This window comes from Apodemus sylvaticus, chromosome 16 (assembly GCF_947179515.1).
Source record: "Apodemus sylvaticus chromosome 16, mApoSyl1.1, whole genome shotgun sequence".
In the NCBI taxonomy this organism is placed as follows: domain Eukaryota; kingdom Metazoa; phylum Chordata; class Mammalia; order Rodentia; family Muridae; genus Apodemus; species Apodemus sylvaticus.
The window spans coordinates 89,351,962-89,496,140 of record NC_067487.1 but is presented as its reverse complement, the minus strand read 5'-3'; the positions used below and the strand labels follow the sequence as shown (position 1 = coordinate 89,496,140).

Genomic DNA, 144,179 nt, shown 5'->3' with positions numbered 1-144,179 from the left:
GGCAGTCTCTGGATGGCCTTTGCTTAAGTCTGCCCCACCCTTTGTCTCTGTATTTTGTTACCCCTTCTAAAACGGATCAATACACCCACACTTTGGTCTTCCTTCTTCTTCAGCTTCATGTTGTTTGTGAATTGTATCTTGGATATTCAGAGATTTTAGGCTAAAATCCCCTTAGCAGTGAGTGAATCTGAGTGGATACCCTGAGCAAACTTGTGAGCTAGTTCTTTTTTTGTTGTTGTTTTGTTTTGTTTTGTTTTTGTAGTTCATAAACACACATTTACAATCACAAAGAAATTCTTGTGAACCATACCTGAAAGCAAGTCTGTTTAGTCATTGATTATTTAGACATGAAACTTAATGTCTCATTTTATTTTTTACGTTTATCTAGTGGCCATTATGTTTCTAGTAAATGATTTCTACATACAGGACGCCATCCTGGAGAACTTCCTGAAGGGACTGATGCCAAGGTAGGATGTCATCCTTAATGTCACAGAGCATTTTGTTTGATTCATCACAGGAATGGAATGGTACAATGTACATTGATGGTCTTCTCTTTTATCTCTCATTTATTTTGATCATTTATTTCATACATTATATTCTGATTAACTCTCTCCTTACTCAACTGTTTCCAGATTTTCCTGCCCCATGCAACTATATCAAATCCATAACCTTTCTTTCTTTTTCAGGTGATAGAGCAAACACCTAAACATAATTATTATTATTATTATTATTATTAATTATTATTAAAATCAAATCTTGTAATAGGGAAAAATGAAAAATAAACAGATAAAAAGACAAAGAAAACCTCTAAGAAACCTCAACATACACCAACTCAAATTGACAAAAAACATTTACACAAAACCACAAAAGTATAAACCACACTATACTTAAAAAGAAACTTTGAGGTAAAAACAAAAACAATACACAGCAAAACAAATAAACACAAAAATAAAACAAATATAAAATTCCTGGAAAAGCATTGTGAGACAAAGAACTGCCAACATTGTCTTTGAGTTTTTTTGGTGTTTTCCATCTAATGCTGGGCAAAAGGTTTGCCCTTAAGAGTAGTTTGGATACTCCGTGAATGTCCTATTGTTGAGCACATCTCTTGAAAAATAAGATTTTTGTAAATCATACCTAAAAGCAAGTTTGATATTACATTTTTAATTTAGGCCTAAACACTAATGTTTTCTTTTTGATTCATCTCATGGCCATTATATTTTCATAAATTGATTTCTAAACTACTTAGACACAAAAACATGCTTACACACAAAATCATGCATACACCCACACAAACATACATTTAAATGAAAAACATTGATGCAAAGAAAATTTGTATGATTTCTGGATTTTTTTTCAAATTAAAAAAATTTAAATGGCAGAGTGGGGGCCTTTGGTGTAGGACCTTGGCTGGACGCAAGCAGGCAGGAAGCTTTTCACACACAACTGCACTGTCTGTCCATCAGCTGATGTCCTGGTTATGCTCATCTTAGGGAAACTCATTAGTCTGCACGTGTGTGTGTGTGTGTGTGTGTGTGTGTGTGTGTCTGTGTGTGTGTTACATATGTATTACATTTCAATTCTCAAAGATTACTACCCTAACACATCCATTTTAAAAACAGTGACAATTAGAATAAATCTTCCCTAGAACTATGTGTAAGAAATGAAAAGGGGAAAAAGGGGATGAAATAAAAGAAAACACTTTATCACAATCAAAATCATTCGAATTATTGCCACAAAATACTACTTCATGCAGTATCTTCAGAGGTTAAAAACTGTTGAGAAGCAAGTAAGCACATTCATTTCCTAGCGTGCACTTGAGTGTGAAAGACAGTAAGAGGGTGGAACAAAGAATAATTATGTGGGAACAAACCTCAATAGGACAGTCAGAGGATGTGAGCATATTTAAGTGACTTAAATAAGAAAGAACAACATACCTCAAGTTGAGATGGATCAACTCCACAGCATGGGACTTTAAAATGTGCTTGCCAGTCTTCCTGGTCACCAAGCCTGTCTTCCGATTTGTAACTGAGGCAATTTGGAGGCGGGGAGGGCACAAAATGTGCCTGTTGAGAGATTAGAAGAGGAAATTTTATATAGTCTGCAGGCAGTATTTTACAGAAATCCTGGTTGCATCAAGATACTTTATCTTAAAAACTACAGATATAATATACTCTCCTGACCACTCAAACACTTGTAAAAAGAGTTAATTACTAAGGTGTATAACAACCAACAGTTAAATATATGAAGCATAAGAAAACAACAATGAGGAATAACAGAATAGCTCACTGAGGGGTGACAGGACAGGGGAGCCACTCAGGGCTTCTTGAGTGCAAGCCTGTGTGCTAAGAAGCCAAACCAGCACTGCACTTAAGATTCTTTCTTTAAGGAGGAACTGGACAGTCATGTGGGTATCTGACACCGGGGCTGCCAAACACAAGTTCTACCACTGAGTCACACTCCAGTCAATACCCCAACTTACTCCATTTTCTTCTACTAATCATCAAGAAAATCATTATAAACCTTTTTACTCACTGTTGAAGAACTATTTATCAAGCTTCACATACCAAGTACAAGAAGCTGTGGGGAACACCAAAATAAGGCATGATCCCTGCTCACAGGTTTATAATCTACTACAGAATAAAAGCAATGCGCGAAAACGACCTTACATAAATAGAGATAGTTTTAAGGCAAGCACAGTAGATCCTTATGATTTAGGGAAGGATGCCTTCCCACTGATATGTGAAAGAAGCATCTAAGCAAAGGCTGCCTTTGTTCTAGGCCCTGAGAGACCACCAATATTCCTCTAGAGAAGTGATCTAGTTTCACTGGGGCGCAGGGAGGATGATGGAAAAAGCAGTAATAAATGGGAAGATGCGTGGGTAATGGAATTATGGGTAAGAGTCCCACAGTCCACTCAGTTGCTATTCTGTTATCCACCAAGCGATCAGCAAACTCTACAAAAAGACAACCTCAACACAGGGTAAATATTAATATTTTTAAAGAAAGTACATCTATGACAACACATTAAAATGTAACTAAAAGGAAGCTAAGAGATCAATCCGGGAACTATTATAATAAACAGGCAAAATAAGCAGATAAGGCTGATGAAAAAAAAAAGCAAAACACAAAAGACACTGTGGGAATGAAATTAAAGCCCTAAGAATGACAGACAGGACATTTGTAAGCACACGGGACAGATAGCTCACTGATTAAGAGTACGCTGCTCTTGTGGAGAGCCCACGTTAATTCATGTTGGGTGGCTCACAACTGCCTGTAATCTTGTAATTCCAACTCCAGGGGATCCAATGTCTTCTTCCAGCCTCTGTAGGCACTTGCATGCATGTGCACACACAAGTCCCCCTCCCAAGATGCAGATACATACACACGATTAAACATGTAGATCACAAGAGCCAGTGTGACACTAGGGATCTGGCTGGCAGCACCTTCTAGAGAAAGGAGAATACAGTTGCACTCAGTCTGAGGAGCAAAGGAATGTGTAATTTGGGCAGGAACAGTAAAATAACCTTTGGATGAATGGAAGAAAACAAAGTAGAAGAAATGGGGCTTGAAAAGCTAGCAGGGTTTAAAGAAGTGTCCCTAGGAACAGACAGCTTGTTTTCCACTATGGGAGGTTTAAAAAGAAAAATCTAGAGTGAGCAAAGGGCACCAAGACAATTGAGAGAAGGATATTGAAGATCTAAGCCAGAGGGAAAATGATATAAAGGGTCCTAGGAGAGAATGTGGTAAGAACACAAATGAAAAGGTTCTCTGAAGAGAGGGGAAAAATCTGTCAGACACAAAAGAATGATATAGAAATTTTTCCCTGGTAAGAAATTCAGGCATTAAGGCCAGGCAGTGATGAATACCCCTTTAACCCCAGCACTCAGGAGGCAGAGGCAAGTAGATCTCTGAATTTGAAGCTAGCCTGGTCTACAGAGTGAGTTCTAAACAGCTACGGCTACCAGAGAAACCCTATCTCAACCCAACAAAAACAAAGAATTCACGAATGGGTGTGTGTGTGTGTGTGTGTGTAAATAGGACCTACTTAGTCTACTCAGTTGCTTGCATATACATGCTTTGAGGACCAGACACTTGGCACTGAATAACCAATTAGAGGGCATCTTCCATAGGGAAGACAACCTCTCTCAGCATCCCTTAGTTTCCTGTAGTTCTTGTCTGAGGTTGGGGTCCCACGGGATTTCCCTCTTCCACTTTTCCCCCCTCATTGTCCTTGTTCAGGCCCTGCCATACTGTAACAATTAAAGAAGATGAGGCCAGAAACTTGAGAAGGAGCAAGGGTGGGGCCATGGAAGTTGTTAGAGGAAGGAAAGGGAATGGAGAGAAATGATGTAATTATATTTTACTTAAAACAATAATAAATACACTTAATGTTTTTAAAAAGAAACACAGATATTACGACTCCAGTTAAGAGCACAAACTAGAGAACAACTGGAGAAGAGAAAAGGAACAGTCTACTTAAAAAGGCAATGAAGGTCAGAATCCATGAGCGGTGACCAGAAGACAGGTCAACTGCAGAGAGGGCTGCCCCTGAAAGTACTTAGGAAGTCTCCTCCCAGTCAAGACAATGTTGGCTTTAAGACACGCACTGGGCTTAGTAGTTAAGAACATGCACAATTTTTTTTTTTTTTTGCATGGGATCCACGTTCAGTTCCCAGTACCTACATGAGATGGCTCACACCTGCTGTAACTATAGCTCCAGGGGATTTGATAATCAGGTGCATGCATACATACATACATACATACATACATACATACATATGTACATAGGTGCATTCATTTTCTCTCTCTCTCTCTCTAAGATTTATTTATCTTTTAAAATTTAAAGAATGTTTTTTTTAAAGGCAGTATAGTTAGAAGTTCGAAATACTGACACTGAAATCTGAAATACTGAAAACCAATAAAGGGTTCTGAATGCAGAGAGTAATGCCTTGCTCCAGAACATATAGCCCAGGAAAGAAACAGAACTTTGGGAACTATAGTGATCACATACATTCCCACACTGAGGAGTTCATGTAAAAGAATTAAAATGCCAAGAATACATTTTAGACCAAATTATTTGATCTCTACTTATTCATAAACCCAATTCTAAATATATACAGAGCGTTTAAAAAAAAATGGCTGCAAGTTTACTCCTGGCTAACGAAATTCCCCAAAGCAAATAAAAACTGGAAATATTTTGAACTATATCACATATATGATTTGAATGAAGGAGAGAGGAGATGTATAAGAATATTGCTTCATTAGCAGACATGAGACAAAGCTGAGGAGGTAAGCCCCCCCCCCACCCCTTACTGCTAACTCCTACCTCCAGGCCCATGTGATCCAAAGTCACATCAACTCTCTACCCAATTAGTGAGGATTGCATTAGGAGAACTCAGCACTTTTAGTCCAGAATCCCTCTAGAGACCAGGGAAATGATGAGTTCCATCACATGGCCAGTATCAACAGCCACTGAACAAACACCTCAGGGACATGGAGAAAGACATTTATCTGCTGTGCTGGCAGCCACTACAACCAGCCTTCCTAACAGAGTCCTTTCTGTAAGGACCGCTGTCTAAGTGACCTGTCATATAGCTTTATAAAGTAGCATTAATACTGTGGGCCAAAATGAGATTGATCTTTGAGCTTCGTGGTCTCCTGTTGTCAACAGTGCATTATAAAACCAATACTAAATACTTTATAAACAGGTCTCCCTACAGTGTATTAGAGAAACAGTGCATATTTCATGCTCCATAGTTAGGTAGCCACATATCCATCAGGCTAATAAATTATTTATTAGATACCCAGAAGTGCAATAAGAGTCAATAAACTAACTTCTGAATACTTGTATGCAACGATTTCAATGGAAATTGTAACCTGGATGAGAAAACATTCTCACTAACAATGGCAGATGGAAGACCCTCTCTCAAGTATACCATTAGAAGGGAGCACATACGTTGAGAGAGAGAGAGAGAGAGAGAGAGAGAGAGAGAGAGAGAGAGAGAGAGAGAGAGAGAAGAAATTCCTGTCTAGAAGATAATTTTTGTTACTGAACTTTAAGCGATAGCCAACACCATACACATTTCTTTTGTTCGTATATACAGGCCTCTGATTCCCCCATCCTCAGGGAAATAATAATAGGTAGAAACATGTCTATCATACCTCAACTCAGATGACAGCTCCTACTAATGCTTTGCAGTTGTGATCTCAAAGAAACTATGCAATGCCTTGAGAGTGTATACAACAAGGTCTGTGATATACATGCAGTAAGGAACGCAGAAGTTATTAACCAAAGATTTAAAGGATCTTTAATTTACTTTTTTTGGGTTGGTTTATGAAGTAGGTGAAGGAGATCTGTAAAGAATGCTGTAATTCATGTCAACCAAAGGAATAGGACTGTTCGACAAGTGGGAGGGGCCTGTGTACCCTGGCGCTCTTGCCCAATGAAAGCACTCATCTCTGCTTCCTGGTGATGAAAAGCATTAGTCTATGTAATGCTGTCAGGTCAAACACAAAAGCCATATGTGCATTACGTTATGGTCAGGGAGAGAGACTCTACAAACATCCCTGTGGGCTCGGGTTGTGGGGCTGAGCATGCGCAGAAGGTAAGGTCCCTTCTCCATCCATGCACCAGCCTAGAGAGACTTACGTGCTCAACATCTTACCTCACAGAGAACCATAGCACATCAGGAAAATAAAACACTTCTAGATTGTAGTTGATACCATGAGAAAGTTCCTGAAAGAGGGAAAAAATGGTCTAGATGCGCCCAGGGAGCAAGCCAAAAGATACCAGACAGCACTGAACTCCCAGGTACCGCCGTTGAACTCTGCCAGCCTGGTTCCCTCCAAGATTGACTTCCTTTCTGATATGCTAGTAACCACACCATTCACTTCAGGTTAAAAAAAATGCCTTGATCCTTTCCCTGAATCAAACCCCAGCCAGAAAGCTCAGATCCGGCTCCCCGTCATGGTGGTTTTCCATTCGCGGTAGAGGTGATAGAGGTCGTGGAACTATTGGACATCAGAGGTGGGAAAGAAGTGACATCCGATCTACCAGGAGCTGAATGGGAACAGAGCCTGTATATTCTATTAAAAAGAGGTCTCACTTCAGAAAATTCTACCTGGCCACCTGATTTTGAGGTCTCACCTTCAAGGCAAAACTAGCCAGGTGAATATGATGTGTTTAAGGCAGGGCTGCACTGTACCTATAGGATTTACTAAGGCTAGACTATTACCTTGCTCATCCGCAAAGCCTTCTGGGAGGAACAGTAAAGAAAGTCCTACCTCCTAGCCCCAGGACCTAGTATTTCAAACTGTTGGGGTTCTCGCTTTGATTATCAGTTCCAGGTATGCACATCTCCCCTGAAGGCAGAAATGGTTTCTTAGGAAAGCTCAGGTGGCCCTTCTCTAGCAGGTCTTCGAAACAAGGGATAAAGTTGGGGGAAAGTAAATTTCTATTTTTAAAATAGGAAAATACTACATAAGGCCCAGGGCCAGACAATAGGACATCTATACTAGTCAAGATGTCTAAATGCTCATAAATAAAGTAACAATGCCCTAATAAGTATGTTAGCAAATATGTCTTCAAGGTGATATGAAAGTCACCTTTGGATGCAGAGTCTCAGGGTCTCTCTGCACTAGAATGGCAGTGAGAGAGAATCTGATCCCAAGGTCACAGGCTTCCCATCTTGTCACTATCTAACCGTGTGACTGGCCCCAGAAGGGCACTTGGGCACCTTAGCATTATCATGCAGATTCTGGCCCCAGATTGATCCACCTGAGGCACAGTAACTTCTGGGAAGACAGAACTGTGGAGGAGACATAACCTCAGAAGGAGGCTCGGGAGCCATTTAAACAGAGAATTCTGGAATCCCAGGAGCCCGAGAGAGGTTTCCAGGGAGTGCCCACACATTTCTCTCCTCATAGAGATATATTACTAGCAAAGTCAAGTCCAAGGATACATCTTGCCCATAGCAACTAAACGGCCAGGAGCCAGAAGCAAACCCACCGTGTCCTCTCAGCCACAGCCTAACCTGACTGAATGTTGAAGAAAAACAAATTCTCGGCATAGAATTCCCTTCCCAAGGGCTCACTGCTCACAGCCTCCTAAAGCCTCGGTCTTCCTAGGCCAGGCCCCAAGCAGGACTCCGAGGCCTCTCTTCGGAGCGAGCGACCCCTAAATCCCCCATCACGATTGAGTTCCCTTCCGGTGTCCTCTAGAAATAACGGGCAGGTCTCTATAGTAGCTTCCGGAACCCAAGCAGCGAAAGTTTCCCCATCTAACCTGGGCAGGAAGGGAGTGGCAAGGTACAGCTATCCACTCGCTCAAAGCACTGAGTGCCCCAAAGCTGGAGGTGAGGGTGAAAGTTGACGTTGTGCAGGAAGGTGTGTGTTTTTTCTTGTCATTTACGACTCTGAGGATGGACTCACGTTGCCCGCTCTTTCCTTTCTCTTACACCTTTCCTACTAAAGGAGGAGTCCTTGCTTGGTGAGTGGATGTAATCCGCGAAGACACGAGAGACTTCATTAGAAGCCACTGAGGGTGCTTAGCTGCCTCCTACGAGGGAGAAGGACGCGCACAAATGCCTGTAGAGACTTTTCTTTTTTTTAATGGTTATTATTGTTATTATTTTTGGTTTGTTTGGTTTTTTTGTCAGACCATAAGGACTTTACATTTATTTTGCCCCTCCCTCTTGACTCCTTTAGTTGGAAACTGCCGAACTGTCAGCTTGTGACTGTGACTTTTTTTTTTAAAGAAAGAACGAGGGAAAGAAAGAGAAAGAAAGAAGAAAGAAAGAAAGAAAGAAAGAAAGAAAGAAAGAAAGAAAGAAAGAAAGAAAGAAAGAAAGAAAGAAAGAAAGAGACCTCATCTTTATTTCTTTGACCCATGTGACATTTCTTCAGGATTTTATTCAGCCAACTTTTAAGAGACAGAGACAGAGAGAGAGAGAGAGAGAGAGAGAGAGAGAGAGAGAGAGAGAGAGAGAGTGTGTTAGCTGAGGGTTCTGGTTAAAATATAAACCTTGGCCTTTTGCATTTTTTAATTTCCAAGCTATAATTTTTGAGGCCTGTAGCCCCTTCTTTTTCTTCCCCGTTCCCCTTTCTTTATTGTTTGAGGTTAAGGGTGTCTACAGCCCTCCCCTTTCTATTAATTTGTCTCTTTTGTTTGAGTTTAGTGAAGACTACATTTTTGTATAATTTCCTTTTTTTCTTTCATTTACTCTGAATCGCATGTCGTTTCCCTGCATGACTCCTAAATCTTCCAGTTCTTCTAGCAGGGGGTTTAAAAAAAAATCAAAACAAAACAAAAAGATCTAGAGATCTCCTATTTCTGTGGAATTCTTTCAGGAATTTGTGCTTTTGTTTTTTGGCGTCTCTCCTCTCCCCTCTCTCTTTGCTTTCGATACAGTGACTCATGACTCATGATGGTTAACATTCTAGGTTACTGACACACAGCCCGGGAGCTCAGGAGTGTCCGACGGGTCTTTTTGCTTTCAGATCTCTGGGTCGGGGTCCACGGCTGACTTCTTTAGCAAATCGGCCAGCCCGCTCGCCGCCTCCCGAGGGCGCTCATAGGAGTACGACTCGGGCAAGGACACGTCCTCGCCGCCCTCCATGAAAACCAGCTCGGCTCTCGGGCCAGGAGAAAGGGAGTCCCGGTGGGGATCTGAGCAAGAGTCGGGACCCCCAACAGTGACAACACCTCCGATTCAGGGAACTCCTTCACCACCTCCTCCCCACAGAACAAGGAGGCTCTCCTACCTGCAGGAGCAGCGAGTCAAGGTCAGTGTATTTGGGGTGGGCGGGTCTTAGCGGCAACATTTCGCTGTCTTAGTATGGTGCCCTTTTCTTTCCTTTATTTGCAGGAGACAGGACATTCTATTCATGTATGTGATATGTATATAGCACAAACGTGCACCTGTATACACACACACACACACACACACACACACTCACACAGGCGTGCCACTCCAGTTATGTGAAATTTGAGACACTGTCAGTTAAAAACATACCATAATACTGACCAGAATAAATTAAAAACATATTCACACCAAAAAGCCCTTGCATATATATATATATGATTATAATAGTTATATTCATATTTCTAAAAGTTAGAGGCAACCAAGTCCTTTGTGAATAAGCTGTGGTATATCCAGGCTCTAGAATATGTTTTAATTCTTTTTTAATAATTGATTTATTTTTATTTTATATGCATCAGTGTTTTTTGCCTACATGTATCTGGGAGAGGGTATCAGATCCCCTGGAACTGGAGTCACAGACAGTTGTGAACTGTTCTGTGAGTGCTGAGAATTGAACTCCAGTCCTCCAGAAGAGCAGTCAGTGCCCTCAAATACTAAACCATCTCTCCAACCCCTCGGACTCTGGAATATTATTTGGCTCTAAAAAAAAGAAGAAGAAGAAGAAGAACATGTTAACATTGTATACAAAAGAAACATTTAAACATGGGTGCACGTGCATGCACACACGCACACACGCACGCACACACGCACACAGGCATGCAACTCCAGTTATGAGAAATTGTGGAAAATATTGAATTTTCATATGAAATATTGTTGTGCATGGTTGGGGGGTGGGAGATGACTGTTAGAACATGACATTTTTAGGGCCATGAAACTATAACACATGACATAGTCATGATGAGTTACCGTTCAGGGATTCACCCTAAGTCATAGGATGTATAACTCCAAGGGCCGGGGTGGGCTTTGGATGCTGATGTAAGATGCTGGCTCCTCAGTCCTAACACGTGGACCCCTTTGGGGAGGGATGTTGGGTACAGGGGATGAGCCCCTGGAAGCAAGGCTGAATTTTAACATGCTCCAACATAGTTTATTCACGACAACACACCTCCTGCCACTGTGAAGTTCGGGCCTTTTTGTTGGGTGTTGTGCTTGCTGCCTGTGTTTTTCCTTCAGAAAAGGCAGCTTCGTGTTTGTTCAGAAGCCAACGGCAGGGCCATCCCTTCTTCACCAACTGCTCTGTCGCCCAAGCAATCACAGCAAATGGCACCTGGGGCAATAGTTCGATGATTAAAATGCTCGCCAAGCAAGCAGATGTAAATGCCAGGTGGGCTCAAAGGCCTGTCTTGTATCCTCAGGGGGCAGAGCCCAGGGTTCCCTGGGGCAAGCAGCCTAGTGAGCAGAGTCCTGTCAGCCAGCTCTGGAGTTAACCGAGAGACCCTGCCTCAGAGAAGAGGGGAGTATGGAGAATGATCCCTGGCATCAGTTAGCATACACGTGTGTGCACGCACGCACACACACCCATATCCATGCACACGTGTGCACATATTATACACGTGTGCACATGTTGCACACATGCCCAGGCACATGAAGAGAGTCTGGAAAAAATAAGTGAATCATAGCGTTAAGGACTCCATGTGCTCTCACAGGAGTAATTGTGTAGTCCGCACCATCCGTTCAGTTGCCAACGCCTCAACTTCTTACCAGGCACACCCTTACGGCAGCACTGGGCTTGGTAAAAATGGCAGGCCCCTGTCCCGGGTTTATAATTTACTAGGCAGATACCCATGTGGGGAAAGTCTGCTAGCATACTCTACCCAGAGAAGCACTGGGGCTCTCCTTCAGCTGGGGCTCCAAGTCCACCTTTGTTCTAAGTGATTCAAGTCTTCTAAATGTTGGCCACATGCTACTTAAGCGGTAATAGCAATAACAATGATATTAGTATTGATTAATTTAAAAGCCATTGATTAGTCTGGGTTTCTATTCCTGTACAAACATCATGACCATGAAACAAGTAGGGGAGCAAAGGGTTTATTCAACTTACACTTCCACATTGCTGTTCATCACCAAAGGAAGTCAGGACTAGAACTCAAGCAGGTCAAGCAACAGGAGCTGGTGCAGAGACCATGGAGGGATGTTCCTTACTGGCTTGCTTCCCCTGGCTTGCTCAGCTTAGTTTGTTACAGAACCCAAGACTACCAGCCCAGGGATGGCACCACCCACAAGGGGCCCTCCCCCCCCTTGATCACTAATTGAGAAAATGCCTTACAGCTAGATCTCATGGAGGTGCTTCCCCAACTGAAGTTCCTTTCTCTGTGATAACTCTAGCCTGTGTCAAGTTGGCACACAAAACCAGCCAGTACAGCCATTAACATTTATTGAGCTGGATAACATGCTAGACACTGTTAAAAATGCTTCCCATGAACAGCCTTCCTCAGGTCCTGTTAGTGTCTCCACAACTTTATGTCTATATCACTATTAAAATCTTTCTGTGAAGTGGTAGTGAAATTGAGGCACAGACCCGCAGACTTAAATTTAGTTAATAAGCAACAGTAGCGGCATTCAAATGCAGACCCCTCTCTTTAAAACTAGATTCCAAGTCCAAGAGATATATAGCCGTTACCTGCTTAATTTTGATATACATGGACAGCCCAATTAAATAATTTAGAAGCAGCCTTTCACGGCAGAATGTAAATGATGGTGAAATTATGGGTATTTATGCCCTGCCAGCTCTGGACAAAGGGCTCAATAAATATGGGCTAAGTGGAAGAGATAAGAGCGGAAACCAAGGGCAGCACAGACACAGAGGCAAAGGGATTGTAGTGGTGATGGGCGTGTGGCTGTGCCGCCAGACAGATCCAAGTTTGGAACTGTGAGTGACCTTGAGCAAGTCACCAGTCCTTCGGAGCCACCTCAGTAAATCAGCCATAAAAGGAGGGCCAGCTCTGCAGCTCTTGGGAGGATTAAACAAAATGATGATTGTGACGAATCCAAGACATAGAGGATGACTTTAAGGTGACACTTGACAAGCTGTGTGTGGAGGGTATCACAGAGGGGCACACGTCCTTCTCCAAAGAGTTCAATATCCAGAGCAAAAGGCACGTGGAATTATATGACTGACCAGAGGAGTCGTATAGAAATGGGACGAGGTCTAGGCAGGAGTAACCATGGCAACACAAAGGGCACCCTCAACCCAGACTGGCAGTAGAGAGAATGTCCTAAAAGGCTTTTCAGAGAAGACACGGTCAGGTCAAACCAGAATCACGTGTAGAGGAATGGCTAGGTGACAAGGACAGTGACAACACTGTCCTAAGGTCTGGAGATAAAGGACAGAAGAGGACATTTTGCTTAGGAGGGAACAGTCTGTTAGGGTCAAGAACCAAGACAAGAGGTGAACAGAGGTCGTCACGAATCTAGAAAGCTCTATCAATGCAATCTGAAGTTGACTCTTGTGCATCTTGAAATGAACATGCCCGAGTAAGGACCTTGGAAGGAGTCCAGTAAATCCCGAGACAAGAGAGACTGTAAGGCAAAGCCCCCTACCCCTTGTCTGATTATGAACAAGCTTCTATCTGTTTGGGGGGGCGGGGCTCTCAATCTCTCCATTTGCAAAATGGGCTACGTCAAAGTTGCCCAAACTTAAGCTAATCACGGGTCACTTTCTTGATTAAAAAAAAAACAACTATATTCACACTGGTTCGTTTATTGTAATCACATCATGTCTTTTCTGTATTGAAATGTGTATCACTTTCTGAAACACAAAAGCTCCTAAATAGAAAGCACCTCTGATGATATGATTAACTCACTAACTCTGTCTTTAACTCTGGTCAGTTACAGTTCCCTTCTCGAGGCCCTGACCCCAAGGCCTGTTCCTTTATCTTGGGGAGATTACAAAGTGTTAGAGAGGTGCTAAAAACCCAGGAGCACCCAGCCAGGGCTTTCTCATTCATGCAAGCAGAAGGACTGGACAAGGGCAAGGGAGTGGGGGATCTCTCACCGCACATTTGATGTCACTTAATTAACACTGTGCCCAGGAAGGCTGCCTGGGATGCTCTGAATCAGCCCCAGGTCATGATATGTCTCCCTTACCTGGGGGAGACAGAACTGTACTAAACATCCATCTACTTGTGAGGGCTTCTCTATCTCTGCTCATCTAAATTCAGACACCTGGCAGGCCATCAGTCACTGAAAGGAGGGAAGGTGGAAAGAGGAACAGAGGAAACTGTGGCCTGGGCAGATGTGGGGGAGGGAGCATCAGGTCGGAGTAAGGCAGAGTAAGCAGGGTGATGACAGCTGTGTTTCTTCCTGCAGAGGACTTCAGTCTCCATGTCTCCAGTGTGCAGAGGTGAAGTCTAGTTTGGTCCCATCCACAGCCCAGAGCTCCCCTATCAAAGAGTGCTCTCGTAGCTCCTCCTACACCAGCACTCGATCCTCCAGTCCCTCATCCAGGTCCCCAAACCCCAGAGCCTCCCCCCCAGTTACACTTGGAGCGCGGAGCGGGTCCACCTCCTCCGAAAAAAGGTGGGTGTGTCTTTGACATTTGATCCACTGTATCTTCTTCTTCAGCAGGGAGTTTTGGTAACTAGAGATGCCCAACCCTGACACACACACACACACACACACACACACATACACCATGGACTTGACTTTGAATACCTGCTCCAGCCATTACTACTGACAGCCTTGGTTAAGCCAAGGTCTCTGAGATCCTGCTTCCTTCTGTGGCAATAAAAAGAATAAGAATGCTTGGCTCAGCCCATGGCTCCTCCCAGGGGCAGAAGCCCTTAGAACACAAGGAACTTTCCTTGTTATTGTTTCCCTTGGCATGAGGAGGAGTTAAGCATCAATTAACTCGTGCTGTGTGAAAAAGTAACCAACACCATCCTTCAAATAAAAATGAGTTTACTTAGTTGCTGTAACTCTGTGGATTAGCGATTTGTGCTGGGCTCAGCAGGCTGGCTCAGTTGTCAGCCCCCTCCCCTCGTGTGTTTTTTGACCAGATGGTGGGTTGGCTGGGGGGCTGGGGATTTAAAGTCATCCAGTGATTAGTTGTCTCTGCACTCTGTTGTCTCTTATCAACCAGCAAGTCTATCTGCTTGTACACATGGTAGTGACAAGGGAAGAGAGAGAGAGAGAGAGAGAGAGAGAGAGAGAGAGAGAGAGAGAGAGAACTACAGCTGGTTTTATATTCTCACCCCCCAATTTCAACAGTCATTGGTATTGCTTGGTTACCTTATATGGAATAACTATGTCATGGAACAGTCAGACACAAGATCTCAGGAACTGGAACACCCCATCAAATACAACCCCCATGCCTCCTTGGTCCCAACTTCCCTCTTTAAACAGAAACCCCCAGACAGCAAGCTGGCTGTTCCTCTTCGACAACTATATAATCACAATGCAGTTGCTTCCTTGGTTATTTCAAAACCAGCACTTGCATTTTTTTTCTGTAAGATTCCTCAATGTGTGTGTGCAAAGAGCAAACCTGCAGGACACTTTTCCAGGAGGTGGGGGCACCACCATACTTGATAGGAATGAGTCGTTCCTTCCTCCGTAATATTTCCTAAGAGTGGGAAGTCAGTTGTGAGAGAGGTAGAGCTTGGACCACAGAATGAGTAGCTGAGATGCATCATGAAGAATTGCTCTTTCTCTCCTGTCCGCAGGAGATATAGTCCTTATTCTCAATGGACCGACAGACGCCTATAGCCAACTCCTGCATCAGTGCCAACCCCCATAATGGCATTACCCATCTCCTTTTGTAACTAAGTACCTATCTTGCACTATGATGGGAATGTGTTCAATTCAAGGTTATCATAGCCAAATTAACCTGGGTTCTGCTCTTATTCAGTTGCCTGGAGACCTCAGTTCTTACCACGGTCTCAATACCCTCTGCATCCAATTGTTTTCCTGAATGGGGGATGCTTATCCTCTCTTCTTAGGGCAAGCATGTCCCTGCATCTTTCTGACATGTAGGAGTAATTAGCATCTCTGCTCACTTTTGTGAACCATTAGTAAGTAGCTATTGCTGGCACACAAATAATGCAGTGATGGTAGATCTGACCACAAGAAGGCTACTTAGTAACAGGCAAGTAGTCCACACACTGTGGATACTCTGCACAAGGAAACAATCTATTTCCTAACCATACACCTCAGAATGATCTGAAATGTAAAACTTGTGAATTACATGTTTCTAGAATTTTCCACTTCTTTATTTTTTTCCAAACTATTCATGAAGCCACAGAAGAAGCAAGGCTGTGGACAAGAGAGGAGGGGCTACTGTAATTTGCCCAAGGCAAATCATTTTGCAGCCAGAAACTCTTGGATTCATGTGTCGACTAGCTGTGTGACCCTGATCAAATTACATCACCTCTCCCTGCCTTTGTTTCTCCATCCATAATATGAAGTTTATAATAAGTGAGATGCATGCATGAGTTCATTAATAATAAGTGAGTTCAATGCCTGGCATGCACATAATAAAATGTATAACAGTCATAATATTTCCAATGTATTGGCTAATTAGATAGGTAGATAGATAGATAGATAGATAGATAGATAGATAGATAGATAGATAGATAGATAGAGACAGACAGAGAACTGATTTATTCTAATTTAGATTTACAACCAACTTTGTAGGGTTGATACTATTACTCCATTTTGCAGATGAGAAAACAGAAGCCTAGAGTAGTGGAATTACCTACCCAAGATTATACAGACAAAAAGTGGCCAGGACAATAAGCGTTCACTAAATAACAGGGTATTGTCCATATTATTATCAATCACTCAAAAAGGAGGAGATTTCATCCTCTGGTAAAGGGACAGGTTCCTTTATGAGACTTGCGCAAAGACAAAGAGCGCCACCTGGGGACCGGGTACACAGAGCCTTAGCCGCTGTCCCACCCCTAACAGGCTGCAGGCTGCTCAGGGGCTCTTCTGTCTTCCCCAGGTCCTACTCCCGCTTCCCCAGCTATTCGTCCAAGTCTGGCAAGCGGAGCCCACCTGGCAGAAGCTCCAGGTCTCGTCGAAGTCCCAGCTACTCCTGATACAGCCCCAGCAGGTATCACCCCACCCCACCCCCAGGGCGGATCCCGCCCCTCCCCTTCCTGAGCCTTCTCCTTTGACCTTGCCTTTCTGTACCAATATCCCAAGCCCTAACCCTACAAAAGTAGGGACAGGAATTCTTGCAATCCTTTTTGTCCAATCAAGAGTGGCAACAAGGCCTCAATGTGTCCCTTATTCTACTAACCTTTCGCATCCGGGTGCTCGACCTTGCTTGACTTGCTGCAATCTCTTGCCCCCATGTTCATAGCCCCGACTCTTGCCCACCCCAGGGCCTTCTGATATGTTCCTCCTCACCCACTAATATTTGTGCCTCTGCTAAGGGGCACACGCACACGTGCGCATGTGCGCGTGTGCATTCACAGAGGCCACTACTCTGGCTCATGCCCAGCTCACCCCATACCTGCTTCCCATGGTGCTCACGGAAGCAGATTCTTCCCAGAGTGGGTCATCTTCCCTTTCCTGTCTTGTTTGGGGCCCCTGACAAAGCCTAGCCTCAGTGAACACAGCTAAGCGTCTCACACAGCGTGTACCTGTAGAAAAGCCACTCCAGCCCTAGTTACCTAGCAACATCTCCTCCCCCTTCCCTCCCCGCGCCCGCTGTTGTACCCCTTCAGGGAACGAGACCCAAAGTATGGTGAGAAGGAACCACAGCCCCGAGAACGGGCACGCAGGAGGCGACGGTCCTACTCGCCCATGAGGAAGCACCGAAGAGACTCCCCAAGCCACCTGGAGGCCAGGAGGATAACCAGGTGAGACCCAAGAGCGGGCATTACCTGCTTCCAGACTTCTCCCCACTGCCACATACATATGGACGATGGCCTGACTAAGTCTTCTTTTGCCTCCCTGAAACTGGACTTAAGGATTCGCGGGGTCCAGAATGCCTCTTCCAACCCCTAAAATGATGATATTTGGTTCAAAGCCTTCCCTAGCACGGAATCTTATCAAGCTAGGCTAGCAGTGAGGCAGGGACCCGGATAGCATGTGGACCGAGCTTGTCCTGGAAGACAATGGGCCAAAATGAGGAATAGTACGTAGCTAGGGGGTGTTTGTTCCCACAGGGCAGGGCATTTGCCTGGTAGTACAACCTGGCCTTGTCCTATACCCTAGAATACTCAGATGCCAGGTTAAAATTAAACTATTTGTGATCACACCTTTAACTAAGTTCAGAGAATGCACATAATATTCCTGAGATTTCCAAGGTTGCTTAAATGGTGCTGTGGCGAGTAAACTTTTGAGTTAAGACCTGGTTCTGGGGTGGGGCGGCTAGAGACTTTTCCTCTCCTTAGGCTGATTCTTGCCCACAAAACAAGATATCACTCCCAAGAGTGTCATGTGGAGGAGATGAAAGGGAAGAGGTGACCTTGCTTTGTAAATTTAAACTTGGGACACACTGTGTTCTAACATTATTGACTCAGTGGTCGGAAGTGGTGGAAGTGTGACCTGTGACAGCTAAGGTTTCTGAGGAGAAGTGCAGTTGGCAGAGAGCGGGCAAAGGCTGTGAGAGAAATTGAATTTCTCAGGCTTTGAAAGCTGGATTGGCTGGATGTTGCCCCCTCCCCCCAGATAGGGATATCTTTCTAGACATCTCCACTCACCCCAGAGACCAGCAGGTATCATGGAAGCACACTGTATCCTTCCTGGAGAGGACCAGGAGGCAGAATAAAAACAGGGGGCCCAGAGTGACAGATGGAGTTGCCTGCTCAGCCTACAGTGCTCTCTTCCCAACATCTGGGCATCCATTGGCATCTTGGAGGCTGGTCACCAATGCCGCTGGCTAACTGATCAAGGATGTAGTTCATTTTCTTAAAAATCAGTGTGTTCTTTTTCACAGACCTCCCGCCCCTTATACACACACACACACACACACACACACACACACACACCATGCACTTGTTTTGAAAAAGAAATGATATACTACAGTAAGTGGAAAACCAGCCTCTCCTGCCTAGAAACAGAACCTACTAGGAATAGAAGGTTCTAGTAAAAGTAAAAATAGCAAAGCAAAAACTTCAATTAAAGTGGCAAGGCAGACACTGTTGCTAGCTGGGAACTCTGAGCCCCAAACCTGATTTGATTTGTTGATTTTTTTTTTCTTAAGTGACATTATCCCTTTTTCCAGCTTCAGCAGGATTTTTTTTTGGTTTTGTTTTGGTTGGGGGGGGTTGTTTTGTTTTGTTTTGTTTTGTTTTGGTTTGGTTTGGTTTGGTTTGGTCTGGTTTTTGGTTTTGAGACAGGGTTTCTCTGTGTAGCCCTGGCTGTCCTGGAACTCACTCTGTAGACAAGGCTAACCTTGAAATCAGAAATCCACCTGCCTCTGCCTCCCAAGTGCTGGGAATAAAGGCATGCCACCACTGCCCAGCAGGATACAGCAGGAAATAGCTAGGCCTTTACTAGTCTCAGAACTACAGGGGTGGGGTGATGGCTTTTGTTTGTTTTGTTGGGTTTTTTCTGGTTTGCTTTTTCTCACTAAGAGACTGGGGGATAGAAGGATATTGTTTTCCCTGAAACCGCACTGGGGCTCCCTGAGCCTCATTGAACCTCACACTTCCTATCTCTGATCTCTCTCCAGTGCCCGCAAATGCCCCATCCCCTACTACCGACCCAGCCCCTCCTCCTCCAGCAGTCTCAGCAGCGCCTCCTCCTGGTACAGCAGCAGCAGCACCAGCAGCAGCCGCCGCTCTGCCTGCCGCAGTTACTCCCGGAGCTTGAGTCCCAGTCGGAGCCACAGCAGCCATAGCCAGACCCTGAGCAGGACGCGGACCAGCCGCAGTTCCAGCTCCAGCAGTCTCAGCCTGGGCTTCAGGAGCCGCAGTCGGAACCGGAGCCTGAGCTACAGCTCGGCAGAAAGCTATGTACTCTGCAGTCTCCTTTACTACCTGCCCTTCAGACCATCTCCCGGGAGACAGATACTAAATGTTCCTGGCTCCTGGCCTCCATGATTTCCTGGGATGGTGGCATGGGATACAGGGACTTCTATTCCTTTGCCAAGCTGCTAGGAGCCTCTCTACCAGCACCATCTTGAGGCTCACCGGGGCGGATGGAGAGGGCCACCTGTGGAAAGCTATGATCTATGATTCAAAAGTTTGGGCCTGCCCAAGACATGTGACGACAGACGACTCTGTTCCAGTCACCCACTGCTTACAGGATATCTCCTAGAGGCCGGGGTTAATCCGTCCCTCGATCTATTTATTTTTATTTATTTATTATTTATGTGATGAGCTCTCTTCCCTCACCGTTAGCAGTATTTAATTATTTATTTATGTATTTATTCAGAGAGATTGTGTACCTTGATACGTGGTCATTCGTGTATTTGGTGGGATCTTCTAAATTATTTGTGTACCTTTAAAAAAAAATCCTGTTGCTATGGCTGCAGTGGGTGGGGCCAGAGGCATCTTGGTCTTTTTCATGAATGCTCTAAGCCCTGAATATCCTGGGACTGACCCAGGTCCAAACCTCACTGGGCCTCCACCCCATATACACCCGCTGCACCATTGCTATCACAGAGGTGTCAGAAAGATGAAGTCAGCCACAGAGCTCCTGGTTTTCTGTTCAGGGTTGGAGCCTAACATTAGCATGTAAAGCTACACAAATTTAAAAGAGCTGCGAAGAATTCCCTGAATGACTGCCTAGTGTCAGAAGTGCCATGTCTTGGCCAGAGACACTCCCTGTGCTTGGGGAACTATGTGGGTAAGAATAGTTTGATACTAGCATGGCTCTTGGAGACAAAGTATCATTCTGATGATGTTTGACTGATGCTTGCACATCCACTGGGAGATAATAGTAGGGAAGGGCTAACCCAGGGAAGACATCGTGCTCATCTCCATATTACTGGAAGGGATCTATTCCTTCCTATGAGCAGAACTGGTTGGTCTCGTGTAAATTACCCCTACCTGGTTCTCCTTCACTCCTAGCTTTTGTGATCAGAAAGCTGTCCTGCTTTGTCCGCAGTTGACAAACACTGTTCTGATAATAGGGCAGGGGACCATCCTGGGGGTGGGGGTCGGGGGACCCACAACCCCAAATCAAACCTCCTTTTGCTATGATCAGCAGCTGTTCCATTAGGGACAGCACCAAGCTACTTCTGAAACTAGACAATAAAAGGCAGATGGAAGGACAGTCAGATGTCCCTCCCCCCCCCCCCCCCAAAAAAAGGTCACTTCTAAGCTCACACTGGAATCTAAGACCTGGAGACCTTTTTTGTTTTGCTTTGTTTTTGTTTTTGTTTTTGTTTTTTTATTTTTTGTTTTTTTGTTTTTTTTGTTTTTTTTTGTTTTTTTGTTTTGTTTTTTTTGTTTTTTGCTGCTGCATTTTTCTTTTTCTGTGGTGCTGAGGGTAGAACCTAAGACCTCATGCACATTAGACAAAGATTCTATTGAGCGCCGCACCCTCAGTCCTGTGCTAGAGTCCCCTGCCCTCATCCTCTTCTGTGTATATTATGCACAGTCTCATGAGTGTCTGTGTCCCACCCTGGTTTTCCCTCCGCTGAGTAGAAAATTGATTTGGTGATATATGTAGGACCCATGCCCCCTTCCGCTAGCCAGCCCACCAGAGACACTCTGGCCAAATGCAACATCATCAGACAACACTTTAAAGAACACTACACCTTCTCTGTTCTGCACCGATGAGCCAATGACAGTGACACCATGGTCACCCTCCCTCTGTACTGAATTTTTATTTTTGTTTGTGTATTTGGTTTTTATTTGTTTTGTTGTTATTGTTTTTTTGGTTTTTGTTGTTTTTTGGCTTTTTGACTTTTAGCTTTTGGTTTGTTTTGTTTCATTCATGATTCATCTGTTTTGATTTTTGTGGGTTTGTTCTTTTCTTTTTCTCGGAGGTTGTCAATTTTGCACTGTAGATACCATGATGTGAGCCTGACCTCGGAACATGGCTTACTTAATAATTTATTATTTCCTATTTATTAAGTGGTATTGGCAAGTGAGGGGGACCAGCTCTCCTGCTGAGTTGCTATTAGAAATCCATCCACCTCTCAGTTCTGGGTGCTGCTGTCTGTGGTGGGGAATTATCACCCAGGTAATGAGTGCTAGACTTACCAGAAGAATTGGAACCACAGAAACAGAGGCTTCTGTCATACAAATTAAGTCCAAATGGATCTAAAGCACTAGTTCTCTCTGGGAAAAAAACTCATTTAGATGGAAATTAATTGAGGAACTCAAATACCTGTACTCAAACCAACTTCTATTAAAAAGTCACAACTGAAACACTGAGAGAGAATCCTTTTTCTGTGGCCATGAGAAATTTCGTCTGTGTATTAACAAGCTGAGCCAAAGAGAAAGCAATGGGATTCTTTTGTGGTTCTCTTGCCTTTGTGGACAAAAGGAGTGGGTTTCAGGCCTCAGTTTTATCTTGGAAACCCAAGGGACTTGGCCAGTATGTTCTGGGAGGGAATGGGAGAGAGCTCTGCTCTGATACAGTGAACTCCATCCTGGTGCTTATTGTGGATGTTGTGGTAATTTTTAATCCCAGCCTGAGGTTTCTACCCCACCTTAGACCATTTAGTTCCTGGGAAAAAAGACACACACTATCTTTTTATTTACAATAAGCCTTAAACAGCACAAGAGCTGGGCAGATCTCTATTCTCTATGCTATGAGAATCTACTTTCCTATCGATAAGCCCAAGTTATTACTATGATTTATCTGGGCTGCTCTTAACTCCAATCTGCCAGCCCGCAGGGCCGTGTTTTCTTGACTCCTCACCCATGGTGGTTTCACCCTCCTCCTCCTGAACCTTCTCCCCTGTGCTTCTTCCTCCAACTCTGGGGAAACCTCAACCCCACCTATGTGTCCTCTGCCTAGCTTTTGGCTATCTTTATTTACCAACCAGAACTAACCGGGGGAGGGGGGTCACAGGTCTACATGCAGACTCCAGGTCTTGGGGTCCCATGCTTAGCATTACAATAGACAGCAAGGCTGCTGGATGTTAACCAAGGAAGGAAGCAAAGGGATGTAGGGCTTGGAATTTCCTGCCGGGCAAAGTAGGAACAGCTGGGATACAGGATGCACCAAAGTGATGATAATCCCTGAGCCTGACTCCAAGGTTTCTGTGTCCAATTTAAACTCTCAAGTCCAATTTCCCTGGAGTCACGCTGGGGGAAAGCAAAGTGGTTTCCTGCCCTGGATCTAATCACAGCCCATTGTCAGGCCATATCTTCTACAATTATTCTGATGAGCTGGCAACGAAGGTCCTATTGCTACTTTTCAGATGGGAGGGGCTGAGGCCTGTGGAAGAGGACTGTCACTCCCAGCTCCTAGAACTGGCATCTGTCTGACTCCGTCCCTTGTCCCTCAGTGGAACCTTTCTACGGGGACCTAAGCTGTGAGGACTCCTCACAGTGTCTCTTTTCTCCAAGGCTAAGCTATTTCCTCTAGTGGCCATTAGCCAAAAAGACCTTGCCAATTCTGCCCACACATACCTCAAAGCCAATTCTCTACAGTAGGGGCTAGGACTCCCATCTAGAAAAATCCCAAAGCAGAATACTCTCAACTATCCCTGCTCAGCCTGACCATGCAGCATCTGCCCAGAATATAGACACATAGGGTGTTGTCCCCTAGCATCCTGGGAGCCTGTCTCAGCATTACAGGGACCACAGCCCAACAAAACCTTCCCAAGGGTTTCCAGGCTTTCAGCCTGTAGGATTCACACCTTTGTTCTAGTTAAGGTCTGTGCTAAGCTATTCTCATACATGTCCCAGTGTCTTCTGTGTATGGGATGTTCAGAGAAGGAAGACAGGGTGTTTGGGAGCTCTTATGGCCTGCCTGCAGTGTGTCACACATAGATCCACATGGCTCAGCACATGTGTTCAGTTGTGTGTGTGTGTGTGTGTGTGTGTGTCTTAGTGTTTTACTGCTGTGAACAGACACCATGATCAAGCCAAGTCTTATAAATGACAACATTTAATTGTGGCTGGCTTACAGGTTCAGAGGTTCAGTCCATTGTTACCAAGGCAGAAGCATGGCAGCATCCAGGCAGGCATGGTGCAGGAGGAGTTGAGGGTTCTACATCTTTATCCAAAGGAAGCCAGGAACAGACTGGGCATCCTCAGGCATCTAGGAGGAAGATCTCCAAGTCCTTCCCCACAGTGACACACTTCCTCCAACAAGGCCGCACCTTCTTAATAGTGCCACTCCCTGGGACGAGCATATACAATACAAACCATCACAGTGTGTTTTCACACACACATGCAGAGGCTAAAGGGATAACTTCAGGTGTCATTGTTCAGGTGTCATCCAATTGCTTTTCTGAGGCAGAGTATTTCAGCAGCCTGATAACCAGTGTGCCTGTGAAAGTAGCCTGTCTCCACCTCGTGCAATGCTAAGGTTACAGGTGTGAGGCACCAAGCCCTGCCTTTCACATGGGTTGTGGGGAACACATTTGTGAGTCAGGTGCTTTATCAATCGGGTCATCTACCCTGCCTGGGTTTGGGATACCTGTGGTATCCAGAGGGTAACAGCTTCTATGTATTTCCTCAGGAAACCTACTCCAAACCATCTCACCATACACCCTATGTTAGCCTTCACCGCAATGCCAACATTAGATTTTCTTCCTAACAGAAACTGAAGCATAGAAAACCAAAGTCACAAAGAGCCACAGTCTCCAGAATCAAGGACAAAATTCAAGCAAACTGACTCAGAACCCCAGGTTGCCCGCTGTTCTCTATAGCTCCAGAGTTTGTACACATCTAACCTTTTCGTGGTCTGACAAAGATTTTACATCCTAAACATCTAGGGCAATTCTACTGCCTCCTGTGTAGCTTTGGACAAGGATTGCACCTGTAGGTGACTGGTTTGCTGATCTGTAGAGTAAGTTAGCAGCAGTAACCTCCCTGGGATTCTATGGGAACAAAATTCGATAGTCAGTTCCTTAAATACATGAAAGTAGGGATAACATTTGGTTAATGCTAACAAGCAAAATTATCTTTTCCAGTACTGAGTCTGAAGTGGAATAGAGGGAGTCCAGGGATCAGCCTAACAGAGTCATCTTGGAACACAGGAGTTTTCTAGAAATATTCCCATGATAAAATTTCACATCTCCTCCCCTCCAGGACAGGTTGAAAACACTCATGGGATATGTGGGTGTGGGTGAGGTTAGCTCTGGGGATATGGAGAGTACAATACACACATTTCCAGGCAAGAATCTCAACTCAGTGCTGTCAAATCCTCCAGTTCTCAAGGGGACATTTCAGGGTAAAAGTCTTATATTTAAAATGTTCACAGCATCAAATGTTTCAAGTATCATGTAAGTCACTACTATTACCGCTACTCTTACACACACGCACACTCATTCACAGACAGAGAGTCACACATACACAGTCACACATAGAGTCCCACAAAGTCACACATAGTTACACACAAAGTCATGCACACAGTCACACACATAAACAGTCTCACATATACACATTCACACACATAAACACAGTCTCTCATCCATACAATCACACACATAAACACAGTCTCTCTCAAACACACTTACAGTAACACACAGAGTCACACAGAAACACAGTCACACAGACACACAGTCACAGACTCAAATACACAGTCACACACATACACAAAGTCACACACACCTATACACAGTCACACAAACCTATACACAATCACACATAGTCACACACACACACACACACACACACACACACACACACACACACACGAGTCACACACACAGAACTAATTATTCTCTTCACTCATCCTGTCTCTTGTCCAATGAAAACCTGCCTTGGGAATCCTGAGGATGGGGTAACCTGCCTTGGGTAAGTCTGTGGTCACCTGCCTGCCACCCGCTCCCAACCCCACACTGATTTCATTCTTCCTAAATAGGTCGGTTGTGAAGCTGTACCCAATGTCCTCTTCTGACATTCTCTAGTGACTAAGACCCTTTGATGACTTAACGGTCACATGCTCTTTGCCCACACTGGCACATCACCTTTGGAGTGCTCCATTTGACAGAAGATAGAGTTAAGGCCCCAGGGGCAAGCTTACATAGCTAGTGGGCATCTGGGTCCAGATCTGACATTTCCAGGAGCATTTCTTTTGTTTTTTTTTTTTTTAATCCCCGAGTGTATGGACCCCATCCTTGCAGAGCTAGACCACCTCACTCCCCCAGTAGCTCCAATTAGATGACTTGTCAGAAACTGTGTCTTTTAGGAGGCCGTCCCTGTGACTAATGTTGTCACTCTCTGTGGGTGACTCAGGGACAGGCCCTTCACCTTTGGATCTTCTGCCCAGACTCCCAGTTACCAGGAATCCTGCCTATTTCTTTATCTTGCAATTGGCCTGGGCAGATGCCCCACCCCCTCACCTCCTTCCCCCATTACCCCTCTAGTGCCAGCTGTCCTGGCTGTAGAGAAAAAAAAAAAAAAACCCTGCTTCTCAGATGCCTTCTTTCCTTACCAGATTGGCAGCTGCCTCCAATGCTCCTGCTTCTGATGATGGGAGATACATGCAGCCTCTCTGCTGGGTCCAATCGATGAAACAATTCAGGCCATGGGAGGAATGTTGGGAAACAGAGCTGACTTCCCAGGGGATGGAAGCCAGACTCTTGCCCCGGTGCTTGCAGCTTGAACACTGAAGCAAGTCAAGCCCTTCTTTAGGACCCAGTCGCTCTACCTATTAAGAGGGGTAGGAGGGTTACACAGAGGGTCTCAGCAGCAACTAGTATTAAAATCACTTTGAACTGTTAGCCCGCCGCAGATGATATATGTGTGTTCTAGGGAGAATGCCAGGCACCGGTGCTTCTAAAAATCTCCCTAGGCTACTCCAGTCTGAAGCCAGGGTGGAAAACCACGGAAGAGGATGGCACCCACATCACTACCCACAGCTGGTAGATGTCCTAGGGTGAAGGACACACATCTAGGTGGGCATAAAGCCAAAACTAAGATCAGACAGCATCTCCATGGTGCCGATCACAGACCGGGCAGGTGTCTGGGAGCTCCACCTGTGTCGACGTAATATACCTACATATTCATCTCCACAACATCCGCAGGAGATAGACGCCATGTTAGCGTCAATTTCATAGTTGTAGAAACTGGGGCACAAATGGTTGCTGTAGGTCTCACTGGTAGTAAGTGACACAGCTAGGCAGCCGGTGGGAGTGGGGGAGGGCGGGCAAGGCAGGAGGAAGAGGAGCAAGGTAGAATAAGTACACTTTGGAGGGTGAAGCAAGACTTCTTAGGGCTGAGGAATGTGCCCTCCAGGCAGATGCTGGGTCAGGAGGGGAATTAACCAAGAACTGAAATGAAGCTTGGGATCAACCACAGGGGAAGCACGTGCATGGGGTGGGGGCAGGGCGGTGATTCCATCAGCTCCCACCCCTCTCTCCCTTCCTGCTTTTTTTTTTTAACCTCAGTACTTACTGATAACCTGTAATTACTTCTCTTGTTTAGTGCCCATCTCTGAGGGCATAGGCCTTCTCTGCCTGTGTGTGTGTGTGTGTGTGTGTGTGTATGTATATGTATGTATATCTGTGTGTAAGTATCTGTGTGTGTGTGTGTGTATGTATGTGTGTATATGTATATGTATGTATATCTCTGTGTAAGTATCTGTGTGTGTGTGTGTGTATGTATATGTATATTTATGTGTGTATATGTATATGTATGTATATCTGTGTTTAAGTATCTGTGTGTGTGTGTGTGTGTGTGTGTGTGTGTGTGTGTTAGAAGGCTACAGCAAGGTAGTGACATGTCCCCAAGGGAGTGACATGTCCCCGAAGCAAAGTCGCTGATCTACCCTGGGAAGAGAGAAGGGAGCACAGGTGGTAGGGCAGACATGAGCACCTCCCATCCACCTGGCCTTACTCAAGGCACAGGGACACCTACCCTGGGCTACAGAATGACACAGATCTCAAAAGGAGCGGTTGGAAGCAAAGACTATGGTTCATCGTACCTGTGAGTCCATATGTGGATTTCATGGTCTCTCTGAGCGTCGAGGTTCTTACTGTCCGCTGAGAATAACAAAAGACCATCTTCACAAAATGACTGGAGAGCTTAGAGGAGCTGGTGTGTACCAGGCACTCAGCAGAGAGAGGGATTGACTTAGAATCCCATCCTACCCTGTGCCTCCATCCCTGCCCAACCCATCCGCACCCTCCACCCCTCCCCACCCCTCCCTATCCCACCCCACCCTTAGAAATGAGGAGCAGGAGAACCAAATGTCGAGATATGCTCACAAGAAGTTTCTGGAAGATTCCATGCCACCTAGGCTGGGAGAGCAACTGCTCCTACCTGTTACCTTCCATAGTGTCTCCTCCACCCAGAAGAACCCATAGTCTCCAGAGAGCTGGCACCTCCGCCATGCCCCAGCCTTCGGGCACTCCGTCAAAGCTTTCCATCCGGGCTTTTCAGTGCTATTGTGGAGAGACTGTGGGCTGTGCGCGCCTGTCAATCAATGTGGAAGACAGCTCTACTTTACCACACCCCGGGACTCCAGCTCCACATCGTGGGATAGCCCGGAGCCAAGCAGCCCTTGGTTGACTCACAGTCAGCTTTTCTTTTTGCTTTGTGTTTCTTTGCTTTGCTATAGAAACTTATCCGATGCGTTCTCGAACTGCAGCAAACACTAGGCCTCTTTGGCAATAGACTCTTGCACAGCTAAACCTGAAATGAGTAATACCAACCATATTCAATAGAGTCACATCACCTAACAGAAAGGGGGCTGGGGAGGTAGCTTAGACACTGAAGAGCCACACCCAAGGTTGTCCTCTTGGTTGTTTGTGTGCGTGGATGTGTGTGTGCGTGCGTGTGTGTGTGTGTGTGTGTATGCGTGTGTGTGTGTGCGCGCGCTCGCGTGCGCCCGCGCGTGTGTGCATGTGTATGCGTGTATACCTGTGCATATGTGTATGCATACTTTCTCACACATAAACATACTCTCCTGCACTCACACACACACACTCATAGGTATACTCACACACACACACACTCAACAACAGTCTCATACTCACACCCATACCCACTCCTGTACTCTACACACACACACACACACACACACGCACGCGTGCACACACACACTTATACATACCCTCACACTCATACACTCACACACTCTCCCACATACTCTCTCACCATACACATACATGCACACTCACACACATACCCATATACAGTCTTGCACACTCCTTACACATACTCATGCACACTCACATGAACACTCACAGACTCTCATACATGCTCATACTTATACACACACACACACACACACACACACACACCTGAAATAAACAGACTTGAAGAGGATAATGGGATGGAAATGGTACACACACAGAGGGAGTGAGAGAGAGAGTTTGTTTTGCCTCGACCTCTCTCCCTCAACTCCTATTTCTACATTAAGGAATCTTTTATTTATTTATTTATTTATTTATTTATTTATTTATTTATTTAGGTTTTTTGGATTTGTTTTTTTTTTTTCGAGACAGGGTTTCTCAGTGTAGCCCTGGCTGTTCTGGAACTCACTCTGTAGATCAGGCTGGCCTTGAACTCAGAATTCCACCTGCCTCTGCCTCCCAGAGTGCTGGGATTACAGCCATGCACCACCACCGCCCGGCTACATTAAGGTATCTTAACAAAAGAGAATCCATGACTCGCGCACTTAACTGTACAGAGTCTCTCCACCATTTGACGCTCTCCACAGAGGTACTGTGTGAAGGTATCTGCTTAGTGTCTACGCATTCCTCACCCACTTTCTGAAAGAGCTTAACTTAGAGGAAATGTAGGGTGGTTGGACAGCATTTCCCCTCTCTTAGGAAAGTGAAGATTTCTCCAGTGCCCCTCCCCTCCCAGTATCCCTTTCTCCTTCATCCATGATAATACAGGCCCTTCATTTTAACTAGACTTATAGTCACTGAGAAAGAAAACAACGATGCCTTCTCTAGGCTGGTTCTGCCCCAGGTGACTACTTTTAGCCAATCAGTGAAGGGCAGAATCTTCACACGGGTTTCTAGAGAGTGCCTCTCTAGAGTGTTTGTCTCTCATTGTCCTGTTCATCTTTCTTCAGGCAGAGATGCGGATGTGACTCAAGTGGCTCCCTGGTTCGTGAGGTGATGATGAGGGATGGGGACAGAGTCAGTTCACGTGTGACAGGTGCCGAAAAGGTCTCGTTTTCATGGGGTTTTGTGGGCATCGGACTAGCACTGGATAGACATCCCTGGACTTCGGGCAGTGGCAAGAAATCAGCTGTCCTCCAGTTTTCATGGGTGACCCTTTGCGTGATCGTTGTTCATAGACAAAGCTAATTATCATTCATCCAGGGTGAGCCTAGGGCTGCCATGCCAACAGAGCCATCTTCCTGGTATTCCTCTCCTCTCTCCGCATTATCCCAGGCTCTTTGTGCCCTGTCCCAAGCACAGACTCGGAGAGCTTCCTCAGGCTGCACGCGCCCAAGAACTGCAACTCCCAGTCCCAAAAAAGAAATTCCCAAAGCTGTTGCCCGGTGTCATAGTCACCAACTGGTCAGTCCAGCTCCTATTCTACCACAGTGGCTTCTGGGAGAAGCGGCCCTATGGTTATAGACCTCCTAGGTCTCTGTTTCCCAAGGAGCTCGCTTTCCGCTTAAGGGACAAACAGTATGCATCATAAATGTCCTGGACTGAGAGAAATGGGCACCAGAATACCAGACAAAACCTTCTCGATGAGACCACTGAAAGCTTTGCCCATTTAAGGGTCATTCATATTGCGAATGATCTTGTGAATAGAGCTATTCTCACACATGCAAAGGGAGCATCGCAAGGACTGCCTGTCAGAATCAGCTAGGTTAGGCTGCCGTCTAGGTTTGTGTCTCCTTCATATCCCTTTTTGAGAGCCGGGACTATAACATTGATAATCATAGCAGACAGCTCAGGACCCTGCCTGCAGATTAAATGCTTTGAAAGGCATTGACGTTTTGATGAGTTTTGAGGTCATTGGATATGAACTGTTCCCACAGGCTCATGCCTTGGGACGCACAGCTGGTAGGGTGTTTGGGGAGGTTATGGAGCCTTTAGGGGCTCTGCTGGAGGAAGCACGTTCCCAAGGGGGCGGGACTTGAGTGTTATGGGTGGAGTCACTTCCTGCTGAGCTCTCTGAACTTGCTGGTGTGTGCTTTATAGCACGCAGCTGCCACTAGTTTCCATTGTCTTAGCCAGAGCCACTCCAACCACCTTAGAGGATGGCATCCCTGAACCGTGAACCAAAGCCTAGCTCTGTTCCTTTGCTTTGCCTCTGCTAGGAAATGGGTGAAGCGATGAGAAACCAGCGACCACAGACGGAGAAAACTGGAAATGCCCGACAAACACGCCCAAGGACAACCACAATACGTTTTCTTCAGCACTGTGTACCAGGTCTTGGTGACACAGCCATGAACGATTGGATTAAAGTCCCCTCTCTCCTCCCTCCTACCACACCCATGCCAAAGGAGGGAGAGAGATAAACAGAATTAGAGGTGAGAAATAAAGATCTCAGTGTCAAGTACAGGAGAGAGACAGTTGCCGCCAACGGTTAGGGAGGCTCCCCAGAGCAGATGAAATGTAAAGGTCCGAATGAGTCGGGAGGCCCCGGGGGACACTGTTCCTGTCAATGGGAACAGATGCTGCAAAGGTCTCAGGCGAGAGCATTCTTGACTCTTCTGTCTGAGAGGCAGGAGGCCTCTGTGGCTAAAGAGCTAAGATAGTGGGAAACTTGGCAGCAGAGAATCAAACAAGGTTGCTAACTGAGAGCTTACTTGTGGCCTGCACAAAGCTTTACGGCACTGGCAGCCATTTTAATTAGCAGTTTGGTTGCTTCTGGAGACTCAGGAGAGCCAGGGTTTCTCCCTTCCCCCATCTCCATTTCTACCCTTTAGGCTAGATGTTTGCACATAAGCATACAGAGGAGAAAGGAATGATTGAGAAACAGAGTAGACCACGCCCCCTCACCGGAGCAGGCCACGCCCCCTCCTCACCAGAGCAGGCCACGCCCCCTCCTCACCAGAAGGCCACACCCCTTCTTCCCTTTCTAGTGGGTTCTCCTTATTTGTAGCTCACCACTCTCCCAGTAGCAAGGTTTAAAATCCAAGTCCTTTGTATGATGGCTCTTTCTCAACCCTGGGATCATTCCAGTGACTCTATCCACATCCGGTTCCTTTATCTGCAGCTCAACCTGCTACCAGAACCACTGCAAACTCCCTCTGCTGGCTTCCTGGGAGTGGGACTCCCATAATACATACTCCCCAGTGTGTCAGTGATGGGGCTGCGGTCTCCTTCGTTTCCAAACATTTTCTGGCTCTTAAGCCAACTCAGGACAAAGTCAAATCGAGTTCCTGATTGGTTCCTCTGTAGGTTCATCAGGTCCATCGACCACGGTCCTCTTAACCATCTCCATGTTGCCAATGCCAGGTACTGTATTAGTCAGATTTTCATCACTATGACAAAAAGCCTGAGACAACCTGTTAAGAAGAAAGGTTTCTGAGGCTTCAGCCCACTATTTGCCTTTGGGCCTGTGGCGTGGCAGCAAACTTGAGGTAGGGAAAACCGCTCACCTCAGTTTCTAAGAAGCAGAAATAGGCCAGAAAGGGTAGGGTCTCAATATCCCCGCCAAGGCCATTCTCAAAATGATGATGGGGTGGGCAAGCGTAATGACCTCACTGTGCAGACCAAAGAGATCCAGGCTTGACGTTCACATAGACTGGGATTGAGAATCCACCAAATTAGTTTTCTCATCTGTAAAATGGGGGTTGCTCGGAAACCTTCCCTTCCATTCTACCCATTATGGATATTTCCGAGTGCTATGACTTGTTCATGCTATGCAGGGTGGGGCAAACCAAACCCAGAGAGCATCCGCTGCTCACACAGTCTCTGCTGTGCCCCGGCATGTTACCATCAAGAACCCAGATGGAAGGGACACCCAAGCATGGTGCTTATGTGCCTGAGGTGCGGCAGGCTGCAGATTCTATTAGTGTCGTCTTTAAGGCTTCTGGGAAAGTGAAGAGAGGGACACAGGTCGCCCTGGACCTGGAGTGTCAGTGAAGGTGGAGCGCCCCAGGAGCCCCCACCCCAACCCCCGCTTCCCCAGAGAGTCCTGAGCCCCAGGGCTGTGCTGGAGCAAGAGGGAAAATGCTCACTGGAAACCTGGCCTTTGAGAGACTTTCCCATAGTCTTTGATGATAGTGCTGGGATTAAGGAATGGGAAGATGTCAGACAATTACCTTATTAATGCCGGTGTGACTACAGCCCCTGCTTCTGCCTCCTGGGGCTGGGGGCTGGGGGGGTGGGGGTTGGAGGGTGGGGGGTGGGGGTGGGGAGTGGGGGTGGGGTCCAGATCTGGAATGCAGGATGATGTCACCTTCTCCCTCAACTGTCTCTTTGGAAGATTAATTGTGGTATTTCCCTTGTGAAAGTTTTAAGTAGCTGGCAGGCAGGTGAAACAATGTTTGCTCTGGGTCCTGGGATCTAGCATCCTAATGCACACACTCACATGTGTACACACACATTTATACACTCCACACATATGTACATGCACATACATTCAGACACTTACATTTACACAGTCACACACATATATATATACACATAAAAATACACTCATACATACATACTCACACAAAAACACACTCATATACACACTCACACATGTACACACATTTAACACACATTTATATACATTTATATACACATACATTTATATAAACATACACAGTCACACACATGTATATGTACATAAAGACACACTCACATACACACATACACACTCACACAAAAATAAACATTTATATACTCACACATGTATATGAACATATAAAAACACTCATATACACATACACACACATAAACTCACATTCATATACACACATGTTCACGTTTCTACATTCACACACACACACACACACATATATATACACTCACACACATAAATACACTCACACACATATACACACAAAACACACACTCATAGGCACACACATACACACATTTATACACTTACACATATATACATTCATACACACACTCACACATTCATACACATGTGCACACACATACACACACTCACAATTCATACACATCTGCACACATTTACACACACACACATCCAGAGTTTCTCCTTTTCTGGAAGAACCAGCCCAGGCTTCCTCCCTCTCCAAAGCCTCTCTGAGTCTGACCCCATGTTTTTGGCTGGTCAGTGATGGCCTAAGGTGTCTACTGACCGCTTTTCCCACAAGTCATCTTACACCTCAGTCACCAGGCTTAGCAGCTGCCTCGCTTCTCAATATCCTCAGGCAGAAAGCTGACCTGACCCAGGATGCAGTAAGATTCCAGAAAAGCATGCCATGCCAGGTGGTGCAGAGGAGCACTAGGCCTGGGTGATATTTTCCCTTCATGGTTATTGTGAGCAGTCTACATCCCATTGGCTGTGTGACCTAGAGGAGGTGTCTTCACCTCTCTGGACTATGTTGAATAAATATGAAGGTGGATGTTGTGAGCAGGAGCTGTAACCCCAGCAAATAAGAAGGCTAAGGCGGGAAGATATCAAATTCCCACCCAATCTGAGCCACATAGAAAGACCCACACAAAGGGACAGGAAACCTGCTGAACTAGGGCTTGGTATGTGGTCAGTGCTGCGCAAACACGAACTGCGACTCTTATTTCAGAGAGCATGACAGCTGGGTCAGAGCCAATGGCCTAGGCTGGAATCCCAGGTCTGCCACTGAAGGTCACACAGAGTTAGGCAAGGAGGAGGAGGAGGAGGAGGAGGAGGAGGAGGAGGAGGAGGAGGAGGAGGAGGAGGAGGAGGAGGAGGAAAAGGAAGAAGAAGAAGAAGAAGAAGAAGAAGAAGAAGAAGAAGAAGAAGAAGAAGAAGAAGAAGAAGAAGAAGAAGAAGAAGAAGAAGAAGAAAGCCTCTTAGAGCACATCCTCGGAACAGACTCACCCATAAATCAATACAGCCCAACGGCACATTAAACACACAACCCAAAGCCCGCCCAAATCCACAGGCACTCAGCCAGAGACAGTGCTGCCCCCATCCCACCCATCGTAGAGCCTCGCCTCTGCACCGGCATGGTCCATCACACAGGGTGACTCCCCGCATAATTAGCTGCAGGCTCACTCTGCCCCTCCCAGCTGCAGCCTGTTCCCAGCCGTGATGTCAGCTTAGGTCTTCTGGCATGATGAGCTCATTCTGTGTCTTATTGAGGCCACCCAGGTACTGGGGGGACAGTCAAGTTAGGATAGTGGGACCCTCTCTCTACCGGAACAAAAGCCAAGGGTCTCAGCCCACCCACTCAGTACAGATCTAAGATTCAAACAATTAGCTTTTCCACCAGGGTTCCTGGCACAGGACATCTGTGTGCACAGGCCACCAATTTCCTCATCTGAAAAATGGGTTGACGCTACCTAACAAAGACGGCTGCGAACATTTCCTGCCATGCCTGCAGCTTGCCACAGTGAAAGACACACAGGAGCAATCCCTCTCAGTAATTGTTATTTTGAATAAAGTACCTCCTATGAGGACGGCTTTCTATCAAAATGGTTTCTCAACCTGGGACTCAAAGTCCCCGTAAAGAAAGCAGCATTGGGACTCCAATACTCTCAAAGGGAAAATGGCAAGTCCCAAGCTATCCACCTGCTGATGATTGGAACCCCAGACCCAAGGCACCTGTAAGTTAAAATATTCTGAATTCATTTTCCTAGCAAGATGGAGGAACAGAAGTTTCTAGAAATGGCTCTTCCTGGAGCTGGGCTTTCAAAATATCCCACCTGGAGAACAGTGCATCTAGATATTTGTTATTATTCAGAATAAAGATATAAACCCAGCCTGGTGCTGCTGGTCTGTCGTCCAGCCTGCACAGGAGGCTGAAACGGGGAACTCGAAAGTTCAAGGCCAGCCTAAGCTGAGAGTGAGATCAAGGTCAGTCTAGAAAGATTCATGAGGTGCTATTTGAAAATAAATACAGAAATAAAAGAGACTGTTTACTTGCTTACATAAACCCACTTAAACACACATCATTCATCACACACACACACACACACACACACACACACACACACACACTCACATCATACATACATCAACACATGTGTACAAACACACACACATCATACATATATCAACACATGTGTACAAACACACACACACACACACACACACACACACAATTATAGATTAGGATTCCCCCCATGAGGAATAGCGTAGTTGGACAACATAGTACTATTTAGAAAGAACATCAAGGGAGGGCCATATTAGGTAATGAGGAAGGACAGAGCGTAGGCAACGGACACAAGTCATAAAAGACATTAGAAAACATCTTTTTCCTAGTCTCCATCCCATCACAGATTTTTGCTGTTTGGTTCTGTGTGGTGGATCTGTAAATAAAGATGTGATTGATAGTTAAAGTGTAAAGCGCATAGGAACGCTCCAACATGGCTGTTCTGTTGTACGGGGTTCACAAAGGGGGTGGGGCTCCAGGGTGCTGTTGTTCTGTGTATGGGGCTCACAAAGTGGGGGCTCCAGGGCGTGGCTGTTCTGTGTACAGGGGTTCGCAGAGCTAGACAGCATTTGGGACCGGGCAGGTGTTCGAGTTCAACCCACTGTGTGATGTTTTTATTTGTGAATCCATCACGTTAAATGCTTTTACAGAAGGAAGAGGATTAGAGGTGCAGCTAGCTCTGTGGTGAAAAGCTTTCCGGAATGTAAAAGGCAGTCAATGCAAAGAAAAAGTTGTCTGATGACTTCTGTTAACTCTCCTGCTGAATGAGACAGTCGTAGGGCTCACGGCTATCCGTGCGCGGAGGGGCAGGGTTCCACCGGCTAATGTTTATGAAGCACTTAAGAGCAAACATGCAACCGATAAACTGAAAGTTGAAAGCTTGAAAGCACAGACTCCCCTGCGAAGTTTATAACGTCATGCATTCCTGATGACAGGTGCAGAGCAGGCTCCTCTCCTGCCCCATTCCATAGGTGGAAAACCGGCAGCTCAGGCATGCCTTGGAAACTCTCATAGAAACTCTCATAGAAACGGCAGGCATGCCGCTCATAGAAACGCTCCCCTTGACCAAACTTCAGGCAGACTCCTCCTTGGAGGCCCAGGGGTGCGTTCTCTTCACCCAGTTCTAACTAGAACAAGTCAGTTTAGCCACAACCCCCATCATCCCATGTATGATCAACCCCTCCCATGCCTGTCGGCTGCTTGTCCTCCCATGGCTTTCAAAGCAAGGTCTGATCACCCCAGTCTATCCGTACAGGAATCCAGTTAGATCAGTTTATCTGGATTTCCCTCTGGTCCCTGGATCCCCCTCGGTCATTTCCCACCCGTTGACCCCCATTCTGCCTCCAGGCTGTAAATCCCCAGTGGCTCAGGCTGTACTGGGAGTTGTGCCCGACCTGTTTTCTTACCCCAAGTCCTACCTATCCCAATAGATTCTGCCTGGCAATGTCCCTCTCTTCATAACTTCAACTGCCATTTTTAACAAAATCATTCTCAGAAGTCTGAGGCTGTAAGATTTGGGCCCTACTGTAAGTGGGATTCCGTGTGCTTCTCAATCCAATGAGAGGCTTGTCTCTCTTCTGCGAGTCCCTACAGCGGGAGGCAAGACCGAACATGCTCTGAGGATGGTATTTCCAGAGTGTGACCTGAGCCCTCAGCCAGGCGGAGGGTTATTAATAGTCTGGCTTTAGTGCCCTGTGGGGCACTGGTGCCTGGAGTGGACTCTGCGGGAGGCAGAGGGAGGGCGGGGCGGAGCAGAGCAGGAGAAGGAGGAGCAGGAGGAGGACGAGGAGGAGGAGGAGGAGGAGGAGGAGGAGGAGGAGGAGGAGGAGGAGGAGGAGGAGGAGTGCCTGATAGGCTGCCTGGATTCGGAAGCCACGGCCAGTCCTAGCTCCCCACCCCCACTGTGATGGGACAGTGGGGCCCTGTGTGGTACAATGGGGCATTGTGATGGGACAATAGGACACTGTGATGGGACAATAGGGCATTGTGATGGGAGAGTGGGGCATTGTGATGGAACAATGGGAAATTGTGATGGACAAGTGAGACATTGTGATGGGACAATGGGGCATTATGATGTGACAATGTGTCATTGTGATCGGACAGTGGGAAATTGTGATGGGACAGTGGGGCACTGTGATGGGACAGTGGGGCATTGTGATGGGACAGTGGGGCATGTTTATGGGATAGTGGGGCACTGTGATGGGACAGTGGGGCACTGTGATGGGATAGTGGTGCATTATGATGGGATAGTGGGGCACTATGATCAGAGAGTGGGACATTGTGATGAGACAGTGGGGCACTGTGATTGGACAGTGGGACACTGTGATGGGACAGTGGAACATTGTGATAGGACAAAATAACAGTATGCCAACACGGAACACAACAAAAGTGTTTACAAATGTGTAATGTTTCCAAACTATGAAGACCCCTTGTGTATGGCTCTTGCCTTAATAGCCTTCTGTTTCTCTGCATTCACAGCTGTGGTACTCTGTGTCTTTGTCAAGCACCATGACATTCCTATTGTGAGGGCCAATAACAGAATCCTCAGCTCCATATTACTCATTTCCCTCATGTTCTGTTTTCTGTGCTCCTTTTCCTTCATTGGCCATCCTAAAAAAGCAACCTGTATCTTGGAGCAAATTACATTTGGAATTGTGTTCACGGTGGCTGTTTCCATAGTTCTGGCCAAAACAGTCACTGTGGTTCTGGCTTTCAAAGTCACAGACCCCAGAAGAAGGTTGAGAAAATTCCTTGTATCTGGAACATCCAACTACATTATTTCCATATGTTCCCTATTCCAATGTATTCTGTGTGCAATAAGACTAGCAGTTTCTCCTCCCTTTGTTGATATGGATGAACACTCTGAGCATGGCCACATCATCATTGTGTGCAACAAGGGCTCAGTTACTGCATTCTACTGTGTCCTTGGATACTTGGCCTGCCTAGCACTTGGAAGCTTCACTGTTGCTTTCTTTTCAAGGAATCTGCCTGACAACATTCAATGAAGCCAAGTACTTGACCTTCAGCCTGCTAGTGTTCTGCAGTGTCTGGGTCACCTTCCTCCCTGTCTACCATAGCACCAAAGGCAAGGTCATGGTTGCTGTGGAGATCTTCTCCATCTTAGCATCCAGTGCAGGGCTGCTTGGATGCATCTTTGTACTCAAGATCTACATCATTTTAATAAGACCAGACAGAAATTCTATCCAAAATGTCAGGGAGAAATCATATTTTTGAATAAATAATTCAGGAACTCTATCAAATGTTGACACAAACCTATCAATTATTGGATTATAGTGCATGTATCTACTTTTGAAATCACTCTCACTGGCTCCTCTATTGATGACTAGAAGTATCATATCTGACAATCTTGTGTACATTCTCCATAAAATCTTTACCCCTTTACTTGCTTTGTTTACTCTGGAAAAAATAAAATTCTCAAATCCTTATTACAAATTTATTCATCATATTGCTTTTGCGGATATTTCCCCCCTTATAACTTCTAATAAAATTTGATAAGGCAGTTGAATCTATGCCCTTATATAGGAAGTGAGTTCCAGAACAGACATGTCTATAAGTAGAAACCATCTATCAAGTCAAATAAACAAATTAACTAAATAATTTACAAAGGTGAAATCAGATCACATTTTCTTATTTCCAGTAGGACCACATATATGATAATGCACTGCCTATTTTTTCACCTAGTCTTCAATTTATTGGCCAGTAGTCTGAGGCAGAAAATTTCTTTTTCTTCTCACAAGTACAAAATATTATATTGAACAATGGATAGAAGCTGTGGAACCCAGTGGTTGAATTATGGAATAGTTGGAATAGGCTGACGAATAGGGTGACCCATAGGAAGACCAACAATCTCAAACACCCCAGACAGCAAAGATCTCTCTCACATTATACCACTAACCACGCAGCATAAACCAGCTGACATGAGGCCCTCACATATATGGTATAGGATGGCCTGGTTTGGCCTCAGAAGGAGAAGACACATTGACCCCCTGAGAATTGTTAGGACCCAGGAATTGTTAAGGTCTGAGAGTTGTGAGGTGTGGATATCCTCTTGGAGATGGGAGAGGTGGTATGAGAAGAGGAAGTGTCAGGGGTAAAACAAGGAGGGGGGATAACAACATAAGTTAAAATAATAAAGACTGAAGAATTAAAATATACAGAATGAAACAAAGAAGATTGTAGATATGTGAACATGCTATTATAATGTAAGTATGGAAGAGATTGTTAAAACTACTGATATAGGCATGTAGCTATTTTTTTTTTCTCAGAGCATGCCCTTGGTGTGCAGTTCTGACTGAGGTCCTTAACTCAGAAAATTCTGGGAGGATGGAATGGGAGCCACCTGCTCCCAAGACAGTGATATTCCCAAAAAGACAATTGAGTGTTTGTGATTGTATTAAATCCATAACATTCATCAACTCTGTTCTCATAATGGGATGAAGAATGGATCTAAAATGCATCAACATTAACAAATATTATCACTTCTCTAAGTAAGTCTTCATGCAAATATGCAAATATGATCATTAACAATGTCCCTTTAAGACCCATTCTTCAGTAACATCCACATTGTATTCATTGAAAATTCACGGAAGATGTCACTTCAAAAAGAAATATATATATATATATATATATATATATATATATATATATTCAAACTGGAGTTTAAAGGAAGTCTACACAACTTTATTATAATAACTGATCTCCTCTGAAATTACATTTATATTCCAACCTTGAATTTTAGTAACATTTACTTATTTTTTTCATATTTAATTTTGTGTCCCTAAATATTTTCTAGTCACCATATAAGTGCAGGAGATGGTGGAGAAGAGAAATTGGCAACAGGTCAACTGGACTGTAGTAGTTGGATGGTGGTATTCAAGATTCAATGTGTCTGTGTGATTAATGAAGAGGACAAATGATTACTTGTAACATTAAAAATAAACTGATAACGAAATGACTAAAGATGTTATTCATGAGCTAGATCCCACATTTTAAAAATTCACATGATTTTTTATCTATGAATTTGTGGATAATTTTTGACTCATGATTTATAGAATGTGAAGAATCTTATATTTTATATTTTAATACACATACAGTTGCTGCAATGTTATGAGGTAAAATGTTATTGCACAGTTAGTCAAAATTATTAAAATTATGTTGTCAACTACAGAACCAGTAGTACTCAAAAGATTATTTGTTTACAAAAATTGCTCCCTACATAAAAAAGGGAGATTGGTAGATTTAGCTTGTAATCATTTACAAAGAAATCAATGTCTTTAAAGGACACCTGTGGCCAGCCATGGCTAAGCAGCTATATCCATTAACACTAAATATGATAAAATGAACCCATCACCAGGATTATATAATAAGTGAGATTACATAACCCTAGGAGGTGTCTGCTGAAATCCATACATTTTCACATAATACTTGCTCAAAATTATTATGAAATGAATTATAAAATTATTTCTAATAAAATGAGTCATAATCAACCCATTTAGAACAATAAATTTAACAAAATTTCAACAAAATGTTTATATTATTTTACTTATGTGTATGTGTGTGCTATAGGTACACAGGTGCTTGTAAGTGCATACAAGTGTAGCTGCAAGTGAGAGGCATTCATTGACCCTTGAGTTAGACACAGAGACAGCTCTGAAAAACCTGACATGGATAGAGGAACAGAACTCAGATGTTCAGAATGGGCAGTACATTCTCTGCACAGTTGAACTGAATGCCCAGGCACATAAAAACATTAACCTATAATTGCTTTCCAAAAATGCATTTCATAGAGAAAAATAAACAACACGATGGAAGCACATCTTCACTCTCTGCACATATCCCAAGATTCAGTCCAATTGAAATAATGTTTCTCTTTTTTCCTGTTTTAATTTTCTTACTTTAATCCTTTGTTTTATAGGCCAGATTTTATTTCCCCTCGCGGCCTACCTTCTGACTGTTCCACATCCAATAACTTCTCCCCTTCTCCACAAGGTGGCGCCACCCCACCCACATCCCTCACCCTACCAAACCTCCCCACTTCCTGGGGCCTCCAGTCTCTTGAGGAATAGGTGTGCCTTCTCTGACTGAGTCAGACCTGTTAGTCCTCTGCTGTATATGTGTTGTGGGACTCATATCAGCTGGCGTGTACTGCCTGGTTGGTGTTCCAGTGTCTGAGAGATCTAGGCGTTCCAGTTTACTTGAGACTGCTGGTCCTGGAAAATAATACACATGAAATTAAAGACATATTAATGATTTCTAAATTAATTGATTGGTAAGTAGAAGTTTTCTGGTAAAATTGAATAGTTCCATGGAAAATATTTCTGATTAAATTAAAGAAATATATAGAAAAAACTAAACTACACGGCAGTGGTAAGTAGAAATAATTTCAAATTGTCAATTTTAAAACATTTTCTCAGGATATTTCTTCAATTTTATCAGAATTATTTTACATGTACCTTTCATTTTATCAGAAAATGTGTGTCCTTCCTCCTTCAATTTATTTAGAAATGTGTTTTAAATAAACAAATTTTTTGCTATTATTATCCATGAAAATGGTCACTTTTAACACTTAAAAATACTTTCCTTGTTAACCTTCAATTTTTTCATATAATGATTTTTCTTTCTTTTTCAATTAATTTAGTAAAATATTTATGCCTACATTTTTATCAGTATAATTTTCCATGAAAATTGACCATTTTAACAGGATTCTCTACATATTTCTTCCATTTTATCAGACACACTCTCCATGGAAATGTTGCATTTTGATATAAAATGTTTATTATTTCACTTTCAATCAATTTACTAATGCTTTTTGTCTAAAATTTAATCTGTATAATTTTTTTCTTTTTTTCAATTAATTTAGCAATGATTTTTATTTTTACCATTTTATCTGTATACTTTTCCTTGAATTCAGAAATTTTAACGTGTTTTTGATATATTTCATCAAATTTATCTGAAATATTTTCCATGTAAATCTCTACCTGTGTCAGTAAATATTTATAATTCCACTTTCAATTAATTTAGAAATATTTTTATGCCTTTCATTTTATCTGTATAATTTTCTATGATATTCTTCTATTTTAACATGTTTTCCTATAAATGTTTTCAACTTATCATAAGTATTTTCTAGATAAATCTTCAATTGTATAATAAAGTGATTCTATTTCATTTATCAACTAATTTAGCAACGTTTTTTATGTATACCATTTTATCTGTATAATTTCCCTAGACAATAGTGTATTTTAATTTGTTTTTCGATGTATTTCATTTTTTTCTGATTTTATTTCCATCTAATTCTGTAATAGTGTCAGTAAATACTTATAAATCTACTTCAATTAATTTAGAAATATTTTATGCCTACCATTTTATCTGTATGATATTCCATGATAATCTTCAATTTTATTTTTTCCTGATATTTCTTCAATTTTTCTTCAGTTTTCATAAATATTTTGATGTAACTTTTCTATTATTTTAGCCATGATTTTATGTATACCATTTTATCTGAATAATGTGCCATGAAAATCATCAGTTTTTCTGTGCATTTCTTCAATTTTATCTGAAATATTTTCCACTTAAATCATCCATTTTATCAAAAAATGTGTATTTCCTCCTTCAATTAATTTGGAAATATTTTCAATTCAACCAATATATCCATATTATTTTGCATACTAATCTTAATTTTATCAGAAAATGTTTATAATTCCACTTTCAATTAATTTAGAAATGTTTTTGATGTCAAACAATTTATTGATATTATTTTCCATGAAAATCGTCAAATTTAATACCTTTTTCTAGTTTACCAAGCATACTTTCTACATAAATAATCTATTTTTTCACAAAATATTTCTACTTCATTTCCAATTAATTTAGAAAAGTTTTTATGCCTACCATTTTATCTGAAAAATTTTCAATGAAAAACATCCATTTTAACATGTATTTCTATGTTTTTTCAATTTATTAAAAATATTATTTATGTATCTTTAGCTTTATGAGAAAACGCTTTACTTCCCCTTTCAATTATATAAGCAATGTTTTTATGTCTACCATTTATTTGCATAATTTTCTCTGAAAGTTGTGAAATTTAATGTATCTTTCTATATATTTCTTTAATTTTGTCAGAAATGTTTTCCATGTAAATCTCTAATTGTGTCAGGAAATACTTATAATTACACTTTTAGTTAATTTAGAAATATTTTATGAGTACAAATATAATTGTATAATTTTCTATGATAAGCTTCAATTTTTAACATGTTTTCCTGTGTATTTCATCACTTTTATTTTCCACGTTTCTTCAAATCTGTCAGAAAATATTTATACTTTCTTCCTCAATTATTGTCCAGATGTCAACCAATTGATCTATATTATTTTCCATTATAATCTTAAATTTCAATATTGTTCTCTATATTTCTTCAGTTTATCAGAAATGTTTCCCTTTACATTTTCAAGTTTATCAGAAAATGTTTATAATTTGCTATCAATTAACTTAGAATAGTTTATATCATCCAATTGATCTGTATTACTGTTCAAGAAAATCGCAAAACTTAACACTATTTCCTATATTTTCTTCAATTTTTTCCAGAATAATATCCATGGAAATCTTTAGTTTTGACACAAAATATTTCTAATTCCACTTTCAGTTAATTTAGTAATGTTTTATGTCTACAATTTTATGTGTATAATTTTTCATGAAAATCTTAGATTTAAATATGATTTTCTATTAATTTCTTCAATTGTGTCAAATTTTCCATGTAAATCTTCTTTTTATCACAAAACATTCCTACTTCAATTTTCAGTTAATTTAGCCATATATTTTATGTCTACCAAATAATCTGTATAATTTTGCATAAAAATTGTCACTTTTAACATGTTTTTATATTTATTTTTTCACTTTTATCAAAAATATATGCCATGTAAATATTCAATTTTATCAAAAATGTTTATAATTCCTCTTCAACTTAATTTGGAAATGTTTCTATGCCTACCATTTTATTTGTATAGTTTTCTGTGAAAATTGTGATTTTTAATGTGATGTCTATATATTTCTTCTATTTGATCAGAACTATTTTCCATGTAAATCTCTAGTTGTGTCAGTAATATTTATAATTTGACTCTTGATTGATTAAGAAATATTGATGTGCCTGCAATTTTATCTGTATAATTTTCCATGATTATCTTAAATTTAAAAAAATTCTATATACTTCTTCAATTTTGTCATATTTTCCTTGTAAATCTTCTATTTTATTACAAAATATTTGTACTTAATTTGGCAATTAATTTAGAAATGATTTTAGGCCTACTATTTTATCTGTATAATTTTCAATGAAATTTCTCAATTTTAAAGTTTTAGAGTTTCATTAGGGGAGGGATGTGGACACTGACATGCTTCGTAGCAACAAAAGATTGGCTCATCCACTAGGATTTCTTATCTTATTTCCCAGTAAAGGGCAGAGTGGAAGTGTGGGTAAAAGTAGCAGGGGTTTGGGTTGTGGGGATCTGTGGGTTCTGCAGGTTACATCTACAAGAAAGGAACAATTTGACTTCAGAACTTAGGAACTGGCTACAAAGAGAAGACAGGATATCAGGTCCAGGCAAGAACAAAACACTTCCTTTAAGCCACCATCATTTCAGATGTTACTGTGTAAGGTTGACTGCCAGAGCCATGAAATGGGGCTCATGGAGGGTATCTGAGGAAGAGCAAAAGGTCTCTACGGTTTGTAATTGAATAAGGATTTCCAGAGCCAGGCATGCTTGTGCACACCTTTAATCCTAGCACAGTAGAGGCAGACAGGTCTCTGAGTTCAAGGTCAGTTTGGTCTACAGAGTAAATTCTAAAAGAACAAGGACTGCATAGTGAGACACTGTCTGAAATGAAATTCCTTTATATATATATAAGATTTAATTATTAAACATAAGTACACTGTAGCTGTCTTCAGACACACCAAAAGAGGGCATCAGATCTCATTACAGAAGGTTCTTAGCCACCTTGTGGTTGCTGGGATTGGAACTCAGGACCTTCAGAAGAGAAGTCAGTGGTCTTAACTGCTGAGCCATCTCTCCAGCCCCAAGAGATTCTTTTCATGTTGGGTAGACAGATTCACTGATAAAATTTCAGGTGGTCAGGTTCTTTGATGATCCAAGCACTCACAAGGGTGTGGGGTGGTGAGAAGGTGAAGGTGGGGCAGAGAGAAGGAGAAGAAAAGTATCAACTCTCAGAACAAGGAAATAAATCCCTTAGGAAGTAGATTTTAGAGGAATGGTCTGTGAGCTGGTCAGATCAGTGAAGGAATAGGACACAAGGTAAACAGCAACAGAGGCAGCTAATCATACTGTCCCACTCTAGGACACACGTGAGTTCCACGTCTACAGGAGTGAAACAGCCTAGGTCAGTTGTCAGATAGGATGTGGACATGGCCACTCCCTCTGCAACAGCAGCCTCTGGGGTTTGACAGTTCAGAGATGCTTGACTTAGAAGGGGCCTGGAACTCCACACACTCTGGTTGCTCAGATGAGATCTGCATACCTGGGTTCTGTAGGTGGGTAAATTATTTTGTTTTGTATTTGTTTGTATTATCTCTGTGTGTCCTTGGTTGTCCTGGCTGATTTTTCTCTAGAACCTTTTTTTAAAAAACAAAATCCCCTGGCAGGGATTGCAGCCATCATTTAAAGGGGCAGGAGCCTGCTTCCATGAAAATCCTTCCACTTGCTCATGAGAGTCCTGCCTACTTCTCTCTATGTTCTTGATGGATGGCTTTCAAGATATTGCCTTGACTGTCAGAGGAGACTTTAGAACTTTGAACCTTGCAAGAGGTCCTAAAGACTGTTAGGATCACAGAAGACCGAATGCATTTTCACCACAGGATTAGCATGAATATATCATGACCAGGGCCACAATGCAATTGATTGAAACAAAAAGCATCTAGATAGAATAATGTCTTTGAATGCTTGTATGTCCTGTCTGTCTTTCTTTGTGGAGTTCGTGGAAAGTCATGTATGAGAGACTTTGCCAGAAATAAATTAATAAATAAATAAAATAAATAAATAAGTAAATAACCCCCTTAAAGAAACGCAGGAGAACACAGGTAAACAGTGTCTGCTTTCAAAGTCACCACCTGAAAAAGTTGCTCAGGTGAGGAAGGATGGAGAACTATTCTGCACATCAGGATGAGTTTTCCTTTTACTTTATAGATTGTTAGGTGCTTGATGTGGGAATGTTAGGGTGGTAGTAGCTGGGCTGGGAATGGTATCTGAGCTGCATCCCACAGGTCTGTATCTCTATGTGTAATGTGTATGTTTTGCCTGCATGAACTTATATTCACTACACACACAGGAGTTCAGATGTGGGAATAGGATTGAATAAATGTTGAGTTCCACAGAGCTGGAAGGATAAGAGCCTACAGGTTGGTAGCAGGAACGAATCCTAGTGCTCTAAAAGCATAGCAAGGGCTCTAATCTGTTGGACAATCTCTATTGCCTCTAAGGTGTCCAATTTTGAGGTAGGATACACAACAGAAAGCACAGTACTCAATCGTATATGAATAGTAAATGAGTTTGCTCTATAGGCTGGCACCATCTGGACAACACAACCTAAAACACATTATGCATGTGCTTGTGTAACAAAACAGTCCTGAGGTGCTGAGTCAGAGCTACAATGCTGAGGAAACAGTTTTGACATGGAGCTGTATCCAGAGTCAATGAACCAGAAGATGCAGAATGAATTCCCTCCATAGAGGACTTCATTGCAAAAATCATGCCATTGTCTTTTTTTTTTTTTTTTTGGTGGGGGATTTTGATTTTTTGAGACAGGGCTTCTCTCTGTTGCCCTGGATGTCCTGGAACTCACTCTGTAGACCAGGCTGGCCCCAAACTCAGAAATCCTCCTGCCTATGCCTGCCATGTGCTGGGATTAAAGGCGTGCACCACCACTGCCCGGCCACGCCATTGTCTTAAAAAACACTAGTAGCCCCTTCTCCATTTTTGTCCCTGCAGTTCTTTTCTATAACTGGGGGGCTGGGGTGCAAGCCAAGGCTAGATTATAAATCAAGAAATAAAATAATATAATAATGATAATAACAACAACAATAATAGGACACTGTTAGCACATGGAGAACATCAATCCCCAGTGGGTTTGAGGCATAACAAACCTGCTTATCCTGTCTCTACCTTTCTGTGGGTGAAGTGACCTGGAAGACAGACGGCCCTCAGGAGATGGATAGAGTATGCATTCTACTTGTGGAATAAGTTGTATTGTGGGACCACACTTTCACAGATAAAACTATTCAACATTATGGAAGAGCAAGAAGATAGACTATGGTCATAGTAAGTCTTATGATAGCCCATGTCTGGGAAAAATGATACTTTTAACAACTCCCCCACACCCCATTTCTAGAGTGTGTGTGACTTCAGGGTCTAGTGTAGGAATGACACTGAGTCCACAATCACATCATATAACATCACAAGGAAGGTTCTGGACAGATGTTGGTTTTCAAGAGCCACTCACAATTAGTTTGACAATTCTGCGTACATACCAAGGAGCCAAAGAGTGGGAAGCAAAGAGTAAAATACAATGTCTTAATTGACTTTAATGCTACCAATATGTCTTACATGATAATTTCTTTGATCATATATCATGATGTCATAGGATAATATGAACATAAACCTAAAACTGAGGTCAGTGACTCGGTAGCACATGAGAGGAGAACATTCATAAATTGGCCATATATTTACAACATGGGGAAGTCACTGGCGATTCTGTCCCGATGGGGGCACATTTAGAAACGCAGTACCGTCTTTCTGATTCTACTAGACACCTGATGTTATTATCTTATTCTTCATTTCAAGTGACCCTTGTGGTCTCCATACACAGAACACCATTTTGATTCCAATGGATTTGAAACCACAAAGTTCCGGAACCCCATGATGAACGTACTTCCTCAGATATCATGTCCTAGCATCTAGAATCAACCTCTTCTTTACCGCCAGCAACGGCAAAGTCTGGTCTTCATATCATAGATGCAGCGACTCCAACAATAACGGCAGGTTTCTGAAGCAAATGTGATTGTCTTGGGCTGCCTTCTGGCCCTGAGAATGTCCATGAGATTTTGACACAGTTGGGAAAATCTGTCCACTATAAGATAACCCTCGTGATCATAGAACTCTAGTGGGGCAGGGTACTGCTCAACAACCAGCTTGCTTTGATTGGCCATGCATTGCAGAAGGTCCTTTATTACAGCAGTGGAGAAGTCATTCTCATAGAAATTGACAGAGGTGAGCTGTGAGCACTGGCCCAGAGCAGGCAAAAGGATTTTGAGCTGAGAGTCATTCATCCTGCTGTTCTCTAACTGCAGGGTTTGCAGAGTTTCAGATTCATTCTCTAGGAGAATTCAGAGACTCTTGGAACAGGACTTGGGAAGCACTACATCATCGAAGTGCAGGTGTTTCAGTTGATAGAGCCTCTGACACACTGACGTGTGTTTCAAGTCTGACTTGGAGAGTTGGCAGACAGTCATAGACAAGGACTCCAAGGGACTCTTCAGGCATCTAGAGAAAGAACAAGAAAAATTTTCTGACTCATGGTGCTGGAGGACTCTAGTAAGATTGATACTGACACAGAGAATCCACATATGTAGAGTCAATCTATGCTTATGTTGAAGGTCTACCCTGGGGAAACAGCATGTTGGTGTCTCCTCATAGCATTGTTTACTGAAGCATATTACACTCAGGTAGGGTGGGATCGGACCGCATGTCTGCAACAACCCTTCCTCACTCTGTCAGAGAACTAGAGTTTGCACCATCAAGCTAGGAGAGCACACCTAGAAAGAACTAGCACAGAAGGGTTCTGGCAATATCTTGGCCTATGTCCTGCAGACTTTATCCATATCCTGGCAATCTCCACAATCTTTATCCCTAATCACAGTGTTTCACCCTTGACACTGATGACCCCCACCACAGTGTCACAGATTTCCCATCTACTTAGTCAAAACTTGTGTTCAAATCTTTATGGAGAAGTAGAGGCTGATTGACTCCAAAAGAGGAACAAACGGATTCCTGTTCTCACAAATCTTTGTAGAGGGTAGTTGTGGAGCCTGCCCATATCTGTCCTGTTACCTTGAATCAGTTTTGCCTGGATCCCAAAGGGTAATATGGAAAGCACACTTACAGCATCTGACCCACACAATGGACATGCTTACAAGACAGCTTTCTCAATATTCCTTACCCCAGCCAATACTCTTCAACATAAGTGGGGACCGAATCAAGTGAGCTCCATTAAGAAGGAAACAGTCCACACATTGATAGTGTAATAAGTGCAGCACTGTAACATCCTCTATGACCGTCACACCTGAGATGCCCACAAATGATTGAAGTAAAGGGAAAGGTTGTTGCTATAACAGAAACAGATCACTATCCTTCCTTACCTGAACAACAGTTTCATGTTGTCACTGGAAAAGTAGCCACCATTCATGGAGAGGTGTTGGAGATAGTTGAGTTTGGAGAACTGAGAAAGGAGTTTGGCAGCACAGTCCTTTACATCTGCAAAATGAAGCACACCACTAAGTGAGATCCTCAATCTTATTTCCCTTAGATGGAATTTGCGAAGATTTCTCATCAGGCCAAAGCAAGGTGAAAAGCAACCTAGAAAGGATAGGTCCTGTTTTGTGTATATTTCCAATTCCTCAATATAGTTTGGCTGAAAAATGTTCAAGATCTCCCTGATAATCTCCACTGGGAAGTGACAAATCTTCATCTTCAGACAGCATAGCCTCAAAGAGTCTTTTCTCTGCTGGGCCCATTGTAGTAAGCATGTTTGATGTTGTTGCAGAGAGAAGTCAAGGCTCAGGTCAGTGACCACCTTCAAACACTGCCTCAGTGCATATCTAGGAATGTGCTTTGCAACTTGTTTCTCATTCCCAGTCTTTGCTGAGCAGACTTCATCCTTTCTTCCAGCCCATACATCCCAAAAATCCTGGTGCACATCTCTGAAGTCCAGGACTTGAAGCTTCCTGCTTCTGTGAAAGATAAAGGCAAAGTTTCATAATGTAAAATGAACCAACATGGATTTAGCCTGGATCCCCCATGTCTAAGATCAGCTCCATCAAAGTACATTGCACCAAGCAGGCAAGGAGCTGCATCTGGAGACATGACCCACATCCCTTCATTCGTTTGCTCTTGACTTGTGTCTATTCCATATCTAGTGCCTGTAGGAAAGGCACAGAAAGGCTCATCCTAACATGGTTCCTTGTACCCTGAGCTGTCCTGACCTATGACTATCATTTAGGTCAGTTTTCAAATTGAATAGTATTTCCACATATCCCCATGTCAATGGCATCATTATCCCCTGTGCTGTTTCCCCCATTCTTCCTGCCCTAATGTTTGTCTTACCACTATCCCCATGATTCCCCATTTAGCCTCCTTGGGCCTTGCTTACCTGGGACTAACATTCTGTGTCAGCACTATATCTATGCCATCCAGCACAGCTTGCAAGACCTCCACATCAGGGGTTTTCATCAGCGCCCCCACAGGGAGGCAGGTAAAGGGCCAGGCTGCCACCATTGCCTTCAATATCTGTGTGTGTCTTCCATTGAAGGCCTCTAGGAAGAGTGGTGAGGAAAGCACAGTGGGCAGGTAGTCCAGATCGGAGGAGTTTATGGCATCTTTCCTCAGCAGCACATCCAGTGCCAGCTACTGGAGTGTGGGAGGGTTGTAGGTGCTCATCCTGCTAGATATTCAGTCAGAAGCAACCTGGTGAAGCATTTAGGAGACATAATTTCAGGCTAAGTTTTCAGAAGTCCTATTTCTCACATATTGCATGAACCAGAAGTATAGAGCCCATGCTCTGGCAATAATGGAGAACACAGTCTGCCCAATTATACAGTCCTGTGGTCTCCAAGCCACAAATTCATCACCCTCAGCATGTGGATTCTCTTTTAAGCACCCACAGTAGAAAAAGTTATCCACTGTTGCATGGAATATCAACCCATGCTTCTCTTAATCTCATGTCTAGTATAAAGCAAAGGTTCAGACTGGACAAAGTCTTGTGTCAGGAAAAAGGACACTGAACATCTTTGCAGGCCCTGAAAAAAATATTCTGCTTATGTCGCAGATGCAACCAGGCTTATTGTCCTTGCAATAGATTGATCCCTCCAGGGAAGGGCTAAGGAGATCCTATGAGATGCCTGTATGTATGTATCACTTAACTCTTTGAAGGCCAGGGTGAGAAATCTGGGCTATATTATATTGTTTTGGGAAATGAGGTAAAATTCATAGCCACCTGGATATATAATCAGACCACATCTAAAATGTAAAACGTATGCCAGGTGGTTCTGGCACATGCCTTTAATCCCAGTACTTGGGAGGCAGAAGCAGGCAGATATCTGAGTTAGAGGCCAGCCAGGGCTACACAGAGAAACCCTGTCTCAAAAAACCAAAACAAATAAATATAAATTAATTAATTAATTAAAGAAGTAAATAAAAATAAATACATAAATACATAAAATGCAAAACCTAACTAAAACCTGCAACTTTCCCCAGAGATTTGAAAAGCCATGCTATTGAATGAGAGCGCCTGCTCATGTGAGTCTTAGAGGAGAAGCCAAGTTTACATAGGCTACAGGGAGGGGAGTTTCCCATGACAAGTTAGAGTTCAGACAAAGAAAGAGATGAGACATTATACCTATCAGTACTTCCAAATGTTTGTTTATACTTTAAAATATGTTATTGCCTAGAAAAGATGCTTCCGTTCAGTTGGCTCTCCTTCCAATCTTGAATGGAACTCATTATGTAGCCCAGGCTTACTGTCACACACTATGCTCCTGTGTGTGGTTAGCAGCCTTGGATTTTCTTTTTTTCCTCCACTATACATGCCTAGAGCCCTTTGCTTTTAGAACTCTGCGTAGATGCCAAACAAGCCTCTAAAACAACATAACTGAAGCCCTTTAGAGGAAGAGTTGGGAGAATTTCACACCAGTCTAATCTATAAAGTATATTTCATGCTAGTTCAGGTTCAGGAAAATCAAGTAAAGTAGGATTTTAGGGGCTGGAGAGATGGCTCAGTGGTTAAGAGCACTGCTCTTCTGGAGGTCATGAGTTCAAATCTCAGCAACCTTATGGTGGATCACAACCATCTGTAATGAGATCTGATGCCCTCTTTTGATGAGTCTGAAGACAGCTACAGAGTACTCACATATAATAAATAAATCTTTAAAAAAATAGTATTTTAAATGTCTTCATTGAAGTTATTCCGTAGTGGGGTCTGTTTCCACTACACAAATGCTCTTCCATTCAGCAAAAATTCCAGATAATCTACTTCTTTTTATTTTATTTCATGTAATGATGAGGTGTCTTCTTGTAGCCAAGTCTTGCCTGCATTGTGATATTTTGCACCCAGTACATTCATTTGGTTTCCAGGTGTGGTTGCTATATACATTTTTTTTACATTCCTGGATATTTACATACATACACACATACATATCTTACACAATGTCTAATCATCTGGACAACAATGAAGCAACCACATTTCCACAGCTTTACATCCTGGGTGAGCTGTGGCTTCAGGGACACAAGCCAAAAGCCAGAATTTCCGGCTTGTGTTCCTGAAACCTTCTCAAGTGTAATTTGTAAGGTCTACTTTAGAAGAAATTCTAGTTCATATACTTGCAAAACCATAATCTGTGAAACATAGTTTAAGAGACTACAGACGGATTAAATTATAAAGATGAACCTAACTGAAATTCCAGATAAAGTCTAGAAAACTGGATGAAACCAGAAGGACCAAGAGTTCCAGCCCTCCTATGGAGCTCTGAGGGATTAAACCACCAATCAAGAGCACACATGGAGGGACCCATGGCTCCAGCTGCATATACAGCAGAGGATGGCCTTGGTGGACATCAATGGGAGGAGAGGTGCTGGATCCTGTGAAGGCTCAGTGTCCCAGTGTGTGTGTGTGTGGGGGGGGGGGGGGCGGGAATGACAGACCAGGGAAGCAGAAGTGAGTGGGTTGGCCAGCAGGGGGAGGGGAATGGATAGGGGACTTTCAGAGGAGAAAAGAGGAAAGGGAATAGCCTTTGAAATGTAAATAAACACCAGGCAGTGGTGGCACATGCCTTTAATCTCAGCACTTGGGAGGCAGAAGCAGTGGCAGAGGCAGGCAGATTTCTGAGTTCAAGGGCAGCCTGGTCTATAGAGTGAGCTCCAGGACAGCCAGGACTACACAGAGAAACCCTGTCTCGAAAAACCAAAATAAATTTTTAAAAAAGTAAATAAACAAAATATCTAAAATATCTTGTAATAAAAAAAGAGTTCAAGCCCAGATTCTTCAATGACATTCTATCTTTAAAACCTCAGCAATTTCCATGTAATCCGATTTCTCATTAAAACTGAAGTCTATCCTATTTAAACAATATACACTGGAAATGAAGTTATAGCTAGATCATGATAAGGCTAGGCCAGCTTGCAGGAAACCTCCTTATGGAGGTAAATTTTTTACCTGATATGGACACTGGCTCCAGGGTTCCTACTCCCAGCAGGACCAGGCAGTGATCCAAGCTTGAGGACACTGACATCTCTTTGCCTTCCTCTGAGCCTTTTATACAGTTTTCTTCTCTCACCTCCCCATAGCCCTACCTTCCTCACACAAGCTTCTTCTTTCTCATTGGTCCATTGAATCCCCACCCACTCAATCCTGTTAAAGAATTCCCCCACCCCCCACCCCAAGACAGGGTTTCCCCCTGTAGCCCTGGCTGTTCTGGAACTCACTTTGTAAACCAGGCTGGCCTCAAACTCAGAAATCTGCCTGCCTCTGCCTCACAAGTGCTGGGATTAAAGGGGTGTGCCACCACTGCCTGGCTTTTTTGTTTGTTTGTTTGTTTTTGTAAAGATTCACATTTCCTGCTGTTGGTTGATTGAATCAGAGTTTCTGATTCAGTCCTCCAAGGAGGATCTTCTTGTGTGAAATCAAAAACACAGAATTAAAAAGTCCAGATTCCACTGTCTGCTTGACTGACTTATGTTGTGTTAGTTCATATCTACACTTGTTTATATATGGATATAATTACTCTATGTGGTTTTAATGTCTCTGTTTGTGCATTTGTTTCAGTGTATTCATTACTGTGAACATGTACTTGACTGTGTAGGGAGTTGCATTTTAGCAAAAGTTTAAATACCGAGGTTTTCTCTCAAAACAACAAGACCACAACAATTAAAAGCCAAATACAAAACAAAGAAAGGAAGAAACAAAACCCATATGCTCATGTTGATGACGTGAAAGTGTTGCAGTTGGTTGCATGAACCTGCAAGCCTTGCTACAGAGAAGTTTAGTTGGGATAATGTTTGGTCAAGGACTTTAGAACCATCATGATCAAGATGGGTACTTAGTTATAAGTGTGAAAACCAAGATCAAAGCATTATGAGATGGAAGTCAAAGAAATAATAAGGCTCTAACAACACAGCTGTGCAATCCCTGCACGTGGTACACACCATTGAACTCTAGCAGTAAAGGCAGGAACATGTCTATGAGTTTCAGGGCAGCCTGATCCAGACAGTGAGACCTAATTTCTTTAGCCATGCATAGAGGTACACCCCTTTAATCATAGCACTCAGAAGGCAAAGGGAGGTAGATCTCTTTGAGTTCCTAGCCAGGATGCTCTAGAGAGAGAATTCAAGGACCCCCCAGAGCTGTACAAGGTGATACTATTTTAGGGATGACAGGGGCCTGGGGGCTGGCAGGCAAAGCTTTAATAAGCACCCATGCATTCTCAGTATTTGGTGCCTACCTTTGATTCTAGTAGTCCAAAAGCAAAGACAGGAGGATCTCTGTGGGTTTCAGGCCAACTGGATCCACACAGTGAGAACTTGTCCAACAACATCAAATTCCAAACACAAAACAGTGGTACCTTTCTCGAAGAAAACTGTAGAAACCTCAGTTCATCAAATGGACCTTGAGAACCTATTTAACCAGTGACCCTAGACAGGTTTAGAGTTAAAAGTACTGGTTCCAAACTCGAAGACCACAGTTGTATTTCTAGATCCCAGGAAGATAACACATCTGAAAGGTTTTCTCCCACCTCCACACGTGCACCATGACAAATGGCCCAATCACCAGTAATTAGAAATCAAAACTTGCTGGGAATTTGGTACCTGCCTTTAATCCTAGAACTTGTGAGGCAGAGGCAGGCAAATCTCTATGAAATATGGATCCCCTGTGTATTATCTTGGGTTCTCTAGAGTCAGAGAATGTATGGGCAGACTCTATATAGTTAGAAAATTTGTCGATGACTTACAGTCTGTAATCCAACTCCCCCAAAATGGGCAGCAGCAGCTGTGGATGGAAGTCCAAGGATCTAGCAGTTGCTCAGTCCCACAAGGCAAGCAGGCAAGGAAGAGTGAGTAAATCTTCCTTCTTCCAATGTCCTTATATATCTGAAGTAGAGGGTATAGCCCGGATTAAAGGCTGTAGGTCTCCAACAGAGTGTGTGGACAAGATTAAAGGCATGTGGGTCTCCTGCAGAGGGTGTGGCTTAGATTAAAGGCATGCACCTCTATGCCTTTAATCCCAGATGACCTTGAACTGGGAGATCTACTTGTCTTAATCTTCTGGAATTCATAGCCTGGACAGCCCTTCATTGAAGGGGTTCTGCATCTGTAAACTGGCTCAAGACTGTAAATGGATTCACTGGCTGAGGTTGCCTTTTGCCATGATCCAATGCAGCCTTTCTATTATTTGAGGATTTTTCTGCTTATACAGATCAAACAGATTTGCAGTAGGTTTCCTATGTATTTCATCCCTGGAAACACCATGATTGATTAGCCAGCACCAAAGGTTCAAACGACTTATATCATTATAAATTCCACCTCTCTGCCCATTACAGGGTATGTTATTATAAACATTGTTTTGTTTACACTGTCCATTATAATAACTACGATCACCTTGTCTCTGGCAATTCAATGCTGCCACCTGGCCCTTGTTAACTCGGGGCCAAATTAAACCCATTGAATTTAATTCATCTAATTGAGCAGCAGCATCTCCAACCCTAAGTTCTGGCACAAGGAAAAGGGCAAGAACAAAACTCTTTAAATGTGCTGGTGCCCCTCTCACCAGTTTGGGTCTTATAGGACTGGTGAAGGGCATATCTTCAGGACCTTCCCACTGTGGACGATTGGGGTTTACACAACGTATCCACTCTAACATTGAAATTTCCCTAAGCCTTAAAATACCTTCATCAACACTAAGCCAAGGGATATCAGGCATCTCCAACTACTTTTCAGTAGGCCATCAAACAAGCTTTTGACACCTTTTTTTAACTGTGCGAACTTCCATGTTAAAACTAGAATCTCCACTCAGAGGGCCCATGCCAATAAACTCAGCCTGCTCTACTTTTATGTTCCTTTCACCATTATTCCACACTCTTAAAATCCATCCCCATGCATATTACCCAGACTTCTGCTTGAATGAATTAGCAAACTCATTAAGCTCCTTATTAGTATAGTGTATTTCCTCATGGACTACACTTTCTACCTCCCCTTTAGGGGCCTGCTTTGCCTTGAGTCTGGTTATAGGTCTAGAAGAAACTACTGGTGGGCCCTGAGAAACATCAGTATTTTCAGCAAAAGTCACTGCTAGTTTATCAGGCTCTGAGGGATTAATATCCTCAAGTGGAGAAGGCATTATTTCAAGGGGTGGGGCTGAGGGTACTACTTCTTCAGGTGGAGCAAATTCTTAAAAATCTGAAGATTCAAAGTTCTCAATTTCAACAGGGTCTTCCCACACATCCCCATCCCAAGTTATAGGATCCCATTCTTTGCCAATTAATGCCCTTACTTTAACTGCTGACACCTTCTGAGGTTGAGACTTAAATTTTCGCTGTAATTCAGCCAACCTTATAATGAGGACTTCAGTTTGATTTTCTGCTACTTGAGGTCTATGGCTGCTAGAGAGTAGATTCTTTTTAAGGGCACACTTAGCAACTTTTAGATTGTTTACTTGAGTCTGGAGTTCTTCAATTTTATCACACAACTCCTTCCTTTCCTTCATTGTTTTTCCCCCCGAGATGCTAAGGGCAACCAGCCAGCAAAATCATTTTCTGATTTTTTCCCCAACTTGGAGAAAGTATTGTATACCACCAAATCACCTAATTCATCAAGATAATCAAAGGCATTAGCTTCTTTAATCTTAAGATATAGTTTCATCCATGGGTCTTCAATATTCCCCGAGCTCCCAGGAGGGAGAGAATCTGGAGAAGTTTCAGTAGTTGAAGGTGATATTGGATCAACCAACCAACTCCAAAATTTTGAAACATTCATCCTTATACTTCTGCTTCTCTAGAACCACTCCCGGTACCAACTTAGTTTGGGTTCTCTAGAGTCACAGAACATATGGATAGTCTTTATATAGTTAGGGAATTTGTCAATGACTTACAGTCTATAGTCCAACTCCCCAACAATGATCAGCAGCAGCTGTGGATGGAAGTCCAAGGATCTAGCAGTTTCTCAGTCCCACGAGGCAAGCAGGTAAGGAAGAGTGAGAGAGAATCTTCTTTCTTCCAATGTCCTTACATATCTCCAGCAGAGGGTGTAGTCCAGATTAAAGGCTGTAGGTCTCCAACAGAGGGTATGGCCCAGATTATTTGCTTGTGGGTCTCCATCAGAGGGTGTGGCCCAGATTAAAGGCATGTGCATCCATACCTTTAATCCCAAATGATCTTGAACTCGGAGATCTCCTTGTCTTAGCCGCTATGCTTCAAGTTCTCCATGCCAAGATCCAGGTCAGAAACTTATATCTCTGAGCCTCCAAATTAGGTTCATAGGTGAGCCTTCCAATTCTAGTCTGTAGTTCATTCCAGATATAGTCAAGTTGACAACCAGGAATAGCCACTAAAATATCCAAGATTATTTTATAGTTTCTTATTCAACTGTACTGTAATCTAGTTAAAGGGTGGCATTGAGAGATAGAACTACGTATCAATTTACATGTATAGAAAATTTTTCATATCATCTCTAGTGTCTTACATCTATGAATTCTTAAATTATATTTATCTCTAAAGATCCCTCATTAATTATGATTATTTCAAGACATTTATTTAGAAATTTAGTATGTCTCATAGTAAAAACTTTATTGCAATTGAAATTTTAAGTTTCAAATATCTCCCTTAATGATTATTATGCCTTGTTTTAGAATACCAGCAAGAAGTTATGAGCTTTTTCTGGTAATGTGTTTTGCTACTGATGAGATCAACAAGAATCCTTATCTTTTACCCAATATGTCTTTGATGTTCTCCATCATTGTTGGTTTGTGCCAAGATACATTGGGAGTTCTGGATATATTATATTCACAACAAAACAATAGCATGGATTTTATTAATTATATCTGTTTAAAATATGAAATTTGTGATGTAGACATTAGAGGACCATCTTGGAAAACGCCCTTAAAACTTGCCGTTCATTCTAGGACACCAAAGGTAAGAATGTATGACACTGAATAAATCAACAACAATAAATTCCATTTAAATGTGCCAACAATAAAAATTTTAAAGCATGAATTTATGAGTGTTCTGCTACAAATACACACAGACAGACACAGACAGACACAATATATATCACTGTATAAACATATCACAATATAGATAGATAGATAGATAGATAGTTATAAAGGAATTAAACAATCAGGTCATAAATGTACAGGACAAACAGTTGAAACTGTGTTCTAGAAAATTCAGACTTGTTAGGAACAGACTAGAATATAAATGGAATAATACATGCTATTTAGAATAAAATCATACTCTACTTGAGAGGAGTTTGGAAAGGTGTGCAACATTATTTGTATATAATTCCAAAGATTCTAATAATCATATTCCACATGCAGATATTTCATCTACTCTTTTACATCCTTTAGGTTTTCTTTGGACCATTTAATCCTAACTTAAGTGACCATGACCAGTTTCCTTATGTCCACCACGTAGCCTCCAAGGACACACATTTGTCCCTTGGCATGGTCACCTTGATGCTTCATTTTAGATGGACTTGGATAGGACTGGTCATCTCAGATGATGACCAGGGCATTCAGTTTCTCTCAGATTTAAGAGAAGAAATGCAAAGTCATGAAATCTGTTTAGCTTTTGTAAATGTGATTCCAGAAACCTTGCAGACATACCTGACAGAGTCTTTGATATATGATAAGCAAATTATGGCATCTTCAGCAAAGGTTGTTATCATTTATGGTGAAATGAACTCCACTTTAGAAGTCAGCTTTGGACGATGGGAATATTTAGGTGCTCAGAGAATCTGGATCACAACTTCACAATGCGATGTTATCACAAATAAAAAGGAATTCAGTCTTGATTTCTTCCATGGGACTGTCACTTTGGCACATCAAGGTAGTGAGATGACTAAATTTAGGAATTTTATGCAAACTGTGGATACTAACAAATACCCAATATACATTTCTGAGTCTATACTGTGTTGGAATTATTTCAATTGTTCAATCTCTAAAAACAGAAATAATATGGAACATTTCAAATTCAACAACACATTGGAATGGATAGCACTGCACAAATATGACATGGCCCTGAGTGAAGAAGGTTACAATTTATATAATGCTGTTTACACTGTGGCCCACACCTACCATGAACTAATTCTTCAACAAGTACAACACAAATACTATACAAATACAGATACCAGCAGAATACAAAGGAATATTTACTGACTGTCAGCAGGTTAAGTTTCTTATATTTCATTATGCGTAGCTATGTCAATATGATCTTTAAAATGGACCCAGAGAAACACATGTACATTTGTTAGAGATTATTCTCTCAGTAGAAATATTTCTACACTACAAAACTCCCTAATTAATCTTTTACATGGATGAACATCATGCACAAGGAAAACATTTAATAGGAAACAATCTTATTTTAAGATATCAGAGAGTTCTGTGAAAACACATCTCAACATTTCATCAAATTTTTTCAAAAGTCAAAATAATACCCAAGGGTTATATAATAAAGACTTATGTGATGACTAGAGTGGAATATTTTTCTAAAGAGTGATTTCTCAAGAATCAGTACATGTGCTGTAACTAATAGTTACTCATTTAAATTAACAATGATTTACAAAGCCACAAATGATTAAGACTGTACACATTATTAAGTTTATTTTTATCTCATATTTGTTTATTGACTATACATGAAAGGTAAACAGACATTCTTTATTTTCACACATATTCAGAATTCCTGTTCATTTGCTCATTCATGGCTACATTTTTAAAAATGTATTTTTGACTAACATGGACACACACATGCACTCATACACATTCACTCACACCATGTTACTTGTTATATGGTAATCATTTTTCTAGACCATTTAAACATGGATTATTAATATGAAGTATATGAATTTTCAGATATAAATGAGTTATATTTTACTACACGGGATCACTTCAATGCAGCTGTTTTTGTGAAAGTCATTAAGAAATTGGGGGAAATTCTCAATTTGGCTCTCCCTTTATTGATATGCATATGTAAACATCTAATGAAGGATTTCATTTAGGTGTCTTCCTTGCTGAAGACCAGGGTATTTGTTAACCCTGTTGGAGAATTGGTTAACATGAACCATAGGGAATATCAGTGTACAGAATATGACATTTTCATCATTTGGAATTTTCCACAAGGCTTTGGATTAAAAGTGAAAATAGGAAGCTATTATCCTTGCATCCCACACATGCAACAACTTCATATATCTAAAGATGTGGAGTGGGCCACAGGAGAAACTTTGGTTGGTATTCTACAATTTTTAGCTTTTTTCAAGATATTTAATTTTTAAATATGAGGCACTCAAGTAATATCTCTGTGGTTAAGACCAATTGCTACTCTTGCAAAAGAACATTCTCAGTTATAAGCATCAGAATGTGATTACTCCTAACTTCATGTAAATCTGGTGTTAGGGATCAAAGGCCTCTGGATTCCATGTTTGTACCCAAATGCCAATTTACCCCTTGCCCGTCCACTGTCACTGCCCGGAGCACAGAGAGGGTTTGCACTCCATCCCCCTGCAAACTTTCCTGAGCGGTTAGCCCGTGTCTTGCCAGGCCTCTCCAAACTCACAGACTTCATCTGCGGAGACGACAAGAGGACAGCGTGGAGTTACTCCAGTGCTCAAAAAAAAAAAAAACCAAAAAAAAAAAAAAAAAAAAAAAAAAAAAAAAACCAAACAAACAACAACAAAAAAAAAAAACCCGCAGCATGGAGCACTATCTTCATCTGAATGCGCAAGTGAATGCGGTTCCATTCCACAATGCTCTGAGCCCGGGAAGCTCAGCAATCGCAGCAGTCGCTAAATGCGCGCACTCACCTCCTTCTCGCCTCTGCCAGACCTCTGACCAATGCGCACATTCAAACTCCCAGCCCACGTTCATTCACAAAAATTAAAGACAGGAAATGACAACAGTCCAGGAGGCTGGATGCAGGGCGGGCGCTGTGGTGATGTCAGGGGTGGTGCCAGCAGTTGCTGGGTGACGGACAGGGACGCCAACATGGCGCCTGCCAGGGGCTGAGGTTCACAATCACGGGGTGGTGGCGGGGCTCGGTGGACATCAGGGGGCATGGCCAGAGGTTGCTGGGTGACAGTCAGGGAATCCAACATGGCTGAAAAAAGCACATGAAACAAAATAAAAGAGCAAAAGGGAATGAGGGGATGAAAATATGTGTGGCCATTATGGACGAAGTATGGAGGTTCTTCATAACCTCAAAAACTAGGACTGTCCTATCCAGCTACATCAATCCTATGTATATACCCAAAAGAATCCAAAAACAGCATTACCACAAAAGGTACCTGCGCGCACAATACTTACTGCAATTCTATTCACTATTAAAGATGCAAGTCAGCTTAAATGTCCATCAATAGATGAAGACAAATAAAATGTAATTATGTTTACAAAATGGAATTTTATTCAGCTATAAAGGATACAGTGGCTTAAAGGGCAAAGTACTTGTCATACAAGACCAACAGCAAATTTAATAAGCAGAATCAACATGAAAGTGAAAGAAGAAAATCAACTTGACAAACTTGTTCTCTGACTTCTACAGGCACTCTGTAGTACAACTGTGCAAACACTTACTCATAAAATATCACAGTTTCAAAAAAGTAATAATTTAACATTTTAAAAAAGGAGTGAAATATGTAACTTGCAAGATAATAAGGAAATAGAACCCATCATATGTTGAGTGAAATAAGCTAAACTAAGATAAATATTTAATGTTTTGTCTTATAAATCTCTCAAGACTTTATTATGCATGTATATGTGCACATAAGTATATTTGCATGTGTTTGTATATCATGAATATAGAAGGAATACTATTTGAGAAGTGGAAGGAAACAAGCAGTAGGGGAGAGGAAAGAGAACAATAGAAGTGGTCATAGTGCAAGTGCGAAAACCAAAACAACTTAACAATGAACAAAGCCATAAAAAAAAGCACACATTAAGATTGTTTTCATGGGACTGGAGAGATGGCTCAGCAGTTAAGAGCATTGACTGCTCTTCTGAAGGTCCTGAGTTCAAATTCCAGCAACCACAAGGTGGTTCCCAACCATCTGTAATGAAATCTGATGCCCTCTCTTCTAGTGTGTATGAAGACAGCTATAGTGTACTTAGATATAATAAATAAATCTTTTTTTTTAAAAAAAGATTGCTTTTATGTTAGCTCAGTGGGCTCATGCTAACATACATAAAGGCAAAACACACATACACATAAATTTAAGCCAAAAAAAAAAAAAAAAACCCCTCAGCTGGGAGGTAGTGATGCAAACCTCTATTTGCAGTACTTGGGAGGCAAAAACAGGCCTATATCTTGAGTTCCAGGCCAGCCTGGTCTACAGAGGGAGTACCAGGACAACCAGGGCTACACAGAGAAATGAACACTGTCTTGGGGGTAGGGGAAAGGAGATTGTTTCTATGCAAGAGAAAAGTGAAGGTGAAGATGATTTACACGTTTTCTGAAAACAAGTGGTAATTTGCCCCACAGATTTATAGACACAATCAATATGGACACTGCTGAGCACTGCATGAAGAACAGTTGTTCAGTATCTTCATAGTTCTAAAAGACAAAAGATAAGTTGCAAAGCAAGCCATGAATTATTTGAGAAGATTAAAAATTATACCTGGAGGCTAAGAGGATGGTTCCACACTTGACTTATAAGCACCAGAACCTAAGTTTGATCCCAGAACCCACAAAGAATTACCAGGGTTACAAAACGGCACATAGTTAGTTGTAATCCCAGTCTTGAAGAGGCCGAATCCCTGTGGCTCTCTGATCACCTATCTCAAAGGAAATAGAAAGTGTCCTGAAGACAACAAGTAAGGTTGTTCTCTGGCCTTCACATGCACACATATGCACTGGTATGTTATGTGTACATACACATATACACTTTTTTTAAAATAAAAAAAAATATTTTTTGAGACAGGGTCTCTGGCTGGCCTTGAACTCAAGAGATCCACCAGCCTCTGCCTCTGAAATGTTGGGATTAAAAGGATATACCATCATCCCCAGCCTTAAGATATTTTTAAAATAATCCATAAGGGGGACTGGACAGATGGCACATTGGTCCTTCCTGCTCTTGCATAGTATACAGCACACACATGGAAGCTCACAATCACTTGTAACTCCAATTCAAGGGAACCCAATGCTCTTTTCTGGCTTTCTTAAGACACTAGGCCTACACATGGTACGTATGTATACATATATACACACATACATGCAGGCAAACCCTCATTGTTAACAAATAATTCTTAATATATAATTAACTTTTAGAAACCTACAGGTAAACACTGTAGCACAGAAAGACCTATAATTCCAGCAACTAGCAAGCCTGATGGAGAATACCTAGGCTTCAAATCCAATCTGGGCTACAGAGTGAATTCAAAGCCAGTTTTGGCGTTAGAAAAGAGGAGGAAGGAAGGAAGGAAGGAAGGAAGGAAGGAAGGAAGGAAGGAAGGAAGGAATGAAGGAAGGAAGGAAGGAAGGAAGGAAGGAAGGAAGGAAAGAAGGAAAGAAGGAAGGAAGGAAGGAAAAGAAAAGAGAGAGAAAGAAAGAAAGAAAGAAAGAAAGAAAGAAAGAAAGAAAGAAAGAAAGGAAGGAAGGAAGGAAGGAAGGAAGGAAGGAAGGAAGGAAGGAAGGAAGGAAGGAAGGAAGGAAGAAAGAAAGGAAGAAAGGGGAAAGACAGAATGCCCCTCTAGCTCTTGCAAACTTGCCTAGCATGTTTAAGGACATAAGTTCAACCCCTGGTACCACAAAGCAAACAAATCTACAAGAATATTTAAAAGTCAGTGATAAAGCAGTTTACACAGTTAGCACAACTGTAATAGACTTCCCAGCTAACTATAGAAAACAATTATTAAACATGAAAATATTTAAAAAATAAATTTGGGGAATCTGGAGAGATGGTTCAGCAGTTAAGAGCACTGACTGCTCTTCCAGAGGTCCTGAGTTCAATTCCCAGCAACCACAGGGTGGCTTACAATTATGTGTAATGGGATCTGATACCCTCTTCTGGTGTGTCTGAAGACAGCTACAATGTGCTCATATATTAATTAATTAGCTAATTAATTAATACATCTATCTTTTTTTAAAAAAGGTGAATTTGAAGTAGTGAGATGGCTCAGTAGACTGCCACCAAGTCTGAAGATCTGAATTCAAGCCCTGAAACCATTACATGGTAGAAGGAAGAGTACCAATTTCCACAAGTTGTCCTCTAACCTCCACATGAGCACATTAAACACACAATAAAAACATTGGGGTGGTTTAAACTAAAATGTCCCCAACAGGCTCATGTATTTGAATACTTGGTTACCAGCTGTTGTTGCCATTTTGAAGATGTTATGAAAACTTTATGAGGTTTGACTTTGCTAAAAGAAGTCTATCACTAAGAGATAATTCCTATTTTGGCCATGTGCTGCTATGTTCCACAGCCCCACACCCTTGACATTATATTCTTCTGGAACCACAGTCAAAATAAATTCTTCTCTAAGTTGCATTTGGCCAAGGTATTTTATCACAGCGAAAGAAAACTAATACATGGATAAATATAACAAAAAAATTTAAATGAATTTACAATCCCAACAAAAAATTTACAAAGTCTTCTAGTGGAAACACATGTGGAAATAAACATAGTCTAAGAATTTGAATAGGCCACCATAAACCAAGTTAGAGTAAGAAAGGAAAAAACTTGCACAACTTTTTTAAAAAGTAAAGGACTTTCTGTGCCTCTATTCTCTTATGGGGTGTAACCAAATTTCTTTGACAAACCAAACCCGTCCTCTAAGATTTTACTCTATCTCAATCCTATTCGTCCTCTACTGATCTGGACTCCTGACATTCTCACGTTGCCTCACAGTTTCTTCCATCATTAAACCCTTCCAAATTGGAGGGCAACTCTTCAAGACATGGAATGAGACAAAAGAAAGTGAAACCATAGGATTTAAGACAGGACATTTATAGAGAAGTTAAACATTGTATGCAGCAAGGACACTCCTTAAATTGTGGGAGTAAACTACTCAAAACACCTTCAAGAAGTCCTTGAAACTCATTAGATCCACTAGGCTCCTCTTTTCCCAAGCATATGTATAAGGTAAAGACTGCTGAGAGTTACTCTCACACATTCTGAGTTACCTAGAAGAGGCAGACACCAGCTAAAATGAATGCCCCCAGGGGGAGGGGGACGACAACTAGAAAGGACACCCCCAAATTGCTGAACTGCTATCAGGTTATACAATGAAGCCCAGGTTTACAATTTTCATGAGCTGTCACCCGTCTGGTTGGCTTTACTGATAAAGTGTCTTCTGAGTCATTTCTGCTTTATCACTGACTTTTAATTTAAATATTCTTGTAGGTTTGTTTGCTTTGTGGTCATTTTTGAGCCCCCCATAAATTTTTTTTTTTAAAGCTAGGGTGGTAGTTCATGCCTGTAATCTCAGCACTCAGGAGGCTAAGACAGAAAGATCTCCAAGCCAAAGCTGAGAGCTACAAATTAAGTTTTGGGCCAGCCTAAGCAAAGACTTTCTTTATATTTATGTGAATATATCTATGTGAGTTCCTCCTGTAGCTTCTATGGCACTTCTCCCTATGTAAAATGTTCTTTTTTTTTAAGATTTATTTATTTATTATATGTAAGTACACTGTAGCTGTCTTCAGAAGACACTCCAGAAGAGGGCATTGAATCCCATTACAGATGGTTGTGAACCACCATGTGGGTGCTGGTATTTGAACTCAGGGCCTCTGGAACAGCAGTCAGTGTTCTTAACCACTGAGCCATCTCACCAGTCCCAGAAAGGTTCATTTTAATCTCATTGATAAAGACATTGAAAACAGAAATAACTTCACATGGATACAAACATTAAATTCCCCTAACCTGCAAGCCATTCTTTATAGAGTGAGGAAATCAAAGCCTCCATTAGAATAATGGTGGTTACTCTGGCTGTCCTGCTAAGAAACAAAGCTAGAGTATTACAATGCTGAGCAAACTTAGAAACACATTTTATAAATTAATTTTTAAATAAAAGTAAATAAATACATATTTTTAAGTAAACAAGTAAATTATAGGATACTCTTTCAACATATTTGGGTATCTATTAAAAGTACTTTAATACCTTGTGTGTATTGTTTAAAAGCCTTCCCTGAATTGAATGATTCAGTAAGCATGATAATGGTAAGTGTGCAGTGACCTAACAAATATTAACTAACAAAAGATACAACAATGTCTAAGATCCAGTTCTAAATTCATTGTCCTGTTCCCTGCCCATAAGGGGTGCAGGTGAAAAAAACAGAAGCAAAGGAAGCCGACCTGTAAAACCTTTCTAAAGCAATCAAAACTTTTAAAGCCTATCTTCTTGACTTAGAAATGGCTATTCCTAGAAGAGAAATAACTGGAACATAAAAATATTTTTGCTGGAAAAATTCAATAATAATTCAAGTAATTTTAATTACAACTTTAAAAACTCAAAATGAAAGAAATATTATAGTACCAGGATATGAAAAAAATTACATACCTATTTAGTATACTTTGAAAGAGTAGATGCTGACATGAGAAAATTTAGTTGTTTGAAGAATGAAATATGGCAAATATATCATCTATCTCTTTAAAAAACAGAAAGTGGGGTTGCAGAGATGGCTCAGTTGTCAAGATCACTTGTTGCTCTTGCAGATAACCTGGGTTCAGTTCCCAGCATTGGCATAGTGGCTAACAAGCATCTGTAACTTCAACTCCAGGTCATCTGACAGCCTCTTCTGACTTACTTGAACTCCAGGCACACAGGTGTACAGACATACATTCAGGCAAAGCATTCATGTATGTAAAATAACAAATCTTCAAAACATTTTAATAGCAAAACAAAAACTAAATTCTTCAAGTGTATACATATAAAAAAAAACCCTTTTGACCTAATATTCTAGTCTATTATTCAAGAGTTCCAAAGTGCCAATATGAACCTAAGCCAATAAAAATTCTTACATTTTTTTCAAAAACTACATAGTTTGCCCATGGTTCTGAAGGATGGAGACAGATGGAAGAACATGAACTGGTCAGCAAAGTGTAGGGAGCAAAATACTCGCAGAGGGGCTGAGGCGAAGGAGGAAGGCTAAATCTTCTGGGCAGAACCCCAGAGAGGCGCCAAGTCAGTGACCGATGAACGAGGAAGGTCAGTAGTGAGAAGTGGGACTGAAAACATCTGTCATAGCAAGAAGTCAAGAGAGAATGTCTAAAGTTGATAAACCAAAAACACAGACACTATAGACATATCATTTAGAAGCATGGAGTTAAATCCCCAGGAAATCTGAACCAAAAATATTTTATGAAAGCAGTTGTCCCTAGGGAGCAGCAACAACTCTTTAGTAGCAGTTTATTAGTAGAATTTTAGGTATTTAATTTTTAAGCTTTTATTATTTGTAATTTACATTTTATTCATTTTGTCTGAATATACAACCATAATTTTACTTATTAAGTCAGGGCTATAACTTATTTGACACTGTTAGTCACCGACAAGATGTGGAATCAAACAAATCTACCATAATTTGACCAGAATTCCTTTCTCCTAACAGAAACAAAAAATAGTATTGTTAGTAAATGTATCGTTTCAGTTATAAAACATTTGCTTATATGTGTATACTAAAATGCTAGCCAAAATGCCTTCCTGTTATTTTGTTTTGTTTATTTTATGAGACAGGGTGTCTGTGTGTATCTCTGGCTGTTCTAGAACTTGTTCTACAGACCAAGCTGACCTCAAACCCAGAGATCTGCCTATCTCTGCTTTCCCGAATGCTGGGAAGACTTCCACTTCCACCTAGCCTACCTTACTGTTTCTATGATCAATTTAGCAGCCAGAGAATCCCCTATAAACCTAAATCGTGTTGCTGTTCATATGGAAGCCTAATCTCACTTGGTGAGGGCCTTAAAAAGTCCTTCAGAATTTACCAGTATCTCACTCCCACCTTCTGTCTCTGGGTTCAGCTACTCTATCATTTTCCTGCAACATTCTCATCTATATCCCCGTTGCAGATGCTGCACTTGTGGTACCCTTCACACATTCACATTCACTCCCTCACCAAGCATTCTTAAATGTCACCCTAACTTTAATTATGACTCCCATGTTCTTAGGAAATGTAAACTTTTCCTTTCCACTTAGTATTCTACTACATTTTATTAATTGTGTTTAACTCCTTTACTTCACCTAGAATGCTAGTTCTGAAGGAACATGAATTTTTGTTTACTAAAGCCCCAGGATCTATTATCTATGGCAATAAGTGTTTGACAGGCTAATGGTTGGTTAAAAACAAAACAAACAAACAGACAAACAAAAAAAAAAAAACCCCAGAAACATCACAAGAAGCAGTCACAATATTGATAATTAAGTAAAATAGTTTAGAATCCTTAAGAAATTCTGAGACGTATATTTGCACCTCAGGGGGAAGAAGACAGACAGAGAAAATTAACACAAACTTGCTCATGAGAGGACCTGCTCCATTAACAAGTGAAATGGCCTTTTTTATTCAAAGTCAGAGTAATAATCTCACACATTAACAACAACTAGTCACAGTCCCATTGTCCACTACAGCCTTCAAGTCTGAATAAAGATCAGGAGCACATTGTTCACCATCTTCAGTTTCCCACCCAGAACAAACACAAAGAACAAATTGGTACTCTGGAGAAATTCTTACAAAAGAACTTTTCATTGTGGTACACATGAGTGATAGAGAATACATCAGTCATAACGTCAAAGAATTTCATCTATTCCGCATGGTAACTTACTCAATAAAAAATAACCTTTATAGACTTTTAATGACTATAAGTAAAAAGTAATTAATCATAAGTAAAAAGTAATTAGTCATCCTTTATTGATACACAGAAACATACACAACAAACAGAATTCTACTATGTGCAAGCAGTTTATACATCTTCAGAAAGAATTATGATTGAGCTTTTACCAAATCTCAAGTCATTAACAAAACACAAAATCTGACACAAAGACTTAATCAAAATCATTTGTTTTTGTGTTCACAGAGAATAGATTTTGACATGGCTACTCTACAACTGTTTTGAACCCATCTTCTCAAAAACAACATAGCTTCACCTTTTGACATTACAAGTACTAAAAGCATTTGTAAATAGAAGGTAAATTGAAAAGCCTGCTCACAGACATACATAACAAAACTGAATGAAGTGGTGAAGCCACTATCAAAATGAAACTAACAAACAAAACAAATCCACATTATAAGTAGTAGTCCTAATACTGAAGAGAACAAACTTAGTAAAGATTATCAAGAAAATAACATATCAGAACAGAACAAAGGAAGCATTTAGTGAATAATGAAATGGAGCCAGAAATGAAGATGGGCAATTATATAACTAATGCTTAAGAAAGAATTCCAAAAATTAAAGCGTATAAGATATCTAAGAAATTTTCCTGAACCCACCAATCGAGATGGCTTACCACTAACAGGAAAAATGTAATAGAGAATCACACCAAGAGCGAGATAAAAAAGAGAGTCTAATAAAGTTACCGAACTTCAAGGATAAAGAAAGAAATCTGCCAATACTCAGGCAGAAGTAGGTCACCTACAAAGGGAAAAAAAAAAAAGTCAGGCTGGTCCCAGACTTCCCTATAGTAACCCTATAGGCCAATAGATAGGGGAACAGTCTGTTGGGTTTTAAGGAAAAAGAAGTGTAGCTCCAATTCTGACTTTTAATTTAAATATTAAAATATTGTCAGACAAAACATCCTTTCACTTGAAAGCCATGAATAGTACTTCGAAGCTAAGAATGCTGAGAATATTGCCTTCATGCAACCGCTCTCAGAAAAGATACTTGATAAATATAATAGACTGAAGTGTATTACGGCTTCGGCTTTTCAGTAACAACAGGTTACTGTACAGGTCAAGTACAAACAGCAAAGGACCATCATTCTAAAATGCACTCAATTTCACGTTTTAGCTTATTTGAAATCAGCATCCATATTACAACTGATGATGTCATGGTTTGACAACATTTATCCATGTTAGCAGTTTATTACATGTTGGCTTTATTAAAGGAAAATAAAACATTAAAACATTGATGGTATCCTAAACAAAATGAAATAAAGTATTTTTGTAAGATGAGAAGAACAATGAGAGCAAATTAAAAAGTAATTTTAAAAGATGATAAAAAACCAGGCAGAAACACAAGCAACAACAACAAAAAATGACTAATATTACAGAAGTAAACCCACATTATGTGAACAAGTAAAAGCATTTTAAATTGGGTCCCCCCCCCCCCCCCAAAAATAAAAAAACGAAAAAACAAAAAAAACTAATCCTGATCCATCTACATGGATCCATCTACAGGGTCTACATGAGACAAACCTAAAAAGGTGACTTTAAGAAGTTAAAAGTAAAGGTTAGACAAAAAAATGTATCAGGCTGATATAAACATTTTTGAAACTCATTAAAGAAAAAAAAACAATGAAACATTGAGAGCCAAAAGACAGAGTTACTTTTTCTAGTGTTCAAACTCCAGCCAGACATCGTGACCAACACCTCTTATCCCAGACTTCTAGAAGGTAGAAGCAAATAGATTCAGAGTTCAAGGCCAGCCAGGGATACAACATGGTCAAACTTCCAACATTTTTTAAGACCCACAATCTAAGTCCTTTCAACTGATCATAAATTAAAATTAAGTACTGAGCATTCAATTAAATGTTAGAAAATAAAAAGGCTAAAAAACAGAATAAAGGAATATCAAGATGTCTTAAATTACTTAGAGAACAGATGCCTCCATAATTTTAACTCTCACTGGAGCTGAAGCCAGTGAGAAGTCTAGGCAGGTAAGGGTGTTTTGTTGCTAAACTTTGGGACTTGAGTTCAAAACCGAGAACTGATTTCCACTACACATGTGCCCATGGTACACATAAGCTCACATACACACAAACCTACACAAAATAAACATGTAATTAAAAGCAACATGTGACAGCACACACCTTGAATCCCAGTGCTCTGGAGGCATAAGTAGGTTGATCTCTTTGGGGCCATCTCAGTCTAACAAAGGAAATACCAGGCCAGCCAAGCCTACATAGTTAAGACTCAGTGTTTCAAAACAATAAAGGAGCTATATTTGATGGCTCAATATTTGAGATGGCTCAATATTTGAGAGCACTGGTTTTTCTTCCATAGGACCCAGGTTCCATTCCCAGCACCCACACGGTTGTCTGTAGTTCCAGTTTCCAGAGAATCTGACACTCTCACACAGGCATACATGCAGGGGGAAAAAATCTAGGTGAGGTGGTACACACCCTTGATCCCAGCACTCAGGAGGAAGAGACAGGTAGATCTCTGAGTTAGAAGCCAGCCTGGTCTTGAGTAAATTCCAGGACAGCCAGAACAACTGAGAGAAATCCTGTCTCAAAAAAATAAGTGTTTTTTTTTTAAGTTAAAGTTCATCATTAGCTACATAGTGGGTTGAAAGTCAATCTGAGCTATATGAGACCCTATTTCATATATTGATAAATAGAAAATACAAATATCAACTTATTGCCCATCAATTTGATATTGTAAGGGTGGAGTGTTTACGGAATCATGAGAGCTAGAAGTTCAGATCATAGTCACCCACATAACAAGCCAGGTATCCTGCACACACATGTAACTTACCCCAGCTTCAAAAGAATCACTGAAGCTTACTGACTTACACCCTGGCCAAAAAAACATGAGCTTTAAGTCCAAGGCCTTTTTGGAATAAGTGTGGTCTCGTTAGAGGAGTGTGTCACTAGGGGTTTGGCTTTGAAGTTTCAAATGCTCAAACAAGACTCAGTGTTTTTCTCTTTCTGCTGCCTGCCAATCCACATGTAGAACTCTCAACAACACTTAACACTATGTCTACATGCCTGCCTGCAAACATGCGTCCCAACATGACAATAGATTAAACAAGCTCCAATTAAATGCTTTTTTTTATAAATAGTTGCCATGGTAATGGTATTTCTTCACAGCAACAGAAAATTGACACAGGCATACAATGACAGACACACACACACGCGCGCACACACACACACACCCCTCTTTAAAAATTCTGTGAGTAAACAGTGTGTAAGAGCATCTGATGCGCAAACATGAGAACCGATGCTTAAGTCCCCAGAACCAACAAAAAAGCCAGGCAAGAGCCAAATGTATCTGAAACCTGAGTGTGGAGTAGAGACAGATAGGTCTAAGAAGCAAGCTGGCCAGATAGCCTAGGCAAAAGAAGAGATTTGTTGGGCTGGGTAGCACACATCTTTAATTGTAGCACAGCAAAGACAGGCAGGTAGCTATTTGTAAAAATCTAGACCAACCTGGTTTGCACAGAAAGTTTCAGCTAAGTGAGGGCTACATGGTGAGAACCTGTCCCCTCCCATCATAAGAAAGAGAGAGGGTGAGGGAGGGAGGGAGGGAGGGAGGGAAGAGAACAAAAGAAAAAAAAAGAGAAAGAAAAAGAAAAAGAAAAAAACCTCTTCATGCCTGTGGTACATTTTCACTTTGCTATTTGGTCCTTGTGCTGATTAAGTTTTTAAAAAAATTTTTTTTTTAAAACTTTCTTTCTTTAAGGACTGTCTTAAAGTTTGGTTTGATACTGCAATTTTTTGAGGAAAATATTTGCTTTGATTCACACAGTTTGAAGGCATAACGTCCATTAAGATTTAAAAAAAAAGTCAGTGGCAAGAATCTAAGGTGAGGAAGACACAGTGGGAAGAATCTAAGGCAACTGGTCATACATACAGTGTCTACCACAGTCAAGAAATAGAACAGAGAAACATTAATGCTATAGTTCCTTCAATTCTTTAATAAAATTTTTATTCACAGTATTTCCTTCTATACTTAAACTTTTTACAGTTTATGTTCCTGAGCTTTTCAAGCCTGTTCTCTTCCATAATTTTATTAAAGTACATTTTATATATGTTTGTGCTTCACTTTCACCTTTTCCTTTACATAAACCATAAAATTTTTTTGAGACAATGTTACTGAACACCCTTGGCTAGCTTGAATCTTGAAATGTAGACCATTTCCTTCTGCCTTTCAAGTGCTGGTTAACTTACAAACTTGTAAGAACTCATTGGGGGATTGAGATGTATACGCTGCTTTGAAATTTTTCCTTTATTTGTATTTAATTTTAACTTGAACTATTTATATCCTGTACAGACAGATACTACTCTTTCCTATCTAAAAGAGCACACTGTTAACTGAAATATTGCCTACAAATGTAGTCTCCTCATTAATATTGGCATTGTAATTTTTTTTTGTCTTCCTTACAGCCCTTCCCTTATATTAATGTTTTTGTAGACTACAGGATCCATTTAACTCATTTACAATAAATACTGTTTTTCAAATGTTGTCTATTTTTATTAACAAATGAAGTATTTTGGAAAGCATTAATTCATTAAAATGATTTAGTTCTGTGGGTATACTTAAAATACTATATTTTACTAAAGATTGTTTGCTTAAATTATTTACGTTTACTTGTGTCCACCTGTGAACATGCAACTTTGAGTGTGTGGAGGTCAGAGGACAACTTGTGGAAGTTAGTTCCCTCCTTCTACCATGAAGGTTCGAACAAGCTATGATTTAAACACTATAAGGCTTGATGACAAGTAAGTGCCTTTATCTACTGATCCATTGGTCCCTCAAATAGCATTTCACATATCTTTAACTACTTTTAAGTTATTGGCCTTTGATTCAAATCCAATTCTTCTCTAATTGTCCTCTTTAAGTTTACAACCTCTCTGTGTGTGTGTTTTTTTTTTATTTGTTTTTTTTTGAGACAGGGTTTCTCTGTACAGCCCTGGCTGTCCTGGAACTCACTTTGTAGACCAGGCTGGCCTTGAACTCAGAAATCCGCCTGCCTCTGCCTCCCAGAGTGCTGGGATTATAGGCGTGCGCCACCACTGCCCGGCTATTCTCTGTGTTCTTTAAAGAGGTTTTGACCCTAGATCTTCTTTACAAATCTACCTTAGACCTATCACTTCTTTCCCAATAACCCAACAGAAACCTCACTAAGATCTATCTGATTCTCCTTTAACCACTATCTCTCTAAAATATGTCCTGAGCTTATACACTAAACTGATACTGAGTTTAACTTTCTACATGCTTTAAAAAAAGACATTTAAAATTTTTATGTGTAAGAGTGTTTTGCCTGCATGTATGTCGGAATAACACATGCTTATCTGGTACCAGAGGAGCCCAGAAAAGGGTGTCAGATCCCTTGGGACCAGACTTACAGACAATTGTGAGCTATCCTGTATGTAGGTGGTACTGAGAATGAGGCTAAGTCATCTGGAAGAACAGCCAGTGCTCTGAACAACTGAGCCATCTCTCCAGTCTCTTAAAAAAAAAACTTATTTTTATGATGTTTAATTATGGGAATGGAGTGAGAGGTGTAAGTGCAAGTCCCCAGGGAGTCTAGAAGAAACCATCAAATCCCCTCAATCTAGACTTACAGGCAATTATAAGCCATCTCATGTGGGTGTTGGCAAACTGAATTCCAGTCCTCTGAAATAGTAAGCACTCATAACTGCTGAGCCAAGTATCCAGTCCCTAATTTTCCGTATCCTAGTTTAAAATAGGAATGAGTGCACATATTCAAAGTCAGGGAGACTCTAGATAGACTTCCCAAGTATTTCCTGTTTCCAACTCTACAAAACGTATGTGACCTGCTCCAGCTTTACAATCAATCCTACAACTATAATTACAACTTTTTTTGTTGTTGGTGGTATTGTTTTTGTTTTTTGGACTTGGTTTTTTTGAGACAGGGTTTCTCTGTATAGCCCTGACTGTCCTGGAACTCACTCTGTAGACCAGGCTGGCCTCGAACTCAGAAATCCACCTGCCTCTGCCTCCCAGAGTGCTGGGATTACAGGCGTGCACCACACCGCCCAGCTTATAATTAACTCACCTTATATGTAATTTCTCTACTACTTCTTACTATTCAATACTGATAAGGAATTCAACTTTCTATTACACAGTTACAATTTCACTATAAGAACCTTTATCTAGATATTGAACACTAAACATCCTTTAAGGCCTTAAAAATCATCTGTTTCAGATTAAAACTATAAAACTCTTTGTCTTTCTGGGATATGCTTTAATAAGACTATTAAAGGGTTAGGGTAGGTGGAACCTGTGGAGGCTAACACCTTGGGAAAGAAAAGATGACTTACCTACAAGTTTTGAACTCATTTACCTAACTTGAATGAATACCCAGTATTTCTGGAGTATTACAAGGGTGAGTAAAATAAACTAGCTATAGGAATCACATTGTAACTTCACAAGCAATACATAAAAAACTTGCACAATTTAAAAACCAATTCTAACAGTTATCTCTCCAAGTGATAGCTGTAGTAACTGAAGAAATCACTAAGTAATTAATTCTGTGTTCAATAATGACTTTACAAATATTAACAAAGAGGAAGAATGGCTCAGCAGTAAAGAGCAGCAAGAGCCTTATTCTGACCCCTGTGGATGGGCAAACACACAAACATATAAATATTTTAAAATGTATTTGTATTGTTCTTATTTATGTACATGACCAAGACATGTATATGCAGGTATCCAAGGAGCAGAGAGGAAGGTGCCAGATCGCTTAGGACTGAGTTACAGACAGTTCTGAACTGCCTGGCCCTGGTGCTGGAGTCTATCTCTGAGTTCAAAGCCAAATGGTGCTTGAACATACTGAGTTCAGGACAGTTAGGGCTACTAAGTGAGACATTGTCTTCTTCTTCTTCTTTTTTTTAAAAGTGGGGTTGGGGGTGTGCTAAATAAAGTATTAAGTGACAGATGAAGATATTTAACCTGACACTGAAACCTGCCTATACATACATGCACATAAACACGTACACCGAAACACTTGGTTCTTTACTATGCCCTCAGATAACTTGATTCTAAATCATCTTAAGATGTTTAAGGGTGTTGTGCTGTTAATAACTTTATTGTTATGTTAATAATAAGTCATTGTGCTTCAAATCCCAGGAATTATTCTTTTATGTGCCCATATTGTCTCAGTATAATCTGCCCAATATGAAGTCTTTCAAGCTACCAGTACAGTGATGGTTAATTATTTGCTTGCTTTTACTATGACAAGGTGTTCTAAATATTTCCAGCCCTGGACTTATAGTCATTGCTCTAGGTAGTACTGTTTTTTTCAGTGGGGAAAAAATCAATATATTGTTGTACTTTGTAACCTATTCTCTTGAAATTGTTTTTTTTCTTTTTTGGGGGAGGGTGAGGAAGAAGGGGAGGAAGGGTATGTGTATTGGGTGTTTTGCCTGCTTTTGTGTCTGTTCACCAAAAGCCTGCATTGCCCATAGAGGGCAGAAGAGGACATCAGATCCTCTGAAATTGGAGTCACACAATTGTTATATCCTATGTAGGTGCTGGGAACCAAAACCAGGTTCTCTGCAAGAGTAACAAGTGCTCTTAACCACTAAACCATTTCTCCAGCAAATTTATTTCTTCTCTTTATTCCAGTCAATATAAAACACCCAGCTAACTAATAAGACAGCTTTGCACAAAACTAATCTACCCCATTCTAATAAAGACTATCCCCGATTAAGGAGGTAGAAAAATAAAAGGCAAAACTCAGAAGAAAATACTTTAACTTGGAAAGACAAAGTAAAGCTTCTTTTCTTTCTGAAGCCACCATGCCATCCAGACTAAGGAAGATCCAAAAATTACCACAATTTAAAACTCAGATAAGCGTTGTTAGGTACACTTAATATGGATACTAAAGATCAAGCTTCAACTTGCAAACATGCGCATTAAAAAATTGAATCAGTTTACAAACAAATTATTTCATTATTAAAGTGGCATGAGACATTTGGTGTTCTCCCAAAGAACCTAGGTTCTGTTCCCAGCACCCATTTCAAGGTTGTTCACAACAGTCTGTAACTCCAGCTCCAGAGAATCTGACACCATCTTTTTTGGCATGTAAGACATCTGCACCCATGTGGTGTACATAGACATAACCAAAAATAAATCTTTCCCAAAAAATGTCTTATGCAATCTGACACAATCCAGGTATCCAGAGGGGACAGGTAAAGTGACAATACTAAACAGCCAGACACAAATACAATAAAGTGCCAGATTTAATGGTATATGCCTTTAATTCCAGCCCTTGAGACACAGGACAGAGGCAGACAAAGGCTGATGATGTCTATGTGTTCCAGACCAGCCACCTAAGGATAGTTAGACCCTGTTTTAAATTTAAAAAAAAAAAGGAAAAAAATTAAATCCTGGCCCCCAAGAGTATTTAGTATCCATTCCTTTATTATTTTCCTTACTTTTCTTTAACTGTATAGTTCGCAGAAGTATATAAACACTGTGTCTGGTTAATCTTATTATATAATTTTTAAATGTTATTTGCAATATTTTATCATACAAATCATGTACTATAATAAAATCATAAAATTAAAAAATAGTTGGGCATATCATTATATATACATGCCATAATATTCAGTAAAGATGCCATTTAAAATAAATATAAAGAATGAATGTTTTCAATCTAAGTCTTGACCAAAGTCCAGTGGCCTAAAAGTTTAAGGGTTGCTTAACTTGGATTTTAATTCTATTCAAATGTCATTTTATAATAAGAGATATATTAGGGGTTTTTTTTAATTTGTTTTGGTTTTTGAGACAGGGACTCTTTATATAGCCATGGCTGTCATGAAACTCCCTATGTGAATCAGGCTGGCCCCAAACTCAGAGATCCTTCTGCCTCTGCCTGTCAAGTGCTGGAATTAAAGAAAGGCATGTGCCACCATCCCTGGCCCTCTTTTTTAAAGAGTTATTTATTTTACACACACACACACACACACACACACACACACACACACACACACACAGTTGCTGTCTTCAGACATACCAGAAGAGGGCATCAAGATCCCTATTACAGATGGTTGTGAGCCACAATGTGGTTGTTGGGAATTGAACTCAGGACCTCTGGAAGAGCAGTCAGTGCTCTTAACCACTGAGCCATTTCCAGTCCATTCTCCAGCCCTCTCTAGGACACTTAAAACGAGATTTAAAGAATTAAGTAGGCAGGTCTAGGACAGAGTACTTGCCTAGGAAGCACAAAGTCTTCTGTAACAATGCACAATAAATACATAGTAAATAAGTTTCTTCAGTCATAGCACCAACAAGCATTTGGTATTACATTGCTAGTGCTTGGAAAAACAAACAAACAAACAAACAAACAAACATCTCCAGATTTACCAAGACTTGTTTATGCCTCTAATAGTCACCTATTATACAACTCTCATCTTACAGGGGAATATCTCTTGCTGATCTTCAAAGCATGACAGCAGAGATGGCTTCAGTATGTTGACACACAAGTAAAAATAGAACAGATTTCAGGGACTCAAAATGAAAAAGGCAGAGGAAGAATATAACAAAACCACAAAATGGAGATGACTCTTCACATAATTTGCATTTAAAGTGCTGAATAACTCAACTGTACCTTTTAAATAAGTTTTACTAAAAGTAACACCTATTACTATTTCAACAATATAGAGTTCAGAATTGCTTGTCAATACAACTTTTAATTTTACTTTTAATTACATTACTTTTATGTGTGCTTGTACATGTGCAGCATACCACAGTCAGAGGACAACTTGCAGGAATAGTCTCTCCTCCTATCATCAAGTAGGTTCAGGGGATCAAACTCAAATCATCAGATATAGTTACAAATGCCTTTACCTGCTAAGTCATCTCATTAGCTCAACACAATTTAGTTTTTATAAATTGATTTTATACCATTAATCTGAAGACTAATTTTAAGTCTCATGGATGCTTTCTACTTTCTCAAAGGCTTTACATGAATATTTTTATACTAATTCAATAAACACTAAATATTAATAATGCTAGTTCACAATAAGTATTTATACTAAATACATGAATTAGACAGCCAATCATGCTCAGGTCCCACTGTTCATCATAGATGAATTGCTGCAGTAAGTTTTCATATGTAAAGCTTGCAGTTTTAACAAGAACCAAAGTGAATACAATGAGGAAGATAAAGAAGCAGAGGTGAAGGAGAAGGAGAAATAAAAATGTCTGAGGGAGGGCTGGAGAGATGGCTCAGCAGTTAAGAGCACCGACTACTCTTCCAGAGGTCCTGAGTTCAATTCCCAGCAACCACACGGTGGTTCACAACCATCTGTAATGAAATCTGATGCCCTCTTCTGGTGTGTCTGAAGAGAGTGACAGTGTACTCACATACATAAAATAAATAAATCTTTAAAAAAGAAGATTTAAAAAAAATGTTTGAGGAAAAAAAAACCACTGAGAATGCTAATTTGACTAGAAATTCTATTATCCAAAAGATTGCTTAGGTGCTGGAGAGATGGTTCAGTGTTAATAGCACTAACTGACCTTTCAAATAACCACAATTCAATTCCCAGCACCCATAACTAGCTATGTAATTCCAGTACCAGAGAATCTGATGACCACTTTTGGACTCCAAGAGTGAATATAAAACTTATTTACAATATAATGTGCCAGTAGCCCAAAACAAGTATTCCTTTCCTAACATCCCCAAAAGAGATTAAAATTAAACGGATTCTTTTAAATGACATTTAGTTCTGTTTTGTTTTGTTTTGTTTTGTTTTTCAAGACAGGGTTTCTCTGTACCTGAAACTGGAAATCCACCTGCCTCTGCCTCCCAAGTGCTGGGATTAAAGGCATGCACCACCATTGTCAGGCAAAATTAAACAGATTCTTATCACTACAATTCATTTAGCATATATTTACTTAGTATCTACAATATGCCAAGTTCTACAAATACGTCGTAATAAAATGTAGTAGTTATTAATGCTGCTGTTAACAGCTAAGGTTATCTTACTGGACCTCAACATAATTGTGAGTAGGTGTGTGGCTAACATAACACTGTGACTAGATACAATTAACACCATAAAACTCACAATGCATCAAAATCATTTGTAGTCAAGAGTATTTAAATTACTGTGCAGGAGCTTCCAGAACGCTCTACCAACATTTCAGATGATGGTTACTCTGTTACTCAGTAATATCATGGATTAGAGATGCTTGCCAACTTTAACAAATAAAGAATCCCCTGTGTTTGAAGCCATTGAGATCTTAAGGTTATTTGAGGTTTCTCAAAACTTTCTGGTTTTTTTGTTTGTTTGTTTTTGCTTTTTTGTTTTTATTTTTTGTTTTTTTTGAGATAGGGTTTTTCCGTGTAGCCCTAGCTGTCCTGAAACTCTGTAGACCAGGCTGGCCACGAACTCAGAAATCTGCCTGCCTCTGCCTCCCAAGTGCTGGGATTAAAGGTGTGCACCACCACCACCACCACCACCACCACCACTACCACCACACAGCTTGCCTTTTTGTTTTTTTTAAGGTTTGTAAGTCCCACACCCTTTCCTGAGCATTTATAAGTAGTTACCAATTGCTGGAGGAGGGCTTCATGAAGTTCCACCCCCTCTCTGAGGATTCATAGGCAGTTAGTGGTTGCTGGAGAATGGTGAGACATTTTCTTCAGTGGTGTAACCACTGGTAAGATATCTATGCTCCTGTAAGTAACACTGGTACATACATACAAATATACATACATACATACATACATACAGACAGACAGACAGACAGACAGACAATCAATACAAGGTGCTGAAGAGATGACTCTGCAGTTAAAAATGCTGGCTGCTCTTCCAAAGGATCCAGGTTCAATTCCCAGAACTTCCGAGGCAGCTCACAATTGTCTGTAACTTCAGTTCCAGGGTACCCAACACCCCCACAGAGACATTATATGCAGTAAAAGTACAATGCAAGGCAGAAGCAGGTGAATCTCTTTAGTTTGAGGACAGTCTGGTCTACAAGAGCGAGTTCCATGACAGCCACAGATACACCTAGTGTCAGTTAATTAACTAATTAATTAATTTTAAGAAGGCTCAACACAAGGCTATGTGTAAGTTACAAGGTTACCTATGACTAGGTATCTGACTTCAGACTGTTTAAGACACCCTAATACATCATTCTATTTAATTTTTAGAAAATGGTCATTTAGCTGGGTGGTGGTGGCACAGGCCTTTAATCCCAGCACTTGGGAGGCAGAGGCAGGCAGATTTCTCAGTTCGAGGCCAGCCTGGTCTACAGAGTTAGTTCTAGGACAGCCAGGGCTACACAGAGAAACCCTATCTCGAAAAAAACAAAAAGAAAGAAAGAAAGAAAATGATCATTCAAACCCACAGAAAACTTTCTAAGTTCTGTTCAACTAACTTAGTGATTGATTATTCCCTTCCTGTTCTTGGTACAACCTTATTATATATAGCAATGTCATATTTTTTTAAAGCAATGTCTTAAAGTAACTCCAAGTACTTTGAAAGTAAATAAACCCAAGTTAAGGAACATAGATACAAAGCTACAAATACAATCTTTTGGGAGTGGTGGCTCATGTCTGAAATCCTAGAACTGGAGAGGGTAAGGCAGACAGGAAGATAGGAAAGACTTCAAGAACAATCTAGGAGCAAACAAGAACATAGTGTTGTTTTTTTTTTTGTTTTTGGTTTTTTGTTTGTTTGTTTTTTGAAACAACAAACAGGGTTTCTCTGTATAGCCCTGGCTGTCCTGGAGCTTACTCTGTAGACCAGGCTGGCCTTGATCTCAGAAATCCGCCTGCCTCTGCCTCCCAGAGAGCTGGAATTACAGGCATGCACTGCAACCACCACCCAGCTCTACATAGTGTTTCTAAAGGTCACTTTTATAGGTGGGAAATTTTGCTCAGTTGTTAAAGAGTACTAGCTGCTCTTGCAGAGGACCCAGGTTCTGTTCCTACCACCCACATGGGCTGCACACAATCATTTAATGCAAGCAAACCAAACACTTGTAAACATCAAGTAAATTTTTAAAGGGTTCTGGGGGCTGGAAAAGTAGTTCATCAATTAAGAGTCCTGGCTACTCCTCCTGAGGACCCAGGTTTGATTGCCAGCACCCACTTGACAGTTCAGAACCATCTCCAATCCCAGACGATCTGAGCCTTCTTCAGGCCTCAGCAGCACCAGACATGCCTATGGTACACGTACATGCAGGCACCCACACACCAGAGCATAATTTTGTTTCGACACCTTTTGCTTTGTTTCAAGACAGGATGTCTCTGTGTAGCCCTGGCATTCCTAAAACTCACTCTGTAGATCAAGCTGGCTTCAAACTCAGATTTTCCTGCCTCTGCCTTCTGAGTGCTAGGATTAAGACATGTGCCACAACCACCCAATTTATTCTGGTCCTTATGGCAGGTTAGGTATACAGCTTTCTGTCTTCTGGGGAAGTGGGGAGTTTAAGAGACTCCAAAACATGATACTTAAATTGTTGCCACAAGAGAGAAATAACAGGAAAGCAATAAGCAAGTGGTTTTCAAAAACTATCTTTTTGTCTCTCCACCAAAAGCATGTGGACTGTGATTGTTTCGAACAGATATTTATGTTAAACTGAAAGAAATTCATGAAGCTTTCCATATTTTTACGGATTTGTATTCAGCTATAATGAAAAATGAAATTATGGATTTCACAGGAAAATAGAGAAAATTAAAGTATCTTGAGTTAACCCAGACACAGAAAGATAAATAGTACACTTTCCTATGTAAATCTTAGTTTCTAGTTGTTAAATATGTAAATTTAAATGAAAGCAAGATGAGAGGCAATAGGACACAGATATGAAAGCAGATGGACTGATGGGAACAGACAGGTTGATAGAGATATAGGTAAGAATCAGCCAAAACTAAGTATATATTAAAAATGCTGTAAGGAAACCTATTACTTTAGAAGCTAATTTTTAAATTAATACTTTTAAAACAATATGTCACAGATCATATTGGTGCCAGTAGAGCCCAGAAGAGGGCATCAGGTCTCCTTGAACAGGAGTTACAGACAGTTGTAAGCCTCCCTCCCCTACCATGGGTACTGGAAATGTGGAGTCCTCTATGTAAGTACCTTTAACTATTAAGTCATTTCTCCCATCCTTTTTAAGTAATATTTTCTTAAACATGTGGACAATTTTGATAAAAGTAAATGGTTTTCAGACTGTAGTCTTTATCCAAACACATCCACATATCTCTAGACTACAAAACATAATTGGTTTACAAGAATATGGATTAGTTTAAGCCTTTGGCCAATTCTTTGGGGGGGGGCGGGAGTGGGAGAGGAAAAGAGGGAGGGATGGAGGGATAAAAAGAAAAGAAAAGCTAAACTCATCTTGGCAAAGCTGAATATGGCAGCAAATCTCAAACTGGGGTAGTGGTGGTGCACGCCTGTAATCCCAGCACTCTGGGAGGCAGAGGCAGGTGGATTTCTGAGTTTGAGGCCAGTCTGGTCTACAGAGTGAGTTACAGGACAGCCAGGGCTATACAGAGAAGAAACCCTGTCTCAAAAAAACCAAAACTAAAACTAAAACAAAACAAAACAAAACAACAACAACAAAAAAAAAACAACAAAAAAACAAAACCAAAACCAAAAAAAAGGAAAGAAATCTTAAACTGCATTTACTGCCAAGGATCTATAAAGCAGTTATATATTATCTAACTGACCTACTTAAAGTAAACTTAGGGTAAACATCTTCTTGAAATGAAGTCTTAGGATACTTAGGTATCACTTAGTAACAAAGGATACTTTCAAGAGCTTAGTGTTCTGCATTGGCTGGTGATCTATCTCCACAACCTAAGTGTGCTAGACCACTTTTAAGTATCCCCAAGCAAGGGTTGGGACAGGATTTTGCTTTTATTCTCCTGAAAAAATAAAAATAAATCCCTGCCCAACTCGCACTTGTGTGTGTGTGTGTGTGTGTGTGTGTGTGTGTGTGTGTGTGTGTGTGTGTGTAGCAGAGAAAAACAAAACATCCAGCTGATGTTCCTTTTCAACTAGTGTCCCAAAAGGAAAAACTTTCACCTCCACACTGTCTTAAATACCCTTCAATGCAAAGACCCTCCTTCCTGCTTACTTATGTTCACTGCCTGTGAGCTGATTACTTGCTCACTGCCTCTTGACCTCGCACTGACTTTGGTTCTTGGAGTAAAGGTGTGTGATAGTGCTGAGATACACCACCACAAATTCTTTTCAGTAAATATCAAAGTCTTTGGGGATTCACAGTATGATCAAATATCCTGCAACGCTCAAGTGCTGTGGGCCATTTCAACTTTACTGTTTTGTCTCACCCCTAGATGCCACAGCAATATTTTACCCAACTCTCTCTACTATACTATTTTATAGCAATTACAAAGATTGACTGCCTTCTTTACTAAACAAAAGCATTTTTACTAGTGTCTAATAAACCCAATATTTAAAGACAATTCAAATAAGAAAACTACTTTGAAAAAGAACTAATTCTTAGGACAATTTTCTAATTGTCATTCTAGTAATAAAGGACAGATAGGCAAGTAGACAGATGTTCAATATAATATAAAGATAACTAATTTAGAAAACTCTCAATGGAGTTAAATTTTACTTAAAGTAGGCTGGAAAAAAGGCTCAGTGGTTAAGAGTACATGCTGCTCTTCGAGAACCTGTGTTTAGTTCCCAGCACCCTTGTAAGGTGGTAATTCCACCAATTTCAGCTAAAGAGGATCAGACACCCTCCTCTGGCCTCTGCAGGTATGTATACCTGGCAAACACACATATATGAGTACACATAAATACATTTTATACACATACACACAAATAAAAACAGCTGGAGGGAGGATGTGGGGGTGGCACACTCCTTTAATCCCAGTGCTAGGGAAGCAGAGTTAGATGCATTTCTGTAACTTAAGGCCAGTCTGGTGTACAGAGCTAGCTCCTGGACAGTCAGGTTTACACAAACAAACCCTGTCTTGAAAAAAACAAAACCAAAAACAGTAATAACTAGAAGTGGTGGCATACACCTTTAATCCTGACAATTGGGAAGAAGCAGGATCTCTGACTTTGAGGCCAGCATGGTCTACAAAAGAAAGTTCCAGGACAGCCAGGCTACACAGAAACCCTGTCTTGAAAACCAAAATAGATAAAAATATGAAAAAGCTGGAGATGCTTTAGCTGTTGGCAGCACTTGCTATTTTTACAAAGGAACCCAGACTGGTTCCCAGGACTAACCTGGTGGCGTTTAGGACATCTGCAACTTCAGTTCTAAGGGATCCAATGCCTTCTGACCTCTGCTAGCACCAGGTATGAATGTAGCACATAAAACATATGTGGAGCCGGGCAGTAGTGGCACACGTCTTTAATCCCAGCACTTGGGAGGCAGAGGCAGACGGATTTTTGGGCCAGCCTGGTCTACAGAGTGAGTTCCAGGACAGCCAGGGCTACACAGAGAAACCCTGCCTCAGAAAAAAACAAAAAACAAAAACAAAAAACAAAAACAAAAAACCCATACATGGAGGCAAAACCACCCATTAACACTCACACACATTGGGCTGGGGAGATGGCTAAGATTTAAGAGCACTGTCTGCTCTTCCACAGGACCTGACTTCAATTCCCAGCACCCACAAGGCAGTTTGAAACTGTCTATAACTCCAGTTCCAAGGATCCAACACCCTTACACAAACATACATGCAGGCAAAACATCAACACACATAAAATAAAAAATAAACACACATTAAACAAACAAATCAAAAACATTATAATAAAAATAAATCTTCTTTGAAAATTTTATCTATAACATTTTGAAGTAATAAAGGATTCATAGAATATTTCACTTTGGGCATTGTTAATTCTCCAATTTAAACTATTTATAAAAATATGCACCCAGGGACTGAAGAAACTTAATTAAATTAGAGGATCAATGTTATATACTCAAACCACTATAAAATAACCACATTATCTTCAGAGTATTGTCTTACCCTTCCTACAGAAAAAAATAACTTTTTATCTAGCTCATTTTAAAAATGAAATTATGAAAGAACCATTTTAAAGGAAACCAGTCAGAATAACTCACTTTTTGCTCCAGTGTTATTTATTACTTGACCCATAGGGTCTATACTGTAATTTAAAAAAGACAATAGTCTCCAAGGGCCCCCTGGAATGATACACACAGTAAGTGAAAAGTATTCTAGTTAGAGGAAGGCTGAGAAGAAAAGGGAGTATACCAATCAAGACGGAGATGCGTAGGGCATATGTTTCAGGTATTTTGGCTTTTGATTGCTGTTGTTTCCCCTGTTTTCATTTTTATACAGAGTTTCCTAGCTGTCCTAACATGCCATACGTGCCTGGCAGAGTTTGATCTCTAGACCCATAGTAGAAGAAATGAACACATGTAAGCTTATATGTAAGCGTATGTGTATGTGCCCTTATACACACATTCATACCCACACCATATACACAATAAACAAAACTTTTAATAAGAAATTAGAAATGAGGACTGGGGTGATTGCAGAGTATGTAAAAGTGCTTTTTTCTGTCAACACAAGGACCTAAGTGCAATAAACAAACAAACAAACAAAAAAAGCAGGGCATGGCCATGTATGCTTGTAACCCACACATAGAGAAATGATAGAAACAAGCACATATTAATGGAGCTCACTAGCCTAGCTGAGACCTTAATCTTCAGGTTTAGTAAGAGACCCTGTCTCAAGGGCTGATACATAAACCAGACAGCGATAAAGAAAATGCCTGATGAGTCTCCTATGCTGCACGGGCCTGTACCTCCATGCACATATTACATATGCAAGTACAGGCATACAAATGAGTGGTAGGGATGGGGAGGGGGGAGGGAGACAAAAGGAAAGGGGAAGGGAAGAAAGAAAAAGGGAAGAAAGTAAATTTAAAACGATTGCCAAAATGAAAAATTAAATGGTCAGTCTAAATAATAAAACAGGCATAGATGAAAACCAAGCTACTAATCTGGAAAATAAAGGGGAGGATGAAGTGGAAATATCTGGTTTCTTTAACAACTCAGTTGTGTCGTGTTTTTTTTTTCTGCAAGCTGTCGTGTGAGAGAACATGCATGTGCTGTTTTGCTGAAAACAGACACTTCAGAGGGTACATGATGTTTAGAAAGGTCATAAATAGAACCCCACAATGAGGACACTCTTGCACTGCTACACGCCCGCAATGCTTTCCTGGTCTTAGAAACACACAAAAGAACTTCTCGTGGTATTCCCGCTCATTCTGGCCACTTTCCTGACTTGTGCCATTTGGCAGAGTCTTGCTGTTTCTGCTGGATCATGCTGCCACTACTGATTCATGTTTGGTACCTGCTATTGAAATGGACTGCTGATATCCTAACATCAAAGAATGGAATCGTCCCAAGGAATTACTTCTGAACAGTCCACAACACCCTTTCCTATTATCCTTCTTTTTCCCCTACCCCTGGTTGATGGGTTAGAAGAAAGGTTGAAACATTTAAGAACCCTAGATAAAGTAGATTTTGAAAAATCTAAGCCTTCAGAAGGAAGTCTATATGGGTAAAAAGAGCAACATTTAAATTTTGTCAAGCCTTCACAATCATGTGACCCAACTCTTCAATCCTTGGAAAACTGTCAACACAGAGTTTATCCCAAAGTATAAAATAAAATATCAGGCTGTGAGGTAGTCACACCTGCCTTTAATCCCAGCACTCAGGAGGCAGAGACAGGCAGATCTCTGTGAGTTTGAGAACAGCTTGGCCTACAGCAAGGCTGTTACAAAAACTCTGTCTTGAGATAGATAGATGGATGGATAGATAGATAGATAGATAGATAGATAGACAGACAGACAGACAGAAATATACAAACTCAGAATATAAGTATGTATATTCCACTTAGTTCCAACTACGTGGAAGAAAAGATAGAAGTCTTCCCTTATAAAATTCTAGGAGTTAGCAGATATCCCTCTTCCCAAGTGGAGCTTCATACTGTTTCCAGTATGTGAGTACAGAGAAAACTGAGTGGGACAAGGTGACACAGAGCTATAGTCTCAGCAGTTGGATGGCTGGGGCAGAAATAGCACAAGTTTTGAAGGCAACATGGAATATAAACAAGTCCCAGATCAGGATTGCCTATATAGACAGACCCATTTCAAAAATCAAAGAAGGGAACATGATGGTGGTGGCACACACACCTTTAATACCAGCACTTAGGAGGCAGAGGTAGGCTGATCTCGAAGTCAGTCTGATCTACAGGGCAATTCCAAAACAGCCAGGGTTACACAGAGAAACCCTGTCACAAAAACAAAACAAAACATCAAAACTTTAAATTCAGTCTCTTTAAAATATCCAAAACTCCCTCTAAAACTTCGAAATGCCTCAACTGTAGGCTCACATAAAAATAAAAAAATAAGTTACATACTCTAAGAGGTCAAAATCAGGGCAGTTACAAATCAAATCAAAGTTCAAACGTATAAAGAGTCACTGACTAATGTCTGGGACCCACTGAGGATCCACTACGCTTTAAGGGTCCTTGGCAGCAGCATTTATCCAGCTCTGTCTTCCTCAGGACATGCAGCTTTTCTTGTAGGCTCAGACTGGCTCCACTCCATAGCTGCTGCTATCCTGGTCATCTCACAGTACAGGCATCTCCAAAATGTTGGCATGTCCACTACAACTGTGCTGCACTGTCACCAATACCCTCATAGTTTTTTTCTTCAGGGACTCGAACCCTGCCACATAGTGTGAAACCTCAATTTCTCTCCATGATCTATCTCTACAATCCTAGGTATTCTGAGGATGTATCTAGTTCCCACTACGACTGAGTGCCAGATCTGCCAGCAGCAGAAACAAACACTAAGTCCAATGTGACACTATTCCCCTGGGTGACCAGCCAGCAACTAAGTGGCAGGTTGACTACACTGCACCATTTACATTGTGGAAAGGGCAATGTTTTGTCCTTGCTGAAATACAACATATTCTGGTTTTCAATTTGCCTTCCTGCATATAAAACTTCTGCCAAAACTAAACCCACGGACTTATAGAATATTTTATCCAACACTATGATATTCCACATAGCATTACTTCTGACCAAGAAGCTCACTTCACAGCCAGAGAGGTGCAGGCCATCTCATATAATTCACTGCTTCTTACTATGTTTGTCACTATCCTGAACAGCTAGACTGTTAAAAAAAATGGGATGGCCTCTTAAAGACATGCCTATAGGACCAGAGTTCTCCTGAAGGTGATATATGCTTTGACTATATGCATAGTTTTTCTTAAAGTTAGGATTCATGGGTCTAAAATTAAAGTGTAAACCTGTGATGATTCATCTTGGTTATCAACTGATTACATCTGAAATAAAAACACAAATAGCTGGACATGCCTGTGAGGAATTTTTCGTGATCATTTTAAGTGGGAAGATCCACCTTAAATCTTATGCCCCACATAAAAGGACACATAAGGAGTGTTTGTTTTCTGCTTTTTGTCTGCTTGACTTCATTGAACTTTATCTAACCTGTTTTAGACCCATTCCTTCATTGGAATTAAAATACATTCTTCAGGATTCCAACAAAGACTAAAGACCAGCCACTCTCTTGGAATCCTATACTCCAGTACCAGGTTGGAACTGCTGTGACATCTAGTCTCATAAACTGAATAACTCCTAGGATTTCTGGCCTTTCCATTAGGAATCAGCCACTGTTGAACTATTTGAATGAATCACCACCTGTAAGCCAGTCTTTCTTTTTTTTTCCCCTCCAGGGACTAAACATGAGTATTTGCCTCAGCCACTTGAGGATGAAGCAGGAGTAGGTGGCACTAATACCAGGCCAGCTGTGCTTAAAAGGCATATAGGTATTGGAGAACTCACACAAGTAGTGGCATGTCAGCTCTGTTTAATTTCCATCTGGTTGAAGGTATAAGCCCACCATGCTGCATACCATCTGGTAGGATGATCATGTTCCTCAGGTAGATCTTCACCACCTCAGGCTTCTCCATGGGTAGCACCTCCTACTTGGTCTTTCTCAAATGCTTGAATAATGTAAGTACTGCTTCCACTGCCTCTAGAAAGCACTGTACAACTGCATCTGCTACTCATAGAACATGCCCAGTAATTGGTCCAGATCCATACCACGGCAGGCGAATTTGCAGAAGATCCACTTCTCCATTTCAGCCATCTTGGTGGCTGCTCAGAAACACTGGCTGCATCTGTACTGTTATCTTGAACTTCCTGTAAGCTATTCTTAATAACAAATGTTACCTACATTGTAGTAGATGATATAGATCATGGAAGAACCTATTTATTCCTAAGAAAGGAAGCATATTGCAAATAGTATCTGCTGTTCAGCTTTACTGAAAACTTATACTCTTCAAAAATAAATAAAGTTGCCAGGCAGGGGTGGCGCACGCCTGTAATCCCAGCACTTGGGAGGCAGAGGCAGGCGGATTTCTGAGGTCGAGGCCAGCCTGGTCTACAGAGTGAGTTCCAGGACAGCCAGGGCTATACAGATAAACCCTGTCTTGAAAAAACCAAAAATATAAATAAATGAATGAATAAATAAAGCTAATAAAAATTAAGACAGGACTTGCTGATGTGGTGCACATCTTTAATCCCAGCAATCAAGAAGCAGAGAGACAGGTAGATTTCTTTCCTGATATACATGGTGAGCTGTAGGCCAGCTAAGGCTATATAGTGAGGACCTGTACCAAAAAATAATAAAGCAACCATATATGTGGGTACAGACAAAAAAGAAATGAAAGAAGAGTCTTAAAATTTTTGCATATATATTAACAGCTGCACTAATCACAAGAAAAGAAGTGGAAAGAAGCCAGGGCATAATAGCACATGTCTTTAATCCCAGCACTCAGGAGACAGAGGCAGGTGGGTCTGTAAGTTCAAGGCCAGCCGGATTACAAAGCAAGTTCCAAAACAGTCAAGGCTACACAGAGAAAGCCTGTTTGGAAAAGGCCAAAAACAAAAACAGGAAACAAAATGTAGACTAGGAGCCAGCTAGATGGCTAAATGGACATCAGTTTGATACTAAAGACTTGCATAGTAGGAGAAAAGAGACTCCATCCAGCAAATTGCCCCTCTGACCCCCACAAGCATAGCATGACATATGTGCCCAAACACACACAAACAAAAATTTAATTTAAAATTAAAGGTTTAAAATGGCTACAATAAGAGGCTGGGGAGATGGCTCAGAGGTTAAGAGCACTGACTACTCTTCCAGAGCTCCTGAGTTCAATTCCCAGCAACCACATGGTGGCTCACAACCATTTGTATATGGGATTTCAAGCCCTCTTCTAGTGTCTGAAGCCAGAGACAGTATACTCATAAACATAAATTTAAATGGCTACAAGAATAAATATGTTTTGACAATCAAAGAAACAAAAATATCTTCTGTGTAGTAGCACAAGCCTATAACCCTAGCACATGGGAAGCAGAAACAGGAGGATCAGAGGTTCAAGGTCATCCTTGGCTACCATAGACTGGGAAGGAGAGAAAGAAAAGAACTACAAAAGATTTTCTATGATTGCACCACTCCATATTCCCACCAATAATATATAAAAGATTTTCTTAGTATCTTTGCCAACAACTGGTGACTATGTCTACTCACATCTTATTTTTAGCTATTCTAATAGTTAACATAGTAATATATTATTGTGCTTTCAATTTGTATTTTCCCTAATGTCTACTGACTAATGACTACTGATACCAAACATCTTTTCATTTGCTTATGTGCCATCTGTGTATCCATCCTTCTTTAGTGAAAGGTCTGTCTTTTGTTTGTTTCCTAAGTGACTGGTTTTTACTGTATAGTTCAGTTTCTTACACATTGGCTTTTGCCAAACATATCTTACAAAGAGAGTGGTTCTCAACCTTCTTAATGCTGTGACCCTTTAATACAGTTCCTCCTATTGTAACCTCCAACCATAAAATTATTTTCATTGCCACTTCATAACTGTAATTTTGCTACTGTTATACTATGCTTTCTGGTGGTCTTCAGTGACCCTGTGAAAGGGTAGCTTGAGCCACCCAACCCCCAAAAGTTGAGAACTGATACTCTAGGACTACAGAGGATCACTGGATAAAAACATTTGTCATATAAGCCTGATGACCTAAGTGTGATATCTGAATCCAACACAAAGATGGAAAGGAAAACAAAGACTCTAAAAAGTTGTCCGTTGTCCTTTAACTCTCATATACATGACTTGGCATGCATGAACCCACAAACACATATCAAATATAATAAAAAAGTCATTCCAATTCATAACTAGTGTTTGTGTATATGTAGTATTATCTGTAGGTGGTAGTTATGTGAATGAAATGCATGAGGGTTTGTGGACTCATACCTTCACATGCTTAGGGTACAAAAGGATGCCTAGAGCCTTTCTCTTGAGACTGGGTCTCTCACTGAACCTCAACTAAAGCTCCCTGTTTTCACCTGGCTAGAAGGGCTAGCCAAGGAACTCCAGGGATACAGATATAAGCTTGTCTCCATCCACATCTATGCTTGTATTAACAGACATTTGCAGCTATAGGCTCTTGCATGGGTGCTAGGAGCTTGAACTCATACCTAAACATCAAGCATTCTTACTGAGAGCCATCTTTCTCAACCTTGTAGTCTATCTTCTCATCTCCCTAAAAGTTTTCATACAGCCAAAGGTTTTAGTTTTGATAATGTCTAATGTATCAATATTTTCTTCTATGGATTATGCTTTCATTCTAGTAATAATTAAGGGATCCTTAATTCACAAACATGTGGAAATATCACAAAATATAATATGTATTATTTTAAGTAAGCTACATATAGAACTATTAGTATTGCTTTATAGTAAATATATTAATGTGCTAATAATTATCTAAAAGCCACAGTTTAGTTCTACACTTAAACATATCAACCAGTATTTAAGATTTAGAACAGGTTATATAAGTATGGTGGCATATGCCTTTAATTTAAGTCCAGCACTCTGAAGGTACAGGCAAGTGTTTCTCTGTAAGTTTGAGTACCTCTATACAACAAGCATCAAGCTAGCCAAACCTACATAGTAGGACCCTGTCTCAAAAACCAAAAAGAAAGAAATAGAAGTGAGGTCATCCATTTTAAAGACTAATGCAGAAAGTATACTTTGTTCTATAATATTTTATTTACATTTAAAAAAATTAAATTGTTATTTATAAATACCTAAATTTCCTATTATTGAAACAATTCACTATGTAACTATTGCTTAAAAACTGTTTTAGTCCTTAACACTAAGAAAGCTCACTTATAGCCCGTGGCGCACACCTTTAATCCTAGTTCTTGGGAGGCAGAGGCAGGCGGATTTCTGAGTTCAAGGCCAGCCTGGTCTACAGAGTGAGTTCCGGGACAGCCAGGGCTACACAGAGAAATCTTGTCTCAAGGAAAAAAAAAAGGAAGAAAGTTAGTTCACTCATGGACAGAAAATGGCTCTTAAACTAGGTCATACTAGCCACTCAAGAAAACACACACAATATAACACATCTGCCATACAAACTGCATGCCGTAAGAAGTTCATTAAAAGAACACACAACAAGGGACTGATTATCATGAAAACAAATGTAATACATGAGGCTGAAATATAATACAGCAATGGGGTATTATTACTGCACACCCATGCCAAGATGTGCTCTTGAGAAATTACTACATGCAAGAGGTCAGGTGTGAGGAGGTTTACTGGGAGACGGCAGAGGGGTGAGGACCTGCAGACTGGGTAGAGGCAGACAAGAGCAGAGCCATGAGGGCAGATAAGGGAAGAGGGGGCCAGAGGACAGAAAACACTGGCAGAACTAAACTGTACCATACAACACCAGGATTACCAAACGCTGACACGTCTCTAGCTTCAGTTTTAGGGACTAACTAGTAAGCTCATTATTAGATTAAAAGAGGCACAAAGACAAATTTTTCTAGCCACAACTTAGGCTATCACTGCATTATATTTCATAAATTAATACAATATTTACAGTGCTTTCGGTAATTATGCATGTTTATATCAAAGATTATTATATGAAGCATTAAATACCCTATCAAAGTCAAATTAGCTTTTGTAAGATTTATAAGAATCTTTAACACTTAAAACATATTTTATCCACACACATGACTCTTTAGTTTTTGAAATGACCTTTGATTTGGTTTCTCTTTCTGAAATTTGTATTAATGACATATTATATACATGAAATATGGCTAAAGACACACAGAAGTTGTCAGCTAAGTCATAGGAGTAAAAAAGAAAATTTAAATGTTTTAGGGGCATATGGAAAAGGCCCTGAGAATAAATTACTAATTCTGGGAACAGAAGAGTTTTGCTTTCAAATTTGCTCCAGGCAGGCGTGAGGGTTTTCAATGGTGTATTCATTACAAGCCCAGAACTGCCATGTTTCTCTTAAATTCTCCTTAAGTAGCTTATTTGCCAGTCCTGAAGACTTTATCACTTAAGAGTCAGAGAAATTCCTATTAGAAAATTACTGTTTCCAAGAAACTCTGAATCTATACACCTACTTTTAAAAGCAAATGACTTGAGAATTCTGCTAATGTGTATGTCACAGTCATTAATGTAACTGAATAAGAATGTCCCCACAGACTCAGATATTTGGACACTTAGCTGGTGGTGCTCCTTGGAAGGGATTAACAGATGGGGCCTTGCTGGAGAAGTGAGTCCCCAGAGGTCAGCTTTGAGAGGTTAAACACTGTTGCCATATTCAGTCTGCTTTCTCTGCTTCACACTTTGTGCCTGCAGATGTGAGCTCTCTGCATTCTACTCCAGCTGCTATGCCTGCTGCTTGCTGCATTGCTGCCCATCATGATGTCTATTAAACTATAAGCAAAGTTACTTTCTCATGGGAAGGGGAGCAGGAAGGTTGCTTCCTCAGGTTTGCAGCTTGCTTGGGAGAACATCAGGTTCTCTGCATGAGGAAGTGTCTGCTCTGTCTTGGTAGGCTGAGAATGACAAAGACCCTAGGTTGCCTGGAAACTAGCAAGCTGGGAACAATCTCTCTCTACAGATAATAAAATATATCTTCAAATTTGAAGCCAGGGATGGGGTATTACACCTATAATTTCAGTGTCTGGGAGGTAGAATGAGGAGAATCAGGAGTTCAAGGACAGCTTCATTTGCATAATGAGCTCAGGACCAGGCTAGACTACAGAAACAGTATCTGTTCTGAATGAATACATACATACATACATACATACATACATACATATATACATAAAAAATTAAAAATAGTAATTCATTTGATTGCTCATTTAAGAGCACCTATGCTCACCAAGGTTTCTGCTGTGAAAAGCCAGTGAGAAAATCCTTATTGATGGTGTAATAAGGAGGGTAGACAGGTCTGATACTCAGATAGATGCTTAGACTATAGATATGGATCAGGAGTGCAGTACTTGCCTGTCTTTCAAGAGGCTGTGAGCTTGGTGTCTATATTGAAGGAAAAACAACACCAAGCAAAGCCCACAAAAAACTAAAACTGTTTTCTATACAAAATTGTCCCAACCAAAGACACCTCCCAAGTAATGGAAATTAGTCAAGTATCAGAAGAGAACAAAATTTACAAAGATCTGCTACTTCTCCCCAAATGGGGTTCTTTCCACTCTGAGACCAATCTGTCAACTCCAGAGGAGTGGCTGAAAAGTAGCCATGTTTTTAACAAACACCATACTAAAAGAATGAGGACTGCAGTCTACAAATCTTCCAAATATTCTGATCTCTATATAAGGGGTTAGTATCTCAGAAATAAGAACAAACTAGAAGTAAACAAATCAAGTTTTCCAGAAATTAAACCCCACCTCACTTTAGTTTATCTGTGAAGTGGACTGAAGTAACTGGCAAGAAGCAACTGGCAAGACCAACTATATTCCATGTAGTAGCTATCCCTGGTGGTCAACTTGACTATATCTGGAATGAACTCTGACCTGGATCTTGGCTTAGAGATCTTGAGACACAGTGCCTATGAATCCCAGAAGATTTTGACAGGGAAATCTCTAAGTTCAAAGTCATCAGGGAGCAGGGCAGTGGTGGTACACACCTGTAATCCCAGCACTCTGGGAGGCAGAGGCAGGCAGATTTCTGAGTTTGAGGCCAGCCTGGTCTACAGAGTGAGTTCCAGTACATCCAGGGCTACACAGAGAAACCCTGTCTCAAACAACCAAAAAAAAAAAAAAAAAAAAAAGGAAAAAGGAAAAAGAGTTGAACCTAACCAACTCTACAGTCTACTATCATTCTATACACTTAAAGAAAACAACACACACACATACACACAAACACATTCACAAACACACACACACAAATCCCTTCATGGGCTAGAGAAATGTCCCACTGGCTCCACAATTTAGAGTACTGAATGAATGTTTAAAAAAAAAAAAGGATTTGTATCTAGTACCTTTATAGGGGCTCACAATCACCTGTGACTACATAGGAACAGATACCATAGGCAAAATGCCTACCCTATTCTTTATTTTTACCTTCCCTAGTATAGAGGATCAAATTCCTGTAATCTTTTTTTTTTTTTTGAATTTTCAAGACAGAGTTTCTCTGTATAGCCCTGGCTGTCCTGGAACTCACTCTGTAGACCAGGCTGGCCTCGAACTCAGACATCGGCCTGCCTCTGCCTCCCAGAGTGCTGGGATTACAGGAGTGGGCCACCACCGCCCGGCTCTACAAATGTGTTCTTGATATTGAATTAACAAAACTTCCTTTAAGAATAGAGGATTTTCCCAGCACTCTGGGAGGCAGAGGCAGGCAGATTTCTGAGTTCGAGGCCAACCTGGTCTACAGAGTGAGTTCCAGGATAGCCAGGGCTACACAGAGAAACCCAGTGTCAAAAAACCAAATCCAAAAAAAAAAAAACAAAAACAAAACACATTTGTAAAATGTTAACATCTGATGTCGGGTATTGGTTCTAATGCTTATTTCAGCTCCAGAAAAGCTGCACTGCCAGATCTGAGGGTCCCTGCCCCCCTCCCCTGATTCGAATGAGTAATAAAAAGTTGCCATACAGCCAAGGGCTGGGCAGAAAGACAGGGGCAGACTTAAATTTCAAGTGCAAGGGAAGGAGAGGGGGGAGGAAGAGAAGGATCAGATTTAAGAACTGAAAGAGGGAAAGCATCCTACACTGTAGGTGGAAAGTGAATGCAACCCTATGGGGAGGGGGCGCAGAAGATGACAGGCAGCAAAGATACAACATAAATTTAAAATGCATTAAACCAGGGATACTGGAGGGAAATGTGTGCTACCCATCAGCAGGATTACAAATGTCCAGCTATTGAGCTTAGTTAAGACATATCAAATGTGTGTGTGTGTGTGTGTGTGTGTGTGTGTGTCTGGTGTGTCTTTGATTTACCAATCAAGAGAACTCTTGGGCAGGTGCAGTGACTGCACTACATGTCAGAAGCCAAAGCAGTTTAATTAATTCAGTCTAGTGCATTGAGGTCCCAAGAGAGTTTCACATTACCCTGGACACAGGGGGTACAGAGCCCAGTCAGTCAATACACAGTTTAGTCAAAGTTTCAACTTTTTTAAAGACAAAGCAGAATAAGATTTTCCCACATTTTCTAGTTCTCACCAGCTGCTGTTTCCTTAGCAATAGCATATCTCGGTTCAAAGTGACCCAAACCTCCTTGCAGACTGAGAAATCTGTCAGCAGTCCAACTCTGAGATGTGTTAGATGTGTTGTCTAATTAAGCTATAAACAACGTTACTTTCTCATGAAAAAAAATGAGCATGAAGCCACTTCCTCAGTTCTGCAGCTTGCTTGGCAGAACACCAGGATCCTCTGCTTGAGGAAGTGCACCTCCTCGGTATCTCAGTATGCTGAGAGTGACAGAACCATCCTAGGGTGCCTTGCAGCTAGCAAGGTAGGAGCATTATCATGCCATTTCTCCACAGTAAAGTAAAATACTTTCTACTGTGATCCCTAGAGATTGGCCTGTGGTCCTGAATAGCCAGAGAAATGTTGCCCTCTGTGGATTAGCTGCCTACGTTTGGACTACAACAGGCAAAAGTCTCAACATTGTTTGTATTGCATCCACAATCTTTTTCAGCAACCTAGCCTGTACCCTAATAAACTTAAGAACACTTAATAATTTTAGTATTAGTAATTTATTCTCCATTTCGGCTACATAATTCAGACTGTGCCTAAAAGGGGAAAATGAAACAAAGTATATTCTTAGAATTCTCAGATGTAAGAATGATGGAGTTTAGAGAATTATACAACCCTTGTTGTATAACTAAACCTTCAAGAAGTTTCTGTTAAATCTTGAGTGTGATCAAGCAAGACTAAGTCAGAAAGCAACATTCTGGTTCCCTTTTATACTAGGCTCAAGTACAATCATATACAACACACATATCAATCACAGACATTTTTTGTCCTCCTGCTCTCATGGAAAGCCTTGAGTCAGATACTCAGTCCAAACATAAGAAGCCAATTACAATAATAATAATAACAACAATAATAAAATCTGGTTTGGTGGCGCACACTTGTGCCAGGGAGACAGAGACTCCATGTCCTCCCTAGCCAGCCATCTGAGCCTACCTATCCAATTCAAAGCCAATCAAAAATCCTGTTTTACAAAAAACAGTGGATGGCACCTGAAGAATGACATCCAAGGTTGTCCTCTGGTCTCCACACGCAAGCTTACATGTGCAGGGCCACAGGACCAAACTATCCTGTAAAAGGATTTTCATCCGCTGCTGTAAGAGAGCTCAATGGGTAAAGGTTCTTGCAGGCAAGTCTGATATAACCTGTCCAATACCTGGGACCTCTATTGATGAGGTTTGGTCTGTTGTATGTATTGCCCCAGAGACAAGAAAGTGCACAGGTAGATCCAAGTGAGGCTATGTGACCTTGCCTCCAAATTATTTCTGATTGGTGAATAGAGATGACAACAGTCAATAGCTGGGCAGAAGAAACCCATGCAGGCAGGGTTTAGCATTCCAGGACTTCCAGCATCAGAGAAGAACCACAAGGGGGAAGACACCATGTGTTAGGTGAGTCGTAAAATAAAGACCATGTGGGTTGGCTACCTGTAAATAAAAGCCGTCCAAATGAAACATGGCACATTCTATCGTGGGATTAGTAGTGGGAAATAGACAACAGCGAGAGGTGCACAATCTGCCCAGCTCTTGTGCTGATTAAGGCTAATTGTACATAGAAAGGTTGTGTGTGTCTTTTATCTGAGAACTAAGTGGTCAAAGGCAGGGTAAAAACCGGAGTTGGGATTAAATAATTTCTACAACATCCACATATACAACTCCTGCCCACCCCCACATACACAAATAATAAATGTAATTTCAAAGGGGGTTAAAGCACTTGTTAGTAAACATGAGGATCCACGTTTAATCACCAGAACCCATGTGGTAGGACGATAACCTGCCCAGTCACTATCCTCTGGCCTCCATAAATGCACACTAACACACACATACGAACACAGAATAAATTAATGTAGTTATTAATTAATTAACTAATTAAAGGTTTTTCACATCATCTCTTGTTGGCCCAGACTCACTTCTGTCTTTGGTTTACATAGCTCGCTTCCCCACATCTACCTCTCCTTATCTCATGCCTATCATGCTTGCATGTGTTTCTCCTCCCTAATCTCCATGTTTAAATCTATATTAAACTCTTTATAAACTACTGTTCTGGGGACTAGACCGATGGTCCCCAGGTTAAAAGAACTTATTGTGCAATCATGAGGCCTGGAGTCCAAATTCCAGCATCCTGTACACACCCATGAGTATAGCTTCCAGGAAACAGACATTGTCTTAGGAAGAAATAATGAAAAACTGCCAGTGATTTGGAGGAAAAAAACACTTACAAATGTATGGCAAAAATGCAAAACTCTGTTCTTTTAAAATATAGCCTACAAAAGAGTTAGGACCTGGGTTATGAATGAAAGGGAAGTAAGTGAAAATCCCAGTTCCTTTCCTACCATGTAACCCAACCAAGTACCATTATTATCTCTACAAATCTGTTTCTTGCTGAGTGTGCCAAATTTATATGCTGCTTCTCAATATCAAAAGGGAAGCCACTTAGCAAAGAGTCCTGGAACATAGTCCATACAGAGTAATTTACTAATTATTAAATTTTGGAACAAATGTTAAAAAGACAAGTAGTGTTTCATGTTTATTTTTAACTGTCAGGCACAAGGCTTAGAATCCTGACTTAAAGTTGAGACTGAGATATAAAAGGAATTACAAAAAGCCATTTTGCCAAGGACAAATGCTAAGTAAAAATAACTAGTACTATGGAAATATAATTGACATAGGCACAATCATAAGTTTATTAGAATAATTTGATGCATCACCTCAAAGTTTTCATTTTTACAAAGATATGGTTTCATTTTCATAAACAATAAAGGGAAAACAACACATTAAAAAAAGAGAGCAAAGGTAGGAATGAAGAATATTACTAGGTTGCTTTACTTTCCAACTTAAGAACCAAAATACAACACAGGAAAAACTCCTCGTACAAAAATGGTAGAAAACATCACACTAAAGATAATAAAACACCTCTCGTTCCTGAATACTTCAAGAAACAGACTTCCCTGAGATCTTCGAGATTTCTGGTCTGGAAACAAGAAGCCCCAGTAAGTTATTTCATCACCACAATCCTATTTCCAACATCAAAGCAAAACCTAGGAAAGCCACTCTGGTGGCTTTCTCATTCTCAGAAATTTATTTTTATTTTATTCTAGACATACATAGAAACTACTTAAAAAGTCAAATAAATTCTGATAGGCAGCAAAATTTCACTCAAAAAAAAAAACAAAATATAAAAACTAATTCTATTTTGTCTTATGACAACAATAAAAAATGTTGTCAGAAGACAGGCAATGGTAACACACCGTTTATTCCAGCACTGTGGAGACAGAAGTAAGTAGCTAGATCACTTGACTTGGAAACCAGCCTGATATATACGCTACTTGGGAAAAGCCAGGGTTTCCTGAAGTGCCTGTTCTGCAAGCATGAAGACCTAAGTACAAATCCTTATGCACATAAAATCTGGTGCAGGGCTGCACATTTCTTTCTAACTCCAACTCTTTGTCTCACAAGAGACAGGTCCTGGGAGTCTGCCAGGCCAGCTGAAATACAAGCTCCAGGTTCAGTGAGAAATTAAGGTAGAGACAACTGGAAGACACTGACCTCAGACCTCTGACCTCTACACAAAGCATGGGAAACTCAGGCCTCTGATCTTTAACATGGATTAACTCAGTTACTCACTGTAGAGCTACAGAGTAGGTAATACTATAGTCATCACACACAGCTGAATAAAATGAAGCCCCAGAAGTCACTAACCGGTCCATGGCCATGCAGTCAGTCAACGGGAGCAGGCAGGATCTGAACTGAAGATGTCAAGTGTTCGAATCATCTACAGCATTCATTTAGTTAGCAATTTTTACAAAGAGCCTCTCAGGTGCCAGACACAGTTCTAAGTACTAGGGATAAAATTATGAATAAATCTAATGAGATCTTTGCCCTGTAATTAGGAAGAGAGAGCCAACAATTCTAATGGGAATAATTAACAAGTGTAAAGTGTATCTAATAATAAAAAGGAATGAGAAAGGGAAAATAATGTTTAATTTAATGCTAAACAAAAGAGTCAAATGACAAAGAGAGGGAGACTTGCTTCTATGTTAGGAACCAGGAGAAGTTCTCTCAAGTAAAGAACAGCAATAGAAGTCAAGAACAACTGCCACCAGCCAGAGATGGTATCCCGTACATCTGCCAGGGTAGCATCCTAAAGCCCTAGTGAGAGTGAGAGTCATGGGGTAAGGCTGAGGTTAGGTTGGAAGCTGCCCTAGTGGCAGGGAGAAGCAGCTTAGATTCAGTTCTGTGTGTAACCCAGGGCTTTTGGAGGATTTGAGCACAAGCAGTTCAATCCAAGTTCTTTTTAAAAACACCATTCTTACTGTTATGTGAGGAACAGCAAGCTGGAGAACTGCATCTGGGGTGCGGGTAGACTGGGGGAGGAGAGGAAGGGAGCCCTGCCAAGATCTGCAAAAGCCTGAGGAGCGACCAAGCACAGAACTATCAGGGAATGAATGGCCAGGACTGACCTGCGCTGGAGGAAGGAGGCATCTCCAGCGGCGGAACTCCGAAGCAGATCCGTGGGCGCACAAGTCAGCGAACCACACAGCGCGGGTGGCAGGGCCGGGGTGGCCTTACAGTCGCGGCGGAGGGGGAACCGGAGGTCACGGGTTACACAATTCTGCAGCCTGAGCTGCAAGAGCAGCGCAGGGGATCGAGGTCTCCAGGGTCAGCGCCATTCCCCGGCCCCCCGGCCCGGGGGTCGCCGCCGCAAAACACTGCACCTGGGCCTCGGCAGCACCGCAGCCACTCAGTGACCTCGCCCCAGCCAGGAGGAAGGCCGGAGAAGGTAGCAGGTCCGCAGGCCTCCTAGGGGCACCGAGCCGCACCCCTAGCTCCCTTGGTCAGCTCAGCCTCTGGCTTCACAATGGCTCCGCCCCGCTCCTCGCCTCCCCCACATCCCTCTAGCGCGCCCCGCCCCCATCCTGCCTGTGACCCGCCTGCTGGGTGAGAGCTGACACTTTCAGTAGACACAGTGCATGCGAGCTGCTAGCACAGAGAGCAAAGAGACCTAGTCAAGGTCCTTCTCCCGAGCTGGGGGTGACATAGCCTCGGTGGTAAATTGCTGGCTGGCAAAGGAGGCCTCTGTGATATCAGACCTGAGACTCCATTGTTATGACAATAGTCCTTACTGTTGAAATATTCAAACTCCTCTCCCAACCAACTCCTTTCCCAAAGTTCAACACTTTCTTTCCTCCACCTTAGAGACTTGAAAGTGTTTGCAATCACTTAAACAATCAGTACTGTTTTCAAAACTGACTTTGCAAACCTGAGGTGTTTTCCCCCAGAAAAAACAGGAGATACTCAAAGAAAATCGCTCTCATTCTCCCTCCTTCATAAATTCAACTTCAATATTCCATCCCTATCCCTAAAAAGCAGCATGGTTCTCTGGACCCACAACTGAAAATATAGAAACAGCTTAATTTCAGGAGTAACAGACAGAGCTCCTAGCTGCCTTACCAGCAGGTCATGTCCTGAAATGTAACAGTGAAGAAAAAAAAGAAAATGAAGATTTGGGGGAATGATATTTTAAAAATTGTCTCTACACAGCTGTTATTTCCACTAAGAAAAATGAAAAAACTGTATTTTTAAGGCTGAGAAAAGCATGTTCCACCACAGTTCACAAAAATTCATTCTAACCAATAGTTAGTCACAGCATACATTCTGTCCACCACTCACTTTACCACATCTTTTGTGCCAATGGACAAACAGGTCGATTCCCAGTGTTTAAAACACATTTAGTGTGGTGAGAGAGGCAACAGCTGCAGGATAAGTTCAGAGCTACATCTGAGGGAAAGCTTTGGGGGGCACAGCTAGAAAATGTCAATAAAGTCATAATATGAACTGAATGATTAGTTCTATTAGGTAGAAAAAATCCAGAGCAGCATGTGCATGGGCAGAGGATGGAGGACAGCGTGTATTCTAGGAACTGTGAAGCATGAAGCAGAGAGTGGCATAGGCTGCAGAGTATCCAGACAGAGGAAGCTAGGGAGGCAAATGGAGGACTGAGAATGAAGGTCCTGCAGGGTTTGGAGACCTGGTGAGCCTATACTCCAGAGGAGGAATCAATGAAAGAGTTAAACAGTAAAAGTAACTTTAGTAATTCACCCTGGCTGCAGCCATGAGAGAGGACAAATAAAATGGAGGACAAAGTCATTTTAAAGGAGATGTTCAAAGATATGAAAGTTCAGGACAGAGATGGTTCATCTCTATATATATTAAAGTCATCAGATATCAGGGCTTGGGGGAAGGCTTAGTGGGTCAAGAATTTGCTACACAACTGTGAGGAACTGAGTTCAGATCTGTAGCACCCACATAAATGCAGGGCAGGGGTGGGTGCTTGCCTATACTCCCAACTCTCATGAAGCAGAGACAGGATTTCCAGAGGAGCTGAACAGTCAAATTGCTAAATAAGTGAATTCCAGGACTGGAGACAATGACTCAAGAAATCATTTTGAATCAAGTCATAATTATGAATATCATCTAACGTGCTAAGTTCTAATACAGTGATTACCCTACACACTGGGGTTCACAAACTCATTCTGTCCCTAGCAATTATGGCTCAATAATTTTTAAAATATTATCCATAAGCCAAAATAAATATGTAACTCTGTGATTACAAATAAATGAGGCCACATAACTTAAGTATTTGTAACTTAACAGGTTGGTAATTCGTCAGGCAAAAAAGTAATATACTTAAGTCAAAAACAAAACTACGAATTTTATTTACTAATGGGACATCTGTAGCCACTGGGGAATGTGCCACTTCTCAAACTTGGGACTATGGGACAATATCACTATTGTTCCCCACTCTACATTGGCAGGAAACGGTCAGGCACACTGCTCTACACTTAATATTCTATCATAGTGAAAGGGACAGGTTCCTCACTACAAATAGAATACAAAATAGAACCGCCTGGTTGAGTGGTAACAGCCAAATTTTTTTTCCTTACTAAAATATAAAAATACATTTTCCTCTATATTGGCCATTAACTTGACAATGCTTTTATCAGCCTTAAGTTCTCAACAACAACTTGACATCTAATGTTTCAGCCTCTATTGATAAATTTGGTCTCAGTCAACTATTTTATTGAGTTGCAAAGGATGCTTTTCCAAATACATATTCCTTCTGTGGTTGTTGGCTGCCATTCCTCTTTAATGAGCTATCATGGTGGAGCACACCTTTAATGTCAGCACTCTGAAGGCAGATTGTTGTAGAAGTTTTTAATCCCGACCCAGGTTTCTAACCCACCTTCCAACCTTTAGCTCCCCGATAAAAGATACATACAGCCTTTATTTTTGCAATAAGCCTTAAATGGCACAAAAGCTAGGATTAGAATCCTCTTTGGTATTAAAATCTACTTTCCTATTGATAACCCCAAATTATTACTTACTATTTTCTCTGTTTCTTCTGGGCTGCTCGTAGCTCTAATTTGCCAGCCCGCGGAGCCATGTGATTATGGCTCACCTAACCTGTGGCATCTTCTCCTTCTCCCTCATGCACCTCCTTCTCCTTCTCATGGTTCTCCTTGGACTCCAAGCCGGAGAAACCTAACACCCATCTATGTCTCCTCTGCCTAACTATTGGCTGTTTCTGTCTTTATTTATCAATCAGAAATAACTTGGGGGTAGGGTCACAGGTCTATATGCAGATTCCAGGGCTTGGGGACCCGCACTTAGCATTACAATAGACAGAAAGACCAAACCTCCTTTTCTCTCAAATATGCATTGAATCCAATTACAACAATTATGAAAATTATAGTCACACGATCTTTAATAATGAAATAGCCGGGTGGTGGTGGCACCCGCCTGTAATCCCAGCACTCTGGGAGGCAGAGGCAGTCGGATTTCTGAGTTCGAGGCCAGCCTGGTCTGCAGAGTGAGCTCCAGGACAGCCAGGGCTATGCAGAGAAACCCTGTCTCGAAAAAAAAACCAAATCCAAAAAACAAAACAAAACAAAAAAAAGAAATAACTTTCGATGCCATGTTCTGTGGATCACTGATGCTTTTGAAGCTATCTACATATAGCATGACTGAATTGCTAATCATTAATTTTTTTAATTATTTACTATTTGAATAACCTTGAAAACATGTTATTATAATTAACTAAATGAGAATCTAATATGACCATGAGTTTGACTGTCTATCCTAAACAGTTTGTAATAGCAGCAATTAAAAGGACTGGGTTTAAACCTAGTATTCTTAAGTGACTTGCATCAGCACAACACCCCAGCAGCTGTAGGACCACAGAACCACAGTGGACCCTTGGAGACAACCTGGTCCATGGGTATCACCTTAGCCTCAGGGGGTCGTGCAAACCACTCCCATCAATATGGCCCCCAGAGTCAGCAGAGCCACTGATGTCAGCATGGTTTCAGGCTGCAGCCATGGACAACCACAAGTCCTTGGTGTTATAAGGGGCCACAGGCCCTACTGAGACCTGATCAAGATACCATCATGGACTCAAGGAGCAGCACCCCCCACAGAATCCACTTGGTCTGAGACCACAGCACAGACTATGGACATCGTCACAGCCCCCAGCTATGGAAGAAGCAGACCTGGCTGTCAGCAGCATCAGGACCAAGACATCACCCTTAGAGCAGGGCTTGCCTCCCAGATCAGTGTGGCCTCCAGTGGTAGCTGGGCCCTCCTACATCAACAAGGCTTTAGGTGGCAGCACAGGCCATCCACATCAGCCTGAGCCTCACTGCCATCACATCTCCAGTGTAGCCCCTCTCCACAATATACAAACCTCTCCACCTCTCTGTCTCTGCCATCTCTCTACCACATACTTGTTTATGGTAGTGGCACCCTCTTGCCTGAAACTCAAAGAGACAGGTTGTCCTGTGTGCTTACACATGTTTTCCAATTTCTTTCTTGGGAGTTGGAGAGAAAACCTGGGATCTTCCTGGACTTTGTTGTCAATCTGTGTAATGGCTATGAACTTGGGCCCTCACCATGCCAAGTACCTTATCACTGAATGACCTAAGCCTGGCAGTATTGTTTGTAACCTCTGAGAAGATTACATGCTGCCTGGTTGGTTTCGTGGGGTTTTGTCCTTTTTTTGGGGGGGGGGGTGTTTTCAAGACAAGGTTTCTCTGTGGGGTCCTGGCTGTCCTGGAACTCACTCTGTTGAACAGGCTGGCCTCGAACTCGGAAATCTGCCTGCCTCTGCTTCCCAAGTGCTACGATTACAGGCGTGCACCACCACTGCCTGGCTTGTTTTTTCTTAACAAAGCCTCATCCACAGAGTGACAGTGGAGACCCTCACTTTTAGACATAGGCTAAGATGGCTGGAAGCTCCGAATTTTGATGTCCCCATTGTTGGAAGTAGCCAGGCCCATTACTGTATTTGATCAAACGTATTTTCTAACCAAGGTGATGGCACCCACATATCATCACAGCACTTGGGAGGCTGAGGCAGGAGATTCTCCTGCAACTAGGAATGTGAGGCCAGATTGGGCAACACAGTCAGGTGCAATTTCCATATCCATATGCAGCCACAAGCCAAGCATTCAGACATATCCAGTCCTGGGAGACATCAACATGGCACACCAGAAACAAAGGGAGGCCGTGGGTGCTCTGAAGAGGCAGCTGTAGCTGAAGAGGCAGGGCAAAAAAACGAAGAAACAGGTGCTCATTAGCCGAGAGGGGATGTTCCCAGGGTTGACCAAAGAAGCTGAGGCCTAGGAGGCTTGAGACTGTTCCTAAATAGGAAACCAACTCCTCTGAGTAGCTCAAGATGTCTTCTGGAAAATGTGCAAATATGCCACACCAACTCCAGTGTCGTCTGTGCGACAGGACAGTACATCATTAAGGCAGAGGAGAGATAAATGCCCCTTGGGGCTAGGCTCCCTGGAGGTCTCTGGCAGAGTGCCCACCTCTGGCCTTGAAAAGGGCCTCGATGTTCTCCACAGATACTGTGCTTTCTATGTTATGGGTTCTGCACTGTGTCTTTCTTCTTCCTATTCTTAATTCTTTATATCACACGATCCAAGCCTACAAGCTGGTTAATTGATAAAGGAGGATTTGATGTTCTGGTAGAAGGAAAAGAGGATGTGGCAGTTATGCCTACTGCTCCCAGTCTTGAACTCAATGAACTCATGTTGAACCTTACTGAAAGAAGGTCTTGGATTGTTTCTCATCAGGGCCCCTCTTTATTACTAGCCTTAGCAAAAGTAGTGACCAAAGAATATGAGATATTAGGGAATGTTATGGATAGTTTGTAGCAGGAAGAACACAGTAGGAGAAAATATAGGACTACTGATGAGCCATTGCCTTATACAAGTGCTTATGGTAAAGAAGGTTACAGATGGGTAATAGCATTGAAGGGCAGAGGTCCTGTAGTATTCTTTAAATTTAGAGATATATTAGCTTGAGCCAGATCACCTTGGGGTTTGCTTTCCAGGGCAGTACAGAGGACTCTTGTAATGAACATTGCTCATTCTTAAAGCATTTTGACTTTTGGTGGCAGAAGAAGGCTTATATCATACAAATTGGCCTGAAAGCCCAGGTTCTCCTATTGATTATTAACACAACTTTAAGTAACCAAAAATTAGACTCAAATGCCACATGTCTAAAGTTCATGGCCTAAGTCTGCTTTTGACCATGGTTTACAGAGCAATAGTTCCTGTGGGCACCATGTCATGTCTACTTACTCTTCTAATTAAGATGGAAGTCTACCTTGTTTAGAAACTGTATGAGTGTTTCTGGAGGTGTTCCAACCTCGACCTGTTCCTCAATATACTAAAAATATGCCTGACTGAAAAATTAAAGTTTCAGCAGATTCAAACCGCTCTCTTGTGTGTCTGTCTGTCATTACCTCGCCACACCTATGCCTTCCTGAGTACCAAAGCCCTGGTTTTCCCATGGTCATGACTTCCCCGGCTGGGTCAGTCCATGGCACAAATACAAGTGGCTGGTCCCATAAGCTCATAATGCTGTGAGTATCATAGAGTCTGGGCCAGGATCAGAACTCAGATCAGCTCCATGTTATCTCTTTGAGGTCAGGTGGTTTCTTCATTCAGAATTCCTGTCTGTTGCTTTACTTCCTAGCCATCATGTATGCAAGGACTGCTTAATCCCTTTCCCCTTGTAACCAAGAAAATTTTATACAACCTCTGACTTACAGGAATACAAAACAAGCAATTCAAACATTCCTTTATAAGTTGGAAGCAAATTTATCTTAAGGCCATTTATTTCTTTTGACAGGAAGACTTAATTCTTGGCTCAATTTTTTTATATGGAAGGACAAGGGCCACCTTCACCACGTTAACAACTGATTAACATTCAGATTTCATAGGTTCCCCCCCTTCTTGCTCCAGCCCCACTCACTAAGGCCCAAAGATTTATTTATTTATTATATGTAAGTATACTGTTTCTGTCTTTAGACACACCAGAAAAGGGCATCAGATCATATTACAGATGGTTGTGAGCCACCATGTGGTTACTGGGATTTGAACTCAGGACCTCCGGAAGAACAAATCAGTGCTCTTAACCACTAAACCATCTCTCCAGCCCAATTTCATAGTTTTTTTCATAATTTTTAATACAGAAAAATATGGTACAAAATGGAGGAACTACATGTAAGGCCAAATCTGAAGTTGCTGGATTCTGTCTTACTCTGCAGCTGTACTGGATGGTTTTGTGTGTCAACTTGACACAGGCTGGACTTATCACAGAGAAAGGAGTTTCAGTTGGGGAAGTGCCTCCGTGAGTTCTAGCTATGGGGCATTTTCTCAATTAGTGATCAAGGGGTAGGGCCCCTTGTGGGTGGTACCACCTCTGGGCTGGTATTCTTGGGTTCTATAAGACAGCAGGCTGAGCAAGCCAGGGGAAGCAAGCCAGTAAGTAACATCCCTTCATGGCCTCCCGCATCAGCTCCTGCTTCCTGACTTGCTCAAGTTCCAGTCCTGACTTCCTTGGATGATAAACAGCAATGCGGAAGTATAAGTTCAATAAGCCCTTTCCTCCCCAACTTGCTTATTGGTCATGATGTTTGTGCAGGAATAGAAACCCTGGCTAAGACACCAGCCAAGATTCATTGACTGATTTCTTTTTTGCATGAAATGCAAAACAGTAACTTAAACAAATTTAAAATCTTAAACATAACCAAAAGATTCACTACTTTGATGTGTGCTGAGGAATGATGGTAGGCAAATATGAATTCTCAGTTTTCTGTTACATTGCTCTAGAGTCAGGAAACCATGCGTGTTCTGTGGAAACAACAGCTTGAGTCTGAGCAGAGGAGCTCCTAACAGTGTTTGCTGGTGCTGCACAGAGTGATGGCATGCACGGTACAAAAAGAATTCAGACCCACAGCTTCTGGGAAGCTGAGAGCTGCCACACAGTTATGACTGCTTCTGCAGACACCTGAGATCCAACATAAATGTGACCTTGAATTAACTTCCTTAGGCAGCACCACAGTGTGCCATCTTCAAGCACTGCAGGATGCCAGCTCTACACCCAGCAGCCAGCTAGGAAGAGGCAGCCTGCACAGGTTGAGTCTGGCCTTGCAGAGTGAAGGATCCAGTCCGGAGGCCTCTGGCAAGAACCTTCTGGTCTCTGCCTCTGGATTGGGAACAGCCTCGGCCACAGCACGCCATCTCTAAGCAGTGCAGGAAGCCAACTCTAAACGAAGCAGCCAGTGAAGAGGAGACAGCCAGCACAGCCTGCATTCAGAGCTGATCGGGGCCACAGAGGTACATACCCAAATACAACTACAAGAGAGTAGGTCTCGGCTGTCATCTTTGCTTCTGTGACTGTGCAACAGATTGGTAGGCAGGCTTCACCAGAGTAGAGGATCACTTGGGACATACCACACCAGGACTCCATCTGTACCCAAGAACTCTGCAGCATCACAGCAATTTGTGCCAGGAGAAAGCAGCTCACCCAAGGTTGCTGAGATAGACCTACAGGCACACACACAGGAGGGGCAAGCTCTTGCCAGTGACAGCAGGCCCAGCTAAGACCAGAGATTACCAGATGGCAAAAGGCAAAGGTGGGAACGTTGCTAACAGAAATGAAGGCAATATGGCACCATCCGAACCCAATTCTCCCACAATAGCAAGTCCTGGATACCCCAACACACCAGGAAAGCAAGATTTGGATTTAAAATCACAGGTCATGATGCTGATGGAGGGCGTCATGAAGAGCGTCATGAAGGACATAAATAATTGCCTTAAAGAAATACAAGAGAACACAAGTAAACAGCAAGAAGCCCTTGAAGAACTAAGGGAAAACACAAAACAGGTGAGGGAATTAAACAAAGCCATCCAGGATCTAAAGAAGAGGTAGAAACAATAATGAAATCACAAAGGGAGACAACTCGGGACATAGAAAACCTAGGAAAGAAGTCAGGGGTCATGGATCCAAGCATCAACAACAGAATACAAGAGATGGAAGAGAGAATCTCAGATGCAGAAGATACATAGAAATATATATCTATGTATATAACATACAAATATATGTATAATAACATATAGAAGATATATGATACAATAGTCAAAGAAAATGAAAAATGCAAAAAGCTCCTGACCCAAAATATCCAGGAAATCCAGGACAAAATGAGAAGACCAAACCTAAGGATTATAGGCCTAGAAGAGAGTGAAGATCTCCAACTGAAAGGGCCAGCAAATATCTTCAACAAAATTATAGAAGAAAACTTCCCTAACCTAAAGAAAGAGATGCCCATGAACATACAAGAAGCCTACAGAACTCCAAATAGATTCAACCAGAAAGGAAATTCATCCCGTCATATAATAAATAAAACACCAAATGTACTAAACAAAGAAAGAATATTAAAAGCAGTAAGGGAAAAAGGTCAAGTAACATATAAAGGTAGACCTATCAGAATTACACCAGACTTCTCACCAGAGACTATGAAAGCCAGAAGAGCCTGGGCAGATGTCATGCAGACCCTAAGGAAACACCAATACCAACCCAAACTGCGATATCCAGCAAATCCCTCAATTACCATAAATGGAGAAACCAAGATTTTTCATGACAAAAACAAATTTACACAGTATCTTTCCACAAATCCAGACCTCCAAGATATACAAAGAACTCAAGAAGGTAGACTCCAGAGAGCCAAATAAACCCCTTAAAAATGGGGTACAGAGCTAAACAAAGAATTTTCACCTAAGGAATATTGAATGGCTGAGAAGCACCTAAAGAAATGTTCAACATCCTTACTCACCAGGGAAATGCAGATCAAAACAGCCCTGAGATTTCACCTCACACCAGTCAGAATGGCTAAGATCAAAAACTCAGGAGACAACAGGTGCTGGTGAGGATCTGGAGAAAGCATAAAACTCATCTACTGCTAGTGGGTTTGCAAGCTGGTACTACCATTCTGGAAGTCAGTCTGGCAGTTCCTCAGAAACCTGGGAATGATACTTCCAGAGGACTGTGCTATACCACTCCTGGGCATATACCCAGAGGATTCTCCACATGTAATAAGGATACATGCTCTACTATGTTCATAGCAGCCCTATTTATAATAGCCAGAAGCTGGGAAGAACCCACATGTCCCTCAACGGAAGAATGGATACAGAAAATGTGGTATATACACAATGGTGTACTATTGAGCCATTAGAAACAATGAATTCATGAAATTCTTAGACAAATGTATGGAACTGAAGAACATCATCCTAAGTGAGGTAACCCAGTCTCAAAAGAACACTCATGGTATGCAGTCACTGATAAATGGATATTAGCCCAGAAGCTTGGAGTACCCAAGACGCAATGCCCATATCAAATGATGTCCAAGAAGAAGGAAGGAGTGGCCCCTGGTCCTGGAAAAGCTCAGTGCAGCAGTGTCAGGGAATAGCAGGACAGGGAAGTGTGAAGGGGTCGATTGGGGAACAGGGTGGGGGAGGACTTATGGGACTTTCAGGGAGGGGGAATCCAGGAAAGGGTAAATCACTTGAAATGTAAATAAAGAATATATTGAATTAAAAAAAAAAAACCTTCCTTAGGCAGGAATCTTCTGCTATTGCCTCTTGTGCTTTCAGGTATATTTTGGTATCATCAACTTTTCTACCACACTCATGTTTGGTTGCCATATGTGGTTGAACACACAGTTGAAGAATCTGGACTCTAAATGATGTTGGATTCAGGTGTCAAATGGACTCATGCTGTAATGAAATGGAAGGACAGAGAAAAATGAAGGCAATCCATGACAATAAAGGTGAATGAGAAGCCAAATTTCCTTTCCTCCAAGGGAAAGTAAGTCTCACTTTATGGACATAGCCTCAAGGCAACTCCTGGATGTTTAGCAAGCAAACTTACATACTAAAATAACAACTGTGAAAAAAAGTTCAAGGGAACTGGAGAGATGGCACAGTGGTTGAGAGCACTGACTGCTCTTCTGAAGGCCCCGAGTTCAAATCCTAGCAACCACATGGTGGCTCACAACCTTCTGTAATGGGATCTGATGCCCTCTTCTGGCATGTCACAGTGTACTCATGTATATTAAATAATAAATCTTTAAAACGAAAGTTCATTTCAAGAGTTATCATACAATAGAACTGGGAAGAAAGAATATAAGCTATTTTGGGAACCATTACTAATTCCTACAGGAGCAGAAAAGCGAGTATATGATACTAAATTGTTGGATGGACAGTACAGCAACCACTATCCTTCACTTAGCACAATTTTCTCGAAGTTATATGGTCTATGTTAGCATATTTTTAATGTACAACTCTTTCATTTATGAAGAATTCTTGCTAACATTATCTTTTGGGAAATCAATGTTAACATAAGCAACACACTGATGGTGAAAAGAGAAATTTGTGAGTAGGCTTATAACAAAATTCAGTGTTGTGAACTTGATTCCATCCAGATGTCATCCACCAAATGCCTGTTCTTTGCTAGCGATATGTTGAGTATTACAGGATCCCAACACCTGACCTCAAGCAGGTAACAATGTACTCTGAAGTCAAAGTCACTGGACATCAAAGGAAGGATGCATTTGAAATTGCCCTAGTGCTGGGCGGTGGTGTAAGTTCCAGGACAGCCAGGAATATCCAGAGAAACCCTGTCTCAAAAAAAAAAAAAACAAACAAATACAAACACCGAAAGAAAGAGAGGGAGAGAGAGAGAGAGAGAGAGAGAGAGAGAGAGAGAGAGAGAGAGAGAGAGAGAGAGAGAGAGAGAGAGAAAGAAAGAAAGAAAGAAAGAAAGAAAGAAAGAAAGAAAGAAAGAAAGAAAGAAAGAAAGAAAGAAAGAAAGAAAGAAATTGCTCTAGGAAAAAATACAGTGTTGTGTTTAGTTCTGCACTTCCTCCCTTTGTTCCAGGAAGTGGCCACACCACCCACTCCCACCAGGCTTCCCTTAAATTTGCAGATAAAAGACACATAGACAGTTGTTCCTTTGCAACTTGCCTTTGAACACTATTGCTGGCTCTACTATCTCTTGCCTGGAAAATGTACCCTTATTATTACCCTTAGCTCTGTTCCTCCCATCTGCCCTAAACTTCAGTAGCTAGTTCCATTTAGCCCCTGCCAACATCCCTTACCATCCTCCTGTAGTAGTGGCCAGAGGCCCTGGCTCCTCCCAGTGCTCACATGCCTGCTGGATTCTTTACCCTCCAAAGCATTGTAAATCTCCTTCTCCATCCTTTTGTCTACCTGCTTATCTCCAGAGACCTGGAGGTCTCACTATGGCTTCCTTTACTAACAAATCAAGAACCAACTGGGAAACAGGAACTTAGCATCAAAAACGACCCCTACACTTCACCTTTTCTATCCAAAAAAAAATCTCTTCTCCCAGACATAAATTGAACAAAACCATAACAATCATGTAAATTACACAGTATGGTATACAAATAACATTCAATCCATCATATTTGTCAATTAGAAAAAGTAATTCTACCATCATTTCTAACTGAAAGAACTATGCATCTCTTTTTTTTCAAGAGAGGGTTTCTGTGTAATCCTGGCTGTCCTGGAACTCACTCTGTAGACCAGGCTGGCCTCGAACTCAGAAATCCACCTGCCTCTGCCTCCCAAGTGCTAGGATTATAGGCATGTGCCACCACACCCGGCAAGAATTATGATCCTATCCCTTGATTATGTTTAGATTTTAGCCTGTTATGCCATCTGAAAACCATGCCCTCCACTCTATAACCTCTCTCTCAATGTTAAAAACTTGAGATTGATTACAAGACTAAAACTAGTCTTCAACCCAGTCAGAAATCTGAAAATGACTCAAAGGTTTCCTGTTTATATAAGAAGCACCAAACGTAGCTTCTCAAAGTTAAACAACTGTAGAGACAGCTGACTTACCTGGACAGCAACCCCAATTCCTCAAAAACATTGATGCATCAGTCTTCAGCCTTCTGGCCCAGGATCATCTGTCAGACCTTTATAGAGTAGAATTATTAAGGACTGTTTACCCTATATTGGCAGAGCTAACACTTTATACTATTCTGTATAATGTATCCTTTTCCTGGACAGCATCCTGCCTGCAGATGATATAGGCAAATTCTGCCCAGTGGCCACCCTGCCATGATAAGCAACCTTGCCTGGAGGTGAAGACGCTTGATATCTTCTTTGAACCAAGAAAGGTATGCTCTCAGGAGCAGATATCTCTCATTGTTAAATGATTAAATAACATTAAATGTCACATTCTCTAGGTTTCTGGTGTTTTTGAGGATATATATATATATATATATATATATATATATATATATATATACTGTTAAACATTGACTATTTAGCTATTTCTAATTGAAATATATGAAAAACATGCTTTTATAATTAAATCGGAATCTAACATAAACATGAAGCTGTTACCTGGCCCTTAACTTGTAGCGATTAATCCTCTAAGAACAGTCTATAATTGCAGTTATTAGGAGGACTGGGTCTAAGCTTTTTATTCTTAGAGGAATTGCATGGCACAATGTCTATCTAAGAGTAACAATATCAATCTCAAATTTTGTATCAATAAAAGAAATCCATACTAATGAAAACCTTACATCTCTGTAACTGCAAGGGAAGCTGGAGATGTATGGGAAAGAGGCAAAAAGAGAACGAGAACAAGACAGCAGTTGCTGTTCAAGGTCTCAAGGTTTAATGGAGGACTCCAAATACATAGGCAGGGGAGAACCTTCCCCCAAAGGCTGGGAACTTTCCACAGAAGCTGTTCGGTTGCTCAGCAGGAGGCTAGTGTATCTCAGGAAACTGCAGGTCCTGGAAGAACAATGGGCTTCACCTTGGTCTGAGCGGTCCACCCTAAGTGGAGGGGATTATGGCTAACACAAGAGTTCCAGCTCAAAGGCTAGGAGAGGAACTTCACCTTGGTTGATGTCAAGTTCCTGCCAGGTGGCATGGCACCCCAATAAGTCTCTCTACAAATCTCTATCAAAATAAATTCTATATAAATGTAATAACTTATAACTTCAACCTTGCATCAATATGAAGATTTCTACCAAATAAGATTATCGCTACACAAACCATCCCATCTATTTCCAAAATTATGACCATTGCTAAATTATCCCTTAAAATGACAACTCTATAATTTGTAAAATAACTATTATCAGACACTCAAATCCAGGGAATTGGTCTTAAAACTCTCTGTAGCTTCTTCCAGCTGAACAGGGCCAATGGAAAATTGAAGGGCTGGGGAGAAGTAGAAAATTTTGTTAGACTTCAGAAAGCAATGCTTTAGCAACCGTTATCCAGTCTCTGTACACTTAGAAAGCTCAGGGCTTGACTGAAGTTCTGACTAGATCCATCTGAAAGGTTGAATGAGGCAAGACAACCCGGAATCCATAACACATGGGGTCTAAGCAGGTCAGTTCAGCGTGTCTGAGGATGAATCTCACCAAAGCTGTACATTCTGTCATATATAAATCTCACAACCAAAAATTTAGTACCATTAAGACATCCATATAGACTGTGCAGAGTGGACAGATTAGTGAAGGATGACATTGTGTTCCTTGTTTGAGCACGTGAAAGACAGCTGTCTTTTGTAATATGAGTTAATTTTATTAATAATCAATTATAATCAGGTTTTATCCCTGCCACATGAAGGATGGCACTGTGACTCTTTACCTGTCCTTTTTGATTCTCTTGAATATCTCTACTTCTTCAGGGGTCTTCCCCTGTCATATTGGATGAATATCACTCTGGAAGGGATCTAGAGCCTGTTCTCCTTTCCTGTCAACACAAATGTAGAGCCTTTCTCCAAAAATAGCAACTCTTTGGTCCAGCAACCGGAAATCATTAAATGTTTAGCTTGACCTCTCTCCCAGAGGAAATCTAATACAACCACCAAACTTAAAATCACACTCATTTTGATAATTAAAATAACTATTTTATAGTTATTTGATAATTAAAATAATTCAAAGCAAATAAAGCAATCTAAACAAATACTACATTTTGAGACAGTGCTTGTACTGTCCCCTGCCCCAACCTTCCTGAGATTAAGGTCTAAATTATTTATTTAATAACTCTATCTGCTTACTGTATGAGCCTATTTCCAGCCTCTCTTTTGATATAATTCTCAAGGCCTATGTTTCTACTGTCTGAGATAGGCTAGGCACTCTATTCCCTGCCTTCATTCTAATTTTTTAAGATTGAGTGCCTCAATATTCTAATATCTATAAATTCCCTTCTGTTTACTGAATAAGTCATTTCTTAGGCTTCTAATCTGTCATGCCAGAAATCAATTCCAGAATTCCCATGAAGTCCACTTTTAAAGAATTTGAGTTTTTGATCTTAGCTATTCTGACTGGTGTGAAGTGAAATCTCAGGGTTGTTTTGATTTGCATTTCCCTTATGACTAAAAATGTTGAACATTTTTTTAGGTGTTTATCTGCCATTCGACATTCCTCAGGTGAAAAATCTTTGTTTAGCTCTGTAGCCCATTTTTAATAGGGTTGTTTGGCTCTCTGGAGTCTAACTTCTTGAGTTCTTTGTATATCTTGGATATTAGCTCTCTGTCAGATATAGGGTTGGTAAAGATCTTTTCCCAATTTGTGGGTTCCTGTTTTGTCCTTTTGACAATGGCCTTTGTCTTACAGAAACTTTGTAAATTTATGAGGTCCCATTTGTCAATTCTTGATGTTAGAGCATAAGCTATTGGTGTTCTGTTGAGGAAATTTTCTCCTGTGCCCATGTGCTCAAGGCTCTCCCCAGTTTCTTTTCTAGTAGTTTCAGTAGGATGTGGCGAAAGAGGAACACTCCTCCACTACTGGTGGGATTGAAAGCTGGCACAACCACTCTGGAAATCAGTCTGGCAGTTCCTCAGAAAACTGGGCATGATACTGCCAGAGGGCCCCACTATACCACTCCTGGGCATATACTGTACTGGCTAGTTTTGTGTGTCAACTTGACACAGGCTGGGGTTATCACAGAGAAAGGAGCTTCAGTTGGGAAAGTGCCTCCATGAGATCCAGCTGTGGGGCATTCTCTCAATTAGTGATCAAGTGGGGAGGGCCCCTTATGGGTGGTTCCACCTTTGGGCTGGTGCTCTTGGGTTCTATAAGAGAGCAGGCTGAGCAAGCCAGGGGAAGCAAGCCAGTAAGAAACATCCCTCCATGGCCTCTGCATTAGCTTCTGCTTCTTGACCTACTTGAGTTCCAGTCCTGACTTCCTTTAGTGATGAACTGCAACGTGGAAGTGTAAGCTCAATAAACCCTTTCTCCCCAAACTTGCTTCTTGGTCATGATGTTTGTGCAGGAATAGAAACCCTGACTAAGACATATACTCAGAGGATTCCACAGCATATAATAAGGATACATACTCCACTATGCTCATAGCAGCCCTATTTATAATAGCCAGAAGCTGGAAAGAACCCAGATGTCCCTCAATGGAGGAATGGATACAGAAAATGTAGTATATTTGCACTATGAAATACTACTCAGCTATTAAAAACAATGAATTCATGAAATTCTTAGGCAAGTGGGTGGAACTGGAGAATGTCATCCTGAGTGAAGTGACCCAATCACAAAAGAACACACATGGTATGCATTCACTGATAAGTGGATATTAGCCCAGAAGCTCGGAATATCCAAGACACAATTCACATATCAAATGATGCCCAAGAAGGAAGGAAGGAGAGGCCATTGATTTTGGAAAGGCTCAGGGCAGCAGTGTAGGGGAATACCAGGATAGGGAAGTGGGAAGGAGTTTATTGGGGAAAAGGGGCAGGGAAGAGGACTTATGGGACTTTCGGGGAGGGGAGATCCAAGAAAGGAGAAATCATTTGATATTTAAGTAAAGAATATATCGAAATTTTAAAAAAAGAATTTAAAAAGAAAATAAAAAAGAAATATCCAGGCAAGACCTTTTTATATCACTTCTAAAGCATTTTTTTTCACTCAGTCTCTCTTCTGTGGGAGCTTAATATCTCTGTATACTTAAACAATTACCATTATAATCCCTTCTGTCCCTAAAAACAATTAAATCCAATTTCCTTGTCTCTATCCTCTGTCTGCTTTTTGGAGGCCAGCAGCCTTTTACTGTCTGCCTCTGCCTTCCTCCAAACAGCCTATCTTTGCACAGCAAGGAATACCAGCACCCATGAGCAGCTCTTTCTAATCCTTCCAAACTTTAGGAAGAATTGAAGAATTCCTCTCGTGGCTCCAGCAAAATCTATATTCCCTTCTAGCTTTAAGAACAATTAAACCAAACTTTAGAACCCTATCCTTTGATTGCCTGTTTGTAAGAAGCAGGCAGCTTTAGCTTTACTATCTCTGCCTCAGAGCAATCATACAGTCTCATGTCACAGCAGGGGACCCAGGGGAGCTGAGCCTGTCCCTGTGTTCCTTTGTCTCAGTTTCCTGTAAGCTGGAGCCACCACTTCACTCCTTGCTGAGAGAACAATTTTTCCATGTCTGAGATTTATATCACTCTGTGTACGTGATCAATCCAAGAATTTCTAAATTAATAGTGGATTCTTGTCTTTTTATTTATTTTTTTTTAATTTTCATTCAACATATTTTGATCAGGTTTTCCCCTTCCCCAATTCCTCCCAAAATGGAGTCTTGATGAGACTGACCTATACTTGAGAATGTGAGGAGTCCTTTAGTGGGCAACTCTAGGCTTGAGAGCTAACCTAAATAACAGCAACTCAGTTCAATGCACAGGAAACATCAGAAAAAGACAGGCTGGAACTACAGTACCAACTAATATTGAAGCCTGAAACCTGAGGATGGGATCAGAAGTCTGAGACCATGTGACATACTCAAGTCAGGTATCCATGGCTGATGGAGCTGTAGACCCAGACCCCAGTGCAGGTGAACAGAACACAGACTCCTGTGCGAGCCTCTCCACTCTTTCTGTACCTGCTCCATCCAAGGATGCTGCCTGTGGGGTGGAAATTCCACTCCTTCCTGAGCCATGTTCCAGTTGCTTCTGGAAATCCCCTCACAGATTCATGGGGAATAGTTCAAGTGTGTTTCAAACTAATTAAAGAGACAAACAGGTTTAACCATCACAAGGTGTATCATCCCAGAACAAGCTTCCAAGATAACACATTTGGTTAGCTGGGGTTTAAGCAGATGACAGGGTTTCTTTCTATTTAGAAAACAAGAGAATAGAGTTAAAAATTAGAAAAAATAGGGGAGATGTTTTGTGCACACTGTATGTAGTTATTTCTCTGAACAACTCAGTTTCCATCCAGCTCTAAACCACTGCACTCAGCCAGCTTTATTATCAGATACAAACAGCCTCTTTATAAAACTGTAACATATATAAACAGTTTGGTCACACTATCAACAAACCCTTCAATCACAGCAGTAACAGATTTAGAAGAAGCTTTTCATGCCAAACAGCAGTTCCCACGGAGACAACACAGATGTAGGAACTTGTTTCATGTCACATGCTCTCGTGAGTTCACACTGCTGGGCTCCCCTGGAAAAAATCCGAAAACTCTACAGCTTTACCCTGTGGACCTTGGCAGAGGTGTAATTTGGCATCCACATGTACATAGGTGTGACAAGTAGTTATTTGAGAAGTTCTGAAGAGTCACACCTAATAAATTAGTATGTCTTATCTGATTATTACAGAATAATAAAAAATATAAAATTACACATGTGCTATCTATTGGATCGCATCAGGGAAGAATTTACACAGAACAGACATTATAAAACTTGGTCTTTGTTGATTGAAAAATGGAAAGTCTGAAAACTGAATATTTAACCTCTTACTTACCTCAAATGGAAGCAAATGCAAACCAGACCACAGGATAAAAGATGTCTGTGATGTCATCACCTGCACATAAATCAGCTTTTTGAAGTCTGGAGCACAACCTGCAGTCCAGAATACATACTGAGACCATGTGACATCCCAAGAGAATGCCTCAGCCTCCCTAACGATATCTCTGAAGATATTTTCCAAAATACACAAACATGGGCTTCAACTTACTGGCAGGTGGGAAAGAGAAAAGTGAATTCATGAGGTGGGGGGCCCAGTGTGTAGTGCCTCCTAACTTGCTGTGTGACACATATCTGATCTTTCTAATCTTTCATTTACAAACTAAACAAAAGAAAACTGTGTACTTGAAGTTCGCAAAGGCAGGCTCCCTGGAGAGTGGCCACTACTTACTCCATATGTAGCAGTACTGGAATGAGGCAGGCATCCCTTCTGTTCTGTGGTTAACATTCTATACCCAAAAACAGTGCATTCTTATTCTCCGATCTGTATAATGATGCTCTATTTCAGTCTTGCACATGTTTGCTTAGGATGGAGTCGCCAATAACTAAGCCTGGGCTTGGATTTATTATACAGCTGAGTATGTCCTTGAACTTCTGAGCCTCCTGATTCTAATTCCCAATGATATGAACAAGCACTCCAAATTTTTGCAAACCTAGAGTTGAAACTTGTCAGACCAACACTCTATTATGGAACTATATATCCAGAGTCTCGCAGGTGATAGGAAAATGGGGATACCTAAAATGATGGATCTGATTCTTTAGTCTTGGAGTTGGTGGCAGTCATCATCATCATGTGATAAACTGAAGTACAACATCAGGAGGAAGGAGTTCTAAGCAGCAACAACAGACTAATAGTGTCCCTCAACACATATGGCAAAAACATCCAAGTAGCTGCCTAGGCTTGGAACTAGACAAGGCTGTCTATTGTAGAATCTTTGTAACAAAACTTGTCCTACACATTCGGGGTTCAATGTACACAATGAGAGACATTAACTAAAACTTTTAGCAGTCTTACATCTCCCAAGGAGTTCTACATGACTAACAAAGCAAGCGTCTGTCATAAGCCAGCAGCACCTGCTAGCTTTCTCCTCCCCAGAGCAGCTATGTGGCCCTGACATTACTGGCAGATGGTGACATGAACGGCAAGGAATACACCAGGCCTTGCACTGGGAAAAGTGTGTGCTCAATGCAATGATAACTGTCCTTTATTCATTTAAGAAAGATAAGCCAAATAGTCCTGAGAGGAATGAAATATACCTGTAAAACACAGAGTTGGAGAGTTGTTCATAAAATGGTGGCCACCTGAACTGTCATTTATTTTTAAATCACATTTTCTGTTGGAAAATAAGAGATGGGAAAATATTACTTCTACTCTTATTCACTTCATCCCCAAGTGAAGAAAGTACGAAATTGTCCAGTGGTTATACATGGACTGTAATCTCAACTACTGGGGAGGGCTCGGAGGAAGGAAAATCAAGAGTTCAAGGTCATCTTTGGTTACTTAGCCTGTTGTCCAGGATACAAAAGAACCTGACTGTGCTGTTCCATGTCTCATCACCAGCTCCAAGAAGTCATGGTCTTGGTCGACTCAACTTGCTGTGAATGGGAATCTCAGGCAGATTTTCTACTACATTGGGCAAATAGAAAATGAGGAGTTCAGCTAGTCACAAACACATTTAAAGAATAAAAACATTTTCAGAACATAACAAGATTGAGGTAATCCTTTCTGATGCTCTTGATGCCTAGAGCTGCCAACTGTGGCATCCTGCAACCTTACAGAGCCAATTTACATTGTAGGCTTGAGGTTTACATTTGTTTACACAAATAAAACATAAACAAACAAAAAACAACTATTAAAATCAATAGCTCACCTCAGTTGTGAACAGCTTTAAGAATTAATATTATGAAAATACTTTAAACCTAAAATTTTTCAAGGTCCCATTAGCAGACGAGGTAGAGGATTAAAAACGCAAACAAAAGAAAAACAAAAATGACGTGTGCTTTAGGGAAATTCAACTTAATTGTAAGCAATAGTTAGAAAAAAATTGAAATAGTACATATACGCCATAATGAAAACTCACATTTTTATAATGATTTAATACAGAGGTGAAAATCAGATTAAAGAATGACAGGCTTTTCAGTGTCAAAAAATAATAGATTGTTATTCAAGATTTGTTGAAATACATCTTAAATACATACAATGAACTCTCTAGAATCCTCCCTGTCAAACATGCTTCTAAGTTCAGGAAAGTGTTCTTGAAGGCTGAGAGATGCAATTAGTACAGCACTTACCTGGCCTGTGTAAGACCCTGGCTTCTACCTGCACTGCCAGAGAGCTAAACAACCATCTATATTCTTGACCCACCCTGTCCTTTTTGTATTCCTAAGAACCTCATTAATTCAAAGATACCTTCCAAATTGTATTAACACCTTATATTTGAGAGACTCCAGGGTAGAACTGAAGTTTTTGCTTGACACCCTCGAGGATTTTCTACAGTAGACCAGACTTTGCCCTAGAGAAGGGAGTGTACAATGGCTAGGGCCCAGCCTTAGAAGACAGGGTACGGAAACTCCATGATGATGAGCGGTCAGCTTGAGCTGGACCTGTGCAGCTTCTTAGGCAGAGTGTATCCACATCAATACCTCAGAGGCTGATCTTTCTGCAGAAACACTCTTGAGCCAGTAGCTAAATGTTCCTTGGAAAGAAGAGCCCAAAGATGTCAGAAGCCTCTAATTCTTATGTTACAGGGGTTTGGGGGTGTGAGTAGTTTGGCTAGGACACTGCAGAGTTAGTTTTGTGGGAATGACGATTAATTATATGTCTTGTAAAAAAAAAAAACCAATGTGGAGAAAAGGAAAGCAACAGACTAGGGAATGCAAATGGAACTCCACAGTTCCACACTGGGCAGAAGAAACAAAGCCACAGCTGCAGAGAAAGCAGCAGCTTCACACTGGGGGAGTGCAGAGATGCTCAGCCTGCTCTGCAGAACACAGTCTAGCTCAGTCTTCCTGGGAGTGGCCTGTCTCCCTACCTTTCCTGAATCTCTCCCTTACCCCCTCTAAGGTCTCAATTACCACCAAACACCCACAGAATGGTTTCTTCCAGCAGCTTTTTAGCACCCTGTAACAGTTGCAAAATTCAGAGCAGAGGGCTGGGGGTGATGGTGGTGGAATGAGGGAAAGGGTACTTGACCACAGGAAACAATCCTTGAGATGTAGCCTCTTAGAGGCCACTGCTTTCTTGATCTCTACCTAAATTCCAGGACCTTTCCTGGAATTTCACTTCACTTAGACACTAATAATGCAACAATTCAGTACTGAATTGTTAGGTAGGGCAGTCCTCCTCCTGCATTCCTCACCTCAGGAATGGCAGATCCTCCACTCCAGATTGCTCCACAACTTCACTGACTTGGCAATCCTCTTCACAAGGCTTGCTTCCTTGCAGAGCACAGCAAAAACTGCATCCTGTCATCCACTCTGATGGAGTTCCTCAAAGCAGGCTACATATCCCTGCCAGCTGCTTCTCCCATGGAAAAAAAAGAAGCTTATGGTGATAAGGAGAGAGAGACAGACAGACAGAGACAGAGACAGAGACAGAGATGGAGGAGAGACAGAGACAGATAGAGGAGGGACAGAGACAGAGACAGAGGCAGCGAGAGAAAGAGAGAAAATGTGAATTCACATACTGAGACTGAAAGTCCTGGTCAAGAAATGTTTGGTAAGATTCTACCATACACTTTTCCCTCTTAAACAAACATCTTTCCATAACACTCTGGATGCTAAATTTGTCCTTTGTCTCAAGTGTTGCCTCTCATGCTCTCTATAGCTTAAAAGTTTCCTAACAACTTGCCTAGCAAAGGCTTAAAGTGTTGTTGAAGTATGACTGCTCCTAAACCTGAAAATGCTACAATGTTGAATTTCAAGTGTTGTTGTTCTTCAGTCAGACAGTGTTGTTCAATTCCCTATCTAAGAGTTTTTACCATGACCAAAAAGCAAGTTGAGGAGGAAAGGGTTTATTTTGTTTATACTTCCTTATTGCTGTTCATCATTTAAGGAAGTCAGGATAAGAATTCAAACAGGGCAGGAACCTATAGGCAGGAGATGATGGAAGTCATGGAGGGATGCTGCTTACTGGCTTTCTCCCCATGGTTGGCATGGTCTGCTTTCTTACAGAACCCAGGACCACCAGCCCAGAGATGGCATCACCCACAATGGGTTGGGCCTACCCTCATCAACAACTCAGTAAGAAAAGGGCTTAGAGCTGGATATTATGGATGCATTTTCTCAATGAGTTTCCTTTCTTTCAGGTAACTCTAGCCTGTGTCAAGTTGACACAAGTCTAGGAAGATACCTCCTTTAAAGTTGAAAATCTGAAAAGGAATTTTTTACTTGGGGGAGATTTCCCAGCTTGTGGCTTCTATTAGGGGTCTACTGTTCTAGAACTACAAGCTGGCCATCTTCATGTAGAGTAACCCCTCAGCTGCTGGTGAAGATGTGCTTCCTACTCCATGTACTCAACACCCAGCATGACAGTAGATGAATCTACAAGATACCTGAAATCTTAATGAATTTCCTAGAAGATTCTGCTACTAATTAACTTTCGAAATAGCTGCATAATGAATGGTGAACTTCTTTCTAATCTATGCAAAATTGTAAACTGAATTTTCACAGTATAGTTGGCACCTGCACTTTGGATTTCAGGAAAGACACACAGCTTTGTAACCACAGGAGGTAGCAGAATTCAATTAATCACTCAAATTGATCCGGGCGTCGACAGTACATTCTTCAATTTTTGTGTAATTTTGCGGACCCAGATTAACATAGTCCAAGCAGCATTAGACCAATCCCCATTTCCTGCTTTTTTTCCAGTTAAAAAGTCTCTTTTTTCTCACATATAAATCAAGTATAATTATAATAATTATGTAAATTATAAGGTATGATATCTACTCATAGACTAGATGTTATCTAGTCTATCAATATTGTACATTTAGATATAGTATTCCATCATCTATCTTAATTAAGAATTTATATTTTAGCTGGGTGGTGGTGGCGCTCGCCTGTAATCCCAGCACTCTGGGAGGCAGAGGCAGGCTGATTTCTGAGTTCGAGGCCAGCCTGGTCTACAGAGTGAGTTCCAGGACAGCCAGGGCTACACAGAGAAACCCTGTCTTGAAAAAAATACCAAATCCAAAAAAAAAAAACAAACAAAAAATGTATATTTTATATTTGAATTATATTTTGACTTTAACTTGTAAACCACCTAAAAACCATCTATTTAAATCTAGATGATCTTAATGTTACATAACTTAAGTTTGATTATGAGATTATATCTAGTCTTCAACCCCATCAGAGATCTAAGAACAGATTAAATATTACCTGAATATATAGGAAGTGCAAAAACATATATGATTAACCTGGACTGATTTGCTGTTGTCTCATCAAGAAGTAGCATTTAAGACTTTTGCAGCCCTGGTTCCAAATGGATAGACCATCATTTGTGCTCAATTATGCCCGCTCACTGAAATAAACTTTATGCATAGCACCAACAGACCTGAGAAACTGATTGCTTTTTTGATGTGGAGATCTGTGGCAGAGTTACAATTGCCAACTTATGGTTATAAGAAGAAGGAATGGTTGGTTGATGGTTTGCCACTTTTTCCTCACCAACCTTCACTCTTCTTTCCTGAAGAGTCTCAAGGATTTCCTTTCGGTTTTGAGTCACTGTTTCTAAGACTACCATTAACCAGGATCATTTGGGCTTGATAATCTTTCTAACACCTCAGCTTCACGGCTTCTTAATTTTTACCAAAGCCCTTCTCTTCTGGACCATATTGGCACTTGCTATTTCACCATTCCCTGGATTCTGTACACTATCTTTAGCATTGGCCTAGCAAAGAGGAGCAGATCTTCCATAGTCCTCCCCAAGCGTAATTTTCTTGCTCTCATAATTAGGGGACTCTTGCTTTTCAGGGCCATTCATACTTCTCAGATGTTAGTCCTTTCATAGCCAAAACTTCTCAATTAATAGCTAAAGTTTTAGACATAGATGGGAAACTTCGTTGTTCATATAAACATCCGAGTTTGGGCAGGTAGAAAAACAAAAAACAAAACAAACACCGGACACTGAAGGAAACTCTACCAAAATCTTTTGTTAGAGTCCAGAAAAGGATGCACAGATGTCCTTCCTTTGCTTTGATTTGGGTCCATTATACCTCACATAGGGAAGTATTGTCTTCCCTATGACATTATGGTTGAAAGACCTTTCTCATTGTTTCCCAAGTTCTGATACCAACAGTTGGCAGAACTCTCTAATCATTCCTTTCTCAAGAAGTAAAAGTCATCCAGTCCTCCAAAGAAACTATTTATTGGACTATTCAAGTGACCTGGCCAACTTCTGAGTCCACTATTACTTTTCCCTTGTTCAAGTAGAGTGATCCTGTCTGGGTCAAATGCATAACTGAAGGAGAAATTAAGCAAACTTGTAAATAAAATCCCTGCACAATGATTCTCTCCATTCCTATGACTGTGAATGTAGCTTGGCATTACACCATGGGTCTACCACACCCAAGTCAAGGAAGTAAAAGCCACAGATGCTGCCAAATAGACTGTCTCCGGATTATGAGCCATTAAAATTAAGGTTTTTATAGAGACTCCAGATCCTTCTGCTACCTGCCTCTCTACCTTCTTTTGAGACTTGTGTTTGGTATGAATAAAGGTTTCAATCCCCACTGTCCTCAGTCTTGGATATGGCAACTGAGGAAAACAGATAGGGAAGGTATTAGCTAATGTGAATACAGACCAGCAACCCATATTCATTTTGACCTTTGCTCACTGATGTGTACTCTAAATGTCTGGTTGTACTGAAGAAAGGAAAGACATGGGATTTCATCTTTGTGATAGGAATACAAAATTTACAATTCAATGAATGCCCTATATCTGGAGCTACCCTAGCTGCCAGAAATAATAAGTTTCTATTGTTAAGTTGGGGTTGTAGAACAATGGTTTCCTAAAAAACACACAGGTATATAGCAAGAGAGTCTCCTCCCAAAAAATACAACTAAGAAAATATAATCCAATGGCTGTCTTCCCCGGCTGATGACCTCTTGTGGCACTTCATACTGCACTTCACTGCCTCTCACGTCAATGTTAGCTAATGGTGTAAGGTGATATCTGGTCAGTATTAGTGTTTTGCTGAGCTGCTTCATTCATGCCTACTCAATTTTTTTAAAGGGAACTTTGGTTAATCAAATGATAATTTAAGGGACATAAATATGAATTAGGAAAATGTAGAAAAAGTAACTTACTATTTCTGGACATTTTAATGTTTTAAGGTCAGTCTCATAATTATGTGCTTATAGAAAAGTACATCTATATACATGTATTATCCAGCAATTTAGCAAAATACATTTGCTATTGTACTTTTAAAAGGAAACTTAAATTATGTGAATCCTGGTTTTAATGAAACCAAAGCCTAGAATAGTATTTCAGAATACATAAGAATAAAGGGAATTGACACATCACAGATCAAATGAATGAAAGTTTATTGAAAATTTAAGCAACCAATTTTATGCCAAAGACCCATATTGTATACAACATACATTTTTTTAAAAAAGGGAATATAGATGCTTTAGGAGGACTAACTTAGAATGATGCTGTTTTATACTAAACTTCATTAAGTATTCTGAATGAATAGAACAGGGAACAATGAGTTTCCTAATATTGAACACATAGCTTTTAAGGCCAAGTAACATTTGGCTCTCTGAGGTGAAGTTTTAATGGTCATAATCATGTTGTTTTCAATGCCACAAAATAAATTGAGCGGTTAATTACCAGGTCTTCTTCCTAACAGTATGTTGTTCTCTTCACAAAGTATTACATAAAGACATTATCTAAAGCATGAATATTCCTTCTGGGGTACTTGTTAAAGCCGAATTTATTTTGCTTCCCTATTGCCTCCTTCCAGTTGTAAGTGCTACAGACTGGACAGCAGCTCCCTATACTTTCATGTCACTGCCTAGTCATCAGAAATCTTAATGACAGCTTAAAAGTTTATACCTTTTGTATAGTGAAGTGAGTGTTGACTGAAGCAAAGTGACACTGGCTGGCCCTCTAACTTTTGAAGCTGTATAAATGTGTGGCATCACTTTTATACATCCTGATACATACCTGAAAACATCTCTCTGATTTCTATATTCCCTTGTATATGCTAGGCTGGAGTACAAGTTGTGAACAACTTTCAAGCCTCCTGAACACTGTCTTATCACATCACCAATTAATGGCAATAAATGTCCTGAAAAACAAAGTGTTGCAGAACATCCCTTAAGGGTCATACTTCAGCTTCCAAGTCTGGTCTGCTGCCCTGATCTTTCAGTAGCAGTTTGATGACAATCATATTTTGTTAGCTACCTAGACCTGATATTTGAGTTATGTTGGATTTAAGCAGGTCCCACAAGACTTCAAGGCCTCATCTCACCAGCCGCTTGCCTATGTGCCTCTTGTTTTACATCCTATTTCTTTATCATAGGATTTCTCTGTAGGACTGGCACCATTCATCCTGCTGGTCTCACCCTTGTTTTCTTGAGTCCCATTCTCTAGGATATGGGATTGAATCAGGATTCCCACTTACACACTGCGTACTGTGCTACCTCCCCCTGAGCCTTTTCTGTGTGTTTGTTGCTGGGGATTGGAACTAGAGAATGCATACTAAGGAAATGCTCTGTCATGAGCCCAGTCCCCATGTAACATGAGTGTTAAGACTGAGCACAGCTGCCTAGATGTCCAGGTTCTTCCTAGAAACAACCAAAGAATGAATATCCAGTGGCACAAGCAATATAGGACATGGCAAATGAGTTTTCTAGAGTTGGTCCACTTCTTTGAATGGCCTATTATGGGGGAGCTCTGAGAGGCATGGGTGTCAGATACTTTATCCAAGAATTCCTTCTCGAATGATATGCCTTTCCTGATGGTCTTACATATCCTAACGATTCCTGAGCATCAGTCTACCCTATTGGACAAATTTCCTGCAGATCAACATGAAGAAGAACTTTCATTGAAATAACACTATTTAGATGAATTACTGATTTTATAGAATTCCTGATTTTGTTCAAATATTATTAGAAAGAATGTTTAAGGAGATGGTTTTAGTTTTTTTCTCAGAATCATATAATAAAGTTAGAATCAAGAATAGAATGTGTCCGCTCCACACAGAATAGTAAGTAAAGGTTGAGTAATAAGAAATAGAATCAGCTTTCATAAACTGCACTAAGAAGAGAAATAGGATTGGAACAAATTAATGATCGTGGAAAATCAATAATTCCAGGTCAGGTGTGCATTAGAATAAAATAAGGTCATATGGGGGCTGGAGAGGTGACTCAGTGATTAAGAGCACTGACTGCTCTTCTAGAGGTCCTGAGTTCAATTCCCAGCAGTCACATCGTGGCGACTCACAACCATCTATAATGAAGACACTGACAGTGTACTCACATATATAAAATAAAATCTTAAAAAAATAAGGCTATATGAAACTGTTCTTTGAACTTATGAGCATAGAGAATGAAATCTTGCTTTAAACTACCAACAGCCTTCTGTAACTCCCTTTTGTGTAACATTATATCTGTGAGGTAATTTTATAAAAATAACTTTTGTCTAACAAGTTTTAAAAAGGCTGATTCTAAAAATAAAGGATGCCTGTTAGGACTCTGCTCCATCCATCAAATGTGTATATATGCATATATGTCTGTCTGTACAGAATGTATGGATACCTATCTATATATCTACATATTTACATATGTGTCTATGTGGTCTACTTCCCTGTCCCATTCTTTCATTTAGTCTGTGCTTTGACTGTAGAATTGAGGACCCTGATATTTACAGTTGATATGCATGTGTAAGCAGGGCCAATCCTGTCGCTGATTTTTGGTGTTTTCTTCTTAGTGTACTTTATTCTTTAATAATGAAGACTTTCCACATTATGACTCTCTCTTCAGGGAGAAGAGAATGCTGAATCCTCTTTTCAGGGAGAAATAATGATTCCTATATTTCCCTTAGGTTTTAGTTTCTTGAATATAATTTGTTTAAGCTGTTTATGTCATGGAAAATTATGCACTCTCCTTAAATCATCATAGTTTTGCTGAATATATTATTTTAGGTTTGCTGTTATAGTCTTTAAGAACTGTATGTATTGCGACAGCCTCTGGGGGATTTCAGTTTTCACTGAAAAATCAGCTGTTAGTTTTCTCTTACAGCTTTCAATATGCATTCTTTCCTTTTTTTTCTTAATTTTATTCGATTTATTTTTTATTTACATTTCAAATGATTTCCCCTTTTCTGGTTCCCCACTCCCTGAAAGTCACATAAGCCCCCTTCCCTCGCTCTGTTCTCCCACCTATCCCTTCTCACTTCCCTGTTCTGGTTTTGTCTTATCCTGCTACACTGGATCTTTCCAGAACTAGGGGCCACTCCTCCGTTCTTGTACCTCATTTGAAGTGTGGATTATGTTTTGCATATTCCAGTTTTCCAAGCTAATATCCACTTATTAGTGAGTGCATACCATGATTGATCTTTTGAGACTGGGTTACCTTACTTAGTATGATGTTCTCCAGCTCCATCCATTTGCCTAAGAATTTCATGAATTCATTGTTTCTAATGGCTGAATAGTACTCCATTGTGTAGATATACCACATTTTTTGCATCCATTCTTCTGTTGAGGGACACCTGGGTTCTTTCCAGATTCTGGCTATTATAAATAGGACTGCTATGACCATAGTGGAACATGTATCCTTATTACATGCTGGGGAATCCTCTGGGAATCCATGCAGTTTTTAACACTATTGCTCGGTAATATTGCTTGAGGTCAGGGATACTGATTCCCCCAGAATTTCTTTTGTTGTTGAGAATAGTTTTAGCTATCCTGGGTTTTTTGTTATTCCAGATGAATTTGAGAATTGCTCTTTCTAACTCTATGAAGAATTGAGTTGGGATTTTGATGGGTATTGTGTTGCATCTGTATATTGCTTTTGGCAAAATGGCCATTTTAACTATATTAATACTGCCGATCTATGAGCATGGGAGGTTTTTCCATTTTTTGAGGTCTTCCTCTATTTCCTTCTTCAGAGTCTTGAAGTTCTTGTCATATAGAACTTTCACATGTTTGTAAGAGTCACCCCAAGGTACTTTATACTGTTTGTGGCTATTGTGAAGGGTGTCATTTCCCTAATTTCTTTCTCAGTCTGCTTATCCTTTGAGTATAGGAAGGCTACTGATTTGCTTGAGTTGATTTTATAACCTGCCACTTTGCTGAAGTTGTTTATCAGCTGTAGGAGTTCTCTAGTGGAGTTTTTTAGGTCACTTAGGTAGACTATCATATCATCTGCAAATAATGATAGTTTGACTTCTTCCTTTCCAATTTGTATCCCTTTGACCTCCTTATGTTGTCTAATTGCCTGAGCTAGTACCTCAAGTACAATATTGAAAAGATAAGGAGAACGTGGGCAGCCCCTGTCTAGTCCCTGATTTTAGTGGAATTGCTTCAAGTGTCTCTCCATTTAGTTTGATGTTGGCTACTGGTTTGCTGTATATTGCTTTTACTATGTTTAGGTATGGGCCTTGAATTCCTGTTCTTTCCAAGACTTTAAGCATGAAAGGATGCTGAATTTTGTCAAATGCTTTTTCAGCATCCAATGGAATGACCATGTGGTTTTTTCTTTGAGTTTGTTTATGTAGTGGATTACATTGATGGATTTCCGTATATTGAACCAACCCTGCATCCCTGGGATAAAGCCTGCTTGATCATGGTGGATGATCATTTTTATGTGTTCTTGGATTCGGGTGGCAAGAATTTTATTGAGTATTTTTGCATCGATGTTCATAAGGGAAATTGGTCTGAAGTTCTCTTTCTTTGTTGGATCTTTGTGTGGTTTTGGTATCAGCGTAATTGTGGCTTCATAGAAGGAATTGGGTAGTTTCCTTCTGTTTCTATTTTGTGGAATAGTTTGAAGAGTATTGGTGTTAGGTCTTCTTTGAAGGTCTGATAGAATTCTGCACTTAAGCCATCTGGTCCTGGGCTTTTTTTGGTTGGAAGGCTTTCTATGACCCCTTCTATTTCTTTAGGGGTTATGGGACTGTTTAGATGATCTATTTGGTCCTGATTTAATTTTTGTATTTGGTATCTGTCTAGAAAATGCATTCTTTGTTATATATATTTAAGTGTTTTAATAATGCTCAAAGGATTTTCCTTCCTTGTCTTGTTTATTTGTTGTTCTTTGGGGGGTTGTTATGCATAGATGAGCCTTTCCTTAGTGTTCAGACATTCTATATATGAGCATGCTGAAGATATCCATGCCATTGACTTGGTGTCTCTTTTATATATGTTAATAATTAAATGTTTGTGTATTTGATGGTGTTCCACATGTCTTATGACTTCCTTTCATGTGTGTGTGTGTGTGTGTGAGAGAGAGAGAGAAAGAGAGAGAGAGAGAGAGAGAGAGAGAGAGAGAGAGAGAGAGAGAGAGAGAGAGAGAGAGATGTTTGCATGTACTTTTGTGTTTCTGCCTTAATTTCTCTTAATGCTGGACTGCAAATTTAAGCTGAAATAAACTTTTTAATTCTTAAGATGGTTTTGACCGTAGTCTTTCATTCAAACAGAAGAAAACTAGTAAGAAAAACATGAAGCTACAGAGACTATTCTATGATTTGAATTTGTACAAGTTTAAAACACAAATGTACAAGTATTATACAAAATGTTAACATCTCTAAGTGTCATCAGGCCAGCTATTAAAACTGAAAACTTATTCTAACTTTTACAGATTATTCATCAAATATAATTGACAGGAACTTTAATGAACAATTAGAATCACATAACTTTAGATGACTGTGAGATGCATAGATAAAATTTTCATAAAATATGCTTAAGAAAGTCTGAATCCTTTCCTCTGGGATATGATGTTCATCCCTGTCCTATGGAGAACTGATCAATTATGTCAGGAGAAAACTGCAGTTAATTTAGTGAATATGGAAACAAAATGAGGTTCCTTAAATAGCCATTTAAGTGTTATATTATTTTTCTTGAATAGTGTAAAGTGCATTTTAAATTATCAGCCTTCAAAACCTGGAATTTGCTGTAGATTATGTTGATTTTTATTAAGAATAACTCACTCTGTTCATTTTTAAAATATTGTATTGAAGAGATTTACTATTGTAATGTTTTGTATATAAGGGGACATACCATGCTTAGATGCGCTAGTGAGAATTCTTTATCCTTTTACATTAACCATACGTATTTATAGTAAATATTTCTTGATTTGAGCTTCTGTAAGTTTAATTATGCCTATGTCTACAAGATCCTATTTGTATTTGTTCTTGTAAATCACCCAAGGTCCAGAATTCTTCAGAGTTTTGAGAATTTCATTTTGTTTTTGCTCCAATAACTGATTTTTTTCTTCACTTTACATCAAAATAACACACCCCCTACTCTCTTCCCAGTCCTACCCTTGCAAGTCTCTCCCCCAACTGCCCCCTCTCTTTCTCAGAAAAAGGAGAGTACTCCTTGGATAGTCCCTACTTAGAGACATCTAGTCCCAGCAGGATTAGGCACATTCTCCTGCACTGAGGCCCAACCAGGCCATTCAGGTAGGGGGAAGGGCATTCAATGACAGAGAACAAAGACAGAGACAGCCCCTGTTCCACTTGTTAGTACCCATACCAAGAAGCACATATTCTACAAATATGTATAGTCCCTAGGTCAAGCCCCTATATGCTCCCTGGTTGGTGACCAAGGCTCAGTAAGCCCACAGGGGCCCAAGTTACTTGACTCTTTTTAGGGTTGGCCTGTTGCTATGTATTGTAATGCTAAGTGCAAACTCCAAGACTTAGTTGCCCCAGAGCAAGAGTCCTCAAGTAGACCAATGGGATACAATGTGACCTTGACCCCAAGTTACTTCTTTTCTTTCTTTCTTTTCTTTCTTTCTTTCTTTCTTTCTTTCTTTCTTTCTTTCTTTCTTTCTTTCTTTCTTTCTTTCTTTTTTGTTTTTTTTGGTTTTTTTTGGATTTTGGTTTGTTGTTGTTTTGTTTTTTTTTTTGGATTTTGGTTTGTTGTTGTTGTTGTTGTTGTTGTTGTTTTTTTTTTTTTTTTTGAGACAGAGTTTCTCTGTATATAGCCCTGGCTGTTCTGGAACTCACTCTGTAGACCAGGCTGGCCTTGAACTCAGAAATCCGCCTGCCTCTGCCTCCCAGAGTGCTGGAGTTACAGTGCATGCACCACTGACACCCAACTCCCAAGTTATTTCTAACTGTTGAATACAGCCTATAGCTTGGCAGAATTGACATAGGCTTGGTGTTCTGGGGTTGGGGTCAAAGGAGGCCTAAAGGGGAGGGAGAAGAAGGTGGAGAGAGGAGAAAAGCACCATTGGTTAGGAGTCAAGAAAGCATGGCTCTGAGGTATGGCCAATTGTAGTTAAGAGCAGCCCAGATAAAACATTGTAAGTAATAACTTGGGGTTATTGACAGGAAAGTAGATTCTAACAGTATAGATGTTAGATATCTGGCCAACTCTAGCGCTGATTTAGGCTTATTGTAAATAATAAAAGTTGTGTGTTTTTGATCCAGGTACTAAATGATCAAAGCAGGGAACAAGCCCCAAATGGGATTAAATATTTTCTACAACATACTCTGTAGGTCTTCTTGTGGTGTCCTTGACCCCTCCAGTTTGCTTGAGAATTTTATTTCAATAACGAAGGAGTGTACAACACACCAACATTGAATAAGCTTTTGCATCACTGCAATTGTTGTCCAATTTGGAATAACTAAATTATTCCCGAAACCTGTTCAATTCTTCTAAATTGTTCAATTCTTTTCAGCTATCTTTCCAATGCATTCAGCAAGTATCTAAAGCTGAAGACAATTATGTTATTGTTAGTGATGTTATGTTGTTTTTGTTAACACATATACCTAGAGCCAAATAATAAGTCTTTGCTTGTTTGATTGTTTGTTGTAGTTTGGCTTTCAAGACAGGAAATCTCTTTATAGCCTTGGCTATCCTGCTAATCTATCTGTGGATCATGCTGCTCTTGAACTCACAGAGAGTCTGCCTGCCTCTGCCTCCCAAGTACTGTGATTAAAGGCATGCTCCACTACCACCTGGCCCATAAATGACTTTTTTTATTATCTTGTCTGGTTGATCATATATTGCATCTTACAGGGAGCTCCTAAATTTATTTTAGATTGGAACTGGGCACAGTAATCTTTGACCAATGGGACATTAGTAAACATTGACCTCTCCAGTTTCTGAAAACTCTTCTTCTACCATGTAAAGCAGGCTAGACTAGCTAGCCATAAATGTAGAAGAAATCACTACCCAGTTCAAATGACAGACATGATAGCAAACCCCAGTTGATCAGATAAAATGCTGATCTGATCATCCCACAAAGAATTAACGTGAGTCATGAATAAAACAGGACTCTTCAGGCATGAAATTATGGGATATTTATTATTACAATAAAGAATATGTGCAATATAAATAAGCAAATACAATTAATTTATATACTATACTTTATAGAATTTTAATCAATTAAGACAGAAAAATTGTCAAATCAATTAAGACAAGTTCTAACAAATCCTGCCAGAATTTTGAAAAGGAGTTGTGGAAAGAATACTCAAACAAAAGAAGAATGAAGAAATGTGTGGCTATAGGGATTTTAGTCTCTAATAAATGAAAAAATAATTATGGACAGCTAGCTAACTGGGCAGATCCAGAAGAGACCTCAGACAGCCTACTGCAATTGTCCCTCCTGCAGAACAGTACGGCATTTAATGGCCTTGTGCCAACAGGTTGCTCCATATTCACTGCTGATGTTACAAATATCCTCTCAGACACTAGACTCACCTCAGTTCTTGTTGAAATTGATTCTAAAGATTTCCTCAAACAATTAGACAAATATCAAGTGAAAATATATCCGGAATCTGAAGATGAAAGGCATAAAGATATGTAACTTCACATTCTGAAACACATCTCCATTCTAGACAGTGAATTATGAACTGCTCATTCACTATAAATCCTGGGCTTTTATGATGCTAACTGCTGACTGCTAAGAAAACTTTACGATAATAATTCTATTATTTCAGAAATTCATTTTGTAATATTTATTTAAGCCTTACTATTTATTATTTATTTATTTATTTATTTATTTATTTATTTATTATTTAAGCCTTACTATTTATTATTTATTAAGCCTTACTAACGTAAGGCTAATTTTTGATATACATTTAACCCGGTTTGTAAAGATAATTTTTTAGTATTTTATCTGCATCGAGATGAAGTGTGACAGAACCTCTTGAAAGTAACAGCACAGATAATAGATGAATAGTGGCACAGAGCTTTGTTCATTGGAGCTTGATATTTTAATCAAGTAATTGTTTTCTCTAAGATCCTGGTACTTTCATACATTTCAAAGAACTGTGCCATCTTGTGTAGTCCCATGGGTTAGTAGGAAGTGAATAGACAGGTAAGACATGAGCTTGAGTACAGTGAATACCTCACACAGGATTCAAATGCGAATATTGATCATGCACAAACTCCTGGAAAGTCCATACTCCTGGAAAATTACTTAGTTTTGGTTAAACAGGTGCTAAATGGAAAAAAATGGTATTTTGTGATCCTTGTAAAAGGAGATTAGCATCTACCTAGATTTATGTATGGCCTCTTACACTGCTTTTAAATCTAACAATGTAGGAAACCTTCTCTCCCCTGTGAGTCAAGCCTTGTAAGTAGGCACAGAAGTTCACAGAAGTGGTCCATTATTCCACTTGGTATGTGTCCTTTCACTAGCACAGCCAAAGTGAGCATATGGGGTAGCATTCACATCAAAATCGATGAAGTTATTGAAAGTATCCAAAATCCCCTTAGTGTTACTACACATCACCAAACTTTTGCCCAAAAAATGTATTGATGTTTTCTCCAAGTATTTTCAAGTAGTTCTCAATGAGCTATTGTACGAGAGAAATACGAAACAAAGGGCAAATAGGTCATGATGTCATTTGGCAGAGTTGTAAATCACATTTGACACAGAGTTTTAGAGCTTAGAAAAATGTAAAATTCAGAATCTAGAGGAAAAACTTCATTGCTAGAAAATATATGAGCGTGCTGGAGAGATGGCTCAATGGTTAAGAGTGCTGATTGCTCTTCCAGAGGTCCTGAGTTCAATGTTCAATTCCCACCAATCACATGGTAGCTCACAACCATCTGGAATGGGATCCAGTGCCCTCTTCTGGTGTGCCTGAAGACAGCTACAGTGTAGTCATATAAATAAAATAAATCTTTGTATACATATAAACACACACACATATATATACATACACACACACACACACATATATATGTATATATATACATATATATATATATATTCCACATCGATCTCAATAAAATCTGTGTGAGAAGTTCCACAGACGACTGAGGCATTAGACTTCAAAAGAAGGAGGTCTCCTGGAACTGGTTGTGGAACCCTCACCAGAAGCAAACATATTGAGCTGTAGTTCTCATGGCAACAAATTTTCATTCCTTTTATTAGTTACAGGTTTGGGTACAAAACCATCCCTAGAAATGGGGTCACTAACATGACCTTATCTCTGGGAAAACCAATGCTTTACTTTTCAAATCGTTTACAAAATTATTATGATAGATAAAAGCTTTCCCAACAATAAGATTTCATATGGCTACATGTGTGTCATCAGATGTAGGTTTCAGTATATGCTAAAGAAAGCCTTAATCAAAATAGTTTAAATTTATGTGTATTATAAAGATTTATAAAAAATCAGGCATTAGATGTTAAATAATAATTAACCATATGGGGCTGGAAAATTAGCCCAATGGTTAAGAGCACTGACTATAAAGATTTATTAGCCTGTTCTTGAGAATATGCTACTAGCCTTGGATGGCCGCTCTATTGAATACATTCTTTTAGAATTGTTATATTTTGATAACTTATATTATTAATAATAATGTTACCTGTTCTGCGTGTGATTTACTGAACATGTAGTTTCAGAGTTGTAGATGATTTTTGTATTTTACTGTGCCAAATGATTTTTGTTGGTGTTCATGATAGTTTTGTTGAATAAGGTTTCTAAGAGTTGATATGTTTGATTTTTAATGTATAAAATCCCCTGCTTAGGAGCTACAAAATACACTCAGATTCAGACTGCTGTGTTTGTTTCTGTTTGTCACTGACAAATCCTTACCCACCTGGACTTCAAAGACCCTCATCCCAGGGATGCCCATACCTGACTGGGGTGGTCTGTACCATATACTAGTGTATGTATACATATATATATATGTATATACATATATATATGTGTATATATACACACATATACATACTCATATATATACATACATATACATATATATGCATGTATATATATAAGTGTGTGTGTGTATGTGTGTGTGTGTGTGTGTGTGTGTGAGCAACTTTCCTCTTTAAAATAATTATATTTATAAAATTACACTGGACAGAAATTGTAAGATACCACCAAACAGTCAATCAAACACAATAAGCTAATGGTCAAATTAAGTAATATGGTGACTTATCGTCATTGCATCTTTGAATAGATTTGGAATGGCCTAGAAGATTGGTTTGGTTATCAATATGATGGCCTAGAGAGCTTTAACTCAGAGCAGAAGACTTATGCTGCATGTGGAAGTACAATCTTTTGACTGTAATGTTTGGCTGAATAAAAATGTGATAACTCAGGAAGCCATGTGAGCACCCACTTTCATTGTTCTTTGTTTCTTGACTGAATACACTACTAGAGCACTTCATGCTCCTGATATTATTACATACTATGAGCTGGATAACCCCAAACCATGAGCTAACATAAAGTCGTCTTTCTTCAGATTTTGTCAGGTATTTTGTCAATACAATAAGCAAAAGAACTAACATACATACATACATACATACATACATACATACATACAGCATTTGTGGTTTTGGTGTTTATAATTATAAGCTACTCTAAGTAGTCAGAATTGCTATAATTGAGGTTTTACATAAAGTATATAATATTTGGGAAGCAGTATCTGCCATTGTAGTCATGACTATCCATTAATGGTGAAGTGACCCAGTCTGGCTTTTAACTCTTGGTAAAGAAATACTCTCAGCCTGTAAAGTGCTGAGATTGCAGGTATGTGCCATCATGCAGGACTTAGGATGTAGTTCTTTATTCAAAACACTATTCAGGTCGGGTAGTGGTGACTCATGCCTGTAATCCCAGCACTCTGGGAGGCAGAGGCAGGTGGATTTCTGAGTTCGAGGCCAGCCTGGTCTACAGAGTGAACTCCAGGACAGCCAGGGCTATACAGAGAAACCCTGTCTCAATAAAACCAAATCCCCCCCCCCAAAAAAAAACCCCAAAACACTATTCACATGTAGAAGCAAATAAAATGTGTCATTTTTTTTGCCACAATTTTAGCTCTAAGAATATAAAACCTTAAAGTTTGTTGTTCAACGAACAAATAGTGCCTCATTACCTCTGTGGATATGACAAAGGAAATCCTTATATGTATTTTAAGAAATTGCTGTTTGTATAGAAAACAATTACAGAGAAATATTCAACTGAAGAATTCACCTTAGCCCCCAACCCTTCACGGATCCCTACATGAGTCCCACACAGAACATTGCCTGAACTCTACTGTCTGGCACAGTAAGAAGAGAAGTTTGGATTTACTGCACTGGGACTAGAAACCTAAGAACAGAGTTTTGGAGTTTTGGAAATGAAGATGAATCTCTTTTAAGAATAAAAATTCTCTAAAATATATTTGAGAAAAATAGTCCTTGTATATAGATTTCAAATGAGACAAATGTTTGCTTATAATGTCAAATTTTTGTAATTTTTCTCTTAATTCAAAATTTATAGCTTTTGAATGATACATTCATGAGAAAGACAGTACTGAACTCAAATACAGGATTCTGAGTTTTGACAAGTGTTCTGCAGGACAAGTTTGTACTTTAAAGAGTATCTCATTAATAATTTTGATATTATTGTGCCTAAACTTTTTTTAAAATGTATTTTTCAATTTTTGATTTTTCGAGACAGGCTTTCTCTGTATAACCCTAACTGTCCTGGAACTTACTCTGTAGACCAGGCTGACCTCAAAATCAGAAATATGCCTGCCTCTGCCTATCTAATGTGCTGGGATTAAAGGCACATTAATTAAAGGCACTGCCTGGCTAATGCTTGTACTTTTCAATGATGATGTTAAGAAGGTGGCTTGAGATAACAAACAAGTAAGACCTGATATGTACAGCATTTAGTCTCAAACATAACTTCTCTAAATTGAAGCCTTGTGATCAATTCTTCAGACCTTCAAATGTTTTATCTCCATACCCTTAATCATCAGCTAATAGCAATGTTTTGTGATGTTGCTCAGCCTTGCTGAAGGAAGGATCCCACTGAATGCACACTTGTAGACTTCATTGGCATGCTTGACTTCCAGTGCCTCTCTATTTTGTGCTTGCCATTGAAGACATGATTCCCTCAGTACATCAAGCCTATTCTTAGCCATGTGTCAGTGCCACAGGCTGCCACAGTATCCCATTGGAACTGTAAGCCATTATAGATTGTCTTCTAACATGACTTTGGTCATGGTACTTTATCAGAGCACCCAGAAGATACATAATGATTTATAGTGAAGTTTCCTTATTTCCCTAACCTTTACAGCAGATGCCACAACATGCAGAATCCCTGAGTATGTATGCTTCTTCTCCTACGTCCAGCTTCTCTTTGAGGGCCTGGCATGATCTTGTATTGGTCAACTCTCTGAATATCAATTTTGTGTCTTTATCACTGATAAGAGAGAGCATACCTGGGCTGGAGAGACAGCTCGGCAGTTAAGAGCTCTGATTGGTCTTCTAGAGGTCCTGAGTTCAATTCCCAGCAACCACATGGTGGCTTACAACCATCTGTAATGGGATCCGATTCCCTCTCCTGGTGTGTCTGAAGACAGCTACAATATACTCATACTTAAGATAAATACAATCTTTAAGAGAGAGAGAGAGGGGAGGGAAGCATACCCTATATGGGAGAAAGCCAAGTACCTGCCATTGCAGATCCACCCTTTCAGACCTACAGTGTGAGCCTTACTATAGTACTCACTGTATCATTATACAGGACTGCAGAGTTAGAGCTGGAAAGTGGGAACTTTGAATTGTACCTGATCCTCCACACACATTTTCTTCCATGTGATGATACATTAATATTGAAATACCTCCTACATTCTAAGAGACTGGAACTTTTGCTCACTTTTGGACTTCAGTGGCAAGTTAAAAATATACCTTGAGGTTATTTAAGATTTAAGACCTATAATCTGCAGTATGCTCAACCTGTTTGTTTATTCTACCTTGAGGAGAATAGTCTATCACCCAGCCTTATTTGCCTTGGACTTCCCATGAAATCAACTTTACAACTTCAACTAAAATACAGGATTAATTTTTAATCTTAGCCATTCTGACTGGTGTAAGGTGAAATCTCAGGGTTGTTTTGATTTGCATTTCCCTAATGACTAATGAAGTTGAGCATTTTTTAAGATGCTTCTCCGCCATCCGAAGTTCTTCAGGTGAGAATTCTTTGTTTAACTCTGTACCCCATTTTTTAATAGGGTTGTTTGGTTTTCTGGAGTCTAACTTCTTGAGTTCTTTATATATATTGGATATTAGCCCTCTATCTGATGTAGGATTGGTGAAGATCTTTTCCCAATTTGTTGGTTGCCGATTTGTCCTCTTGATGGTATCCTTTGCCTTACAGAAACTTTGTAATTTTATGAGGTCCCATTTGTCAATTCTTGATCTTAGAGCATACGCTATTGGTGTTCTGTTCAGAAACTTTCTCCCTGTACTGATGTCCTCAAGGGTCTTCCCCAGTTTCTTTTCTATTAGCTTCAGAGTGTCTGGCCTTATGTGGAGGTCCTTGATCCATTTGGATTTGAGCTTAGTACAAGGAGACAAGGATGGGTCAATTCGTATTCTTCTGCATGCTGACCTCCACTTGAACCAGCACCATTTGTTGAAAAGGCTATCTTTTTTCCATTGGATGTTTTCAGCCTCTTTGTCAAGGATCAAGTGGCCGTAGGTGTGTGGGTTCATTTCTGCATCTTCAATCCTGTTCCATTGATCCTCCTGCCTGTCACTGTACCAATACCATGCAGTTTTTAACACTATTGCTCTGTAGTGTTGCTTGAGGTCAGGGATATTGATTCCCCCAGACTTTCTTTTGTTGCTGAGAATAGTTTTAGCTATCCTGGGTTTTTTGTTATTC

General features: G+C 40.7%; 1 protein-coding gene and 2 pseudogenes across 1 annotated transcript; 1 reads left to right on the top strand and 2 right to left on the bottom strand.

The window, feature by feature from the left end:
- The first annotated feature begins 6,539 nt into the window (after positions 1 to 6,539).
- Positions 6,540 to 19,759, top strand: LOC127666717 (serine/arginine repetitive matrix protein 4-like; annotated as a pseudogene).
- A 28,571-nt stretch (positions 19,760 to 48,330) lies between these two features.
- LOC127666578 (PRAME family member 12-like) lies at positions 48,331 to 103,598 on the bottom strand. Its single transcript, XM_052159482.1, is given in 5 exon segments — positions 48,331 to 49,313; positions 50,189 to 50,779; positions 51,199 to 51,512; positions 62,106 to 62,398; positions 103,186 to 103,598. Coding segments are annotated over 3 exon segments (1,284 nt in total). The 5' UTR covers positions 51,324 to 51,512; positions 62,106 to 62,398; positions 103,186 to 103,598; the 3' UTR covers positions 48,331 to 48,745.
- Positions 89,543 to 91,839, bottom strand: LOC127666581 (40S ribosomal protein S15-like; annotated as a pseudogene).
- Positions 103,599 to 144,179: the final 40,581 nt, after the last annotated feature.